The 144,179-nt window shown below is 43.4% G+C and overlaps 4 protein-coding genes across 4 annotated transcripts in view; 3 read left to right on the top strand and 1 right to left on the bottom strand.

The window, feature by feature from the left end:
• Window positions 1-25,800, top strand: part of LOC120046868 (endothelial PAS domain-containing protein 1-like) — a 95,004-nt gene extending 69,204 nt beyond the window's left edge. Inside the window, exons 7-16 of the mRNA XM_038992443.1 lie at window positions 554-660; window positions 7,539-7,686; window positions 8,709-8,917; window positions 9,618-9,835; window positions 12,703-12,816; window positions 12,965-13,443; window positions 14,272-14,368; window positions 23,945-24,035; window positions 24,170-24,337; window positions 24,971-25,800. Coding sequence (XP_038848371.1) covers window positions 554-660; window positions 7,539-7,686; window positions 8,709-8,917; window positions 9,618-9,835; window positions 12,703-12,816; window positions 12,965-13,443; window positions 14,272-14,368; window positions 23,945-24,035; window positions 24,170-24,337; window positions 24,971-25,122 — 1,783 coding nt within the window. The 3' untranslated portion in view covers window positions 25,123-25,800. The remainder of the gene's footprint in view (window positions 1-553; window positions 661-7,538; window positions 7,687-8,708; window positions 8,918-9,617; window positions 9,836-12,702; window positions 12,817-12,964; window positions 13,444-14,271; window positions 14,369-23,944; window positions 24,036-24,169; window positions 24,338-24,970) is intronic.
• Window positions 25,801-61,410: 35,610 nt separating this feature from the next.
• Window positions 61,411-81,967, bottom strand: LOC120046867 (polycomb group RING finger protein 5-B-like). The gene is made up of 9 exons (XM_038992442.1): window positions 81,860-81,967; window positions 80,711-81,017; window positions 77,553-77,649; window positions 77,314-77,369; window positions 77,100-77,159; window positions 71,241-71,386; window positions 71,007-71,105; window positions 66,738-66,827; window positions 61,411-63,570 (listed from the first exon to the last, which is right to left on the bottom strand). The coding sequence occupies exons 2-9, from the start codon at window positions 80,835-80,837 to the stop codon at window positions 63,523-63,525; spliced, it is 723 nt and encodes a 240-aa protein (XP_038848370.1). The 5' UTR covers window positions 80,838-81,017; window positions 81,860-81,967; the 3' UTR covers window positions 61,411-63,522.
• A 16,765-nt stretch (window positions 81,968-98,732) lies between these two features.
• Window positions 98,733-105,131, top strand: LOC120046030 (ankyrin repeat domain-containing protein 1-like). The gene is made up of 9 exons (XM_038990942.1): window positions 98,733-98,738; window positions 102,159-102,341; window positions 102,480-102,602; window positions 102,765-102,872; window positions 103,624-103,722; window positions 103,851-103,949; window positions 104,408-104,506; window positions 104,621-104,719; window positions 104,916-105,131. The coding sequence occupies exons 1-9, from the start codon at window positions 98,733-98,735 to the stop codon at window positions 105,006-105,008; spliced, it is 909 nt and encodes a 302-aa protein (XP_038846870.1). The 3' UTR covers window positions 105,009-105,131.
• A 14,143-nt stretch (window positions 105,132-119,274) lies between these two features.
• LOC120045754 (transmembrane protein 87A-like) lies at window positions 119,275-133,144 on the top strand. Its single transcript, XM_038990689.1, has 19 exons — window positions 119,275-119,423; window positions 120,477-120,537; window positions 120,667-120,758; window positions 121,126-121,260; window positions 121,499-121,552; window positions 121,802-121,979; window positions 124,606-124,667; window positions 125,112-125,295; window positions 125,640-125,739; window positions 125,865-125,958; window positions 126,548-126,619; window positions 126,975-127,083; window positions 127,297-127,355; window positions 129,493-129,596; window positions 129,959-130,032; window positions 130,132-130,208; window positions 131,300-131,352; window positions 131,680-131,710; window positions 132,643-133,144. The coding sequence occupies exons 1-19, from the start codon at window positions 119,379-119,381 to the stop codon at window positions 132,682-132,684; spliced, it is 1,626 nt and encodes a 541-aa protein (XP_038846617.1). The 5' UTR covers window positions 119,275-119,378; the 3' UTR covers window positions 132,685-133,144.
• Window positions 133,145-144,179: the final 11,035 nt, after the last annotated feature.

Here is a 144,179-nt window from a genome sequence, read left to right as displayed (position 1 = left end):
TAGAGGAGAGACTGGCAGAGGAGAGAGAGAGAGGAGAGACTGTGGTAGAGGAGAGACTGGCAGAGGAGAGAGAGAGAGGAGAGACTGTGGTAGAGGAGGGAGAGGAGAGGCTGTGGTAGAGGAGAGACTGTGGAAGAGGAGAGACTGTGGAAGAGGAGAGACTTTGGTAGAGGAGAGAGGGAGAGGAGAGGCTTTGGTAGAGGAGAAACTGGCAGAGGAGAGAGAGAGAGGAGAGACTGTGGTAGAGGAGAGAGGCTGTGGTAGAGGAGAGAGACTGTGGTAGAGGAGAGAGGCTGTGGTAGAGGAGAGAGGCTGTGGTAGAGGAGAGAGGCTGTGGTAGAGGAGAGAGGCTGTGGTAGAGGAGAGACTGTGTGTGTGTGTGTGTGTGTGTGTGTGTGTGTGTGTGTGTGTGTGTGTGTGTGTGTGTGTGTGTGTGTGTGTGTGTGTGTGTGTGTGTGTGTGTGTGTGTGTGTGTGTGTCAGAGTCAGAGTCAGAGTCAGAGAAAAGTGGTGTTGGCTGAGTTAACGGTTGGCTGTATTTCTGTGTATTGCAGAGTCACTGAGCTGATGGGCTACAGTCCTGAAGACCTGCTGGGCTGCTCTGTCTATGAGTTGTACCACGCCCTCGATTCTGACAGTGTCACCAAGAGCCACCAGAACCGTGAGTGTCTACACAAAGACTGACTACACTGCAACCCCGGTGCTGACAAAGGGACTTCTTCCTCTTGCCTTAAGGCCCATCAACAGATTGTGAAGTGGTTGGGAATGTCTCAACCATCTGTTGAGGACCTTATATCTCATCTTCTGCTTTACAGTAACCATGCTGGTGTGTGAGCGAATAAGACAATGCTTTACAGTAACTGTGCTGGTGTGTGAGCGAATAAGACAATGCTTTACAGTAACCATGCTGGTGTGTGAGAGAACAAGACAATGCTTTACAGTAACCGTGCTGGTGTGTGAGAGAATAAGACAATGCTTTACAGTAACCATGCTGGTGTGTGAGAGAACAAGACAATGCTTTACAGTAACTGTGCTGGTGTGTGAGAGAACAAGACAATGCTTTACAGTAACCGTGCTGGTGTGTGAGAGAACAAGACAATGCTTTACAGTAACCGTGCTGGTGTGTGAGAGAACAAGACAATGCTTTACAGTAACCGTGCTGGTGTGCGACAGAACAAGACAATGCTTTACAGTAACCGTGCTGGTGTGTGAGAGAACAAGACAATGCTTTACAGTAACCGTGCTGGTGTGTGAGAGAACAAGACAATGCTTTACAGTAACCGTGCTGGTGTGTGAGAGAACAAGACAATGCTTTACAGTAACCGTGCTGATGTGTGCGAGAACAAGACAATGCTTTACAGTAACCGTGCTGGTGTGTGAGAGATCAAGACAATGCTTTACAGTAACCGTGCTGGTGTGTGAGAGAACAAGACAATGCTTTACAGTAACCGTGCTGGTGTGTGAGAGAACAAGACAATGCTTTACAGTAACCGTGCTGGTGTGTGACAGAACAAGACAATGCAGTCTGAACACCAGTACTTCCCTTTCTCCGCAAACTATTAAAACTGTGAATCTGTTTCCTAGCAGATTGTTAGGTGAAATGAAACACAGAAGAAGCAGACTGAAAATGTAGATGGGTTTTTATGTTCGTGCTACTGTAGCAGGCCCTATTCAAACACCTGTAGTTTATGGTTGTGCTACTGTAGAAGACCCTAGTCAAACACCTGTAGTTCATGTTCGTGCTACTATAGCAGGCCCTAGTCAAACACCTGTAGTTTATGTTTGTGCTACTGTAGCAGGCCCTATTCAAACACCTGTAGTTCATGTTCGTGCTACTGTAGCAGGCCCTAGTCAAACACCTGTAGTTCATGTTTGTGCTACTGTAGCAGGCCCTATTCAAACACCTGTAGTTCATGTTCGTGCTACTGTAGCAGGCCCTATTCAAACACCTGTAGTTCATGTTCGTGCTACTGTAGCAGGCCCTATTCAAACACCTGTAGTTCATGTTCGTGCTACTGTAGCAGGCCCTAGTCAAACACCTGTAGTTTGTCTGTGCTACTGTAGCAGGCCCTATTCAAACACCTGTAGTTCATGTTCGTGCTACTGTAGCAGGCCCTAGTCAAACACCTGTAGTTCATGTTCGTGCTACTGTAGCAGGCCCTAGTCAAACACCTGTAGTTTATGTTTGTGCTACTGTAGCAGGCCCTATTCAAACACCTGTAGTTTATGTTTGTGCTACTGTAGAAGACCCTAGTCAAACACCTGTAGTTTATGGTTGTGCTACTGTAGCAGGCCCTATTCAAACACCTGTAGTTCATGTTCGTGCTACTGTAGCAGGCCCTAGTCAAACACCTGTAGTTCATGTTTGTGCTACTGTAGCAGGCCCTATTCAAACACCTGTAGTTCATGTTCGTGCTACTGTAGCAGGCCCTATTCAAACACCTGTAGTTCATGTTCGTGCTACTGTAGCAGGCCCTAGTCAAACACCTGTAGTTCATGTTTGTGCTACTGTAGCAGGCCCTATTCAAACACCTGTAGTTCATGTTTGTGCTACTGTAGCAGGCCCTATTCAAACACCTGTAGTTCATGTTCGTGCTACTGTAGCAGGCCCTAGTCAAACACCTGTAGTTTGTCTGTGCTACTGTAGCAGGCCCTATTCAAACACCTGTAGTTCATGTTCGTGCTACTGTAGCAGGCCCTAGTCAAACACCTGTAGTTCATGTTCGTGCTACTGTAGCAGGCCCTAGTCAAACACCTGTAGTTTATGTTTGTGCTACTGTAGCAGGCCCTATTCAAACACCTGTAGTTTATGTTTGTGCTACTGTAGAAGGCCCTAGTCAAACACCTGTAGTTCATGTTTGTGCTACTGTAGCAGGCCCTAGTCAAACACCTGTAGTTCATGTTCGTGCTACTGTAGCAGGCCCTAGTCAAACACCTGTAGTTTATGTTTGTGCTACTGTAGCAGGCCCTATTCCAACAGCTGTAGTTCATGTTTGTGCTACTGTAGCAGGCCCTAGTCAAACACCTGTAGTTTATGTTTGTGCAACTGTATCAGGCCCTAGTCAAACACATGTAGTTCATGTTTGTGCTACTGTAGCAGGCCCTATTCAAACACCTGTAGTTCATGTTCGTGCTACTGTAGCAGGCCCTAGTCAAACACCTGTAGTTCATGTTCGTGCTACTGTAGCAGACCCGATTCAAACAACTGTGTTCATGTTCGTGCTACTGTAGCAGGCCCTATTCAAACACCTGTAGTTCATGTTTGTGCTACTGTAGCAGGCCCTAGTCAAACACCTGTAGTTCATGTTCGTGCTACTGTAGCAGACCCGATTCAAACAACTGTGTTCATGTTCGTGCTACTGTAGCAGGCCCTATTCAAACACCTGTAGTTTGTCTGTGCTACTGTAGCAGGCCCTATTCAAACACCTGTAGTTCATGTTTGTGCTACTGTAGCAGGCCCTATTCAAACACCTGTAGTTCATGTTCGTGCTACTGTAGCAGGCCCTAGTCAAACACCTGTAGTTCATGTTTGTGCTACTGTAGCAGGCCCTATTCAAACACCTGTAGTTCATGTTTGTGCTACTGTAGCAGGCCCTATTCAAACACCTGTAGTTCATGTTTGTGCTACTGTAGCAGGCCCTATTCAAACACCTGTAGTTTATGTTCGTGCTACTATAGCAGGCCCTATTCAAACACCTGTAGTTTATGGTTGTGCTACTATAGCAGGCCCTATTCAAACACCTGTAGTTCATGTTCGTGCTACTATAGCAGGCCCTATTCAAACACCTGTAGTTTATGGTTGTGCTACTGTAGCAGGCCCTATTCAAACAACTGTGTTCATGTTCGTGCTACTGTAGCAGGCCCTAGTCAAACACCTGTAGTTCATGTTCGTGCTACTGTAGCAGGCCCTATTCAAACACCTGTAGTTCATGTTTGTGCTACTGTAGCAGGCCCTATTCAAACACCTGTAGTTCATGTTCGTGCTACTGTAGCAGGCCCTATTCAAACACCTGTAGTTCATGTTCGTGCTACTGTAGCAGGCCCTATTCAAACAACTGTGTTCATGTTCGTGCTACTGTAGCAGGCCCTATTCAAACACCTGTAGTTTATGTCTGTGCTACTGTAGCAGGCCCTATTCAAACACCTGTAGTTTGTCTGTGCTACTGTAGCAGGCCCTATTCAAACACCTGTAGTTTATGTTTGTGCTACTCTAGCAGGCCCTAGTCAAACACCTGTAGTTTCCATCCTGTTACCTTGATTTCCTTTCTGTCCACCTCTCCCTCCCTCTGGCCCTGTTCTCCTCTGTTTCGTGTATGGTTATTGCTTTTACCAGCCCAGAGATGAAACAATCCATGTTGACGTCCACCAGCTTCTGAAACACAAAGAACACCTCAGGCAATGTTCAGCTCCCAGCTCCCCTCATAAACCATACCCTCACATTGAATCAGCCCCCAGAACCCCTCAGACACACAAAACCCTCACATCACATCAGCCCCCAGACACCATACACTAACATCACATCAGGCCCCAGTCCCCCTCACACACAATACCTTCACACCATCCCCCAGACCCCCTCACACACAGTACCCTCACATCAGCCCCCAGATCCCCGCACACACAGTACCCTCACATCAGCCCCCAGATCCCCGCACACACAGTACCCTCACATCAGCCCCCAGATCCCCGCACACACAGTACCCTCACATCAGCCCCCAGACCCCCTCACACACAGTACCCTCACATCAGCCCCCAGATCCCCGCACACACAGTACCCTCACATCAGCCCCCAACCCCCCTCACACACAGTACCCTCACATCAGCCCCCAACCCCTCTCACACACAGTACCCTCACATCAGCCCCCAGGCCCCCTCACACACAGTACCCTCACATCAGCCCCCAACCCCTCTCACACACAGTACCCTCACATCAGCCCCCAACCCCTCTCACACACAGTAGCCTCACATCAGCCCCCACCCCCTCTCACACACAGTACCCTCACATCAGCCCCCAACCCCTCTCACACACAGTAGCCTCACATCAGCCCCCCCCCCCTCTCACACACAGTACCCTCACATCAGCCCCCACCCCCTCTCACACACAGTACCCTCACATCAGCCCCCAACCCCTCTCACACACAGTACCCTCACATCAGCCCCCAACCCCTCTCACACACAGTACCCTCACATCAGCCCCCAGCTCCCCTCACACACAGTACCCTCACATCAGCCCCCAACCCCTCTCACACACAGTACCCTCACATCAGCCCCCAACCCCTCTCTCACACAGTACCCTCACATCAGCCCCCAACCCCTCTCACACACAGTACCCTCACATCAGCCCCCAACCCCCCTCACACACAGTACCCTCACATCAGCCCCCAACCCCTCTCACACACAGTACCCTCACATCAGCCCCCACCCCCTCTCACACACAGTACCCTCACATCAGCCCCCACCCCCTCTCTCACACAGTACCCTCACATCAGCCCCCAACCCCTCTCACACACAGTACCCTCACATCAGCCCCCAACCCCCCTCACACACAGTACCCTCACATCAGCCCCCAACCCCTCTCACACACAGTACCCTCACATCAGCCCCCAACTCCTCTCACACACAGTACCCTCACATCAGCCCCCAACCCCCCTCACACACAGTACCCTCACATCAGCCCCCAGCTCCCCCTCACACACAGTACCCTCACATCAGCCCCCACCCCCTCTCACACACAGTACCCTCACATCAGCCCCCAGCTCCCCCTCACACACAGTACCCTCACATCAGCCCCCAGCTCCCCCTCACACACAGTACCCTCACATCAGCCCCCAGCTCCCCCTCACACACATCACATCTAAACCCCACCAGGCCACTCTGTCAGCCAAATGACATTTCAGATGTGAGTTCTGAATATAATTCCAAACACACCTTATTTCATTATCATGGCTCTGTGGACCTGGGCCGGTATTAAGATGTCTTCAATCCCATTAGGGCTGACCTGTGACTGGGGAGATAAGAGGAGCGCAGGGCGTCTGTAGTGACAGGGGACCAGGTGTCCCACATTGCTCCTGTAATGAGGCCCTCCGGTGAGATGGCTTCTGTCCCCCAGTGACATTTACACATCATTAAAGCCTCTCTCTGTAATAGGAGAAGTGTGGGTCTGGATTGTGTTGCGCTGTGGGCTTCTGTGGGAGTTTTTGTGTGTGTGTGTGTGTGTGTGTGTTGCGTTGTGCTGTGGGCTTCTGTGGGAGTTTGTGTGTGTGTGTGTGTGTGTGTGTGTGTGTGTGTGTGTGTGTGTGTGTGTGTGTGTGTGTGTGTGTGTGTGTGTGTAAATGCTAGTACCAGCAGCTCGACTCCTTTATGAGTCTAGTTCTCCTTTCCTCTCAACCTGTCAACTGAGCTCCAGGCTCCTTGTCGCAGTCTATGAAAATGGCATCAATCAATCAATCAGTGGTGTGGTTAGCCCAGGCAGACTGAATGCACTGGGCAGGTGGGATCTCTATGTGGCCAGCTGGGGTCTCTACGGCAACATGACTGGCCTGGAGCAGCCCTGGTCTGTGTTTACTCACTCTTATCCAGCCCTACGACCCAGGCCTGCTCCTTTCACAAGCCAGCCCTGGGATGACCCCTATGAGCTCGGACCTGCTCCGTTCATAAGCCAGCCCTGGGATGACCCTACGACCCCGGGCCTGCTCCTTCATAAGCCAGCCCTGGCATGACCCTACTACCCCAGGCCTGCTCCTTTCACAAGCCAGCCCTGGGATGACCCCTATGAGCTCGGACCTGCTCCGTTCATAAGCCAGCCCTGGCATGACCCTACGACCCCGGGCCTGCTCCTTTCACAAGCCAGCCCTGGGATGACCCTACTACCCCAGGCCTGCTCCTTTCACAAGCAAGCCCTGGGATGGACCCTACAACCCCGGGCCTGCTCCTCTCACAAACCAGCCCTGGGATGGACCCTACAACCCCGGGCCTGCTCCTCTCACAAACCAGCCCTGGGATGGACCCTACAACCCCGGGCCTGCTCCTCTCACAAACCAGCCCTGGCATGACCCTACTACCCCAGGCCTGCTCCTTCATAAGCCAGCCCTGGGACCCCTACTACCCCTGGCCTGCTCCTTTTACAAGCCAGCCCTGGACTTGAGCCAACTCCTCTTCTTCTCTACCCTGATACAGTACTTCTCTATCTCTCATTCTCTCCTCACCCCTAAAACGTTCTCCTCTTCAACATCTATCTTAGTCTTACCCTGACCTGAACCTCGCTGCTCTTCACTCTGCTGCTTGCTCTCTGAGTTCCTCTTCTATTCATCTCCATCCAGCTTGAATTATACTTTCTCTCTCTCTCTCTCTCTCTCTATCTATCTATCTATCTATCTATTTTGGTTAAAATCGGTCATTTTTCCCCTGAACAAGGCAGTTAACCCACTGTTCCCCGGTAGGCCGTCATTGGAAATAAGCATTTGTTCTTAACTGACTTGCCTAGTTAAATAAAGTTTAAATAAAAACTTCTTTTTTTTAATCTCTCTCTCCATCTTTGTACAGTGTGCAGTAAAGGCCAGGCAGTGAGTGGACAGTATCGTATGCTGGCCAAACATGGAGGCTACGTGTGGGTGGAGACTCAGGGCACAGTCATCTACAACAGCCGGAATTCCCAGCCGCAGTGCATTGTCTGTGTCAACTATGTCCTCAGGTAGGGTCACCGGTCTCAGGTCAAGGGTCAGGGGTCAAGTGTTGGGGGTCAGAGGTTAAGATGGTGAGGTTTGGGTAGGGAGGCAGAGGGGGACATACCCTGATTAACCCTACTCCAGGATGTCCATGACAAGGTTTAACCTGTGTCCAGGAAACTGGCCCATAGTGTCCAACATTGGGGGGAGGAAGTGATTGTGGAAGGCTGCTATTTCAAATGTATTGCAGTAGTACAGCAGCTTAATCTGTTAGAAAATCAAATCAAATGTATTTATAAAGCCCTTCTTACATCAGCTGATATCTCAAAGTGCTGTACAGAAACCCAGCCTAAAATCCCAAACAGCAAGCAATGCAGGTGTAGAAGCATGGTTGCTAGAAAAAACTCCCTAGAAAGGACAGAACCTAGGAAGAAACCTAGAGAGGAACCAGGCTATGAGGGGTGGCCAGTCCTCTTCTGGCTGTGCTGGGTGGAGATTATAACAGAACATGGCCAAGATGTTAAAATGTTCATAGATGACCAGCAGGGTCAAAAAATAATAATCACAGTGGTTGTCGAAGGTGCAACAGGTCAGCACCTCAGGAGTAAATGTCAGTTGGCTTTTCATAGCCAATCATTCAGAGTATCTCTACTGCTCCTGCTGTCTCTAGAGAGTTGAAAACAGCAGGTCTGGGACAGGTAGCACATCCGGTGAACAGGTCAGGGTTCCATAGCCGCAGACAGAACAGTTGAAACTGGAGCAGCAACACGGCCAGGTGGACTGGGGACAGCAAGGAGTTATCAGGTCAGGTAGTCCTGAGGGATGATCCTAGGGCTCAGGTCCTCCGAGAGAGAGAAAGAAAGAATTTCACACAAGACACCGGATAAGACATGAGAAATACTGCAGATATAACAGACTAACCCTAGCCCCCCGACACAAACTACTGCAGCATAAATACTGGAGGCTGAGACCGAAGGGGTCGTAGGGGTCGTAGTAGGTAACATAACACATCCCTGAGGTATCCCTCTGTTTCTCTGTGGGTTTTCAGTGACGTGGAGAACAAGTCCATGATCTTCTCCATGGACCAGACTGAGTCCCTGTTCAAGCCACACAACATGAAGAGCTTCTTCAGCCAGAGTGGTGCTGCGGTGGCCGCAGAGCCCATGGAGATCCTGTTCACCAAACTGAAAGAGGAGCCAGAGGACCTTGCTCAACTGGCCCCCACACCTGGAGATGCCATCATCACCCTTGACTTTGGTCAGAATCCCCCCCAATATTTCCCATTCTACTTTAGATCTCTCCTTAACCCCGTATCATCCCATTACTATCCATCTCCCCAAAGCCATGCACTTATACCTGCGCCATCTCTAACGTCGTCCCAAGGATCCAATTGATGGTGCATAGAGCCTGATAACTGTGCAACAAACTGGGACTTGATGTGGTTGAAATCGAGGTGGGAGAGGGACCAAGCCTACTACATCTGTATTAGATGGGACTTAGAAAAATGGCGATAATTGGCAATAAAAAATGTTTCTAGGACATTGACCATATTGGTTTTGGGAAGCCCAATTGAATCTGAGTTTGGGCATATAAAGTTTATATGTGAAAACTATTTCTAAGATGCGTACTTTTAGATTTTCTGAACTCACTTCCTTGTTTATATCTCTTGCCCTGCTCGCGATTTGAAGGCCATCATGTAGGGGGAGGTTCTAAGGATTATGCTAGATGGTGATGGACTGAGAGATTACCCAATTAAAACCAGCGGTTGTTTCGTCATCTCCTGCCATAGACTTCCAGTCAAGTCCCGTTCTGAGGTGCTGTGAAACCAGACAGTTTGACAGAGAGAGAGAGCTGGCTTGTGGACGAGATTACACCATCTGTAGTCTAAGATAATACTATAACTTCTTTGAAAACAGGAATGCTAACCATTTACTGTTTACATGGTTGTGTCCTACAGGAAGGCCACCATTTGAGGAGCCTCATCCTCCTCTATACCCCAAGATGTCTCCCATGCCCCCCCCGGCCCCTCAGGGCTTGGGTAGTGATCCCCACAAACCCTGCCCAGCAGGAGACATGTCCAAACAAATGGCTGCCACTTTCTCAGTACCCCAGAACCCCACACCGGGCAGCGCCACCCCCAGCACTGCCCCCCCTAGCCTGAGCAGTTATTCCACGGTATGTAGCTACTACTGCCCTGGTGTCCTTCTAGAACTCTCCTAGAACTCTTCAAGAACTTGCCTTGAACTCTCCTAGAACTCGTCTTGAACTCTCCTTGAACTCTCCTTGAACTCTTCCAGAACTCTCCTGTCATCTATTGTCTTGTTCACCACGTCTTCTACCACAATCCTGTTTTACTAGCTTTTCTTCCACTTTTATGTATTGTGTGTGTGTGTGTGTGTGTGTGTTCGTGCCTGTGTAGCCTACGTGTGTGTGATCCTGCATGTGTGTCACGATGTGTGCATTTGTTTGTGCGTGTGTGCATGTGTCACGATGTGTATACTTGTTTGTGTGCGCGCGTGTGTTTGCGTGTGTGTTTAAAAATATATACATATTTCTTTATTTAACCAGGTAAGCTAGTTGAGAACAAGTTCTCATTTACAACTGCGACCTGGCCAAGACAAAGCAAAGCAGTGCGACACAAACAACAACACAGTGTTACATATGGAATAAACAAGCGTACAGTCAATAACACAATAGAAAAAAAGAAAATCTATATACAATGTGTGCAAAAGGCATGAGGAGGTAAGGCAATAAATAGGCCATAGTAGCAAAGTAATTACAATTCAGCAGATTAACACTGGAGTGATAGATGAGCAGATGATGGTGTGTAAGTAGTGATTCTGGTGTGCAAAAGAGCAGCAAAGTAAATAAAAACAATATGGGGATGAGGTAGGTAGATTGGGTGGGCTATTTACAGATGGACTATGTACAGCTGCAGCGATCGGTTAGCTGCTCAGATAGCTGATGTTTAAAGTTAGTGAGGGAAATGTAAGTCTCTAGCTTCAACGATTTTTGCAATTCGTTCCAGTCACTGGCAGCAGAGAACTGGAAGGAAAGGCGGCCAAAGGAGGTGTTGGCTTTGGGGATGACCAGTGAGATATACCTGCTGGAGCACGTGCTACGGGTGGGTGTTGTTATCATGACCAATGAGCTGAGATAAGGCGGAGCTTTACCTAGCATAGACTTATAGATGACCTGGAGCCAGTGGGTCTGGTAACGAATATGTAGCGAGGGCCAGCCAAATCGAGCATACAGGTCGCAGTGGTGGGTGGTATAAGGCGCTTTGGTAACAAAATGGATGGCACTGTGATCCAATTTGCTGAGTAGATTATTGGAAGCTATTTTGTAGATGACATCGCCGAAGTCGAGGATCGGTAGGATAGTCAGTTTTACTAGGGTAAGTTTGGCGGCGTGAGTGAAGGAGGCTTTGTTGCGAAATAGAAAGCCAATTCTAGATTTGATTTTGGATTGGAGATGTTTGATATGAGTCTGGAAGGAGAGTTTACAGTCTAGCCAGACACCTAGGTATTTGTAGTTGTCCACGTATTCTAGGTCAGAACCGTCCAGAGTAGTGACGCTAGTCGGGCGTGCGGTTGCGGGCAGTGAACGGTTGAAAAGCATGCATTTTGTTTTGCTAGCGTTTAAGAGCAGTTGGAGGCGACGGAAGGAGTGTTGTATGGCATTGAGGCTCGTTTGGAGGTTTGTTAACACAGTGTCCAAAGAAGGGCCAGATGTATACAGAATGGTGTGGTCTGTGTAGAGGTGGATCAGGGAATTACCCGCAGCAAGAGCGACATCGTTGATACATACAGAGAAAAGAGTCGGTCCGAGAATTGAACCCTGTGGTACCCCCATAGAGACTGCCAGAGGTCCGGACAACAGGCCCTCCGATTTGACACACTGAACTCTGTCTGCGCAGTAGTTGGTGAACCAGGCGAGGCAGTCATTTGAGAAACCAAGGCTATTGAGTCTGCCGATAAGAATACGGTGATTGACAGAGTCGAAAGCCTTGGCCAGGTCTATGAAGACGGCTGCACAGTACTGACTTTTATCGATGGCGGTTATGATATCGTCTAGTACCTTGAGCGTGGCTGAGGTGCACCCATGACCAGCTCGGAAACCGGATTGCACAGGGGAGAAGGTATGGTGGGACTCGAAATGATCGGTGATCTGTTTATTTACTTGGCTTTCAAAGACTTTAGAAAGGCAGGGCAGGATGGATATAGGTCTATAACAGTTTGGGTCTAGAGTATCCCTCCCTTTGAAAAGGGGGATGACCGCGGCAGCTTTCCAATCTTTAGGGATCTCGGACGATACGAAAGAGAGGTTGAACAGACTGGTAATAGGGGTTGCAACAATGGCGACGGATAATTTTACAAAGAGTGGGTCCAGGTTTTGCAGCTCTTTCAGAACATCTGCGATCTGGATTTGGGTGAAGGAGAAGATGGGGAGGCTAGGGCAAGTAGCTGCGGGGGGTGCGGAGCTGATGACCGGGGTTGGGGTAACCAGGAGGAAAGCATGGCCAGCCGTAGAGAAATGCCTATTGAAATGTTCGATTATCATGGATTTATCGGTGGTGACCGTGTTGCCTAGCCTCAGTGCAGTGGGCAGCTGGGAGGAGGTGCTCTTGTTCTCCATGGACTTTACAGTGTCCCAAAACTTGTTTGTGTGTGTGTGTGTGTTACAGGAGGTTCGTGGCACCTTAATTGGGGAGGACAGGCTCGTGGTAATGGCTGGAGCGGAATCAGTGGAATGGTATCAAATACATCAAACACATGGTTTGATGCCATTCCATTTACTCCATTCCAGCCATTATTATGAGCCGTCCTCCCCTCGGCAGCCTCCACTGGTGTGTGTGTTATGGAGTGGGCATGGATCCTAGGTGCTTGCGACAGGGGGCGTGAGTGTCGTGTGAGTGTCGTGAGAATAGAGGGGTGGATGGTTGGAATAAGCACTGGTCACTTAGTTACTTAGGCCTCAAGGGAGCTTTTGTCCTGTCCTCTTTCTCTCTCTCAATCTCTCTCTCCTCTCTGTGGGTACAGCCCAGCAGCCCAGGGGATTACTACAATGAGAGAGAGAGTGACCTGAAGGTAGAGCTGACTGAGAAGCTCTTTGCTCTCGACACAGAGGGGCCCAAGAGCCCTGGGAGCACCCAGGTCAGTCTCACTGGCACTTCACAGACCCATTACTGAATCAGTGTGGATGAGGAAGGTTGACATTATACTAGATTGACATTTATTTAACACAATTGGTCATGGTTGCTTTCTTGGGGTTGTGTGATGTAATGTGATGTGACCCTCTCAGTCGGCCTTGAGTGATCTGGACCTGGAGACCCTGGCGCCCTACATCCCCATGGACGGAGAGGACTTCCAGCTCCATCCCATCATTCCTGAGGAGGTGCCTGGAGGCCCAGAGGGGGCCACTGGCCCACTGGGCCACCTCACCACACAGAATAGCTTCAGCAACATCGCCAGCCTCTTCCAAAACCTGAGATCCCCACAGTCTGACCACTACCAGCCCGCCAAGTGGGCCCCAGGAGACAAGAGAGGCCCCAACCACAGCCAAATGAGCCCCATGGACTCCAGGCCTACTCTGCCATACACAGGCCCCACACAGATCCCCCCCTACCACGCCCCAGCCAGCACACGTCTGTCCTCCATGGGTGGACATCAGAACCTGCAATGGCCCCCAGATCCTCCGTTAAACTGTCTACTACAGGTGAACTCCATGGGCAGAAGCCACTCATGTCAGAACATGCCAGTCAACATGATGCACAAGCAGAGGTACTATAGAGGGCCTACCGTGTGTCTGTCCTACTGATTCAGTGTGTCCGTCCTACTGATTCAGTGTGTCCGTCCTACTGATTCAGTGTGTCCGTCCTACTGATTCAGTGTGTCTGTCCTACTGATTCAGTGTGTCTGTCCTACTGATTCAGTGTGTCCGTCCTACTGATTCAGTGTGTCTGTCCTACTGATTCAGTGTGTCTGTCCTACTGATTCAGTGTGTCCGTCCTACTGATTCAGTGTGTCTGTCCTACTGATTCAGTGTGTCTGTCCTACTGATTCAGTGTGTCTGTTCTACTGATTCAGTGTGTCTGTCCTACTGATTCAGTGTGTCCGTCCTACTGATTCTGTGTGTCCGTCCTACTGATTCTGTGCGTCCGTCCTACTGATTCTGTGCGTCCGTCCTACTGATTCTGTGCGTCCGTCCTACTGATTCAGTGCGTCCGTCCTACTGATTCAGTGCGTTCGTCCTACTGATTCAGTGCGTCCGTCCTACTGATTCAGTGTGTCCGTCCTACTGATTCAGTGCGTCCGTCCTACTGATTCAGTGTGTCCGTCCTAATGATTCAGTGTGTCCGTCCTACTGATTCAGTGTGTCCGTCCTACTGATTCAGTGTGTCCGTCCTACTGATTCAGTGTGTCCGTCCTACTGATTCAGTGTGCCCGTCCTACTGATTCAGTGTGCCTGTCCTACTGATTCAGTGTGTCTGTCCTACTGATTCAGTGTGTCTCTCCTACCGGTTTTTATTCAGTTGTGTTCTTGTACTGATGGTTGTTAGAGCTAGAGTAGTGTACAGCGATTGTAAGTAATGTGATTCTCTTTTGCAGGTCAATGGAGAACTTTGTCCAGGCCTACAGAGACATGAGTCCCACCAGAATCGCCATAGCCAACAACGTCAAGCGCTCCTTCACACAAATGGCAGTGGTACGTTTACCCTCTCACTGCTTTATGACCGTTGTTTATGATGTGTGTATCCAGGTTGATGTCACTGTTAAATGATCCACTAGAGTTATATTAGATGCCGAAACTGCAGACAGGTTTTGACTAAGTTCAAATCAAATCAATTCAAATGTATTATAAAGCCCTTCTTACATCAGCTAATGTCACAAAGTGCTGTACAGAAACCCAGCCTAAAACCCCAAACAGCAAGCAATGCAGTTGTAGAAGCACGGTGGCTAGAAAAAACTCCCTAGAAATGACAGAACTTAGGAAGAAACCTAGAGAGGAACCAGGCTATGAGGGGTGGCCAGTCCTCTTCTGGCTGTGCTGGGTGGAGATTATAACAGAACATGGCCAAGATGTTAAAATGTTCATAGATGACCAGCAGGGTCAAATAATAATAATCACAGTGGTTGTCGAGGGTGCAACAGGTCAGCACCTCAGGAGTAAATGTCAGTTGGCTTTTCATAGCCGATCATTCAGAGTATCTCTACCGCTCCTGATGTCGCTAGAGAGTTGAAAACAGCAGGTCTGGGACAGGTAGCACGTCCGGTGAACAGGTTAGGGTTCCATAGCCGCAGGCAGAACAGTTGAAACTGGAGCAGCAGCATGGCCAGGTGGACTGGGGACAGCATGGAGTCATCATGCCAGGTAGTCCTGAGGCATGGTCCTAGGGCTCAGGTCCTCCGAGAGAGAGAAAGAAAGAGAGAAAGAGAGAATTAGAGAGAGCATACTTAAATTCACAGAGGACACGGATAAGACAGGAGAAATACTCCAGATATAACAGACTGACCCTAGCCCCCCGACACAAACTACTGCAGCATAAATACTGGAGGCTGAGACAGGAGGGGTCGGGAGACACTGTGGCCCCGTCCGACGATACCCACGGACAGGGCCAAACAGGAAGGATATAACCCCACCCACTTTGCCAAAGCACAGCCCCCACACCACTAGAGGGATATCTCCAACCACCAACTTACCATCCTGAGACAAGGCCGAGTATAGCCCACAAAGATCTCCGACACGGCACAACCAAAGGGGGAGCGCCAACCCGGACAGGAAGATCACGCCAGTAACTCAACCCACTCAAGTGACGCACTCCTCCTAGGGACGGCATGGAAGAGCACCAGTAAGCCAGTGACTCAGCCCCTGTAATAGGATTAGAGGCAGAGAATCCCAGTGGAGAGAGGGGAACCGGCCAGGCAGAGACAGCAAGGGCGGTTCGTTGCTCCAGAGCCTTTCCGTTCACCTTCACACTCCTGGGCCAGACTACACTCAATCATATGACCCACTGAAGAGATGAGTCTTCAATAAAGACTTAAAGGTTGAGACCGAGTCTGCGTCTCTCACATGGGTAGGCAGACCATTCCATAAAAATGGAGCTCTATAGGAGAAAGCCCTGCCTCCAGCTGTTTGCTTAGAAATTCTAGGGACAGTAAGGAGGCCTGCGTCTTGTGGCCGTAGCGTACGTGTAGGTATGTACGGGCAGGACCAAATCGGAAAGATAAGTAGAAGCAAAGCCATGTAATGCTTTGTAGGTTAGCAGTTAAACCTTGAAATCAGCCCTTGCCTTAACAGGAAGCCAGTGTAGCGAGGCTAGCCCTGGAGTAATATGATACATTTTTTTGGTTCTAGTCAAGATTTTAGCAGCCATGTTTAGCACTAACTGAAGTTTATTTAGTGCTTTATCCGGGTAGCCGGAAAGTAGTGCATTGCAGTCGTCCAACCTAGATGCGACAAAAGCATACACTACTTTTTCTGCATCATTTTTGGACAGAAAGTTTCTGATTTTTGCAATGTTACGTAGATGCGAAAAAGCAGTCCTTGAAACAGTCTTGATGTGTTCGTCAAAAGAGAGATCAGGGTCCAGAGTAACGCCGAAGACGACTGTACAACCATCAAGATTAATTGTCAGATTCAACAGAAAATCTCTTTGTTTCTTGGGACCTAGAACAAGCATCTCTGTTTTGTCTGAGTTTAACTTCTTATAGGCAGGTGGGACGGTAGCGTCCCACCTGGCCAACATCCGGTGAAATTGCAGAGCGCGAAATTCAAACTACAGTATTATAAATATTTAACTTTCATAAAATCACAAGTGTAATACATCAAAATAAAGCTTATCTTCTTGTTAATCCAGCCGCTGTGTCAGATTTCAAAAAGGCTTTACGGCGAAAGCAAACCATGCGATTATCTGAGGACATCGCCCCGCATACAAAAGCATGAAAAACATATTTCAATCAGGCAGGTGCGACACGAAAGTCAGAAATAGCGATATAAAAAAATATCTTACCTTTGATCTTCTTCTGTTGTGACTCCGAAAGTTCCCAGTTACATCACAAATGGTCATTTTATTCGATAATGTCCTTCTATATATCCATAAAAACTCAGTTTAGCTGGCGCGCTGCAGTCAATAATCCACCCAGTTTCCCTTCATCAAAATGCATACAAAATGAATCCCAAACCTTACTAATAAACTTTTCCAAACAAGTCAAACAACGTTTATAATCAAACCTTAGGTAACCTAATACGTAAATAAATGATCAAATTTAAGACGGAGAATCGTTATTGTCTTTACTGGAGAAAAATACCAAAGAACGCGTTCTCTTCCACGCGCTTGGAAACACAACAGCCAAAATGGGAGCCACCTAGAAAAACGACAATTTCTGGCTCATTTTTCCAAAAACCAGCCTGAAACTCTTTCTAAATACTGTTGACATCTAGTGGAATCCCTAGGAACTGCAATCTGGGAGGACTTATATATATTTTTTGGGATGGTTTGTCCTCTGGGTTTCACCTGCCATATCAAATCAAACCAAATAAAATTTTATTTGTCACATACACATGGTTAGCAGATGTTAATGCGAGTGTAGCGAAATGCTTGTGCTTCTAGTTCCGACAATGCAGTAATAACCAACAAGTAATCTAACCTATCAATTCCACAACTACTACCTTATACACACAAGTGTAAAGGGATAAAGAATATGTACATAAAGATATATGAATGAGTGATGGTACAGAACGGCATAGGCAAGACGCACTAGATGGTATCGAGTACAGTATATACATATGAGATGAGTAATGTAGGGTATGTAAACATAAAAGTGGCATCGTTTAAAGTGGCTAGTGATACATGTATTACATAAAGATGGCAAGATGCAGTAGATGATAGAGTACAGTATATACATATACATTATATTAAGTGGCATTGTTTAAAGTGGCTAGTGATACATTTTTTATCAATTTCCATCAATTTCCATTATTAAAGTGGGCTGGAGTTGAGTCAGTATGTTGGCAGCAGCCACTCAATGTTGGTGGTGGCTGTTTAACAGTTTGATGGCCTTGAGATAGAAGCTGTTTTTCAGTCTCTCAGTCCCTGCTTTGATGTACCTGTACTGACCTCGCCTTCTGGATGATAGCGGGGTGAACAGGCAGTGGCTCAGGTGGTTGTTGTCCTTGATGATCTTTATGGCCTTCCTGTGACATCGGGTGGTGTAGGTGTCCTGGAGGGCAGGTAGTTTGCCCCCAGTGATGCGTTGTGCAGACCTCACTACCCTCTGTAGAGCCTTACGGTTGTGGGCAGAGCAGTTGCCGTACCAGGCGGTGATACAGCCCGACAGGATGCTCTCGATTGTGCATCTGTAGAAGTTTGTGAGTGCTTTTGGTGACAAGCCAAATTTCTTCAGCCTCCTGAGGTTGAAGAGGCGCTGCTGCGCCTTCTTCACAACGCTGTCTGTGTGGGTGGACCAATTCAGTTTGTCCGTGATGTGTACGCCGAGGAACTTAAAACTTACTACCCTCTCCACTACTGTCCCGTCAATGTGGATAGGGGGGTGCTCCCTTTGCTGTTTCCTGAAGTCCACAATCATCTCCTTTGTTTTGTTGACGTTGATTGTGAGGTTATTTTCCTGACACCACATTCCGAGGGCCCTCACCTCCTCCCTGTAGGCCGTCTCATCGTTGTTGGTAATCAAGCCTACCACTGTAGTGTCGTCCGCAAACTTGATGATTGAGTTGGAGGCGTGCATGGCCACGCAGTCGTGGATGAACAGGGAGTACAGGAGAGGGCTCAGAACGCACCCTTGTGGGGCCACAGGGTTGAGGATCAGCGGGGTGGAGATGTTGTTACCTACCCTCACCACCTGGGGGGCGGCCCATCAGGAAGTCCAGTACCCAGTTGCACAGGGCTGGGTCGAGACCCATATCAGTTCTGTTATACTCACAGACATCATTTTAACAGTTTTAGAAACTTTAGAGTGGTTTCTATCCAAATCTACCAATTATATGCATATCCTAGCTTCTGGGCCTGAGTAACAGGCAGTTTACTTTCGGCACACTTTTCATCCGGATGTCAAAATACTGCCCCCTACCCAAGAAAGGTTAAAAGTAGAACATTTGCAGCCATCCACTTCCTTATGTCTGAAGCACAGGCTTCCAGGGAGGGTATGTTGGGGCTTCACCATGTTTCATCGAAATGTACAGCTGTGTGTCATCCGCATCGCTGTGAAAGTTAACACTATGTTTCCGAATTACATCACCAAGAGGTAAAATATATAGTGAAAACAATAGTGGTCCTAAAACGGAACCTTGAGGAACACCGACATTTACAGTTGATTTGTCAGAGGACAAACCATCCACAGAGGCAAACTGATATCTTTCCAACAGATTAGATCTAAACCAGGCCAGAACTTGTCAGTGTAGACCAATTTGGGTTTCCAATCTCTCCAAAAGAATGTGGTGATCAATGGTATCAAAAGCAGCACTAAGGTCTAGGAGCACGAGGACAGATGCAGAGTCTCGGTCTGACGCAATTAAAAGGTCATTTATCACCTTCACAAGTGCAGTCTCAGTGCTATGATGGGGTCTAAAACCAGACTGAAGTGTTTTGTATACATTGTCTTCAGGAAGGCAGTGAGCTGCTGCGTAACAGCTTTTTCTAAAAATGTTGAGAGGAATGGGAGATTCGATATAGGCCGATAGTTTATGGGTTTGGCTTTTTCAAGAGAGGCTTTATTACTGCCACTTTTAGTGAGTTTGGTACACATCCGGTGGATAGAGAGACGTTTATTATGTTCAACATAGGAGGGCCAAGCACAGGAAGAAGCTCTTTCAGTAGTTTAGTTGGAATAGGGTCCAGTATGCAGCTTGAAGGTTAAGAAGGCCATGATTATTTTCATCACTGTGTCAAGAGATATAGTACTAAAACACTTGAGTGTATCCCTTGATCCTAGGTCCTGGCAGAGTTGTGCAGACTCAGAACAACTGAGCTTTGGAGGAATAGGCAGATTTAAAGAGGAGTCCGTAATTTGCTTTCTAATGATCATGATCTTTTCCTCAAAGAAGTTCATGAATGTAACACTGCTGAAGTGAAAGCCATCCTCGCTTGGGGAATGCTGCTTTTTAGTTAGCTTCGCGACAATATCAAAAATAAATTTTGGATTGTTCTTATTTTCCTCAATTAAGTTGGAAAAATAGGATGATCGAGCAGCAGTGAGGGCTCTTCGATACTGCACGGTACTGTCTTTCCAAGCTAGTCGGAAGACTTCCAGTTTGGTGTAGCGACATTTCCGTTCCAAATTCCTGGAAGCTTGCATCAGAGCTCGGGTATTTTCTGTATACCAGGGAGCTAGTTTCTTATGATAAATGCTTTTTGTTTTTAGGGGCGCTGTGATAATGTTGCGTTAGGAGGTAGGTGAAGGAGTAAGGCGCAGGAGAGCAGAGAGGTCTGAGAAGCGTACTTTAATTGGCAAGTCCACCAACACAGGCATGGCACAATCAAAAAAGGTACAACGCACTCGACAACAGAGAACCCGAACAAACGCACGGAGGAACAAACAAAGTTCCGACAATAACACACTCTTATGAATCCGTGAAAACAAAAAAAATGGCATAACCTCACCAAGCACATGAAAAGAATAATCCCACACAAACCTAGGCAGGCAACAGGGTAAATATATACACACTGAAATTAAGGCAAATGAAACCAGGTGTGAAAAGAACCAAAGACAAAACAAACGGAAAAGGAAAAAGGGATCGATGATGGCTAGTAGACCGGCGACGCCGACCGCCGACCGAACAGGGAGAGGAACTACCTTCGGTGGAAGTCGTGACAGATGCGACTGCATCTAGAGTATTGCGCAAGGTTAAATTGAGTTCCTCAGTTAGGTGGTTAAACCTGTCTAGCCCCGGGGTTCCGCTAGCGGAACCCCCCCCCACATTCCACTGAAAAGGCAGCGCGTGAAATTCAAAAAATATTTTTTTGAAATATTTAACTTTCACACATTAACAAGTCCAATACAGCAAATGAAAGATAAACATCTTGTGAATCCAGCCAACATGTCCGATTTTTAAAATGTTTTACAGCGAAAACACCACATATTTATGTTAGCTCACCACCAAATACAAAAAAGCACAGACATTTCTTTCACAGCACAGGTAGCTTGCACAAAACCCCCAAATAGAGATAGAATTAGTCACTAACCAAGAAACAACTTCATCAGATGACAGTCTTATAACATGTTATACAATAAATCTATGTTTTGTTCGAAAAATGTGCATATTTCAGGTATAAATCATAGTTTTACATTGCAGCTACAATCACAAATAGCACCGAAGCAGCAAGAATAACTACAGAGAGCAACGTGAAATACCTAAATACTCATCATAAAACATTTATGAAAAATACATGGTGTACAGCAAATGAAAGATAAACATCTTGTGAATCCAGCCAATATTTCAGATTTTTTAAGTGTTTTACAGCGAAAACACAATATAGCATTATATTAGCGTACCACAATAGCCAACCACACAACCGCATTCATTCACCGCAAAGGTAGCGATCGCAAAAAAACAGCAAAAGATATAAATTTATTCACTAACCTTGACAAACTTCATCAGATGACAGTCCTATAACATCATGTTACACAATACATATATGTTTTGTTCGAAAATGTGCATATTTAGCGGTACAAATCGTGGTTTTACAATGTGAATACGTAGCCAAACTGCACAAATTATCCGGATATATTTCTGACACACCTAATCTAATCAAAGAACTCATCATAAACTTTACTAAAAAATACATGTTGTACAGCAAATGAAAGATACACTAGTTCTTAATGCAATCGGCGTGTTAGAATTCTAAAAATAACTTTAGTACGACATACAGCTTACGTTATAGCGAGACAGCGCCTGCAATGAGGGCGGAAAATAGTACTAAACATTTTCCACAGAAATACGAAATAACATCATAAATGGTTCCTACTTTTACCGAGCTTCCATCAGAATGTTGTACAAGGAGTCCTTTGTCCAGAATAATCATTTTTGGTGTTAGAATGTCCTCTTCTCCTGTCGAATTAGCAACCAAAGCTAGCCAAGTGGCGCGAAGTTGTCCATCTTCACCAAACGCAGAGAACGGAAAACGCCAAAACTCCCGATAAACGTTCAATAATCTGATAAAACTATATTGAAAAAACATACTTTACGATGATATTATCACATGTATCAAATAAAATCAAAGCCGGAGATATTAGCCGTCTATACCGAAAGCTTTTCAGAAGGCAATCCAGGGTTCCTTCCCGCGCCTTGCTGAACAAAGGAAATTTGGGGTCACGTCATTCCAAGAGCTCTTGTTCGACCTCAGATCAAGCTAGACACCCCATTCCACCTCTCACTGCCTCTTGACATCTAGTGGAAGGCGTATGAAGTGCATGTATATCCATAGATTTCAAGCAAATGAATAGGAAGGCCCTGGAACAGAGCCTCGATTTCAGATTTTTCACTTCCTGACAGGAAGTTTGCTGCAAAATGAGTTCTGTTTTACTCACAGATATAATTCAAATGGTTTTAGAAACTTGAGTGTTTTCTATCCAATAGTAATAATAATATGCATATTGTACGATCTAGAATAGAGTACGAGGCCATTTAAATTGGGCACAATTTTTCCCCAAAGTGAAAACAGTTAACTGATTTTTGTACTCTGGCGTCCTTGGGTAGGCGGATGGAGTCTGGACAGGCATCTAGGAGTCTTTGGGTTGTCCGAGAATTTATAGCACAACTTTTGATGATCCTTGGTTGGGGTCTGAGCAGATTATTTGTTGCGATTGCAAATGTAATAAAATGGTGGTCCGATAGTCCAGGATTATGAGGAAAAACATTAAGATCCACAACATTTATTCCACGGGACAAAACTAGGTTCAGAGTATGACTGTGGCAGTGAGTAGGTCCGGCGACATGTTGAACAAAACCCACTGAGACGATGATGGCTCCGAAAGCCTTTTGGAGTGGGTCTGTGGACTTTTCCATGTGAATATTAAAGTCACCAAAAATGTGAATATTATCTGCCATGACTACAAGGTCCGATAGGAATTCAGAGAACTTAGTGAGGAACGCTTTATATGGCGATTGAGTAGGCTGCATAGATTTCATGACTAGAAGCTCAAAAGACGAAAACGTCTGTCAGGACCCGGTTACGAACTCGGGTCTCCGGTGTGAGAAACAGTCACTTAGTAAACTGAGCCACTAATAGTCGGCAGAACCCAGAAGATGAGGCAGACACAGCAGTACTTGAGACGGTGATTTAATAAAGAAAAAAGGAAAAGATCTTCAGACAAAAATATAAATCCACAACGTCAAAAGTAATTCCAAGAGAAAAAATGTATATCCTCCAAGACACAAGGAAAATCCACAAAGTGGTAAGAACAGCAGGGAAAAACAAAACTCAAAAGAATAATCAAAAATAAACAAGAACAAAACCAGAGTACCTCAAGAAAATACAACTGGAGAAACAAATGTTCACAGCATCGCTAGGGCTGGGTGCTAACATACAAACACAGAGCAAAGAACTGAGGAACACTAAGGGTTTAAATACACTCAAGGGAAATGAGGCACAGGTGCAAATAATAACTGGAACAAGGGAAAAAACAGAAGGGTCAAAAAAGCGCAATGGGGGCATCTAGTGACCAAAACCTGAACAATCCTGGCCAAATCCTGACAACGTCTGGGTTTGTTTTTTATTGAAATTTGATATCATAAATGTTAGCAACACCTCTGCCTTTGCGGGATGCACGGGGGATATGGTCACTCGTGTAACCAGGAGGTGTTAAGCCATGTTTCAGTCAGGCCAATCACATCAAGATTATGATCAGTGATGAGTTCATTGACTATAACTGCCTTGGAAGTGAGGTATCTAACATTAAGTAGCCCTATTTTGAGATGCAAGGTATCACAATCTCTTTCAATAATGGCAGGAATGGAGGATGTCTTTATTCCAGTGAGATTGCTAAGGCGAACACCGCCATGTTTAGTTTTGCCCAACCTAGGTCGTGGCACAGACACGGTCTCAATGGGGATAGCTGAGCTGACTACACTGACTGTGCTAGTGGCAGACTCCACTATCCTGGCCTGCACCTTATCTCATTGTGGAGCTAGGGGAGTTAGAGCCCTGTCTATGTTCGTAGATAAGATGAGAGCACCCCTCCAGCTAGGATGTAGTCCGTCACTCCTCAACAGGCCAGGCTTGGTTGTTGACTAATGTGTGTCTGTGTTTGTATTTGTGTTTGTCAGGGTGACTCCACCCTCAGTACGCCTTCAAAGATGATGAGGAATGAAAGCTATGCCATCATGGACAGATCTCTCAGCACCAGCTCACTGGAAGGTACAGTATGGTGGCCCACATGGGACATGCAGTGCACAAACAAAAATACCAAATATCGCTTAAAGTACAAGAACAGAAGAGAAAATAGAGCGATATTGAACTCATCTTAATCTCTCTTCCTCTTTCTTTTACAGTTAAAGGTATGTGCATACCTGGGGGTGTTGACAAGTGTCTCAGTCCCCTTCAGCAGCACAGGAAGTCCCAGTATCCAGGATGTGTAAATGGTACATCCAGAAAATCCTTCCCCAAACAGTGGTGCAACTACAAAGAATACCGTATGCTGCCCTCCTCCAAAACAGAGGGTAAGTTTAGCTTGTTAATTTCAATTGTTATGTTACTCTCATGTGTCGTATGTCGTTAAAAAAAGATTGACTGATTAAACCAATAACAACCAGTTGGACAGGCTGTGAACAGGCAAGGAAAATGCATTAATGATAAAACATGTTGAAATCTATTTTTAGACAGGAACGCAATTCATTTGGACAAATGATATCCTTTGTTCTGTAATCACAGTCCTTTTCCATGACTTGGTGCCAGTCAATGAACTGTCCTCCTCAGATGGTTGATTGGCAGTTGGCCCAAAGCCATTTCCTCCCTACTAACGTGCTGACTCCATGTTTGTTGAGTGTGTAGGGGTTGACAGCACTTTTTGTGCAAAGTTACAGGCACACAAATATCATACCCCCTCAAAACGTATAACCTCCCCTGTTATTGTAATGGTGAGAGGTTAGCATGTGTTGGGGGTATGATATTTGTGTGTCTAACTTTCCCACTCATCATTATTCACGATTCATTCAGGATTATCCGTAATTATGGTAGCATCCACATTAATGTGGACGTGTTTAGAAACATATTCAATAACTATTTACAATAAAAGTGACTCCAAAATGACTTACTTACTCCCTACTAACGGACTGACTTTGTTGTGTGTGTAGGGGTTGCCAGTCGGCTGTTGGGCCCATCCATTGAGACCTATTGTCTGCCAGAGCTCACCCGCTACGACTGTGAGGTCAACGTCCCTCTCCAAGGCAACCTGCACCTGCTGCAGGGCAGTGACCTGCTGAGGGCCCTGGACCAGGCCACCTAGACCCAGCCCTACACCCCCTACTCCCCTACCCTACCCTGGACCAGGCCACCTAGACCCAGCCCTATACACCCTACTCCACTACCCTACCCTGGACCAGGCCACCTAGACCCAGCCCTATACACCCTACTCCACTACCCTACCCTGGACCAGGCCACCTAGACCCAGCCCTATACACCCTACTCCACTACCCTACCCTGGACCAGGCCACCTAGACCCAGCCCTATACACCCTACTCCACTACCCTACCCTGGACCAGGCCACCTAGACCCAGCCCTATACACCCTACTCCACTACCCTACCCTGGACCAGGCCACCTAGACCTAGCCCTACACCCCCTACTCCCCTACCCTGGACCAGGCCACCTAGACCCAGCCCTACACCCCCTACTCCACTACCCTACCCTGGACCAGGCTACCTAGACCCAGACCTATACCCCCTCCCAACTTTACCCTCCCCTACCCTACCTAGATATATCCATCTTCAACCCCACCTCTACCCACCCTCACCCTCAATAGCCTTAGCCAATACACTTTAAACCTCTCTACAACCCTGACTGAGGCCTCAGCCAAGCCCCCACCCCTGCCCCAAAGACCTAGCACATTCAACATACAGTTGAAGACGGAAGTTTACATACAATTAGGTTGGAGTCATTAAAACTAGTTTTCAACCACTCCACAAATGTCTTGTTAACAAATTATAGTTTTGGCAAGTCGGTTAGGACATCTACTTTGTGCATGACGCAAGTACTTTTTCCAACAATTGTTTACAGACACATTATTTCACTTATAATTAACTGTATCAAAATTCCAGTGGGTCAGAAGTTTACATACACTAAGTTGACTGTGCCTTTAAACAGCTTGGAAAGTTCCAGAAAATGATGTCATGGCTTTAGAAGCTTCTGATAGGCTAATTGACATCATTTGAGTCAATTGGAAGTGTACCTGTGGATGTATTTCAAGGCCTACCTTCAAACTCAGTGCCTCTTTGCTTGACATCATTGGTAAATCTAACGAAATCAGCCAAGACCTAAGAAAAAACAATTGAAGACCTCCACAAGTCTGGTTCATCCTTGGGAGCAATTTCCAAAAGCCTGAAGGTACCACGTTCATCTATACAAAAAATAGTACGCAAGTATAAACACCATGGGACCACGCAGCCGTCATACCGCTCAGGAAGGAGACGCTTTCTGTCTCCTAGAGATGAACATACTTTGGTGCGAAAAGTGCAAATCAATCCCAGAACAACAGCAAAGGACCTTTTTAAGATGCTGGAGAAAACAGGTACAAAAGTATCTATATCCACAGTAAAACGAGTCCTATATTGACATAACCTGAAAGGCCGCTCAGCAAGGAAGAAGCCACTTCTCCAAAACCGCCATAAAAAAGCCAGACTACGGTTTGCAACTGCACATGAGGACAAAGATCGTACTTTTTGGAGAAATGTCTTCTGGTCTGATGAAACAAAAATAAAACTGTTTGGTCATAATGACCATCGTTATGTTTGGAGGAAAAAGGGGGGACGCTGGCAAGCCAAAGAACACCATCCCAACCATGAAGCACGGAGGTTGGCAGCGTCATGTTGTGGGGGTGCTTTGCTGCAGGAGGGACTGGTGCACTTCACAAAATAGATGGCATCATGAGGGAGGAAAAGTATGTGGATATATTGAAGCAACATCTCAAGACATCAGTCAGGAAGTTAAAGCTTGGTCACAAATGGGTCTTCCAAATGGACAATGACCCCAAGCATACTTCCAAACTTGTGGCAAAATGGCTTAAGGACAACAAAGTCAAGGTATTGGAGTGGCCATCACAAAGCCCTGACCTCAACCTATAAAAAAATGTGTGGGCAGAACTGAAAAAGCATGTGCGAGCAAGGATGCCTACAAACCTGACTCAGTTACACCAGCTCTGTCAGGAGGAATGGGCCAAAATTCACCCAACTTATTGTGGGAAGCTTGTGGAAGGCTACCCGAAACGTTTGACCCAAGAAAAAAAAACATTTAAAAGCAAAACTACCAAATACTAATTGAGTGTATGTAAACTTCTGACCCACTGGGAATGTGATGAAAGAAATAAAAGCTGAAAGAAATAATTCTCTCTACTATTATTCTGACATTTCACATTGGTGATCCTAACTAACCTAAGACATGACATTTTTACTCTGATTAAATGTCAGGAATTGTGAAAAACTGAGTTTAAATGTATTTGGCTAAGGTGTATGTAAACTTCCGACTTCAACTGTAGTACTACTCCTCCACACCTCACCCCGCCCGACCATACCAAGCCCCATACGACCCTGTTCCATCGGCTAATCCTCCTCTTCATCCATCCACCCTACTGCCTCTATGTATCATTAGAAAAACATGTGTTTTCTATTTTTGTCATCTTTATCATCATAAAGTGTATACCACAGGAGGCTGGGGAGGGGAGGACAGGTCATAATAATGGCTGGAATGGAAATCATGTAATGGTATTAAAACACATAGAAACCATGTGTTTGATGTGTCTGATAATTCCATTCCAGCCATTACTTCCAACCATTCTCCCCAATTAAGGTGCCACCAGCCTCCTGTGTTATATACACATCATTTTTAGTTCTGAGTCTATTTCTGTTTCATTGATCTCAAGGTCTATGTTGTTCCCCCAGTTGTGTGATCTGTAGCAGGGGGATGTCATACTTTTCCTCTTTCACCATCTCTCCCCCTCTGTCTGTCTGTGTTTGTCTCCCCCTCTGTATGTCTGTGTTTGTCTCCCCCTCTGTATGTCTGTGTTTGTCTCCCCCTCTGTCTGTCTGTCTCTCTCCCCCTCTGTCTGTCTGTCTCTCTCCCCCTCTGTCTGCCTGTCTCTCTCTCTCTCTCCCTGTCTCTCTGTCTCTCTCTCCCTGTCTCTCTCCCTGTCTCTCTCCCTGTCTCTCTCCCTGTCTGTCTGTCTGTCCATATGGCGCTGTTACAGACAAATTAACAAACACAACCGTCTAAAATCTGGATGGTACATTATCTACTGTAAGCATGATATCTGGGGTTTTCCTTTTTCCCTTACTGTCTACCTTCCTTCAATCCCATTGACCTAGTCTGTCTCTCACTGCCTTTGACTGGTGTCTGTTTGCATGTTTTTCACTGGATAGTTACAGTGCTTGTCAGGCCATGAAGTTGATTGGTCAAATCAGAGCATGCCTTTACATTGGGAAAATAGTTCTACTTTTGGTGCCTTTGTTATGGCATTAGAGGTCATATCAGGATTAGGGAGACTTTGGCCTTGATCACAAGAGGCTGGTGAGAGGAGGACAGTGCATAATAATGACTGGAATGAAGCTATTGGAATGGTCAATACCATTCCAGCCATTACTATGAGTCCGTCCTCCCCAATTAAGGTGCCACCAGCCGCCTGTGGTCTAGATTCAATCATATCAAACGTTAACTGGCTATAGCTGACACCCGCATAAATCACCTGCAAATTTTATTGGTCACATAAACATATTTAGCAGATGTTATTGCGGGTGTATCGAAATACCTGTGTTCCTAGCTCCAACATTGCAGTAGTATCTAACAATTCACAACAATACACACAAATACAAAAGTAAAAGAATGGAATTAAGAAATGTATAAATATTAGGACGAGCAATGTCGGAGTGGCATTGACTAAAATACAGCGGAACATAATACAGTATAAAGATATGAAATGAGTAAAGCAGTCTTTAAACATGATTCAAGTAGCCAGTGATTCCATGTCTATGTATATAGTGCAGCAGCCTGTAAGGTGCAGGGATGAGTAACCGGGTGGTAGCTGATGCTTTGGCGGTGTCGGAGGGTTAACTGCGTTGGAGCTGTCAAAACAGAGTGGCTGCTGGTCATTGTCAGGAAGACCCACCCGTCCCACTCCCGTTAGAAGTTCAGAAGAATAAAGTGTATTATATATAGAAATAATGATGCTGAAATTATGAGGGTTTCTATCATCCTATTAGTGTAGATTACATCTCACATTCCAGTGTTAGAACTTGTAAACAAAGCTGCAAGGGATTTCTCTTAATGTGACTCCATGCAGCCAATGGCAACGTCCGCTTTAGGTATAATGCCAGGAGCTGCGTGTGGATTTGATGGCTCTAATGCAGTTCCACCTCCAACATCACCAGAACAACTGCTATGCGGGTGTCGGCTAGCACAGATCTGATTTAGCCCTTAGTTTAAGAGATGAGGCTATTGACATTCAGGCAGTTTTTTTGAATTCCTGCTCTTTCTTCCTGTCTCTTTCTCTTTTTTAAAGGTATTTGTCTTTGTGTGCTAACCCCTTTAACATTTGACTTTAGCTTTGTACACACATATACAGTAGATTTAAAGACATAAGCTCGAAAGTTTCTACTATAATGTCAAGATAGTGTTTTAGTACTTTGTCTTATCTACCCAGTAGATACAGATTGTATTCCTGTGTTTTAGATGTTACTCCATAGTGCTGGTGTCTTTTTTTGTACAAGTATAATTAATTTTTTGGCAGGCCAGTAGTGATCTGTTATTGCGCTTTAAAAAAAGAAAAAAAATTGAGAGAAAAAAATATGAAAGATACACAGTACCAGTCAAAAGTTTGGACTCCCCTACTCATTCAAGGGTTTTTCTGTATTTTTATTATTTTCTACATTGTAGAATAACATGAAGCAGGTTGAGAGAATGCCAAGAGTGTGCAAAGCTGTCATCAAGGCAAAGGACGGCTACAAGAATCTAAAATCTATTTTGATTTGTTTAACACTTTTTTGGTTATTACATGATTCCATATGTGTTTCACAGTTTTAATTTTTATTCTACAATGTAGAAAATAGTTTTTGAAAAACTTGAATGAGTAGGTGTGTCCAAACTTTTGACAGGTACTGTATAATTTTGAATATTGTAAACAAATGAAATTGACACAACGTAATCTCTTTCAACAGTATCTAAATAGGTGATGATGCTTTATGTATAGAACCATCATTTGTAGAGGAATCTTTATATGTTTATTGGATCCACTTTTATTAACACTGTATTTTGATGTTGTTTATTTTTCTTGCTGACATTGTCTTTAAAGGTGATTTATAGCTCCAACAGGATTGGGATAGTGACACATTTGTTGTTGTTTTAGCTCTGTAATCCAGCACTTTGGATTTGATATAATATATAATATAATGAGGTCAAAGTGCAGACTGTCAGCTTCAATTTGAGGGTATTTTGATCCATATTGGGTGAACTGTTTAGGAATTACAGCACTAATTGTGCAAAGTTACAGATGCACAAATATCATACCCCCTCCAAAATTATAACCTCCCTTTTTATTGTAATGTGAGAGGTTAGCATGTCTTGGGGGTATGATATTTGTGCATCTGGAAATTTCCCACTAATCATTATTCACAATTAATTCAGGACTATTCGTAATCATGGTAGCATCCACATTAACGTAGACGTGTTTAGACACATATTCTATAATTATTTACAATAAAAGTGACTCCAAAATTACACAGTACATTATTTAGCATTAATTTCTATTGCGCACAAAATACTCTGAAACACAACCAAAATAAACAGCAAATGCATCCAACAAGTTTGTAGAGTCACAAGCTTGATGTAATCAATGCATGCTAGGAATATGGGACCAAATATTTAACTTTTGACTACTTTAATACTGCCCTACCAAGTAAAAAGGTAGTAACTGCTCATAGCGTGGAACTGAGAAAAATGGCTTTATTTACCTTTAACTTTGTGCAGTTACTGCTAACATGACCCCCATTTTCTCCAGAACACAATACAATAGAGGCAGGATACTTGTCCACATGATTAAGCATGCATTTTATGTAGCAAAAATTACATTAACTCTTTGCTTGGTAGGGCAGCATACACATATAAGTGAATTTGTCCCAAAACTTTTGGTCAACTAAAATGGGGGGGACTATGTTCAAAAAGTGCTGTAATTCCTAAACGGTTCACCCGATATGGATGAAATACCCTCAAATTAAGCTGACAGTCTGCACTTTAACGTCATAGTCATTGTATTATTTTCAAATCCAAAGTGCTGGAGTACAGAGACAGAATAACAACAACAAATCCACTGTCCCAATACTTTGAGCTCACTGTAATTTGCCTTAACATTGCCTTAAGGTTGTCTCAATGTTGACTCAGCCCAGTGTTATGCCCTTCAAATGCACAGATTGTCTCTGTAAACATAGACGTCCAATAAAACCCACACTATGCAAATCCTGATGTTTAGCTTGGAGAGCCCCAGCTTAAGATCCGGTATGTTGACTATACGTAATTATGTTGAGTATATGTAATTAGTCCAGTGTAGACCTCCCCTAGTTGTGATAACGAGATATGTTTTGAGGAGACAATTCTAGAAGGATAAAGAATCTGATTCAGTACGTCGACCTACAGATGTGGTCAAATATATTGTCACCCTTGCACTTTACAATGGAGTGCAATGGAGCGGAATGTTGAATGGCTATTTTTACCCTGTAGGCACCTGCAACTTACCACAGGTTAAATAAATTACACAGTAATCGAGAATCATTGCCTCCAACCAAATTATACTGAACAAAAATGTAAATGTCAAATCAAAGATTTTACTGAGTTACAGTTCATATAGGAAATCAGTCAATTGAAATAAATGAATTAGGCCCTAATCTATTTATTTCACATGACTGGAAATATAGATATGCATATGTTGGTCACAGATACCTTTTTTTTTAAAGTAGGGCGTTGATCAGAAAACCAGTCAGTATCTTGCCTCATGCAGCGTGACACACATCCTTTTCAAAGTTGAATCAGGCTGTTGGTTGTGGCCTGTGGAATGTTGTCCCACTCCTCTTCAGTGGCTGTGTGAAGTTGTTGAATATTGGCAGTAACTGGAACATGCTGTCGTACACATCAATCCAGAGCATCCCAAACATGCTCAATAGGTGACATGTCTGGTGACTATGCAGGCCATGGAAGAACTGGGACATTTTCAGCTTACAGGAATTGTGTACAGATCCTTGTGAAATGGGGCTGTGCATTATCATGCTGAAACAAGAGGTGATGGCAGCGGATGAATGGCACGACCATCGTTCTCAGGATTTAATGTGGGTTTGGGTAGTTCAATAATAAGAGGCTGTAATGTGGTGCAGAGGGTGTTAATCAGTGAGGGGGATATGTCTATCCTACATCGGTCCAACATAATTTCATTGAAATGAGGTGGAAACAATGTTGATTCAACCAGTGTGCCCTCAGTGTGTGAAAACTTTAACAACCAACCGTCAATATCAAATACTCAGGCACTTCCCTTGACCGCTTGGTAGCACATGTTTTGTCAATACCAGTGGAGGCTGCTGAGGGGAGGACGGATCATAATAGTGGCTGGAACGGAGTGGCTGGAATGGCATAAAACACATGGAAATCATTGGTTTGATGTTTTTGATACATTTCCACATATTCCGCTCCAGCCATTACCACGTGCCCGCCTTCACCAATTAAGGTGCCACCAACCTCCTGTGGTCGATACACAAATCTCAAAATCAAAACGGTTGAACCTCAGATGATTTCTGTGTTAGACTCAGTAATAGTTACATGTAGAGCAATGGGTGGCAGATACCTGTTGAAACCTTTTGGGACGTGTTGGAACAAATGGTGATAGAGCTATGAGACAGAGACAGAAGTGAGACAGGGAGCTGAGGGACAGATAGAGAGGGAATTGTGACTGACAGATAGAATTGTGACTGACAGATAGAGAGGGACTGTGGTGCTGAACTGTGACTGACAGATAGAGAGGGACTGTGGTGCTGAACTGTGACTGACAGATAGAGAGGGACTGTGGTGCTGAACTGTGACTGACAGATAGAGAGGGACTGTGGTGCTGAACTGTGACTGACAGATAGAGAGGGACTGTGGTGCTGAACTGTGACTGACAGATAGAGAGGGACTGTGGTGCTGAACTGTGACTGACAGATAGAGTGGGACTGTGGTGCTGAACTGTGACTGACAGATAGAGAGGGACTGTGGTGCTGAACTATGACTGACAGATAGAGAGGGACTGTGGTGCTGAACTGTGACTGACAGATAGAGAGGGACTGTGGTGCTGAACTGTGACTGACAGATAGAGAGGGACTGTGGTGCTGAACTGTGACTGACAGATAGAGAGGGACTGTGGTGCTGAACTATGACTGACAGATAGAGAGGGACTGTGGTGCTGAACTGTGACTGACAGATAGAGAGGGACTGTGGTGCTGAACTGTGACTGATGCACTTATCTCTCCACGCTACTTCACACAGTATTCAGCTCATCGCTTTCTCTCCCTCCCTCTCGGTCATCCTCTCTCTCTTTCCCTCCCACGTTCAATTTTAGGATCAGCCCTGTCAAGTTTAGCTATCCTGTCAACCTTAGAACATTTTAGACAAAACATTGTTTCCACTGTTAATGGAAATATAGACGCCGTGAGTTTCTCCAAAGACATGAGAAAATAAGCTCCTTGTTGTCGTTGAGCCAAAGTGAATGGAATGTGGAACGTTTCCTTAAATTAGCCATGTTCCAGATAAATAAACACAAGGATGAAATGATGGGTGGTATAATTTCATATATTTATTTATTCTCTGGGAATGAGGAGGAGGAGTACATCCATGAGTTACCGTGTATGTGACAGATAGTTAGATCAGACCACTCCGTTAGCTGAAACATTTCTGGTGTTGGTCCCTATATGCACAGATATGCAGTATTTAAGTATTTAGGTAAAAGCAAGACAAATTCCATGCTTTGCAATTGTGATTTTACACTTATTTGAGTTAAAATCTCTTGTTATTACTTGAATTTTAAGCGATAGAAAAACCAAAGCAAGATAAAGATAAAGTTCTCCACCTTGCAGGCCATGCTTCCGTTCCGGACGGAGATGAGGCAAGGCTGAGATGTCAGATAGAACTGCAGATGTGATTTGGCCTAAATTGAGTTCCGGTATGTGAGAAGAGTTGGCAAGAGGGAAGTCACAAAATAACTGCAGAAACAAGGCGTAGCACCAGTCCTAGCTGTAGCTACTGTGACACTTGAAGGGCCCAAAAACAAAATTTAGCAATATGAATAATTGAACAATCTCAGTTCTCATCCTCTTTAAAGGCAATATCAGCATTCTAGGCTACTAAATACAATGAGCGTTGTTTTTTCTGCTTTTATCCATTACATTTTTACATTTTATGTCTTACAGTTATTTTAGATAATCCTATGATTTATATAGAATTCATTATATTGTTATTACTGTATAGGGAATTTAACCCAATAAGATGTATTTCTGCACTGATTTCTTATTAAAGTGTACTGATCTGCCATTTGTGATGTGATACATGTGTTCTCTTCCCTGTATCAACACTTCCTATACTTCCTTCAAAACACATTATAAGCACATTTACAATACCATATGAGCTATACCTAATGCATAATAATGCACAACATCTTAAATTGGAATGACAAAATTCTAAAATATAATGCCTATTCACATAAGACAGGAACTTCATAAAGACTGAAAACACTTTCTCTTCTATATGGAATGTACACTGAGTGTACAAAACATTAGCAACACCTTCCTAATATTGAGTTGAATCCCCTTTTTCCCTCAGAACAGCCTCAATTCGTCGGGGCATGGATTCTTCAAGATGTCGAAAGCGTTCCACAGGGATGCTGGCCCATGTTGACTCCAATGCTTCCCACAGTTGTGTCAAGTTTTTTATTTTTTATTTAACCTTTATTTAACTAGGCAAGTCTGTTAAGAACAAATTCTTATTTACAATGACGGCCTAGGAACAGTGTGTTAACTGCCTTGTTCAGGGGCAGAACAACACATTTATACCTTGACAGGGATTCGATCTAGAAACCTTTCGGTTACTGGCCCAACACTCTAACCAGGTTGGCTGGATGTCCTTTGGAATGGAGGACCATTCTTGATACACACGGGAAAATGTTAAGCATGAAAAACCCAGCAGCGTTGCAGTTCTTGACACACTAAAATTGGTGCACCTGGCACCTACTACCACAGGCTATTAAATAGCTATGTTTTATCTATCTTTATATATAAATAGCTATGTGTTATCTATATTCATATTTAAATAGCTGCGTCTTATGTCTTCATATTTAAATAGCTCTTTTTTTTAATCTATCTTCATATTTTTCACATGTTGTTAGTTATGCTTTCTGCTGTGGCAGGGTTAGCATGAGTTGGACAACACTGACAAGTGCTTGTTGTGGCAGGGTTAATGTGAGTTGGTCAACTCAGATGTCCTAGCCGTGTCTGAATCCTGGCTTAGGAAGGCCAACAAAATCCTGAAATTTCAAACCCTAACTATAACATTTTCCGACAAGATAGAACTGCCATAGGGGGCGGAGTTGCAATCTACTGCAGAGATAGTGTGCAGAGTTCTGTCATAATAACAATTCGAGCTTCTACTTTTAAAAATCCACCTTTCCAGAAACAAGTCTCTCACCGTTGTCGCTTGTTATAGACCGCTTTCAGCCCCCAGCTGTGCCCTGAACACCATATGTGAATTGATCGCCCACCATCTTTCTTCAGAGTTCGTACTGTTAGGTGACCTAAACTGGGACATGCTTAACACCCCGGCCGTCCTACAATCTAAGCTAGATGCCCTCAATCTCACACAAATAATCAAGGAACCTACCAGGTACAACGCTAAATCCGTAAGCATAGGTACCCTCTTAGATATCATACTGACAAACTCGCCCTCTAAATACACCTCTGTCTTCAACCAGGATCTGATCTCCTCATTGCCTGCATTCGTTATGGGTCCGCGGTCAAACGATAACCCCTTATCACTGTCAAACGCTCCCTAAAACACTTCAGCGAGCAGGCCTTTCTAATCGACTTGGCCCGGGTATCCTGGAAGGATATTGACCTCATCCCGTCAGTAGAGGATGCCTGGTTGCTCTTCAAAAGTGCCTTCCTCACCATCTTAAATAAGCATGCCCCATTCGAAAAATGTAGAACCAGGAACAGATATAGCCCTTGGTTCACTCCAGACCTGACTGCCCTTGACCAGCACAAAAACATCCTGTGTCGTACTGCATTAGCATCGAATAGCCCCCGCGATATGCAACTTTTCAGGGAAGTTAGGAACCAATATACACAGTCAGATAGGAAAGCTAAGGCTAGCTTTTTCAAACAGAAATTTGCATCCTGTAGCACTAATTCCAAAACGTGTTGGGACACTGTGAAGTCCATGGAGAATAAGAGCACCTCCTCCCAGCTGCCCACTGCACTGAGGATATGAAACACTGTCACCACCAATAAATCTACGATAATCGATAGTTTCAATAAGCTTTTTTCTACGGCTGGCCATGCTTTCCACCTGGCTACCCCTACACCGGCCAACATCTCAGCACCCCCTGCAGTAACATTCACAAGCCACCCTACAAATCAGCTGGACTAGACAATCTGGACCCTCTCTTTGTAAAATTATCCAACCTATCCAACCTATTTTTAGTATCGTCTGAGATCCCCAAAGATTGGAAAGCTGCAGCGGTCATCCCCCTCTTCAAAGGGGGAGACACTCTAGACCCAAACTGTTACGGACCTATATCCATCCTGCCCTGCCTTTCTAAAATATTGGAAAGCCAATTTAACAAACAGATCACCGACCATTTCGAATCCCACCGTACTTTCTCCACTATGCAATCTGGTTTCAGAGCTGGTCATGGGTGCACCTTAGCCACGCTCAAGGTCCTAAGCGATATCATAACCGCCATCGATTAAAAAAAGTACTGTGCAGCCGTATTCATCGACCTGGCCAAGGCTTTCGACTCTGTCAATCACCGCATTCTTATCGGCAGACTCAATAGCCTCGGTTTCTCAAATGACTGCCTCACCTGGTTCACCAACGACTTCTCAGACAGAGTTCAGTGTGTCAAATCAGAGGGCCTGTTGTCCGAACCTCTGGCAGTCTCTATGGGGGTGCCACAGGGTTCAATTCTCGGGCCAACTCTTTTCTCTGTATACATCAATGATGTCGATCTTGCTGCTGGTGATTCTCTGATCCAGCTCTACACAGACGACACCATTCTGTATACATCTGGCCCTTCTTTGGACACTGTGCTAACAAACCTCCAAACGAGCTTCAACGCCATACAACACTCCTTCCACGACTAGCATCACTACTCTGGACGGGTCTGACTTCGAATATACGGACAAGTACAAATACCTAGGTGTCTGGTTAGACTGTAAACTCTCCTTCCAGACTCACATTAAGCATCTTCAATCCAAAATGATATCTAGGATCGACTTCCTATTTCACAACAAAGCCTCCTTCACTTATGCTGCCAAACATACCCTCGTAAACCTGACTATCCTACCAATCCTTGATTTCGGCGATGTCATTTACAAAATAGCTTCGAACACTTTACTCAGCAAATTGGATGCAGTCTATCACAGTGCTATACGTTTTGTTACCAAAGCCCCATATACGGCCCACCACTGTGCTCAGAGTATGCTCTCGTTGGCTGGCCCTCACTGCATATTCATCTCCAAACCCACTGGCTCCAGGTCATCTATAAGTCTTTGCTAGGTAAGGCCCCACATTATCTCAGCTCACTGTTCACCATAGCAACACCCACTCGTAGCACACGTTCCAGCAGGTATATTTCACTGGTCATCCCCAAAGCCAACACCTGCTTTGGCTGCCAATGACTGGAACGAATTGCAAAAATCTCTGAAGCTGGATCCTTATATCTCCTTCTCCAACTTCAAGCATCAACTGTCAGAGCAGCTTACCAATCACTGTACCTGTACACAGCACATCTGTAAATAGCACACCCAGCTACCTCATCCCCATATTATTACTTACCCTCTTGCTCTTTTGCACCCCAGTATCGCTACTTGCACATCATCATCTGCACATGTATCACTCCAGTGCTAATGCTACATTTAAATTATTTCGCCTCAATTGCCTATTTATTGCCTTACCTCCCTACTCTTCTACATTTACACACACTGTAAATATATGTTTCTATTGTGTTATTGACTGTACGTTTGTTTATGTGTAACTCTGTGTTGTTGTTTTTGTCGCACTGCTTTGCTTTGTCTTGGCCAGGTCGCAGTTGTACATGATAACTTGTTCTCAACTGGCCGACCTGGTTAAATAAAGGGGAAATAATAAAAAAATATATATATAAAGTGCCTGTGGCAGGGTTCGCATGACTTGGTCAACTCTGACAAGTACCTGTTTTGGCAGGGTTATCATGATTTGGTCAACTCTGACAAGTGTTTATGAATTGTTCAGCAGTCTTATGGCTTAGGAGTAGAAGCTGTTGAGGAGCCTTTTGGTCCGAGACATGGCGCTCCGGTACTGCCTATTATATAGGTCCTGGATGGCAGCAAGCTTGGCCCCAGTGATGTCCTGGGCCATTCGCACTACCCTCTGTAGCGCCTTACGGTCAGATGCCAAGCAGTTGCTATACCAGGCGGTGATAGAACCAGTCAGGATGCTCTCGATGGTGCAGCTGTAGAACCTTTTGAGGATCTGTGGACCCATGTGAAAACTTTTCAGTCTCCTGAGGGGGAAAAGGTTTTGTCATATCCTCTTCACGACTGTCTTGGTATGTTTGGACCATGATAGTTGTTGGTGATGTGGACACCAAGGAACATGAAACTCTCGACCCGCTCCACTACAGCCCCTTTGATGTAAATGGGGGCCTGTTCAGCCCCCCTTTTCCTGTAGTCCACGATCAGCTTCTTAGTCTTGCTCACATTGAGGGAGAGGTTGTTGTCCTCGCACCACACTGCCAGTTCTCTGACCTCCTCCCTATAGGCCGTCTCATCGTTGTTGATGATCAAGCCTACCACTGTTGTGTCGTCAGCAAACTTAATGATCGTGTTGGAGTCGTGTTTGGCAATGCATTGGTGGGTGAACAGGGAATGCAGGAGCGGACTAAGTACACACCCCTGAGGGGCCCCAGTGTTAAGGATCAATGTGGCAGACGTGTTGTTGCCTACTCTTACCACCTGGGGCGGCCCAACAGGAAGTCCAGGATCCAGTTGCAGAGGGAGGTGTTTAGTCCCAGGAACCTTCGCTTATTGATTAACTTTGAGGGCACTATGGTGTTGAATGCTGAGCTGTAGTCATTGAACAGCATTCTCACATAGGTGATCATTTTGTTCAGGTGAGAAAGGGCAGTGTGGAGTACGATTGAGATTGCGTCATTTGTGGATCTGTTGGGGCGGTATGCGAATTGGATGCTGTTGATGTGAGCCATGACCAGCCTTTCAAAGCACTTCATGGCTACAGATGTGAATGCCACGGGGTGGTAATCATTTAGGCAGGTTACCTTCACTTCCTTGGGGACAGGGACTATGGTGGTCTGCTTGAAACATGTAGGTATTACAGACTCGGTCAGGGAGAGGTTGAAAATGTCAGTGAAGACACGACATTTGGTCCGTGCATGCTTTGAGTACACGTCCTGCTAATCCGTCTGGCCCAACGTCTTTGTGAATGTTGACCTGTTTAAAGGTTTTGTTCACATTGGCTACTGAGAGCGTTATCACACAGTCATCCAGAACAGCTGGTGCTCTCGTGCATGCTTCAGTGTTGCTTGCCTCGAAGCGAGCATAAAAGGCATTTAGCTCGTCTGGTACGCTCGTGTCACTGGGCAGCTCGCGTCTGGGTTTCCCTTTGTGGTCCGTAATAGTTTTCAAGCCCTGCCACATCCAACGAGCGTCAGAGCCGGTGTAGTAGGATTCAATCTTAATCCTGTATTGATGCTTTGTTTGTTTGTCGGTTCGTCTGAGGGCGTAGCGGGATTTCTTATAAGCGTCCGGATTAGTCTCCCGCTCCTTGAAAGCGGCAGCTCTAGCTTTTAGCTCGATGAGGATGTTGCCATGGCTTCTGGTTGGGATATGTACGTACAGTCACTGTGGGGACGACATCATCAATGCACTTATTGATGAAGCCGATGACTGAGGTGGTGTATTCCTCAATGCCATTGGATGAATCCCGGAGCATATTCCAGTCTGTGTTAGCAAAACAGTCCTGTAGTGTACCATCTGCGTCATCTGACCACTTCCGTATTGAGCGAGTCACTGGTACTTCCTGCTTTCGTTTTTGCTTGTGAGCAGCAATCAGGAGGATAGAATTATGATCAAATTTGCCAAATGGAGGGCGGTGGAGAGCTTTTTATGCATATCTGTGCGTGGAGTAAAGGTGGTCTAGGATTTTTTTTCCCCCTGGTTGCACATGTGACATGCTGGTAATAATTTGGTAAAACTGATTTAAGAGGAAGAAGTCTCTTTGTCAGCCCTGGGTTACAGTGTAGAAAACCTGTCCCAACCGGCTTCCTTCAACTGGGATGGAAGCAAGATATTTGTCAACTGTATTAGATGAGTGATTAGTATGATGCCCAGTTACTGATTCATTCACTATTGTCTGTTTTAGATCCCAGGTGAAGTTACTGTGTGAATTCTACTCTCTGTGGAGGGAACTGAGAAGAAAGGTCAGAGAGAGATCAGTGGACATATTTTGGTGAAGTTGATCTGTTTGTGGTCTGTCTGTGCCATGTGAGGTATGGCATTTTGCATCAGGCATCTGTTGAATAGGACAGCTTATTCCGAGGGTCTGAGACGGAACACCCTGCGTCCTCATCTTTCCCGAGGAGAGCTCACACATCAGACCTTCCCAATCCAAACTCTTTCCTCTCAGTGCTAAGTCCAGAAGTGCATGAGCCCCCCCATTGATTTTCTCCAGTTTCGCCGCTGGCTAAAGGCCTACCCACTCCCCCACACCCGTCATACCACCTTTGTTATTGTCCCTATTGTGTTTGTTTATGACGCACTTCCTCTTCTGTCCTCGACAGACAGGGGCAGATACAGACATTGGGAAGCATGGTTAGCACAATTTAGCCTAATGTAAAAAAAAAAATGTAGTCTTATCTTATGTTTAGGGAAATGTCAGCAATAAAGTTACTAAAACATAATTGACTTTAGTGCTCCAGTCCCAGTGAGCACTGTCCGACACCGATGTTCATAGACTTTGAAATTTGGTCCATCCGCCCTGGCCTTGATTTAAACATCCACAGATGTCGTTCTCTGGTCCGGACCGGCCTTAATTTCAACATCAACAGACCGGACCTGATTTGGACCCAGAAAAGTAGTCTACGATTGGTTCAGATTTAAGGAGTATTGGTGTCTTTGTGGGGTCTTTGGCCTGGTTTGCTAACTACCTCTCTCAAAAAGTGCAGTGTAATAAAGTCAGAAAATCTGCTGTCTCAGCCACTGCCTGTCACCAAGGGTGTACACGAAAGCTCAATCCTAGGCCCCACGCTCTTCTCAGGTAAGGGTACTCTCGATTAGATGTACTTTACCATTAGGCCATCAGATTTACCACCAATGTTCATTATAGGACACATCACTGCACTCTATACTCCTCTGTAAACTGGTCATCTCTGTACACCTGTCGCAAGACCCACTGATTGATGCTTATTTATTCAACCCCCTTTGGCCTCATTCCCCCTATCTGAGATACCTACTGCAGCCCTCATCCTCCACATACAATACCCGTTCGGCCAGTCACATTCTGTTAAAGGTCCCCAAAGCACACACATCCCTGGGTCGCTCCTCTTTTCAGATCACTGCAGCTAGCGACTGGAACAAGCTGCAGCAAACACTCAAACTGGACAGTTTTATCTCAATCTCTTAATTCAAAACTCAATCATGGACACTCTTACTGACAGTTGTGGCTGCTTTGTGTGATGTATTGTTGTCTCTACCTTATTGCCCTTTGTGCTGTTGTCTGTGCCCAATAATGTTTGTACCATGTTTTACGCTGTTGTGTTGCTACCATGCTGAGATGTCATGTGTTGCTGCCTTGCTATGTTGTTGTCTTAGATCTCTCCTCATGTAGTTTTGTGTTGTCTCTCTTGTTGTGATGTGTGTTTTGTCCTATATTTATATCGTTTTTGTTTTTTTTACCCGCAGGAGGCCTTTTGGTAGGCCGTCATTGTAAATGTGTTCTTAATTGACTTGCCTAGCTAAATAAAGGTTAAATAAAATAACATTTTAATAAAAGATTTGGGCCAAGTTTGGACAGCAAACTTGGACCAAATTACAGTAGATCACAGCAGAATACAGTACAGTAGAGTATCAGTACAGTATAGTACAGTAGAGTATTAGTTCAGTACATTATCATGTTCTCTATTGTACTTTACACTGTTGTACTCTACTCAACTAAACTGAACTAAACTCTAAAACTTGTGAAACATAGACTTCTATGATTGGTTCAGATGTAGTCTGGTCATGTTTGTTGGCGGAGCTCATTAGAATAATAACCAGCATGCTTTTACATTTAGGTCATTTACCAGACACTCTTATCCAGAGTGACTTACAGCCAGTGCACTAAGGTAGATAAACAACACCATATCACAGTCATAGTAAGAAACACATTTCTGTAACCATTATTGAGAATGTTATTGTAGTTCAACTGTTCTATAGGTTTTTCCTGTTGTAAGACACCATTGAACATGATTGCTGGTTGGACTACTTTGAAAATGATCGCTGACTGGACAACTTTGAACATGATTGCTGGTTGGACTATTTTGCACATGATCGCTGGTTGGATTACTTTTAAGAAGTAACACAATCGCTGGTTGGACTACTTTGAACACGATCGCTGGTTGTACCACCTTGAACACGATCGCTGGTTGGACTACTTTGAACACGATCGCTGGATAGCTAGTTGGACTACTTTGAACAAGAACGCTGGTTGGACTGCTTTGAACATGATCGCTGGTTGGACTACTTTAGAACATGATCCCTGGTTGGAATACTTTGAACATGATCCCTGGTTGGACTATGTTGAACATGATCCCTGGTTGGACTGCTTTGAACATGATCCCTGGTTGGACTACTTTGAACATAATAGCTGGAAATCTGGTATGACTTCTTTGAACATGATCCCTTGTGGGACTACTTTGAACATGATCACTGGTTAGACTACTTTCATCATGATCGCTGGTTGGACTACTTTGAACATGATCCCTGGTTGGACTACTTTGAACATGATCACTGGTTAGACTACTTTGAACATGATCCCTGGTTGGACTACTTTGAACATGATCCCTGGTTGGACTACTTTGAACATGATCCCTGGTTGGACTATTTTGAACATGATCGCTGGCTGGACTACTTTGAACATGATCCCTGGTTGGACTACTTTGAACGCGAACGCTGGATCGCTGGTTGGACTACTTTGAACATGATCGCTGGTCGGACTACTTTGAACACGATCGGTGTTTGGTCTACTTTGAACACGAACGCTGTATCGCTGGTTGGAGTACTTTGAACACTATCGCTGGATCGTTGGTTGGACTACTTTGAACATGATCGCTGGTGGACTACTTTGAACCTGATCCCTGGTTGGACTACTTTGAACCTGATCGCTGGTTGGACTACTTTGAACCTGATTGCTGGTTGGACTACTTTGAACATGATCGCTGGCTGGACTACTTTGAACCTGATCGCTGGCTGGACTACTTTGAACCTGATCGCTGGTTGGACTACTTTGAACCTGATCGCTGGTTGGACTACTTTGAACCTGATCGCTGGTTGGACTACTTTAGAACATGATCACTGGTTGGACTACTTTAGAACATGATTCCTGGATCGCTGTTTGGACTTCTTTGAACATGATCACTGGTTGGACTGCTTTGAACATGATCCCTTGTGGGACTACTTTGAACACGATCGCCGGTTGGACTGCTTTGAACACGATCGCTGGTTGGACTACTTTGAACACGATCGCTGGTTGGACTGCTTTGAACACGATCGCTGGTTGGACTGCTTTGAACACGACCGCTGGTTGGACTACTTTGAACACGATCGCTGGTTGGACTGCTTTGAACACGATCGCTGGTTGGACTACTTTGAACACGATCGCTGTTGGACTGCTTTGAACACGATCGCTGGTTGGACTGCTTTGAACACGACCGCTGGTTGGACTACTTTGAACACGATCGCTGGTTGGACTGCTTTGAACATGGTCGCTGGTTGGACTACTTTGAACATGATCCCAGGTTGGACTATTTTGAACACTATCGCTGGTTGGACTACTTTGAACACGATCGCTGGATCGCTGGTTGGACTACTTTGTACATGTTTGCTAGTTGGACTACTTTGAACACGATCGCTGGTTGGACTACTTTGAACATGATCCCAGGTTGGACTATTTTGAACACTATCGCTGGTTGGACTACTTTGAACACGATCGCTGGATCGCTGGTTGGACTACTTTGTACATGTTTGCTAGTTGGACTACTTTGAACATGATCACTGGTTGGATTACTCTGAACATGATCGCTTGTTAGACTTCTTTGAACATGATTGCTGGAATGGATAACACTAGAGATCCCTTCAGTCTCCACTGTTTTATACACATGTGTATGTTTTAATATTCTGTTTTTATTGTAATGTGTACAAGGCTCTATTGTAAAATAGATTTTTAATCTCAATGTGACTCCCTGTTTAAATAAGGGTAAAAAAAAAAGTAAAAATTAAGAAAACCAGATGAGGGGAGTTCCTTACTAATTTGTGTCAAATACAAGGGAGGAGCAAAACCCTGCAGGCACTCGGCCCTCCGTGGAATGAGTTTGACACATTCTCTACACTATATTTGCTTGTCTTGCCACAAACTGAAATTAGGAGAACTATTAGAATTTTAGCAACCAGGAAATGTCGGAGGGATTTCTGTATAGTGCACCTTTTAACCTTTCTCGCCCAGGGGTTCCGCTAGCGGAACACCCACAACATTCCACTGAAAAGGCAGCGCGCGAAATTCAAAAATATTTTTTAGAAATATTTAACTTTCACACATTAACAAGTCCAATACAGCAAATGAAAGATAAACATCGTGTGAATCCAGCCAACGTGTCCGATTTTTTAAATGTTTTACAGCGAAAACACAACATATATTTATGTTAGCTCACCACCAAATCCAAAAAAGCACAGACATTTTTTCACAGCAAAGATAGCTTTCACAAAACCCACAAACAGAGATAGAATGAATCACTAACCTTTGAACATCTTCATCAGATGAGTCATATGACATCATGTTACACAATACATTTATGTGTTGTTCGATAATGTGCATATATATATATATATATATATATATATATATATATATTTAAAAAATCTCAGTTTACATTGTCGCGTTACGTGCAGTAATGTTTTGATTCCAAAACATCCGGTGATTTTGCAGAAATACTCATAATAAACATTGATAAAAGATGCAAGTGTTATTCACAAAATTAAAGATAAACTTATCCTCTATGCAACCGCTGTGTCAGATTTCAAAATAAACTTTACGGAAAAAGATTAATCTGAGAACGGCGCTCAGAGCACAATCCAGCCAAAGAAATAGTCGCCATTTTGGCGTTAACAGAAGCTACAAAACACTATAAATATGCACTTACCTTCGAATAACTTCATCAGAAGGCACTCCCAGGATTCCCAGATCGACAATAAATGACTGAAAAGTTCCATAAAGCCCATCATTTAGCCACTTGTTGTTAGCATGTTCAGCCACGAATCCATTTTCATGACGCACGAGCAATCCCTCCAGACAAAAACTCAAAAAGTTCCGTTACAGGTCGTAGAAACAAGTCAAATGATGTATGCAATCCATATTTAGGATGTTTTTAACATTAATCATCAATAAGGATCCAACCGGAGAATTTCATTGTCTGAAGAAAGAGCATTGGAACAAGAGCACTCTCTCTCGCTCGCACGCAAAATGAGACTGAGAATTTCTGAAGACCACTCAGTAAAATAGCTCCTATGAGCCCCTCCTTTATAGTAGAATCATATAACCAAAATCTAAAGACGGTGACATCTAGTGGAAGCCCTAGGAAGTGTTTGCTTATCCATAACTATATGGGGTATCATTTGGCACTGTTTTGAAAATCGAATTCTCACTTCCTGTTTGGAAGTCTTCTCAGGTTTTTGTCTGCCAAATGAGTTCTGTTATACTTACAGACATAATTCAAACCGTTTTAGAAACTTCAGAGTGTTTTCTATACAATAGTAATAATAATATGCATGTATTACCTTCTGGGGCAGAGTAGGAGGAAATTCCGTTTGGGTACGCAATTCGTTCAAAGTGGAAATGCTGCCCCCTGTCCATAACTGGTTTTAATGAATGTACCGTTGAAATTCAGCCATAGAAACAATGACCAAAAAAGTCTGGAAAATACATATTTTACAACTTTAGTTCAGAACTGAAAATAAACCTGATTTCAACATCTGGAAATATGTATTTTAGATGTCTTTTTACATAATTTTTCTCACTGGGTTGTGCAGAGGAGTTCAGGACGACATAGCCAGGCATACAATTTAGGAAACACAGTCCAACTCTTTGTTTGTATCTTCCTTACCTTATCCTTTCTTGGGTACATGAGACGTTAGCGTCCCACCTCTTCAACAGCCAGTGAAACTGCTGGGCGCCAAATTCAAATACAGAAATACTCATTATAAAAATTCAGAAAACAAAACATATTTTACATAGGTTTAAAGATTAACTTCTTGTGAATCCAACCACGGTGTCAGATTTTAAAAATGCTTTATGGCGAAAGCATACCGTACGATTATTTGAGAACATAGCCCAGCAGACAAATCATTACAAACAGTAACCAGCCAAGTAGAAGAGTTACACAAGTCAGAAATAGAGATCAAATTAATCCCTTACCTTTGATGACCTTCATATGGTTGCACTCAGCAGACATTCATTTACTCAATAAATGTTCCTTTTGTTCGATAAAGTCTCTTTATATCCAAAAACCTCAGTTTTGTTTGCACGTTTTCTTCAGTAATCCACAGGCTCAAACGCAGTCTAAACAAGCAGACAAAAAATCCAAATTGTATCCGTAAAGTTCATATAAACATGTCAAACGTTGTTTATATTCAATCCTCAGGTTGTTTTTAGCCTAATCGATAATATTTCAACCGGACAATAACGTTGTCAATATAAAAGGTAAACAAGAAAGGCACTCTCTCGGTCTCGCGCATGAAAAAGCTCTGTGACACTTTAGGGTCCACTCATTCAGACTGCTCTTACTTCCTCATTTTTCAGAATACAAGCCTGAAACTATTTCTAAAGACTGTTGACATCTAGTGGAAGGCATAGGAACTGCAATTTGAGTCCTAAGTCAATGGATACTATAATGGCATTGAATAGAAAACTACAAAACCACAAAAAAAACTACTTCCTGAATGGATTTTTCTCAGGTTTTCACCTGCCAAATCAGTTCTGTTATACTCACAGACACTATTTGAAAGTTTTGGAAACTTTAGAGTGTTTTCTATCCAAATCTACCAGTTATATGCATATCATATCTTCTGGGCCCGAGAAGCAGGCAGTTTAATTTGGGCAAGCAATTTCATCCAAAATTCCAAATGCTGCCCCCTACCCTAGAGAATTTATGAAACAGATTAGAAACCAACCTTTGTCCAGACTTCCATTCTTCTCCAGCTACAAAGTTGTATTCTTCGTTTCAGTAGCCTCAAACAGTTATCTTCCTTTCTTTTAATGAAAAAGAAAACAGAGGGAGGTAAAATGGGAGCAACCTGCGATACAAGCTCATCAACCTCCAGACTCATGTTTCCAGAGGAGTATTTAGGCAGCAGTGGTATCAAACAATTCATTTTGGCAGAAACCCTTTCAAAGGACTCACAAAGACTAGTCTGCTTTATTTTGTGCTTTCAAACCCAATCTCTCACAAAGTCTGGTACTTCCACAACACACTCAGAGCAATATCTGTAAAAAACTAAAACATGATTACTAACAGGCATTCAACTTTGATAAGTACCCTTTAAAAAAGGTGTACCCAACAACCTTTCACTTAAGGTTGTGAAAACATGAACAAAAGCCTGTTGTCCCAAATTTAGTCATCTGATCAGTGTCCTATAATTAAGTGTGTGTACATAGTGTAGTCATTCGTTAGTAAAGATCCCTTTTCCCTGGCTGTCCCTGGATGGTTGTAATAATCGGTAGTAGCCAGCCTGCACCATCTCTCTATGTTAATTTGTAATTCATAATAATGAGCTTGGATTTCTTTGCTTAAGAAAACATGTCTGTACTGCAGGCCCCTCATCATTACCATCTGCTGTATCTTAACTCACATTGAGGACACTGTGTTAGATCAGTCTGTGTGCCATTTAGGGAAAAACAGGGGGCTCCAATCTGCCTCATGGATAATTACTTTAATAGTCCCTGAACAAGACTGAGATTGTCTGAATAGAGCTCCCCGCCTTTCTCAGCCAAAATGTTTACTATTCATTTTTTAACATGGCACTAGCCTATTTTTTTCTGGGCTAGGGTGGTCCGTTCCCACCGAGGGTAAGGACAGTTCAAAAAGACAGTTCAATAGAGGCTGTGTCAGCAATTGAACAGACGTGTTACGACCCACAAAAAGAGTCCTGTCAGCAAAATGAATGAGGCAATTGTATCTATTGACTGTTCTGCAGCCAAACGATACTGATGATGATTATATCTATTGTAACATTGTGGAAAGACACGTGTTAAGTAGGGTGAACACGTTTCAGAATGGTGTTAAAATACTACCTTCATTAAAGTAGTACCTGAATATGTTTGATCATTTGATCATATTACTCCAGTGCTAGCCTCCCTACACTGGCTTCCTGTTAAGGCAAGGGCTGATTTCAAGGTTTTACTGCTAACCTACAAAGCATTACATGGGCTTGCTCCTACCTATCTTTCCGATTTGGTCCTGCCGTACATACCTACACGTACGCTATGGTCACAAGACGCAGGCCTCCTAATTGTCCCTAGAATTTCTAAGCAAACAGCTGGAGGCAGGGCTTTCTCCAATAGAGCTCAATTTTTATGGAATGGTCTGCCTACCCATGTGAGAGACGCAGACTCGGTCTCAACCTTTAAGTCTTTATTGAAGACTCATCTCTTCAGTGGGTCATATGATTGAGTATAGTCTGGCCCAGGAGTGTGAAGGTGAACGGAAAGGCTCTGGAGCAACGAACCGCCCTTGCTGTCTCTGCCTGGCCGGTTCCCCTCTCTCCACTGGGATTCTCTGCCTCTAACCCTATTACAGGGGCTGAGTCACTGGCTTACTGGTGCTCTTTCATGCCGTCCCTAGGAGGGGTGCGTCACTTGAGTGGGTTGAGTCACTGACGTGATCTTCCTGTCTGGGTTGGCGCCCCCCCTTGGGTTGTGCCGTGGCGGAGATCTTTGTGGGCTATACTCGGCCTTGTCTCAGGATGGTAAGTTGGTGTTTGAAGATATCCCTCTAGTGGTGTGGGGGCTGTGCTTTGGCAAAGTGGGTGGGGTTATATCCTTCCTGTTTGGCCCTGTCCGGGGGTATCATCGGATGGGGCCATAGTGTCTCCTGACCCCTCCTGTCTGAGCCTCCAGTATTTATGCTGCAGTAGTTTATGTGTCAGGGGGCTTGGATCAGTTTGTTATATCTGGAGTACTTCTCCTGTCTTATCCGGTGTCCTGTGTGAATTTAAGTATGCTCTCTCTAATTCTCTCTTTCTTTCTCTCTCTCGGAGGACCTGAGCCCTAGGACCATGCCTCAGGACTACCTGGCATGATGACTCCTTGCTGTCCCCAGTCCACCTGGCCGTGCTGCTGCTCCAGTTTCAACTGTTCTGCCTGCGGCTATGGAACCCTAACCTGTTCACCGGACGTGCTACCTGTCCCAGACCTGCTGTTTTCAACTCTCTAGAGACTGCAGGAGCGGTAGAGATACTCTTAATGATCGGCTATGAAAAGCCAACTGACATTTACTCCTGAGGTGCTGACTTGCTGCACCCTCGACAACCACTGTGATTATTCTTTTTTGACCCTGCTGGTCATCTATGAACATTTGAACATCTTGGTCATATTCTGTTATAATCTCCACCCGGCACAGCCAGAAGAGGACTGGCCACCCATCATATCCTGGTTCCTCTCTAGGTTTCTTCCTAGGTTTTGGCCTTTCTAGGGAGTTTTTCCTAGCCACCGTGCTTCTACACCTGCATTGCTTGCTGTTTGGGGTTTTAGGCTGGGTTTCTGTACAGCACTTTGAGATATCAGCTGATGTAAGAAGGGCTATATAAATTGATTTGATTTGATTTATGTTCAATAAGAACAAAACATTTCGCTCCTGAACTCGACCCAGGAAACACTAATGTGTGGTCCTATTAATGAGAGTAAACAAACTGGCTGGCAGAGCTTTATGAGTGACAGGAGAGCTCTGACCACTGTCCTCTCTCTCTCTTCTCACACAGCTATTAACATCCCTGAATGAAGGCATCCAGTTCCGGCTGACGCTACACGCAACTCCATCCTCAGACTGTCTCAAGTTGAGTTGAGCTGTCAGAGAACCCATTGTGTAGGGGAGAGAAGAATGCTATGTGTGAGAAGGAACCTAAGGATAAGAGGCTGAGACATAGAGGAATACAGCAGGCTAGGTAACCCTTTATTTTACAGCTCAGTATTAACCAAGTACTTAGAAATGACTTGTTCAAATTTAAGTACTATCTTAAACTGGCCTGAAAAATGAAAGTGTTATCACAGTCAATATAGACACAAAGACTGCATGGATAAAGATGTATATTAAATACTGGATACTTCTGCCTCACAAAATACTTGTATTTTTTACTTTTAAAGTGATATATTGTTTCACCATTGATTCTTGAAGAATATGAATATAAAATCTTCATGAGCTTGGTTAAACTTTCATACCCCATCAGAACCCAAAATATGAGTTTTTACGCCATTGTTTGTAAACAATGTAATTGTGAACAGACACAATATAGCTTCAAAACTATCATTTTGATATCATGGATGGTGCCTGCATCCATAGCTCTGTATAGGAATTTGAGAGTGGTTACATTTCTCCAGCCCCATACCACAGCCGTATACCAAATCAGTGGCGGGGTGTCCAATTTGTTTTTTTACTGCAGACTGCCCCTTTAACTATGAACCTGCACTGTACTTTCAATCATATCGAAGTCTGTAACCTAACACGACATGAAACTCAAACTTGAATACACAGCAAAGCCTGGCCATAGACCTCTACTAGACACTGTGTAAAGGACCTCTCCTGAACCTTGTCAAAATAACCAGGAGATTAACTCTTGACGGTGTGAGTTCCACTGTGGTACCAGTCCAGTATGGTGCCATGTCCCTGCCCGCCGCATAATGCCTTCTCCCTACCCATCAGAGGGCACTGTCCTGGGCAGAGTGCTCAACGTTCCAGCTAATGTGGCCAACCCAATGCCAGTCCTCATCTCTGAATGGGCACATATTGTGTCCGCATGCATAATGTTCCATCACTGTAGTTGATTATGTGCAAGCAGAGCGGCAGTAATCCAATATGGACTGAACAATGTCACTGATGGGAATAGATGGCATGACACAGATCATGAAGGTTGTTAACCCCTGTGATGTCACAAATCCCTCTGCACTGCTAGAGCACAGGAAGGTACAAGGCTGAGGAGAATCTACCTGCTCCTCATGTTCCAATGCTGCTCTCTATTTCCTATCGCTCTTCTCCTCTGCTGTCCTGGACCTATTAGGTCATTAGTATATAATAATAATATAATATATGCCATTTAGCAGACACTTTTATCCAAAGCTTACAGTCATGCATGCATACATTTTACGCATGGGTGGCCCCAGGAATCAAACCCACAACCCTGACATTGCAAGCACCATGCTCTGCCAACTGAGCCATACTGGACCACTGAATGTGAAGTGGATAAAACAGCTGAATTTTGACTGTGACTGAACAGCCAGCTTGTACTGTATGTTCAGTCTAGTCTTATTCAGAACGCTGGCTAAATCAGAAAGAGGATTGAAAAGTACCTCCCGGGTGGCGCAGTGGTCTAGGGCACTGCATCGCAGTGCTAGCTGCGCCACCAGAGTCTCTGGGTTCGCGCCCAGGCTGGGCTGGGTTCGCGCCCAGGCTCTGTCGCAGCCGGCCGCAACCGGGAGGTCCGTGGGGCGACGCACAATTGGCATAGCGTCGTCCGGGTTAGGGAGGGTTTGGCCGGTAGGGATATCCTTGTCTCAGTATGTAATATGTAATATGTAAAATGTAATAAAATGTATGCACTCTACTGTAAGTAGCTCTGGATAAGAGCGTCTGCTAAATGACTAAAATGTAAAATGTAAATGAAAAGGATCATGTGTTGACCCCTGACTTACCTGTGGGACCGCCTGGTCCCAGGGTCTGGGCCACTTCGGGACTGCCTGGTCCCAGGGTCTGGGCCACTTCGCGGCTGAGCTGTTGTTGCTCCTAGACATTCATACCTCATATATTTGGACAAAATTAAGTTGATGATTATTCATGAGCTGATCTGCTATCCGTATAATGGGGAGACAAAGAGTGGAAATTGTTTAAATATCAAGTTATCTTAACAGGGACCAACTCTGTTTTAAAATATCCATATCTACTCTCATACCGTTTGTTGATCAAACATTCTCTACCAAAGCTCTAATATGGGCAGCAAGTACAAGAAAGTGGGAGAAATGTTATAGCGGTATTTTGACATGCATAGGCGAGAGGCGTGCTTTTATAATGCAACCTATGGATTACATAATCAAGTTAGGATTTGGGTTTTCAGTGGAATTTGACTGAAGAGGGAAAAAGCCTAGGATCAAGGACAGGAGAAGATAACCACTTGGCTCCCAAGTGGATGGGCCTATGCCCTCCCAGGCCCACCCATGGCTGAGCCCCTGCCCAGTCATGTGAAATACACAGATTAGGGCCTAATGAATTGATTTCAATTGACTGATTTCCTTATATGAACTGTAACTCAATGAAATCTTTGAAGTTGTTCCATGTTGCATTTATATTTTGGTTCAGTGTACATAGCATATATTTTTGTTCAGTATACATAGCATATATTTTGGTTCAGTATACATAGCATATATTTTGGTTCAGTATACATAGCATATATTTTTGTTCAGTATACATAGCATATATTTTTGTTCAGTATACATAGCATATATTTTTGTTCAGTATACATAGCATATATTTTTGTTCAGTATACATAGCATATATTTTTGTTCAGTATACATAGCATATATTTTGGTTCAGTATACATAGCATATATTTTGGTTCATAGCATATATTTTTGTTCAGTATACATAGCATATATTTTTGTTCAGTATACATAGCATATATTTTTGTTCAGTATACATAGCATATATTTTTGTTCAGTATACATAGCATATATTTTGGTTCAGTATACATAGCATATATTTTGGATGGGATTACAGGACAGCCTGAAGAAAAGCCAACTCGCAGAAGGTTGATTTCTCCAGGCCATATGGAAGCAAACGGACACGACAAACCACTATATATATATATTCACATGCACCTACCCACCGCAAGAGACCATTATACACCATTCACACCTTCTCTGTTTTGATGGCTGTTCCAGCACAAATTCACAAGTCTTATCTAGTACCATTTATTTGTTTGTGAGCTATTCCCTCCCTCTTATATGTAAAAACAAAATAGATGTTGCGCTTGCTAGGCCAAATGGAGGATCTCATTCATAACATACACACGGCTGCATCATTATTGATAATGCAATTAGCCTCTACACCGTGACGTGTGCAGTGTTGTGTGGGACTTTATAGGCTAGACGTAGGCCTATTTCAAATTGGAATGAGGGTGCAACTCTGGTGGTAGGGGATGTTGCCCTTAAATTAGCAATGTGGGAAATAAAGAGCCAATCAACCATATCACTTGTTAATCAATCTTCTGTGTCAGAGAAAAAACCAGTCGGCAGAACTGGAGTAATGTAGAATGGCCAGTTGGTGGCGACAGAGCTCCATATCCTGTGGTGATATGTGTTTTGGTCTGAAGCATTTCAGCCGGCTATTGGTTGTGATATTGAAGCAACATTTGATCCCCACACGTACTTGATGGGTTATTGTTTTCCAACTTTGCTTTAAATTGGAATTTAATTCAGAAAAGTTCTCTCTCCTTTCTGATTGGACAATGGATTACCAAGTGACTGTTGAAGGTATTACTTCTGTACTTTATTACTGTCAAAGTAGTTATTTCCCATGTTTATAAATATTCAAACTTCGACATCAGTTTTTCAAATGTTCCCATTGATATTTGCCGAATGCATACAGAGCATATTTTTTTGTACCCGGGACCAGAACTGTCCTTCCCAAGAACTACAACCTTTCTCCAAACGTTACGACCCTGCTCCAAACGCTACGACCCTGCTCCAAACGCTACGACCCTGCTCCAAACCCTACGACCCTGCTCCAAACCCTACGACCCTGCTCCAAACCCTACGACCCTGCTCCAAACCCTACGACCCTGCTCCAAACCCTATGACCCTGCTCCAAACCCCTTGTAGGTATCACTTCTATGATCCAGTGTAGTAACTGTTCTTACCTGCTGAACTGCATCTTGGCCTTCCGTTTTGCGAAGGCTTTGGTGCCAGCACCTGAGGGAGTTCTGGGGGCAGAATGCCCTGAATACCCAGAGGTCCCTCACAGAAATGTCTGAGGTGACAAAGCTGACGGGCAAATAGCATTAAAACAGTTATTGTCCGCAAGTACAATGAGACCACACAACCAGAGGACTTTGCTGTGTGGCTGGGCAAGTACTGCAACGTGAAGTGGTCCCTGACCCAGATGAAGAATCCAGGGATCCCTGACCCAGGTGAAGGATCCAGATGGAATCTGGACGGGGACCTGGAGGGTCACTGTCCAGCAGAGAGCGGATCCCAAGGGCTATGGTGGGTTGAAAGCCATCATGTCCACCATAGTCCTTGGGGAGAACAGGGGCCATGTTTATTACCAGGGCCAGCGCAAGCTGTGATGGAAATGTAATGAACATGGCCACCTGGCAGAGACTTGTGACAAAGTGGTCTGCATGAAGTGCTGGGAGGTGGGACACTGCTACGAGGAGTGCAGAAATGGAAGGGTGTGCCACCTCTGTGGAGAGCGGTCCCACCCAGCCATGTGAGGGGAACGGCAGTTGCTGCGGAGGTGGAAAAGGTGGTTGCGGAGGAGGTTGTTGTTGTGGAAGGCGCAGAAGGTGCGGTGGTGGAAGAAAGTGGAAGGGAGGGGGGGGGGGGGGGGGGGGGGAATCCCCACCCCAATCCCCCCGCTCCAGACTAAAGTGACCCCTGAAGAAGAAGGGGCCAAGAAAGACGGCCTTGCAAATTCGATGAGCGAGACCTCCCCAAACGGGTCAGACAGTATGGAGACGGTGTTGGAGGGCAAAAGGGAAGAGCACAGGAGATGAGGGGGCGAGGAGGGAGACGCTGGAAGAGTACTCTCCCCCACGAAAAATAAATGCTGAGGAGCTCTCTGACCCTGAATAGGTGGAGGGGAAAAAAGGTAAAGGGGGGTGGGAGAGCTCAGAGGGCGGGAGGAAGACTAACTCCCCCAACCAAGCCTTCTTTTTAAGGCTGATTTTAACCTCCTTTCCCTGCCACCCCCCCTTACCCAGAGGGAGAGAGGGAAAAAGCCAGTACCTCTCGATGAGTGTCCAGAGTAACCCCTATTAAACTGTTTTAAAGCCAGTACCCCTTGATGAGAGAGACCCCACAGGTGGTGGTAAAGTCAAGTACAGTGGTGGTTGTTGGGTGTGCTCTTTAGGCAAAATGGACCTTTATAGAGAGGGATATAAATGTGATAAATGTTTACGGTTTTAATGACAAGAATGACCCACATGGTAGGGAGGAATCCTTCAGTTGTGGGTGGGTAATTTAACTGTGTTTTAAGTAGAGTAGACAGGGGAGGGGTGTTAGAAGATTTTAAGGTAGATAAGTTCAGTGTTTTGTTGCAAGGGTTGTGCAGGGATTTTCAAATGACTGACTGTTTCAAATCCCTGCATCCAAGAGAAGAGGGCTTCATCTGGACCAGTGGTTATGGCACCAGAGCCTCTCTATCGACTATCTGTTTACCCATGACAGTCCCCCAACTGATGCTAGAATAACCCCTGCTTCTTCTCAGATCACATAAGAGGGCCCTGGAAACTGAACTGCTCCCTTTTAGAAGATGACGGAGTAGGTAGCCAGTACATGGTGCAGTTCAGCCAGCAGCAGACATTACAGGACTCTTTTGACACACGAGCAGAGTGGTGGAAAATGGAGAAGGGTACGACGAGGACCTTCTTCAGAGAGGAAAAAGACAAACGCTGCATGGTGGGACTGCAGAGGCGACTGGAACTGTGTTTTAACTTAAGGCCTTGATTTTAACGAAAGAAATAAAGGAAGTAAAGAGAGAAATGTCATTTTTAGCAGAGCATAAAAGAAAGGAAGTAAAGAGAGGGAACTAGTAGGGGAGAAGTGGCCAAGGTCCTTTAAGAATATAGTTAGCAAGGGAGGGGTAATTATGGGGTTAAAGACGAAAGATTGTTTTTTTTTCTAAACGTATTCAGAGGGAATTAAAGAAGTAGTCAAGGCTTTTTATGGGGTACTGTTTGGGGGAAAAGATGTACAGTACCAGTCAAACATTTGGACACACCTACTCATTCAAGGGTTTTTCTTTATTGTATTATAATAGTGAAGACATCAAAACCATGAAATGAGACATATGGAATTATGTAGTAACCAACAAAGTAGCCAGGCTTTGCCTTGATGACAGCTTTTGCACACTCTTGGCATTCTCTCAAACAGCTTTGTGAGGTAGTCACCTGGAATGCATTTCAATAAACAGGTCTGCCTTGTTAAAAGTTAATTTGTTGAAGTTCTTTCCTTCTTAATGTGTTTGAGCCAATCTGTTGTGTTGTGTGACAAGGTAGTGGTGGTATACAGAAGATAGCCTTATTTGGTAAAATACTAAGTCCATATTACGGCAAGAACAGCACAAATAAGCAAAGAGAAACGACAGTCTATCCTTACTTTAAGACATGAAGGTCCGTCAACACGGAAAATTTCAAGAACTTCGAAAGTTTCTTCAAGTGCAGTCTCAAAAACCATCAAGAGCTATGATGAAACTGGCTCTCATGAGGACCGCCACAGAAATGGAAGACCCAGAGTTACCTCTGCTGCAGAGGGTATGTTCATTAGAGTTACCAGCCTCAGAAATTGCAGGCCAAATAAATGCTTCACCGAGTTCAAGTAACAGACACATCTCAACATCAACTGTTCAGAGGAGACTGTGTGAATTAGGCCTTCATGGTCGAATTGTTGCAAAGAAACCACTACTAAAGGACACCAATAATAAGACGAGACTTGCTTGGGTCAAAGAATACGAGCAATGGATATTAGACTGGAGAAAATCTGTCCCTTGGACTGATGATTCCAAATTTAAGATTTTTGGTTCCAACCACCGTGTCTTTATGAGACGCAGAGTAGGTGAATGGATGATTTCCGCAAGTGTGGAGGAGGTGTGATGGTGTGGGGGTTCTTTGCTGGTGATTTATTTAGAATTCAAGGCACACTTAACCAGCATGGCTACCACAGCATTCTGCAGCGATACGCCATCCCATCTGATTTGCGCTTAGTGGGACTATCATTTGTTTTTCAACAGGACAATGACCCAACACACCTCCAGGCTGTGTAAGGGCTATTTGAGCAAGAAGGAAAGTGATGGAGTGCTGCATCAGATGACCTGGCCTCCACAATCACCCAACCTCAACCCAATTGAGATGGTTTGGGATGAGTTGGACCGCAGATTGAAGGAAAAGCAGCCAACAAGTGCTCAGCATATGGGGGAAATCCTTCAAGACTGTTGGAAAAAGCATTCCAGGTTAAACTGGTTGAGTGAATGCCAATAGTGTGCAAATCTGTCATCAAGGCAAAGGGTGGCTACTTATATATTTTGATTTGTTTAACACTTTTTTGGTTACTACATGATTCCATGTGTTATTTCATAGTTTTGATATCTTGACTATCATTCTACAATGTAGAAAATAGTACAAATAAAGAAAAACCCTTGAATGAGTAGGTGTGTCCAAACTTGACTGGTACTGTATATCGTACTGTACAACATGTGATGAAATCACCTAAGGCAGACATATGGAGTACTTGCTACACAGGGTGAAGTCATCCTCAGGTGAGGTCAGCAATCAAAGTGTTAGTGACAGTCACTGCTGTTATTAGTTCTATATTTAGAGTTGCTGTGAGGAGTGTACCACAGTGGGCTTAGAGTTTATTTGTATTTTTTTACCTTTATTTAACTAGGCAAGTCAGTTAAGAACAAATGCTTATTTACAATGATAGCCTAGAAACAGTGAGTTACCTGCCTTGTTCAGAGGCAGAACAAAACATTTTCAGGCAGAACAAAACATTCATAACCTTTCGGTTACAAGTTCAACGCTCTAACCACTAGGCTACCTGCCGCCCCTGTGAGGACTGTTGCTGTGGGCTGAGGCTACCAGTTGCTGTGAGGACTGTACCACCGTGGGCTACTACTACTAACTTTTGGCTGATGATGACGTGTCAGGACGGTAGCCAAACACGTGACCTTATGATTAAAGGCAGATTGAGATCATAGGTCATGAGATGGTAACTGTGTTGATAGATGGGTAGCATAAGGGTAGAATGACAACATGTCATTGGAAGTTATGATCCATTGGATGAAGCCAAGATTAGCAGTGTTGCACCACAGATAGAAGTGGCTGAACCTTTAATACATATCATTCACATAGATCCTTCTTAATGTGAGATAACACACCTACATTTCTCTCTGTTTTGGCTGATAGATTCATCTTTAGAAACACATCATACAATCGGTCTGACAAAAGAATCACGTAACCATAGCAGGGAAAGATGGTGCAACATAGAACAATCCACGCAAGACAGTTGACCAGCCAGGATCCCAACTAGACATTGTTGACCAGCCAGGATCACAACTAGACATTGTTGACCAGCCAGGATCACAAGGCAACCCAACTAGACATTGTTGACCAGCCAGGATCACAAGGCAACCCAACTAGACATTGTTGACCAGCCAGGATCACAACAAGGCAACCCAACTAGACATTGTTGACCAGCCAGGATCACAACAAGGCAACCCAACTAGACATTGTTGACCAGCCAGGATCACAACAAGGCAACCCAACTAGACATTGTTGACCAGCCAGGATCACAACAAGGCAACCCACCTAGACATTGTTGACCAGCCAGGATCACAACAAGGCATCCCAACTAGACATTGTTGACCAGCCAGGATCACAACAAGGCATCCCAACTAGACATTGTTGACCAGCCAGGATCACAACAAGGCATCCCAACTAGACATTGTTGACCAGCCAGGATCACAACAAGGCATCCCAACTAGACATTGTTTACCTGCCAGGATCCCAACAAGGCAACCCAACTAGACATCGTTGAGCAGCCAGGATCCCAACTGGACATCGTTGACCAGCCAGGACCGCACCACATGCCCAACCTTCCATATCGGTCCAAAAATAACTAAGCACACTTAAAGTGATGGCTACTAATTTGCCTCTCCGTGCTACTCCAACAGTATCTCTTGACAGGCGTATTCAACAACTCATTCTGCTATTTATTTATCTTGAATTCTGTGTTGACCTACAAAAATAGCTACAAGTTTCTTCTCATCTGTTAAAACACCATATAGCAACTGATCAAAAACAGTGTGAATGTATTGATTAATAATTTTACTTAATGTTTAATTTACATGATAAATATTAACATCTCTGCACAATAAACAAACCAAAATGGAGAAGGACAAGAGCCCACTGTTATTATGGAGAGTTCTTGTTCATGTTATGACAATCTTCTTCTTTCCAGAACATGTGTGTTTGTGACGGAAACATTGCAGTGTCAATGTTTGCTCAGTAAATAAGTCCCAAGAAACTCATTCCCTAAAATGTACCAACTCAGAAATATAGGAGTTGCATACAGTATAAAATGTTATCAGAGATGCCTTGAAGCACTGGGCTTCACGATATCGCCCTAGTTTCATCCAGATGATGAACTCAACTGTCGTCAGGTTGTCAGTTAAATGCGGATGTCAGAACACTGACATCTTAATTATGCTTCATGTATCACAGTCACAAACAAAATTACACAAGATATTGTATTGAGGGGTTTTAGGACCCTTGAGACATCTTACAGACTCAATGGTGCAAATATAATGTTCCTATATCCTCCAGACCCAAATGCCCGCTGGCATGAGAGAGTGAATGTACAAAACGTACAGTATGAAGCCTGTAGGGAACTTTGGCCTAGATACATGTATACAGTATTTTCTGACCTTAAAGCTCCCTGATGAGCAGGAAGTACGACACAAACAGCTGACAAGAGAGAGAAAAGTATGTTGTCAGATATAAATCCAACTGAACACTAAACAGATGTCAAGAGACATCTGGATTCCAATTAATATAGGCAAGACAGAAACCGTTCTCAAACTCATCTCAGAATGCAATGACACTCTCCTGATGACAAGTCTACCAACCGGAGACTAATACTGTCAGCAACAACATCCAGACCAAACCCAGAACAAATCATGGATTAGGTGCCTAATGGTCACACGTTTGCTCCAGCCCCATTTATCACACCGGACTCAAATAATAAACTAATCATGATCTTCAGTTTAGAACGCAATTAGTTTAAATCAGCTGTGTTTGCTAGGGATGGGGAAAGTGGGACACCATCCCTGATCTAGAAACACTATCCTCCTGCCTGTCCAGCCAGACAAACAAAGCAGGTAAATCGTAGTCTTTCCAACTGGACCGACCCGGAAGGGGTTCACTAGTTTGGGCAGGAGCACTTTGTAATAAACCTATAAAACATACTTTCATGGCGTTCAAAGGAGGAAACAGAACACTAGATATAACAAGTTGCAAATTCAACAAGGACATAAATATGAGTATTGGTGAAAGCATCAGTCCTTTATCCTGACAACAGGCCCAAAGCCCGAGCAGACCAGAAAAACTCTCAATGGAAATTGAAGAAATTCATACACCATTTCCTGGTTTGCCTAATTTCAGTTCATGTCAAACCAAGCAGTAATTGTGGAGAGAACAATCATTGTACCATCTAAACCACTGTGAAATATATTTTCCATAAACATAAATATTGTATTTTCAGCTGTTTGAAGCTGGTGTACAAAACCAAAAGTAAAAGGCAAAAATTAAATGTAGGAATGGGAAGCATAGAAATAGCGCACCTAAAGCATATCTACCGCTTCTTAGACTTGCTTCCAATGAGAATGACAGATCTATAACTCACATGTCTATGTGAATTTGGTCAGGTTGTCCAAAAAGTTACAGATTGTAGCTTTAAGTCAAGACAGTCAGTAAAATAAAAAAACATTTAATTTATTAATGAATAATAATTATAAATCAAGTACAGATATAAACAATTTTTCTTCACAGCTCTCTCTCAAGAATGATTCACAGGCAGTACATTTAAAAAATATATTCTAAGCAGCATAAAACTTTAACCATAAGAACATGTACATGTTTCCAAAATGCATCCTATTTTTCAGCAGAAGGACAGCTTGTCTTCACCTCAATGTTCTTCACATATAAATCATATCAACATAGATTTAAAGGCTAAACATGAGATGACTAGGTAAGGAAGCAGACACCGTATACTCTCTATACTGAATTACTCTGAAAGAGACCGCTTCAGTACACCTCAACGCTAATAGAATAGGCTTTACGGCCAACCAGCTCTTACAGTGCAAAAAGCTGTTTTGTGATCAAAGATATCCAAGATCCATAATACATATATCTTACTCTCATGTTGTAATGTCATCTATTTCATAAAACACATTTATATCTCAAAGGTCTAGTAACAATATGAAATGTACACACCATTAGTTTCCCTTTAAAAACATGTAAGATAATAAATCTCTAGTCTAAAAATACTATGATCAATCTGAAAAACTAAAATGTAATACCTCCTCACTCAGAACGGTGCCAAAAAAGCTATTAGCACAAGTCTGAGATTGGCAGGAGCCAGGGTAATCACACCGCAGTATGGGTTGAGTGTGTGTGACAGAGAAAGAGAGAGAGAGGCTTAATGTTTATCTCCCCATCCTGCAGGTTGCCCAGCCTCTGCCAGAGAGCGTTTGTAGATTTCAGCAGCTTGTCAGACTGGTTATTAACTGAGCATAGAACAGAATGAAGACGAATGGGCTTCGGTTTAGACTCTTTGAAACTTGTTGACAACATTATTAAAGGTGCCCTGTCACATGCAAATTTCCCTAATTGATTGATGGTGGGCAAATCTGTGGATATGTTATGTGCATTTATAAAAGACATAAAACATGTTTTAGTCAGGCATTGGGTGGAAGCCCTTGGAGTTGGAGTAAATACAACTTGATATATTCATACACCTATGTTTCAGCTACGCTTGTCTTTAGTTACTTGTCTTGAAGATTCACTTTGGCCACAAGCACAGAATGTTCAACAACGAAGGACACAGAATGTTCCAACACCGAAGAACACAGAATGTTCCAACACCGAAGGACACAGAATGTTCCAACACCGAAGGACACAGAATGTTCCAACACCGAAGGACACAGAATGTTCCAACACCGAAGGACACAGAATGTTCCAACACCGAAGGACACAGAATGTTCCAACACCGAAGGACACAGAATGTTCCAACACCGAAGGACACAGAATGTTCCAACACCGAAGGACACAGAATGTTCCAACACCGAAGGACACAGAATGTTCCAACACCGAAGGACACAGAATGTTCCAACACCGAAGGACACAGAATGTTCCAACATCGAAGGACACAGAATGTTCCAACACCGAAGGACACAGAATGTTCAACACCGAAGGACACAGAATGTTCAACAACGAAGGACACAGAATGTTCAACAACGAAGGACACTACAATGTTCAACAACGAAGGACACTACAATGTTCAACAACGAAGGACACTACAATGTTCAACAACGAAGGACACTACAATGTTCAACAACGAAGGACACAGAATGTTCAACAACGAAGGACACAGAATGTTCAACAACGAAGGACACAGAATGTTCAACAACGAAGGACACAGAATGTTCAACAACGAAGGACACTACAATGTTCAACAACGAAGGACACTACAATGTTCAACAACGAAGGACACTACAATGTTCAACAACGAAGGACACTACAATGTTCAACAACGAAGGACACTACAATGTTCAACAACGAAGGACACAGAATGTTCAACAACGAAGGACACAGAATGTTCAACAACGAAGGACACAGAATGTTCAACAACGAAGGACACAGAATGTTCAGCAACGAAGGACACAGAATGTTCAGCAACGAAGGACACAGAATGTTCAGCAACAAAAGTCGCAACTAAATGAAACAGAAGGAGAAAGAAAAAATAAATGGTCAAATGTAGAGAAGTTCAGAAAGGTTTGGAAGGACAGAGTTCCTGGCCTTGGCTGCATGTGCATCCAGTCATTGCTTTGTTTGTCTATGAAGGCTTCCAGGGCTTCGTTCAGCCAAAGTCTATTCTTGGCCTGTACTCCAGGACCATGGGATATCTCTGAGGAGAGTGTAGAAAGAGACATTAATGTTGTTTATTGTCACTTACCTTCAAGTTTATTCAAAAGACAACTTGCAAAGTAAATAGCCTAGTAGATGCTGGCACATTCTGACAAGCAGAGCGTATTTAACTAATGAGCTTTGCAATTCCATCTTAAACGGCCCATATTTCACAGGAATGGATGCCACGAGACAGAATTGGCCCCTTTCAACAGACTTCAAGCCAAAGTTTTCCTGGATGGTGTTTTAAGGAGAACACACATTCCTGTGAACCATCCCAGATCCCTATGGCTGACAGTTGAAATAAGACAGGAGGCAGCATTGGACATTCAGATGCACAGCATTGAGTAATGCTTTTATGATTTCTCTCTGAACTATCTGCAGTCAGTCCATACTTTACTGCAATTGATGATTCCTAGGGGCTTGCTCAGTATGCATCTATAAAACACTGTCTGGATTTATTTGTAAGTGTTTGTATGGTAGCCATTAACCATCAAGGCATTGAGTAGTATAAGTAGTATAATTAGCTGAAATGGTACAGTGAACAGAAGCCTGTCATTTAGATGCTCTGAGGACATGGCCAGTCACCCCTGTGTCCTGTCTCTGAGGTTAAACACACCCTTACCTGCATCAGCTGTCTGAAAGGCTGTTCAGCATTGCAGGACTTGTTTTTTTAATGTATAGGGTTCTATAAATTTCTACAGGATGTTTATTCTAAAGCAAAGTGACTGATTGTAACTGCTTACGATTACTGTTTATATTCCTTCATTAAGGCATAAATATATTTTGTCTGTAAGAGATGTATTTTCAAGTGTTGCCTATTTGAGAATCCACACTTTACCTGAGCATTTATTGCATCCGTAAGACTGTTACCTTTCAGAAAAACTCAAGCTCAAACCAAACAAAAGGTCTGGCTGTTTTGCTTTTTGGATATACGGCTCTTACATACTTTTTCCACCACTCCCCCATGTCCAGTATGTCCAGTTCCCCACCATGTCCCCCATATGCAGTTGCCCCCTGTGTCCAGTTCCCCCACCATGGCCAGTTCCCCACATGTCCAATCCCCCCCATGCCTGACCTTGGTAATGACAGTTGTCTAACAAGACAGACAAACTAAAGCTGAACATGCCAAGGTAAAGACAGCTGGTCGGAGGGCAAGGAAGGTAAAGACAGCTGGTCGGAGGGCAGGGAAGGTAAAGACAGCTGGTCGGAGGGCAGGGAAGGTAAAGACAGCTGGTCGGAGGGCAGGGAAGGTAAAGACAGCTGGTCGGAGGGCAGGGAAGGTAAAAACAGCTGGTCAAAGGGGAGGGAAGGTAAAGACAGCTGGTCAAAGGGGAGGGAAGGTAAAGACAGCTGGTCAGAGGGCAGGGAAGGTAAAGACAGCTGGTCGGAGGGCAGGGAAGGTAAAGACAGCTGGTCAGAGGGCAGGGAAGGTAAAGACAGCTGGTCAGAGGGCAGGGAAGGTAAAGACAGCTGGTCAGAGGGCAGGGAAGGTAAAGACAGCTGGTCAAAGGGCAGGGAAGGTAAAGACAGCTGGTCAGAGGGCAGGGAAGGTAAAGACAGCTGGTCAGAGGGCAGGGAAGGTAAAGACAGCTGGTCAGAGGGCAGGGAAGGTAAAGACAGCTGGTCAGAGGGCAGGGAAGGTAAAGACAGCTGGTCGGAGGGCAGGGAAGGTAAAGACAGCTGGTCAGAGGGCAGGGAAGGTAAAGACAGCTGGTCAGAGGGCAGGGAAGGTAAAGACAGCTGGTCGGAGGGCAAGGAAGGTAAAGACAGCTGGTCGGAGGGCAGGGAAGGTAAAAACAGCTGGTCAGAGGGCAGGGAAGGTAAAGACAGCTGGTCAGAGGGCAGGGAAGGTAAAGACAGCTGGTCAAAGGGGAGGGAAGGTAAAGACAGCTGGTCAAAGGGGAGGGAAGGTAAAGACAGCTGGTCAGAGGGCAGGGAAGGTAAAGACAGCTGGTCGGAGGGCAGGGAAGGTAAAGACAGCTGGTCAGAGGGCAGGGAAGGTAAAGACAGCTGGTCAGAGGGCAGGGAAGGTAAAGACACCTGGTCGGAGGGCAGGGAAGGTAAAGACAGCTGGTCAGAGGGCAGGGAAGGTAAAGACAGCTGGTCAGAGGGCAGGGAAGGTAAAGACAGCTGGTCAAAGGGGAGGGAAGGTAAAGACAGCTGGTCAAAGGGGAGGGAAGGTAAAGACAGCTGGTCAGAGGGCAGGGAAGGTAAAGACAGCTGGTCGGAGGGCAGGGAAGGTAAAGACAGCTGGTCGGAGGGCAGGGAAGGTAAAGACAGCTGGTCGGAGGGCAGGGAAGGTAAAGACAGCTGGTCGGAGGGCAGGGAAGATAACGACAGCTGGTCAAAGGGCAGGGAAGGTAAAGACAGCTGGTCAGAGGGCAGGGAAGGTAAAGACAGCTGGTCGGAGGGCAGGGAAGGTAAAGACAGCTGGTCGGAGGGCAGGGAAGGTAAAGACAGCTGGTCGGAGGGCAGGGAAGGTAAAAACAGCTGGTCAGAGGGCAGGGAAGGTAAAGACAGCTGGTCAGAGGGCAGGGAAGGTAAAGACAGCTGGTCAGAGGGCAGGGAAGGTAAAGACAGCTGGTCAAAGGGGAGGGAAGGTAAAGACAGCTGGTCAGAGGGCAGGGAAGGTAAAGACAGCTGGTCGGAGGGCAGGGAAGGTAAAGACAGCTGGTCAGAGGGCAGGGAAGGTAAAGACAGCTGGTCAGAGGGCAGGGAAGGTAAAGACAGCTGGTCGGAGGGCAGGGAAGGTAAAGACAGCTGGTCAGAGGGCAGGGAAGGTAAAGACAGCTGGTCGGAGGGCAGGGAAGGTAAAGACAGCTGGTCAGAGGGCAGGGAAGATAACGACAGCTGGTCAGAGGGCAGGGAAGGTAAAAACAGCTGGTCGGAAGACACAAGGTAAAGACAGCTGGTTAGAGGGCAGGGAAGGGGTATCAAATGACATAACAACACAATCCCATGATGTTTATACTGTAGATGTATGATGTCATACTTTACATGGACATGGTGTATTGGGAATTTGGGTGGGTGTGAAAGATGTCAGGACATGCCAGAAAGAACATGATCAATAACCGGGTATTGAGAAGTACAGAGGTTACCTAAGAACTGGATGAGACCGGGGGAATGAGGAGGAAAGAACAGGAAGGATTGACATAACACACTCACGTTGTCACTGTGCAGCCTCCAGCGGGTCATGTAGATGAACTCCAGAGTGTGGTCCTTCCCCATGATCTCCCCATTACACAGCACATCCAGCTGGGGAGAGAGGACACACACAGGGGCGGACTGGGACAAGAATTTGGCTCTGGCATTTTATTCACACTAGCCCACATCACCGCACACGCCCCCACCCCACCAACAGGTCACCATTAATACATACGCCCCATCCCCACACATACACCCTGACCCTACGTAGACACAGGCAGTAGTGCTGACACATAACATTGGCAGTACAGTACAGCGTTTCTCAACCATTTCTGTACCAGTGACTGGCGAGACATGGTCCTGCTCTTTTTTATCCAACTCACCACTATAAGTGTTCCTCTGCCTGGAGGTCCAACTCACCACTATAACTGTTCCTCAGCCTGGAGGTCCAACTCACCACTATAACTGTTCCTCTGCCTGGAGGTCCAACTCACCACTATAACTGTTCCTCTGCCTGGAGGTCCAACTCACCACTATAACTGTTCCTCTGCCTGGAGGTCCAACTCACCACTATAACTGTTCCTCTGCCTGGAGGTCCAACTCACCACTATAACTGTTCCTCTGCATGGAGGTCCAACTCACCACTATAACTGTTCCTCTGCCTGGAGGTCCAACTCACCACTATAACTGTTCCTCTGCCTGGAGGTCCAACTCACCACTATAACTGTTCCTCTGCCTGGAGGTCCAACTCACCACTATAACTGTTCCTCTGCCTGGAGGTCCAACTCACCACTATAACTGTTCCTCTGCCTGGAGGTCCAACTCACCACTATAACTGTTCCTCTGCCTGGAGGTCCAACTCACCACTATAACTGTTCCTCTGCCTGGAGGTCCAACTCACCACTATAACTGTTCCTCTGCCTGGAGGTCCAACTCACCACTATAACTGTTCCTCTGCCTGGAGGTCCAACTCACCACTATAACTGTTCCTCTGCCTGGAGGTCCAACTCACCACTATAACTGTTCCTCTGCCTGGAGGTCCAACTCACCACGATAACTGTTCCTCTGCCTGGAGGTCCAACTCACCACTATAACTGTTCCTCAGCCTGGAGGTCCAACTCACCACTATAACTGTTCCTCTGCCTGGAGGTCCAACTCACCACTATAACTGCTCCTCTGCCTGGAGGTCCAACTCACCACTATAACTGCTCCTCTGCCTGGAGGTCCAACTCACCACTATAACTGTTCCTCTGCCTGGAGATCCAACTCACCACTATAACTGCTCCTCTGCCTGGAGGTCCAACTCACCACTATAACTGTTCCTCTGCCTGGAGGTCCAACTCACCACTATAACTGTTCCTCTGCCTGGAGGTCCAACTCACCACTATAACTGCTCCTCTGCCTGGAGGTCCAACTCACCACTATAACTGTTCCTCAGCCTGGAGGTCCAACTCACCACTATAACTGTTCCTCTGCCTGGAGGTCCAACTCACCACTATAACTGTTCCTCTGCCTGGAGGTCCAACTCACCACTATAACTGTTCCTCTGCCTGGAGATCCAACTCACCACTATAACTGTTCCTCTGCCTGGAGATCCAACTCACCACTATAACTGTTCCTCTGCCTGGAGATCCAACTCACCACTATAACTGTTCCTCTGCCTGGAGGTCCAACTCACCACTATAACTGTTCCTCTGCCTGGAGGTCCAACTCACCACTATAACTGTTCCTCTGCCTGGAGGTCCAACTCACCACTATAACTGTTCCTCTGCCTGGAGATCCAACTCACCACGATAACTGTTCCTCTGCCTGGAGGTCCAATTCACCACTATAACTGTTCCTCTGCCTGGAGGTCCAACTCACCACTATAACTGTTCCTCTGCCTGGAGGTCCAACTCACCACTATAACTGTTCCTCTGCCTGGAGATCCAACTCACCACTATAACTGTTCCTCTGCCTGGAGATCCAACTCACCACTATAACTGTTCCTCTGCCTGGAGATCCAACTCACCACTATAACTGTTCCTCTGCTTGGAGATCCAACTCACCACTATAACTGTTCCTCTGCCTGGAGATCCAACTCACCACTATAACTGTTCCTCTGCCTAGAGATCCAACTCACCACTATAACAGGGCCTCTGCTCTAGCCATTTTGTTGTGCTGTCCATCTGTCTCCTCAGCATCTTCTCTGCGGTCACTGTGCTTATTCTTGTTCTCTGTCTGCTTAAGCCATATACAGTGCCTTCGAAAAGTATTCAGACCCCTTAACTTTTTCCACATTTTGTACCGTTACAGCCTCATCCTAAAATTGATTAAAAGTTGTTTTTTTTTCTTCATCAATCTACACACAATACCCCATAATGACAAAGCAAAAATGGGTTTTTAGAAATGTTTTCTAATTAATCAAATAAAATGGAAATAGAACATTTACATAAGTATTCAGACCCTTTACTAAGTACTTTGTTGAAGCACCTTTGGCAGCGATTACAGCCTCAAGTCTTATTGGGTAGGACGCTAGAAGCTTGGCACACGTGTATTTGGGGAGTTTCTCCCATTCTTCTCTGCAGATCCTCTCAAGTTCTGTCAGGTTGGATGGGGAGCGTTGCTGCACAGATATCTTCAGGTCTCTCCAGAGATGTTCGATCAGGTTCGATCAGACTCAAGGACATTCAGAATTTTGCCCCGAAGCCCCTCCTGCGTTGTCTTGGCTGTTTGCTTAGGGTTGTTGTCCTGTTGGAAGGTGAACCTTCGCCCCAGTCTGAGGTCCTGAGTGCTCTGGAGTAGGTTTTCATCAAGGATCTCTCTGTACTTTGTTCCGTTCATCTTTGTCTCGATCCTGACTAGTCTCCCAGTACCCGCCTCTGAAAAACATCCCCACAGCATGATGCTGCCCCCACCACGCTTCACAGCTACAGAGATAGTTGTATTTCTGGAAGGTTCTCCCTTCTCCACAGAGGAACTCTGGAGCTCTGTCAGAGTGACCATCAGGTTCTTGGTCACCTCCTTGAGGTTCAGTTTGGCCGGGCGGCCAGCTCTAGTAAGAGTCTGGTGGATCCAAACATCTTCATTTAAGATTGGAGGCCACTATGTTCTTGGGGACCAAAAATGCTGCAAAATTTTTGTTGGTACCCTTCCCCAGATCTGTGCCTCGACACAATCCTCTCGGAGCTCTACAGACAATTCCTTCGACCTAATAGCTTGGTTTTTGCTCTGACATGCACTATATCTATCTATTTATCGATTTTTTAATATATTTTTGGGGTACTTTTTACTCCCTTCTCTTTCCAATTTTGTGATATCCAATTGGTAGTTACAGTCTTGTCCCATTGCTGCAACTGCCGTACGGACTCCGGAGGCAAAGGTCGAGATCCATGCGTCCTCCGAAACACGACCCCGCCAAGCCGCACTGCTTCTTGACACACTGCCCGCTTAACCCGGAAGCTAGCCGCACCAATGTGTTGGAGAACACACCGTACAGCTGACAACTGAAGTCAGCGTTCATGCGTCCGGCCGCAACACAAGGAGTTGCTAGAGCGCGATGGGACAAGGACATCCTAGCCACCCAAACCCTCCCCTAACCTGGACGACGCTGGGCCAATTGTGTGCCGTCTCATGGGTCTCTCGGTCGCGGCCGGCTGCACGACAGCCCGGGATCGAATCCGGATCTGTAGACCTTAGGCCGCTGGGCCACTCGGGAGGCTGGGAACTTACATAGACAGGTGTGTGCCTTTCCAAATCATGTCCAATCAATTGAATTTACCACGGGTGTACTCCAATCAAGTTGTAGAAACATTTCAAGGCTGATCAATGGAAACAGCACGCACCTGAGCTCAATGTCAAGTCTCATAGGAAAGGGGCTGAATACTTATGTAAATAAGGTATTTCTGTTTTCGCTTTGCCATGATAGGGTATTGTGTGTAGATTGCTGAGAAAAAAACAATATTTAATTCATTTTAGAATAAGGATGTAACGTAACAAAATGTGGAAAAAGGGAAGGGTCTGAATACTTCACGAATGCATTGTACGTTATAATAATAATAATAATAATATATATATATGTGTGTGTGTCAACTCTGACCAGCCCACCCAACTAAAAAAATGGTCCAGCCCATCTGGCATTTGCCAGAATTGCCAGATGACCCTGGACACACAAAACAAACAAAAGCACACACATGCGCAAGAAAACACAAAAGGCACGTTATTTACATTATTCCCTTTTCTAAACCCATCATCATAATAAAAGTGAAGTTACTGTACATTATAATATAAAAACAGTAGTAGCGGTCTTACCTCACAAGAGCTAGAAAGCTTTAACTTTAGACTGAGAAACTTCTTGATGGTTCCCACCGTGACTCGACTAGAGCAATGAATGAACTTCTTCATTAAACACTGGGGTAAATAACAGGAGTATGGCCATGTTACATTCAGATAGAACACAAGAGTACAGAATACCAGAACTGGCCACCTGAGCATATTGAAAGAAACACTCCCATGGGAAGAGGAAAATGATTCACACACACATACCTTCACTGTGTTGTCTGCAGCATAGCCATTGTTGTGGAGACAGTCGAGGCAGATGGCTATCTGGGGGTCGCTCCTGTGGTAATCCTGGTCATCTTCATCCCCATCCTCATCACTGAGCCCAAGCTTCTTAGACACAAGGCCGTCTCCTGTGGGATAGCAGAGCACAGGTGATTTTAGGAGATCATACTAACAATCTGGGCAGAGAGAAGTCATATGTACAATATATATACACAGTGCATTTGGAAAGTATTCAGACCCTTCACCTTTTCCACATTGTTCCATAACAACCGTAATATAAAGATGATTAAATAAATAATCCTCAGAAATCTACACACAATAAACAAATAATGAAAAAGAAAATACAGGATTTTAGAAACGTATATATAAAAAAATATAAAAAAACAGAAATACCTTATTTACATAACTATTCAGACCCTTTACTATGAGACTCGAAATTGAGCTCAGGTGCATCCTGTTTCCATTGATCATTGTTGAGTTGTTTCAACAACTTGATTGGAGTCCACCTGTGGTAAATTAAATTGATTGGACATGACTTCGAAAGGCACACACCTGTCTAGATAAGGTCCCACAGTTGACAGTGCACTTCAGAGCAAAAACCAAGCCATGAGGTCAAAGGAATTGTCCATAGAGCTCCGAGAGATGATTGTGTCAGGGCACAGATCTGGGGAAGGGTACCAAAAAATGTCTAGTATTGAGCTGGCCGCTCAGCCAAAATGAGCAATCGAGGGAGAATGGCCTTGGGGACTAAGAACCTGATGGTCACTCTGACAGAGCTCCAGAGTTCCTCTGTGGAGATGGGAGAACCTTCCAGAAGGACCACCATCTCTGCAGCACTCAACCAAATCTGGCCTTTATGGTAGAGTGGCCAGACGGAAGCCACTCTCTAGTACAAAGACACATGACAACCTGCTTAGAGTTCTCCAAAAGGCACCTAAAGGACTCTCAGACCATGAGAAACAGAATTCTCTGGTCTGATGAAACCAAGATTGAACTCTTTGGCCTGAATGCCAAGCATCATGTCTGGAAGAAACCTGGCACCATCCCTACGGTGAATCATGGTGGTGGCAGCATCATGCTGTGGGGATGTTTTTCAGCGACAGGGACTGGGAGACCAGTCAGGATCAAGGCAAACATGAACAGAGTAAAGTACAGAGAGATCCTTGATGAAAACCTGCTCCAGAGCGCTCAGGATCTCAGACTGTTCACCTTCCAACAGGACAACAACCCTATGCACACAGCCAAGAAAACGCAAGAGCGGCTTCGGGAACAAGTCTCTGAATGTCCTCGAGTGGCCCAGCCAGAGCCGGACTTGAACCCGATCGAACATCACTGGAGAGACTTGAAAATCGCTGTGCAGCAACGCTACCCATCCAACCTGACAGAGCTTGAGAGGATCTGCAGAGAAGAATGGGAAAAACTCCCCAAATACAGATGTGTCAAGCTTGTAGCGTCATTCCCAAGAAGACTTGAGGATGTAATCACTGCCAAAGGTGCTTCAACAAAGTACTGACTAAAGCAGGACAGGGCAACTCCAGTCCTCGGTGTCACACGTTTGCCACAGTCCCAGCTAACACACCTGACTCCAATAATCAACTAATCATGATCTTCAGTTTAGAATGCAATTAGTTTAAATCAGGTGTGTTCGCTAGGGATGGGGAAAGTGGGACACCAATCAGGCCCCTGAGGACTGGAATTGCCCAGGCCTGGACTAAAGGGTACTTTGTTGAATTTTTTTTTTTTTTTTTTATCAATTTTAGAATAAGGCTGTAACCTAAGAAAATGTGGAAAAAGTCAAGGAGTCTGAATACTTTCCTAAGGCACTGTATATACAGTATACACACACACACTGAACAAAAATATACACCACATTACAGCCTTGTATTATTGAAGAACTCAAACCCACATTAACTCTACACATATGTAACAGTTTAACTTTAGACCGTCCCCTCGCCCCGACACGGGCGCGAACCTCTGCACACATCAACAACATTCACCCACGAAGCATCGTTACCCATCGCTCCACAAAAGCTGCGGCCCTTGCAGAGCAAGGGGAACCACTACTTCAAGTCTCAGAGCAAGTGACGTCACCGACTGAAAGGCTGCTAGCGCGCACCACCGCTACCTAGCTAGCCATTTCACAACGGTTACATTCACCCCCCTTTCGACCTCCTCCTTTTCCGCAGCAACCAGTGATCCGGGTCAACAGCATCAATGTAACAGTTTAACTTTACGTCCGTCCCCTCGCCTATACCCGGGCGCGAACCAGGAACCATCTGCACACATCAACAACTGACACCCACGAAGCGTCGTTACCCATCGCTCCACGAAGGCCGCGGCCCTTGCAGAGCAAGGGGAACCACTACTTCAAGTCTCAGAGCAAGTGACGTCACCAACTGAAAGGCTGCTAGCGCGCACCACCGCTACCTAGCTAGCCATTTCACATCGGTTACACATACAGTGCATTGCCAAAGTATTCATCCTGCCTTGGCGTTTTTCCTATTTTGTTGCATTACAACCTGTTATTTAAATGGATTTTTATTTGGATTTCATGTGATGGACATACACAAAATAGTCCAAAGTGGTGAAGTGAAATGAAAAAAATAACTTCAACAAAATAAAATTCAACAAAATAAAAAACTGAAAGGTTGTGCATGCATATGTAATCACCCCCTTTACTATGAAGCCCCTAAATAAGATCTGGTGCAACCAATTACCTTCAGAAGTCACAAAATTTGTTAGATTGCACACAGGTGGACTTTATTTAAGTGTCACATGATCTGTCACATGTTCTCTATATATATACACACACCTGTTCTGAAAGGCCCTAGAGTCTGCAACACCACTAAGCAAGGGGCACCACCAAGCAAGCAGCACCATGAAGACCAAGGAGCTCTCCAAACAGGTCAGGGACAAAGTTGTGGAGAAGTACAGATCAGGGTTGGGTTATAAAAAAATATCCAAAACTTTGAACATGCCACGGAGCACCATTAAATCCATTATTAAAAAATGGAAAGAATATGGCACCAGAACAAACCTGCCAAGAGAGGGCTGCCCACCAAAACTCATGGACCAGGCAAGGAAGGCATTAATCAGAGGCAACAAAGAGATCAAAGATAACCCTGAAGGAGCTGCAAAGCTCCACAGCGGAGATTGGAGTATCTGTCCATAGGACCACTTTAAAATGTACACTCCACAGAGCTGGGCTTTACGGAAGAGTAGCCAGAAAAAGCCATTGCTTAAAGAAAAAAAAAATAAGCAAACATGTTTGGTGTTCACCAAAAGGCACGTGGGAGACTCCCCGAAAACATGGAAGAAGGTACTATGGTCATATGAGACTAAAATTACTGCTGGAATTGAAGGGATAATGGATAGCGCTAAATACAGGGACATTAAGGGACACCTGTCTTCCAGAGATTTGAGACTGGGACGGAGGTTCACCTTCCGCAGTACAATGACCCTAAGCATACTGCTGAAGCAATACTCGAGTGGTTTAAGGGGAAACATTTAAATGTCTTGGAATGGCCTAGCCAAAGCCCAGACATCAATCCAATTGAGAATCTGTGGTATGACTTAAAGATTGCTGTACACCTACCGGAACCCATCCAACTTGATGGAGCTGGAGCAGTTTTGCCTTAAAGAATGGGCTAAAATCCCAGTGGCTAGATGTGCCAAGCATATAGAGACATACCCCAAGAGACTTGTAGCTGTAATTCCTGCAAAAGCTGGCTCTACAAAGTATTGCCTTTGGGGGGGTGAATAGTACAAAAAAAAGATTTTGCATCTTCAAAGTGGTAGGCATGTTGTGTAAATCATATGACACCCCCCCCCCCCCCCCCAAAAAAAATCTATTGCTATTCCAGGTTGTAAGGCAACAAAATATGAAAAGTGCAAAAGTAGTCACCTCCTCTGGCAAGCCAAGGAGATAATTGATAAGAGATAAGGTCAATTACTTTGGCACCCTTGCATGGTTTACTATTTATAAAAATAAAAAAAAATCTACAGAAATTGGGATTAGTCACTTCTAAATCAAAATTGACTGGACAAAATTATTCTAAATTATATTTACACTTAATAAAAATATAAATGCAACATTTATGAGCTGTAATAACAGATCCCAGACATGTTCCATACACAAAAAAAGCTTCTCTCAAATGTTGTGTACAAATGCTTACATTTGTTAGTGAGCATTTCTCCTTTGCCAAGAAAATCCATCCACCTGACAGGTGTGACATATCAAGAAGCTGATTAAACAGCATGATCATTACACAGGTGCACCTTGTGCTGGGGACAATAAAAGGCCACTAAAATGTGCAGTTGTGTAACACAACACACTTGTCACGTTCTGACCTTAGTTCCTTTGTTTTGTCTTTTGTTTTAGTATGGTCAGGGCGTGAGTTGGGTGGGTTGTCTATGTTAGTTTTTCTATTTCTGTGTTTGGCCTGATATGGTTCTCAATCAGAGGCAGCTGTCAATCGTTGTCCCTGATTGGGAACCATATTTAGGTAGCCTGTTTTCTGTTGGGTTTTGTGGGTGGTTGTTTTCAGTCTTTGTGTGTCTGCACCAGACAGAACTGTTTCGGTTTTCACTTTGTTGTTTTGTAATTTGAAGTGTTCAGTTTTGGATTATTATTAAATAAGATGAACACTAACCACGCTGCGCTTTGGTCCTCTCCTTCCACCGACGACAACCGTTACAACACTGAAACAGAGTTGAGGGAGTGTGCAATTGGCATGCTAACTGCAGGAATGTTCAAATGGGACTGTTGCCAGAGAATTTAAGGTTTATTTCCCTACCATAAGCCGCCTCTGTCATTTTACAGAATTTGTCAGTACGTCCAACCGGCCTCACAACAGCAGACCACGCGTATTGCGTCATGTGGGCGACCGGTTTGCTGATATAAGCAGGCAGGTATAAGCTACGGACAACGAACACAATTGTATTCTATCAATGGCAATTTGAATGCAGAGATACCGTGACGAGATCCTGAGGCCCATTGTCATGCCATTCATCCGCCGCCATCACCTCATGTTTCAGCATGATAATGCACAGCCCCATGTCGCAAGGATCTGTACACAATTCCTGGAAGATGAAAATGTCCCAGTTCTTCCAAGGCCTGCATACTCACCACCAGACATGTCACCTATTGAGCATGTTTGGGAAGCTCTGGATCAATGTGTAGGACATCATGTTCCAATTCCTGCCAAAATCCAGCAACTTCACAGTCATTGAAGAGTGGGACAACATTCCACAGGACACAATAAACAGCCTGATCAACTCTATGCGAAAGAGATGTGTCGTGCTGCATGAGGCAAATGGTGGTCACACCAGATACTGACTGGTTTTCTGATCCACGCCCCCACTTTTTTTTTTTTTTTAAGGTATGTGTCCAACAGATGTATATCTGTATTCTCAGTCATGTGAAATCCATAGATTATGGCCTAATTCATTTATTTCAATTGACACATTTCCTTATATGAACTCAGTGAAATCTGAAATTGTTGCATGTTTACTATTTTTACCCCTACCTACATGTACAAATTACCTCGACTAACCTGTACCCCCGCACATTGACTCAGTACCGGTACCCCCTGTATATAGCCTCGTTATTTTCCTATGGTACTTTTTATTCTTTAGTTTATTTTGTAAATTGTTTAACATTTCACAGTAAGGTTGTTGTATTCAGCATGTGGCAAATCAAATTTGATGTTGCATTTATATTTTTGTTCAGAGTATATATGATTTACTCTACTAATGTGAAATAACGTACTTATTACATTTTACAGTAAGACCCAGCACAATTTGTAAAAGTGACCTTGTTAATTGAGACTAATCCCATACCTTGTGAAATTTCTTTTGACTTATTCTTCCTCCAGAAATCAATCTCCTGCTGTCCCTCTTCTGGTCAACACACACAGTCATAAAGAAAAGAGGATACACAAGGTCATTTCAGTCCCATCTAATGACTCCCCCGAAGAGTGACTGAAATGATCCACTTTGACTGGGATATCATTAAGAAATATATCTTGGTTTTTCCTAGTTGACGAGAACTCACTTTCTCGTAATCCAGGCACAAGCTTGAAAATGATTTCCTCAAGAGTATTGTCCAACCTCAGAAGAAGGAGAGGATCAGTGAAGATGTGAGAGGAAGGGTAAAAATAAAGAGGAAGCAGTGGTTTGTGTTGAGAGTGCACTTGCAGTATTCAAAGCAAAGTGAAGGCTAAATGTTTGCTGTTAGCTTGTTGTTGTCAGATGGTCAGAGCTAGTGAAGGACTATGTTTGTATGTGTCGTACCTTAGCATCTCTAGAGGGTTCGTTTCGTGGACTTGAATGCCACATTTGGGACAGTCATTACTGTCTTCAAAGTGCTGGATGATGCAGCTCTTACAAACTGGAAAACAAGAAAAATCCTATTACATAATGTAAGATGCTTAGAGTCTTTGGGAGGGGAGGGGATGGACTGAGAGGACATAGAATGAAGGAAGTTAAACTTGCAGATTAAATATTTTAATTTGACCAGTTTCCTCACAGCAGGAAAATAATGCAGCATATGAATTATTAGGTGGATGATAATTAATGGACATTTTAGTAGGGGTTGATACATTTTTGATACACGTTAGTGGAAATTAAGTTTTGAAGCTTTTTTAAACCTTGAATACACTTCAAGTTTGCATTTCCTGCTGTACAGCAGGGTTCAAATTAAGACAGTACAGTGAAAAGAAAACTCTGAGCAGAGAAATAATATTAAGAAATGCTATAGACGGAAGGAAACCTACCGAAAAATAATTAGGCAACAACTAATTCAATCCCTTTTAGACAACTTCCTGGACAAAACATTCCACTGTAATAGTGAAGGTGTAAACAAGGCAGAAGAAAATATAAACGGAATATTTGACCTCTCAGCTTCCCTATCCAATCAAAAAAATTGAAACAGAAAACTGAAGAAAATGAACAACAATGACAAATGGTTTGATGAAGAATGCAAAAACCTAAGAAAGAAAGAGAGAACTATCCAACCAAAAACATAGAGACCCAGAAAAGCTGAGTCTACACATTCACTATGGTGAATCACTAAAACAATACAGACATACACTACGGAAAAAGAAGGAACAGCACGTCAGAAATTATCTCAATGTAACTGAAGAATCAACACGAAGAATTATCTATGCAAAATGTGGTTTACCCATACATCTCCTTCTCCAATCTTTTTGGCCCTATACCAGAGAACAAATAGCAAAAACATATACATGATCAAATACAAAATATGAGAATCAACTATTAAAGACTACCAGAACCCACTGCATTATCCAATTACATTTCAATGAACTACATGACAAAATACAAACCGTCCAACCCAAAAAGCCTGTGGTGTTGATGGTATCCTCAATGAAATGATAAAATATACACACAACAAAATACAATTGGCTATACTAAAACTCTTTAACATCATCCTTAGCTCTGGCATCTTCCCTGATATTTGGAACTAAGGACTGATCACCCCAATCCACAAATTTAACCCCAATAACTACTGTGGGATATGCGTCATCAGCAACCTTGGGAAAATCTTCTGCATTATCATTAACGGCAGACTCGTACATTTCCTCAGTGAAAACAATGTACTGAGCAAATGTCAAATTGGCTTTTTACCAAATTACCGTACGACAGACCACGTCTTCACCCTGCACACCCTAATTGACAAACAAATAAACCAAAACAAAGGCAAAGTCTTCTCATGCTTTGTTGATTTCAAAAAAAGCCTTTGGCTCAATTTGACATGAGGGTCTGCTATCCAAATTGATGGAAAGTGGTACTGGGGGAAAAACATTCAACATTATAAAATCCATGTACACAAACAAGTGTGCGGTTAAAATTGGCAAAAATCAAACATTTCTTTCCACAGGACCGTGGGGTGAGACAGGGATGCAACTTAAGCCCCACCCTCTTCAACATATATATATCAACGAATTGGAGAGGGCACTAGAACAGTCTGCAGCACCCGGCCTCACCCTACTAGAACCTGAAGTCAAAGGTCTACTGTTTGCTGATGATCTGGTGCTTCTGTCCCCAATCAAGGAGGGCCTACAGCAGCACCTATAGCTTCCGCACAGATTCTGCCAGACCTGGGCCCTGGCAGTAAATCTCAGTAAGACAAAAATAATGGTGTACCAAAAAAGGTCCAGTTGCCAGGACCACAAATACAAATTCCATCTAGACACCGTTGCCGTAGAGCAAACAAAAAAAACACATACCTCGGCCTAAACATCAACGCCACAGGTAACTTCCACAAAGCTGTGAACGAGCTGAGACAAGGAAAGAAGGGCCTTCTATCCCATCAAAATCGACATACCAATTAGGATTTGTTAAAAAAAATACTTGAATCAGTCATAGAACCCATTGCCCTTTATGGTTGTGAGGTCTGGGGTCCGCTCACCAACCAAGAATTCACAAAATGGGACAAACCCCATATTGAGACTCTGCATGCAGAAGTCTGCAAAAATATCCTCAGTGTACAATATAAAACACCAAATAATGCATGCAGAGCAGAACTAGGCCGATACCCTATAATTATCCAAATCCAGAAAGAGCTGTTAAATTCTACAACCACCTAAAAGGAAGCGATTCCCAAACCTTCCATAACAAAGCCATTACCTACAGTGAGATGAACCTGGACAAGAGACCCCTAAACAAGCTGGTCCTGGGGCTCTGTTCAAACACAAACCGACCACACAGAGCCCTAGGACAGCAATACAATTAGACCCAACCAAATCATGAGAAAACAAAAAAATTATTACTTGACACATTGGAAAGAATTAACAAAAAAAACAGAGCAAACTATAATGCTACTTGGCCCTAAACAGAGAGTACACAGTGGCAGAATGACTGACCCAAGCTTAAGGAAAGCTTTGACTATGTACAGACTCAGTAAGCATAGCCTTGCTATTGAGAAAGGCCGCCGTAGGCAGACCTGGCTCTCAAGAGAAGGCAGGCTATGTGCACACTGAGCACAAAATGGAGGTAGACACTGAGCTGCACTTCCTAACCTCCTGTCAAATGTATGACAATAGAGACACATATTTCCCTCAGATTACACAGAGCCACAAAGAATTTGAAAACAAACCCAAATTTGATAAACTCCCATATCTACTGGGTGAAATACCAGTGTTCCATCACAGCAGCAAGATTTGTGACATGTTGCCACAAGAAGAGGGCAACCAGTGAAGAACAAAGACCATTGTAAATACAACCTATATTTATTTTCACATTGTTACACACACACACAATATGACATGTCTTTATTCTTTTGGAACTTCTGTGAGTGTAATGTTTACTGTCAATTTGTATTGTTTATTATCTACTTCACTTGCTTTGGCAATGTTAACATATGTTTCCAATGCTAATAAAGCCCTTGAATTGAAAGACAGATGGAGAAGTACAGGGTGTGTGTGTCTTACATGTGTGCAGGCACTCAGTGACCGTGGTGGGTTTGATCAGGTAACCTCTGCACAGGTAGCAGGTAATGAAGTGGTTAAAGTCTTTGACCAAGCTGGTTTGGACCAAGGGTGTCCTCCGAGTGGCCATGGTGAGCCACTGCAGAGCTGGGGAGATCAGGGATGAGGTAGGGTCAACAATCACAGAGGTCCCTGCAGCCCTTGACACTGCTGGGGTGTCCCCTGTATCTGCGTCATCTTCATCATCCTCAGCCAGTCCTCATCAGTTGGGAAACACAATCTTCTGAAGATATTTTCACTCTCAGATGACCTGTCAGACACAGAATACAAGGGAAAAGAGAGGAAAGTAGATGATTATGCCATATGTTACATGCAGGTGATGCACAGGTTCATTCACCTATTGGCTTGGCATGTTCATTGAATGAATGAACATTTGAAATACAATGTGCAAAATAAAATACATACAAGTATTTACCACGTTTCTGAATGCATGACTTGCCTACATGCCTGACAAAATCCATGCCTGACAAAATTCATGCCTGACAAAATTAAATTAAATGTTTTTTTTAACTGTCACGCTGCCACTAAAACATGCCTCATCTATCCCCATCATATACCACGCATTGACAAGCAGATATCACAGTTTAGAAATGTCCTGTTGACAAAACACACTTGTAAATTAACTATAAATAGTAGTCGTACAAATAGCGTAATCATACAAATGCCTCCCTCGGTTTACTAAAAAATCCTTGATACACAGTTAAGAAATACAAAAGCCTTGTGAAAAAAATCGGTAGGCTGCACTAGGCTCTCATCGTAGAGGACCTCACGCTTTGCGTGACCGGTATCACCGTGTGCATCACCAAAACAACATTAAAGCACCACACATATAGTTACTGACTGTAGCGACGACCACATACTCGAAACAAAGTTGCGACTCGCAAGGAGATAGCACAATGAAGTCAAGTCAAATTAAACCTGTTCTATAAACGTAAAAAATAAAAAGTGCAGTTGTCACACACGACAGACGACACATTCGCAATCATTCCACCCCCAAAGTTTGACTATAACAGGGATGATGTGAAAGTCGATTTTTTTGTAGGCTATTTCTGTCTGAAACGTTTGAACAATATAGGCTACATTTAATCTTACCTCGTAACCTCTCTACCTTTTCCATTAGGTTATTATAGCTGGTAGAATGGGAATAATAGACTGACCATGACACTGCGTTCTCCTGGTGATATCAGCGACGTAGGCTAGTATGAAACTAGTGGCAAGAATACGGAATTTAAGTGTCGTTCAAGACAACTTGGAACTCGAAAAAAACGACCTCGTGACGTCATTACTCTTCAGCTCGGGGAGGTAGGAGCATTAGGAGGACTTGTATTTACGAGTTAGATGACCAATCGGAAATCGTTTTTTTCAGAGTTCCCACTTTGCTTGAACGCACAGATGTCGGAGGTCGTAGATTTTAATGGTTCCAAGTTCCAAGTCGTCTTGAACGCACCATTACCCCTGCCTCCAGCTATGCAGATAGAAAAAGTGGGCGGGGGATCACCAGCATGTGTGATTTTGCCAATTCATAGACCTAGTGTTTCCTCGGGACCCCAAGGGGTGCATATTTAGTTTTTTGCCCTAGCACTACAAAGCTGATTCAAATAATTTAAGCTTAGTTAATTTTTTTAATCAGCTGAGTAGTGATAGGGTAAAAAACTAAATGTGCGCCTCTTGGGGTTCCGAGGACCGAGTTTGGGAAACACTGGCCAACTACAAACCAAATAACTCATATTTCTCGTTTTGGCAAAAAACTGGATTAAAACAAGCAGGGGCACAACTTTGGTTTTATATACATTATTTTTATCCAGTTGGATAAACACTCCAAAAAGTCTGCATGGTCCTAAAACACATTGTCGCCTTTTTTTGTATCACATTCCAATGACAAAAATGCAAATTCAGAATGTGGGGGGGACATGTCTCCCCCGTCCCCAGGGAAATTTGCACCACTGAAAAGTCATATTCTTATAATATCTATACAAATGTGTTTATCTCTATTAAGAATTCAGGTGTCATATTCAATACAACAAGAACATTTTAAATTACATATGCGACATATGTTGGCAATAGCCCCACTAAAAACAGGAAATGAGAATGAGCAGACCTACCCAAAATTTGACATTAGATTGTACAGCAAACTCAGATTTGTATACCTACCTAACGTTTTTATAAATTTTGGGGGTGGATAAACACTCCAAACAGCCTACCCAACCATTCGGAGGCGTCCGCATGGTCCTAAAGCACACCAAAGCCTAGTTTTGTATCACATTCCAATGATAAAACGGGGGTGGACAAAAATGCAATTTCAGAATGTGGGGGGAATATGCCCCCCCTCCTCAACATACAACAATTTCAACGATTTTGCTGAGTTACAGTTCATATACGGAAATCAGTCAATTGAAATAAACTAATTAGCCCCAAATCTATGAATTTCACATGACTGGGCAGAGGGGCAGCAATGGGAGGGCCTGGGAGGGCATAGGCCCACCCACTTAGGAGAGATGCCCACCCACCCAGGACAAGCCAATCAGAGTTTTTCCCCACAAAAGTGCTTTATTACAGACAGAAACACTCCTCAGTTTCATCAGCTGTCCGGGTGGCTGGTCTCAGATGATCCAGCAGGTGAAGAAGCCGGATGTGGAGGTCCTGGGCTGGCGTGGTTAAACGTGGTCTGCGGTTGTGAGGCCGGTTGGATGTATTGCCAAATTTTCTAAAACAGTGTTATGGTAGAGAAATTAACATTAAATTATCTGGCAACAGCTCTAGTTGACATTCCTGCAGTCAGCATGCCAGTTGCACACTCCTTCAAAACTTGAGACATCTGTGGTATTATGTTGTGACACAAAATTGCACATTTTACAGTGGCCTTTTATTGTCCCCAGCACAAAGTGTACATGTGTAACGATCATGCTGTTTAATCAGCTTCTTGATATACAACACCTGTCAGGTGAATGGATTATCTTGGCAAAGGAGAAATTATCACTAATAGGGACGTAAACTAAATTTGAGAGAAAAAATATTTTTTTGAGTATGGAATGTTTCTGTGACCTTTTATTTCAGCTAATGAAACATGGGACCAACACTTTAAATGTTGTGTTTATATTTTTGTTCAGTATATATATACAGTTGAAGTCGGAAGTTTACATTCACCTTAGCCAAATACATTTATATTCAGTTTTTCACAATTCCTGACATTTAATCCTAGTAAAAATTCCCTGTTTGAGGTCAGTTAGGATCACCACTTTATTTTAAGAATGTAAATTGTCAGAATAATAGTAGAGAGAATTTTTTATTTCAGCTTGTATTTCTTTCATCACATTCCCAGTGGGTCATACATACACTCAATTAGTATTTAGTAGTATTGCTTTTAATTTGTTTAACTTGGGTCAAAGTTTCAGGTAGCCTTCCACACGCTTCCCACAATAAGTTGGGTGAATTTTGGCCCATTCCTCTTGACAGAGCTGGTGTAACTGAGTCAGGTTTGCAGGCCTCCTTTCTCACACACACTTTCAGTTCTGCCCACAAATTTTCTATAGGATTGAGGTCAGGGCTTTGTGATGGCCATTCCAATACCTTGACTTTGTTGTCCTTAAGAAATTTTGCCAAAGGTTTGGAAGTATGCTTGGGGTCATTGTCCATTTGGAAGACCCATTTGCGACCAACCTTTAACTGCCTGACTGATGTCTTGAGATGTTGCTTCAATATATCCACATAATTTTCCTTGCCATCGACTTTTTGAAGTGCACCAGTACCTCCTGCAGCAAAGCACCCCCGCAACATGATGCTGCCACCCCCATGCTTAACGGTTGGGATGGTGTTCTTCGGCTTGCAAGCCTCCCCCTTTTTCCTCCAAACGTAACGATAGTAGGATAAAGTAGGATAAACTAGGATAGGATAAAGTAATCCTTCTAACCCCCCCCCCCCCCCCCCCCCCTTAAAAGAGTTAGATGCACTATTGTAAAGTGGTTGTTCCACTGGATATCATAAGGTGAATGCACCAATTTGTAAGTCGCTCTGGATAAGAGCGTCCGCTAAATGACTTAAATGTAAATGTAGTATTTATGGCCAAACAGTTCTATTTTTGTTTCATCAGACCAGAGGATACTTCTCCAAAAAGTACGATCTTTGTCCCCGTGTGAGGTTGCAAATCGTAGTCTGGCTTTTTTATGGAGGTTTTGGAGCAGTGGCTTCTTCCTTGCTGAGCGGCCTTTCGGGTTATGTCGATATAGGACTTGTTTTACTGTGGATATAGATAGTTTTGTACCTGTTTCCTCCAGCATCTTCACAAGGTCTTTTGCTGTTGTTCTGGGAATGATTTGCACTTTTTGCACCAAAGTACGTTCATCTCTAGGAGACAGAACGCGTCTCCTTCCTGAGCGGTATGATGGCTGCGTGGTCCCATGGTGTTTATACTTGCATACTATTGTTTGTACAGATGAATGTGGTACCTTCAGCTGTTTGGAAATTGCTCCCAAGGATGAACCAGACTTGTGGAGGTCTTCAATTTTTTTCTGAGGTCTTGGCTGATTTCGTTAGATTTTCCCATGATGTCAAGCAAAGAGGCACTGAGTTTGAAGGCCTTGAAATACATCCACAGGTACACCTCCAATTGACTCAAATGATGTCAATTAGCCTATCAGAAGCTTCTAAAGCCATGACATCCTTTTATGGAATTTTCCAAGCTGTTTAAAAGGCAGTCAACTTAGTGTATGTAAACTTCTGACCCACTGGAATTGTGATACAGTGAATTATAAGTGAAATAATCTGTTTGTAAACATTTGTTGGAAAAATTACTTGTGTCATGAACAAAGTAGATGTCCTAACCGACTTGCCAAAACTATAGATTGTTAACAAGAAATGTGTGGAGTGGTTGAAAAACGAGTTTTATTAATGACTCCAACCTAAGTGTATGTAAACTTCTGACTAAAACTGTGTTTATATATACAGTGCTGCTTGAAAGTCTTGGTTTCATCAGACCAGAGAATCTTGTTTCTCATGGTTTGAGAGTCCTTTAAGTGCCTTTTGGCAAATTCCAAGCAGGCTGTCATGTGTCTTATACTGAGGAGTGGCTTCTGTCTGGCCACTCTACCATAAAGGCCTGATTGGTGGAGTGCTGCAGAGATTGTTGTCCTTCTGCATGGTTCTCCCATCTCCACAGAGGAACTCTGGAGCACTGTCAGAGTGACCATTGTCTTCTTGGTCATCTCCCTGACCAAGGCCCTTCTCCCCCGATTGCTCAGTTTGGCCAAGCGGCCAGCTCTAGGAAGAGTCTTGGTGGTTCAAAACATCTTCCATTTAAGAAAGATGGAGTTCTTGGGGACCTTCAATGCTGCAGAATTTTTTTTGGTACCCTTCCCCAGATATGTGCCTCCACACAATCCTGTCTTGGAGCTCTCAGGACAATTCCTTCGACCTCATGGCTTGGTTTCTGTTCTGACATGCACTGTCACCTGAGGGACCTTATCTAGACAGGTGTGTGCCTTTCCAAATCATGTCTAATCAATTGAATTTACCACAGGTGGACTCCAATGAAGTTTTAGAAACATCTCAAGGATGATCAATGGAAACAGGATGCACCTGAACTCAATATCAAGTCTCATAGCAAAGGGTCTGAATATTTATGTAAATAAGTTAATTCTGTTTTCGCATACATTTCTAAAAACAAGTTTTTGCTTTGTCATTATGGGTTATTTTATGATGGTTGATTATGGGGTATGAATACTTTCCAAATGCACTTTATATTTTTGTACATATTCCTCTCTGCCCGGCTTGCTAGTATTATTTCCTAAAATCACCCGTGCTCTGCTATCCCACAGGATAGCCTGAAACATGGGACCAACACTTTACATGTTACCTTTATATTTGTGTTCATTATAGTTTACTCAACTTTGGCATACGTGTTGAGAACACTCAAGAATGCAGGCTATGTAAGCAGAACTTCCCTGCCCCAGAGTTGAGTAAACTACAAATTGTGTTGTTTAACATTTTTGAAAGGCTACCTTAGGTTGTGTACACAGTGTAGGTATAGTTTGCAACTGAAGGCCTAGGTCAAACAGTCAGGGTTATTGGTCACCACTACAGTGCCTTGCAAAAGTATTCATCCTGCCTTGCCTCCTGTTTTTCCTATTTTGTTGCATTACAACCTGTAAATTAAATTGATTTTTATTTGGATTTCATGTAATGGACATACACAAAATAGTCCAAAGTGGTGAAGTGAAATGAAAAAAATAACTTGTTTAAAACATTTCTTAACAAATCAAACGGAAAAGTTGTGAGTGCAAATGTAATCACTCCCTTTGCTATGAAGACCCTAAATAAGATCTGGTGCAACCAATTACCTTCAGAAGTCACATAATTAGTCAAATTAAGTCCACCTGTGTGCAATCTAAGTGTCACATGATCTGTCAAATGATCTTAGTATATATACACCTGTTCTGAAAGGCCCCAGAGTCTGCAACACCACCAAGCAAGGGGCACCACCAAGCAAGCAGCACCATGAAGACCAAGGAGCTCTCCAAATAGGTCAGGGACAAAGTTGTGGAGAAGTACAGATCAGGGTTGGGTTATGAAAACATATCAGAAACTTTGAACATGCCATAGAGTACCATTAAATCCATTAATAAAAATGGAAAGAATATGGCACCACAACAAACCTGCCAAGAGTGGGCCACCCACCAAAACTCACAGGCAAGGAGGGCATTAATCAGAGGCAACAAAGACACCCAAGATACCCTGAAAGAGCTGCAAAACTCCACAGAAGGAGATTGGAGTATCTGTCCATAGCACCACTTAAAGCTGTACACTCCACAGAGCTGGGATTTACAGAAGAGTGGCCAGAAAAAGCCATAGCTTAAAGAAAAAAATAAGCAAACATGTTTGGCATTTGCAAAAAGCCATGTGGAAGAACCCCCTAACATATGGAAGAAGGTACTATGTTCAGATGAGACTAAAATGTAGCTTTTTGGCCATCAAGGAAAACGCTATGTCTGGCGCAAACCCAACACCTCTCATCACCCTGAGAAAACCATCCCTACAGTGAAGCATGGTGGTGGCAGCATCATGCTGTGGGGATGTTTTTGTCGGCAGGGACTGGGAAACTGGTCAGAATTGAAGGAATGATGGATGGCGCTAAATACAGGGAAATTCTTGAGTGAAACCTATTTCAGTCTTCCAGAGATTTGAGACTGGGATGGAAGTTCACCTTCCAGCAGGACAATGACCCTAAGCATACTGCTAAAGAAACAGTTGAGTGGTTTAAGGGGAAAAATTTAAATGTCTTGGAATGGCCTAGTCAAAGCCCAGACCTCAATCCAGTGGTACGACTTTTGATTGCTGTACACTAGAGGAATCCATCTAAAAGGAGATGGAGCAGTTTTGCCTTGAAGAATGGGCAAAATCCCAGTGGCTAGATGTGCCAAGGGTATAGAGACACCCGAAGAGACGTGCAGCTGTAATTCCTGCAAAAGGTGTCTCTACAAATTATTGACTTTGGGGGGGGGGGGGGGGGGGGGGGGGGGGTAGTTATGCACACACGTTTTCAATGTTTTTATCTTATTTTGCATCTTCAAAGTGGTAGGCATGTTGTGTAAATCAAATGATACAACCCCCCCCAAAATCCGTTTTAATTCCAGGTTGTAAGGCAACAAATTAGGAAAAATGCCAAGGGGGTGAATACTTTCGCAAGCCACTATATCTGGATTTCTGCATAAATTGGTCATACAATTATATCTGATCTTCAACTAAGTCACAACAACAGACAAACCCAGTCTGCTTAAGCTAATAATACAATCATGTGTGTTTTCTTGTCTAAATTCAATACATCATTTAAACATTCAGTGTAGGTTGAAAAAAGTATGTGAACCCCTAGGCTAATGACTTCTCCAAAAGCTAATTGGAGTCAGGAGTCAGCTAACCTGGAGTACAATCATTGAGATGAGATTGGAGATGTTGGTTAGAGCTGCCCTGCCCATTAAAAAACACTCACAAAATTTGAGTTTGCTCTTCACAATAAGCATTGCCTGATGTGAACCAGAAGTACAGGTAATTCCAAAGGGTTCACATACTTTTTCTTGCCGCTGTGTGTATATATATATATGTGTGTGTGTTTTCAATATATTTACATATGAGAGGGACCAAGATTTCCTTCCTCCTTGGGATAAACTGACTGAAACATGTTCATTCATATTCTATACCACTGCATTGTGAAGAAACCTGTAGGCTACTATTTAACAGTAGTCATGTCATTCAGCCATCACAAACTATTGGCTGAGTGCACATCTCCGTGGGGTTTCAAAGTCTTAAAGGTCCAATGCAGCCATTTTTGTATCAATATCAAATTATTTCTGGGTAACAATTAAAGGTAGACTCTGCAAATGACATTACCATGAGCAGCACCACAGATATTGAGATTCCAGACTTTGCTCTCACACAGTCACACACAGTATCTGCGCATGGGTTCGCTTCGCACTGTTACAGCGTGGTAGCCAGGGGACCAAAACAGCTGAGAATTTACTAGTGATGTCACCACACAGGCCAAAACTCCATCCCACCAAAAACTTCCAACCTCATAGTATGGAAATATATATAAAGCACAGGTAAATCACGTTTTTTGACTGCACTGGGCCTTTAAATACCATCTTTCTGTTCTCAATCTATTTTGGAACTATTAGCCTTCCTTTTAAAAGCAGCCAGAGAGAAGAGGGAAGGAGAGAGTGAACGAAGGCTTTCTCCAGTCTTGAGATCCTGCATGTCCATTCTCCCTCAGTCTGCTTCGGCCAAGATAAGACTGGCATCAATTGAATAATGAAAAAGGTGGTTGACGCAGTGAGCCAAGGGAAATGACGTGTCAGTCATGCACTCTGACTGGTTTAATATTAAAGGAGAGTTAATATGATTCTGGACTATCAGCATGCTAATTCCACACACAGTACCTAAACCCACCTATGGTCAAATCATGCAGATATTGCAGATTTATAACAAAACCATGAGTACACTGTAAAGAGGGTTACTCTGAATTTGACAGTAGCTTACAGGCAGCTCGGTGGCAAATATCATTCTGTATTTCATATTACAGTACATCTATTGTAATGTAAACACAGTATCAAACCAAGTACTGTGTAATGATACACAGTACAATAGTGTAAAATATACTGTATTATACTGTAAAAAAGTAAATGCTACCGTAATCAGAATGAATGAATTAAGGAAATTAATTGAGGGGAGGGGCTTGCATTTCATAGTATTTTACTGTAATTACAAGGGATTGGTGGAAGCAGGTTGGCTGCTAGGTAAAGTGTTTACACATTACATTATGCATATTGGTGTTTTATATCACTTGCACTTCTAGAGGTCAAACTTCTTCGGGATCGGTGTCCCGTCCATGGGACGGTTAAGCTAACGTAGGCTAATGCGATTAGCATGAGGTTGTAAGTAACAAGAACACTGTCCAATTTACAGTAGCTATTACAGTGAAATAATACCATGCTATTGTTTGAGGAGAGTGCACAATTTTGAACATGACAAGTTATTAATAAACAAATTAGGCACATTTGGGCAGTCTTGATACAACATTTTGAACAGAAACGCAATGGTTCATTGGATTAGTCTAAAACCTTGCACATACACTGCTGCCATCTAGTGGCCAAAATCGAAATAATACTTGGGCTGGAATAATACACTGCTCCAAAAAATAAAGGGAACACTTAAACAACACAATGTAACTCCAAGTCAATCACACTTCTGTGAAATCAAACTGTCCACTTAGGAAGCAACACTGATTGACAATAAATTTCACATGCTGTTGTGCAAATGGAATAGACAAAAGGTGGAAATTATAGGCAATTAGCAAGACACCCCCCAATAAAGGACTGGTTCTGCAGGTGGTGACCACAGACCACTTCTCAGTTCCTATGCTTCCTGGCTGATGTTTTGGTCACTTTTGAATGCTGGCGGTGCTTTCACTCTAGTGGTAGCATGAAACGGAGTCTACAACCCACACAAGTGGCTCAGGTAGTGCAGCTCATCCAGGATGGCACATCAATGCGAGCTGTGGCAAGAAGGTTTGCTGTGTCTGTCAGCGTAGTGTCCAGAGCATGGAGGCGCTACCAGGAGACAGGCCAGTACATCAGGAGACGTGGAGGAGGCCGTAGGAGGGCAACAACCCAGCAGCAGGACCGCTACCTCCGCCTTTGTGCAAGGAGGGGCACTGCCAGAGCCCTGCAAAATGACCTCCAGCAGGCCACAAATGTGCATGTGTCAGCATATGGTCTCACAAGGGGTCTGAGGATCTCATCTCGGTACCTAATGGCAGTCAGGCTACCTCTGGCGAGCACATGGAGGGCTGTGCGCCCCCACAAAGAAATGCCACCCCACACCATGACTGACCCACCGCCAAACCGGTCATGCTGGAGGATGTTGCAGGCAGCAGAACGTTCTCCACGGCGTCTCCAGACTCTGTCACGTCTATCACATGTGCTCATGTGCTCAGTGTGAACCTGCTTTCATCTGTGAAGAGCACAGGGCGCCAGTGGCGAATTTTCCAATCTTGGTGTTCTCTGGCAAATGCCAAACGTCCTGCACGGTGTTGGGCTGTAAGCACAACCCCCACCTGTGGACGTCGGGCCCTCATACCACCCTCATGGAGTCTGTTTCTGACCGTTTGAGCAGACACATGCACATTTGTGGACTGCTTGAGGTCATTTTGCAGGGCTCTGGCAGTGCCCCTCCTTGCACAAAGGCGGAGGTAGCGGTCCTGCTGCTGGGTTGTTGCCCTCCTACGGCCTCCTCCACGTCTCCTGATGTACTGGCCTGTCTCCTGGTAGCGCCTCCATGCTCTGGACACTACGCTGACAGACACAGCAAACCTTCTTGCCACAGCTCGCATTGATGTGCCATCCTGGATGAGCTGCACTACCTGAGCCACTTGTGTGGGTTGTAGACTCCGTCTCATGCTACCACTAGAGTGAAAGCACCGCCAGCATTCAAAAGTGACCAAAACATCAGCCAGGAAGCATAGGAACTGAGAAGTGGTCTGTGGTCACCACCTGCAGAACCAGTCCTTTATTGGGGGGTGTCTTGCTAATTGCCTATAATTTCCACCTTTTGTCTATTCCATTTGCACAACAGCATGTGAAATTTATTGTCAATCAGTGTTGCTTCCTAAGTGGACAGTTTGATTTCACAGAAGTGTGATTGACTTGGAGTTACATTGTGTTGTTTAAGTGTTCCCTTTATTTTTTGGAGCAGTGTACATTATGGCCTTTCTCTTGCATTTAAAAAATGATGGTACAAAAAAATACAAAAGAACGGTTGTTTTTTTCTTTGTATTATCTTTTACCAGATCTATTGTGTTATATTTTCCTACATTCCTTTCACATTTCCACAAACTTCAACGTGTTTCCTTTCAAATGGTACCAAGAATATGCATATTCTCACTCCTGGGCCTGAGCTACAGGCAGTTAGATTTGGGTATGTCATTTAGGAAAAAATTTAATAAAAGGGGCAGCCCCTTAAGGGGTTTTAACAAAGGTTCCATACTGGCAGTGACTACAGGACAGCACAGACCTAAAGGACATGGCTAAATGCTCAACCATGGAAAATTATTTAGACTAGCTGTTCCTCCAATCTGCTCAATATACACATTGATGGGCGACTATAACACCATAGGAGTACAGCAATTCTAACTCACGGGTGCAACAAATATAACCTCTTACAAGGCATGCCTCAAAATGTGTTAATGAGCCACAAATAACAATACCATGCACCCACTAGTGGTCAAAAGAAGATACAGTACTGTATTCTCTGGGCTGGAATTACAGTACCAATTGAAATACAGCAATTCTTTAGCTGCATTTTCCCACAATGCATCACAATTTACACTATGCTGCAGTAAAACATTTCAGAGTATTAAAACTGTTGATAAAACCCCAAACTACTGTAGAATTTACAGTTTTCCATTACAGTGTAGGCTATTCTACTTATTATACCACATGCACATGTTTCATAAAGGATAGCGTTAAAGTAATATGTTTTTGTTGCTCCACTCTGCCTGAGACATATTTGAAAGTTGGGTGATGATCAAAGCTGAAGAGTGTCCATTTATATTCCCTTCATCCAGAGACATCACAGATCCATTCCTGAAATAGGCTGGGTGACAGCAGAAATGCTTTTATCAACAGCTGAAAGGCAGATAGGCCTATGTTTACTCCACCACGGCTGTTAAAACAGCCTCAATATAAATAATAACACTGGTTCTTTTGGCAGCATCTATTCAGTAGCCTCTGAGAGCATGCAGCATGTATATCAAAGCACATGTTTCTTGCCTGTCATGCTCTGTTTATTGCGTAACACAAAGAGGTATGTACTGGGTCGTTCCACCAATTCGGTGCCTTTTGAGTACTGTAACTTTGCCAATTTTTGGGGGGGGATTTCACCTCATTTTAACAATCTGTCAAAGAAAGCATATTCTCAACCTCATAAAAAACATGTTTTCCCATCTCAATAGGTTAAATTTAAAAAATACTAATTGAAGTGCCAAATAAAGTATCAGTGTTTACTGTAACAGGGTTGACGATTTAATCTTAAGCAGCCATAAATCCCCTTGTGACATGGGGAATGGAAGCTTGTTGTGTGCAACAGGAAGTGGCAATTGAATGCAAGCTTCACAAAAATATTAAAATTGTTAAAACATTTATCTATGGGTAACAGGGTTGACGTGTTATGCTAGCCCAGTTCAGTTTTCCACCACAAAACACCAGAAAATGGAGGGCCTCCTGAGAGGCAGAGTGGTCTAAGGAACAGCATTGCAGTGTTGCGGTGTCACTACAGCCTGGGGTTCACTCCCAGTGTCACAACCGGGAGTCCCATAGGGCACACTATTGGCTCAGCGTCGTCCGGGTTAGGAGAGGGTTTATATTCATTGTGGTCTATATTAAAGGTCACTTCATTTAATATAACAGGCTTTTGAAATTCAATATTGGTACACAATTTCTACTTAAAGTATCAAAGGGACTCAAAAGGCACTCATTTCGTGAAACGACCCGAACGATCAGTAATGCTTCAGCCCTCGTGAAATGAGGACCATTCTGTTCAACAAAACATCTTTCGCATCTTTGAAAATATTTGAATTCATATTTTGAACGCAGTTGTAAAAACAATGTCCCTATGATCTCTTTGCTCTTTGCTTTTAGAACACCTACTCATTCAAGGGTTTTTCTTTATTTTGACTATTTTCTACATTGTAGAATAACAGTGAAGACGGCAAAAGTATGAAATAACACCAAAAAAGTGCTCAACAAATCAAAATATATAGTTTATATTTGAGATTCTTCAAACAGCTACCCTTTGCCTTGATGACAGCTTTGCACATGCTTAGAATTCTCTCAACCAGCTTCACCTGGAATGCTTTTCCAACACTCCTGATGGAGAACCCACATATGCAGAGCACTTGTTGGCTGCTTTTCCTTCACTCTGCGGTTCGACATATCACAAATCATCTCAATTTGGTTGAGGTCGGGGGATTGTGGAGGCCAGGTCATCTGATTCAGCACTCCATCACTCTCTTTCTTGGTCAAATACACAGCCTGGAGGTGTGTTGGGTCATTGTCCTGTTGAAAAAAGGATAGTCCCACTAAGCCCAAACCAGATGGGATGGCATATCACTGCAGAATGCTGTGGTAGCCATGCTAGTTAAGTGTGCATGGAATTCTAAATAAATCACAGACAGTGTCACCAGCAAAGCACCCCCACACCATAACACCTCCTCCTCCATGCTTTACGGTGGGAAATACACATGCAGAGATCATCTGTTCACCCACACAGCGTCTCACAAAGACACGGCGGTTGGAACTAAAACTCAAATTTTGACTCCAGACCAAAGAACACATTTCCACCAGTCTAATGTCCATTGCTTGTGTTTCTTGGCCCAAGAAAGTCTCTCCTTATTATTGGTGTCCTTTAGTAGGGGTTTCTTTGCAGCAATTCGACCATGAAGGCCTGATTCACACAGTCTCCTCTGAACAGTTGATGTTGAGATGTGTCTGTTACTTTTGAACTCTGTGAAGCATTTATTTGGGCTGCAATTTCTGAGGCTGGTAACGCTAATGAACTTATCCTCTGCAGCAGAGGTAACGCTGGGTCTTCCATTCCTGTGGCGGTCCTCATGAGAGCCAGTTTCATCATAGCGCCTGATGGTTTTTGCGACTGCACTTGAATAAACTTTCAAAGTTCTTGACATTTTACGTATAGACTGACCTTCATGTCTTAAAGTAAGGATGGCCTGTCGTTTCTCTTTGCTTATTTGAGCTGTTCTTGCCATAATATTCACTTGGTCTTTTACCAAATAGGGCTTCTGTATACCACACCTACCTTGTCACAACACAACTGATTGTCTCAAACGCATTAAGAAGGAAAGAAATTCCACAAATTACTTTTAAGAAGGCACACCTGTTATTTTAAATGCATTCCAGGTGACTACCTCATGAAACTGGTTGAGAGAATGCCAATAGTGTGCAATGCTGTCATCAATGCAAAAGGTGGCTACTTTGAAGAATCTCAAATATAAAATAAATTTTGATTTGTTTAACACTTTTTTGGTTACTACGTGATTCCATATGTGTTATTTCATAGTTTTGATGTCTTCACTATTATTCTACAATGTAGAAAATAGTAAATATAAAGAAAAACCCTTCAATGAGTAGGTGTTCTAAAACTTTGGACCGGTAGTGTAGTAGAAAGTCCAAAGATCACATACATGTCACATAGCTGCCCCCTGCTGCTGAGTGGTATGTTTAACAACACACCAATGGCATGTCTGACATCCGGACATGTGGACTCCTGAGGAAAACAACCTTGTCCCTAATCCGTCACACCCATCCTGCACAGGATCTGGGGCTAGGGGTCTATTTCTGTGCCCCATATCACAATGATACCCACTACTCTACAACCATTATCCTTCACCGAGCCCCATCTCAAGCCTTGGGTCTGGAGATCAGGGGGAGGGAGTGTGTAACCATGAGGGTGGGGGTGGGTTTAACGGGGAACGTGGACAGGGTTTTGGGAGCTTATAACTCGCTTCATGTATGGATGATGTGAGTGGCAAAGAAATTAGGCTTGTGAGAGTCTCGGAGGCTTAAGAGCCACGGCCCCCTCCAACGTGTGTTTGCGTGTATTCTTCATTTCATACAAGTAGCTGCTATACTGCTATGCAAAGATACCTCTAGTTACTCTTTTATAATTGTCATAGAGTCTCTGTATCTAAGGCACCCAGAATATTTAACGGCAGTGTGTCTTTGACGTTGGTCTCTGAGCACAAAAAAACAACGACACACACACCGTAAACTCTGTCATGCTGAGTAAATCTTTGCCCAAGGTCAGTGGGTTACCGGGCAAGGAGGGTAATTGTGACACCCCTAATCTCTAGTGGGGCATTGACACATATGCACCCTCTAAAACCCCCCTCATTAGTGACACCTCTGGCTCCAGGGGCTATTAATAATCATGGCTCTCAGTCTCCTCTTCAGCCCACTGAAGGGTTTTGGGGTCTCGTGCCAGAAAATGGCTCACTCATTAATCTGATCTCAGTCACAAACACACACCTGTACAATCTCACATATATTTAACAAGTCGGTCTTTGGGCCCCCACTGGATGCAAGTTTTTAGTTTTTTACCCTAGCACTACACAGCTGATTCAAATAACCAACTCATCACCAAGCTTTGATTATTTGAGTCAGCTGTGTAATGAAAAGGCAAAAACCAAAACATGCACCCGGGGGGGCAGGACCGACTTTGGGAAACCCTGATTTAGCAGAAGCTCTTATCCAGAGCGATTTACAGGTGCAGTTAGGGTTAAGTGCCTTGCTCAAGGGCATATCAACAGATTTTTCACCTAGTTGGCAAAGGGATTCGAACCAGAAACCTTTTAGATTACTGGCCCAACACTCTTAATCACTAGGCTATCTGCTGTACATCACACATAACTTGTAAAAACAGCACATATTTTGAGTGGACTGTTCCCTGTTTACTGAGTCAGTGCTTTATCGTCATGACATGGTGACAAGACACAGAAACACCTCTGTTCCCCCATTGGTGGAGGGAGCGACTGATGATATACAGTATTTAGCTCTATGCAATTGTTTTGTCTTAACCAAAGTCATTTGGCACCAGCCCTCCGCTGAAGAGATTACAACACCATCATCGACATGTTGTACAAGGACCTGCCATAAGACAACGTTATGGTCAAATTTAGCTTGTAATGATGTTAAACCGGTGTGGGAAAACAATTTGATTTTCATAAAGTCATCAACGAATTTAGGGAATGTTTGTCTTCTTTTCAACAAACTTAAAGCCTAAATCCTATGACATGGTTGAAGATTTTGTTGGTTTAACTTTGAATTACCCTCTGTGCCCAGTCGGTAAGCATGGTATCAATCTCACCAAAACATAATACAGTAATACGCTAATGACAATACCATGCCCAACTGCACCTTATCATAAAAACTGATAAAGACAGTTGCATGGTTTACATTGGTGTTTATAGACTAAACAAGATATATGTCAAGCCTATTTTTAATTCAGAAATGCTTCTATATCCCCAGACCTGCAGGCTACTGGAGCAGAGGCTAATCAAGGACACCATCAAAACGGCTGCTCAGAAGGTCATCCATTCAAACTCATTGTACCTTGTAGATAGGGGCAGAAAGACAAGGGCAATGCAACAAAATCACAAGAGGTTGTCTTGGCCATACCTTGCACAATAGTTTGGAGGGCAATTAATACAGTCAAATGTGGCCTCCCGAGTGGCACAGCGGTCTGAGGCACGGCATCACTACAGCCTGGGTTCGATTATGCAGGCTGACCTGAGTGTTTTAATGAGTAACTCGTGGTTATGAACATGTATTATGATATGAGTGTTTTAATGGGTTACTCATGGTTATGAACATGTACTATGACATGAGTGACCAAAGAAAAAACATACCTGACAGTTCTTCTATGGAAGTGACACTTCACATTAATTATGCTATATAGCCTACATAGTTTATCTTCATGTAACAGTTTTAACACAATTTGAAATTGTGAGATTGGCATATTGGTTGTTGCCAAATAGTCAGGTTATGACTGCACCATTATTGATTAGACTTATTATTATTATTACTATTATTAGCTAGTAGACCTATATATAGACAATGATGTGGTGTTAAACATCGCCTCTGATAGGACCATCCATATTATATAGTAGCCTCGTCCAAATGACTCATTGTAAGTTCTATGATATACTAAAAAGCACCAAGCTAAAGGCTAGAGCTGCCGCTTTCAAGATGCGGTACACTTATTCCGGACGCTTATAAGAAATCCCAAAACCATCAAACAGGCAAAGCACCAATACAGAACTAAGATTGAATCTTACTACACCGGCTCTGACACTTGTCGGATGTGGCAGGGTTTGAAAAATATTACGGACTGCAAAAGGAAATCCAGCCGCGAGCTGCCCTGGCACTTGTCCGATGTAGCAGGGCTTGAAAAATATTACAGACTACAAAGGGAAACACAGCCGCGAGCTGCCCAGTGATGCTAGACTACCAGATGAGCGAAATGCCTTTTATCCTCGCTTCGAAGCAAGCAACAATGAAGCAAGCATGAGAGCACCAGCTGTTCCGGATGACTGTGTGATTACACTCTCCGTCACTGATGTGAGCAAGATTTGAAACAGATCAACATTCACAAAGCTGCGGGGCCAGACAGATTACCAGGACATGTACACAAAGAATGCGCGGACCAATTGGCAAGTGTCGTCACTTACATTTTCAACCTCTCTCTGACCAAGTCTGTAATACCAACATGTTTCAAACAGACCACCATAGTCCCTGTGCCCAAGAAAGTGAAAGTAACCTGCCTATATGATTACCGCCCCGTAGCACTCACGTCGGTAGCCATGAAGTGCTTTGAAAGGCTGGTCATGGCTCACATCAACACCATCATGCCGGTAACTATACACCCACTTCAATTCGCAATACTGCCTCAATAGATCCACAGATGATGCAATCTCAATCGCCCTACACACTGCCTTTTCCCACCTGGACAAAAGGAACACCTATGTGAGAATGCTGTTCATTGATTACAGCTCAGCGTTCAACACCATAGTTCCCACGAAGCTCATCACTAAGGTAAGAACCCCTGGGACTAAACACCTCCCTCTGCAACTGGATCCTGGACTTCCTGACGGGCCGCCCCCAGGTGGTAAGTGTAGGTAACAACACATCTTCCACGCTGATTCTCAATACGTGGGCCCCTCAGGGGTGCGTGCTTAGTCCCCTCCTGTTCACCCACGACTGTGTGGTCAAGCATGACTCCAACACCATCAAGTTTGCTGACGACAAAACAGTGGTAGGCCTGATCACCGACGATGAGACAGACAGCCTATAGGGAGGAGGTCAGAGACCTGGCAGTGTGGTGCCAGGACAACCTCTCCCTCAATGTGAGCAAGACAAAGGAGCTGACTGTGGACTATAGGAAAAGGAGGGGCAAACAGGATCCCATTAACATCGATGACTCTGAGGTGGAGCGGGTCGAGATTTTCAAGTTCCTTGGTGTCCACATCACCAACAAACTATCATGGTTCAAACACACCAAGACAGTCGTGAAGAGGTAAATGACAACGCCTATTCCCCCTCAGGAGACTGATAAGATTTGGCATGGGTCCTCAGATCCTCAAAGTTATTCTGCTGCACCATCTAGAGTGTCCTGACCGGTTGCATCACACCTGGTATGGCAACGGCCTGGCATCTGACCGTAAGGCTCTACAGAGGGTAGTGTGTACGGCCCAGTACATCACTGGGGCCAAGCTTCCTGACATCCAGGACCTATATACTAGGCGGTGTCAGAGGAAGGCCCAAAAAATTGTCAAAGACTCCAGTCACCCAAGTCATAAACTGTTCTCTCTGCTACCGCATGGAAAGCGATACCAGAGCTCCAAGTCTAGGACCAAAAGGCTCCTTAACATCTTCCACCCCCAAGCCATAAGACTGCTGAACAGTTAATCAAATGGCCACCTTTTGTTTTTACACTGCTGCTACTCACTGTTTATTATCTATGCATAGTCACTTTACAAATTACCTTGACTAACCTGTACCCCCACACATTGACTCCCTAGCCTCGTTATAGTTATGTAATTTTATTGTGTTACTTTTTGTATATATATACATACATATATATATTTTACTTTCGTTTATTTAGTAAATATTTATTTACTATTTCTCTATTTCTTGAACTGCATTGTTGGTTAAGGGCTTGTGAGTAAACATTTCACGGTTAAGGTCTACACCTGATGACAAATACAATTGGATTTGATTTGAATTAGTTTTGTGGCAGTTTCCGTTTTGTATTAAAATAGCATATATGCGTTAAGGACCTCTCTTCATGTACTTTTTTTTACCGTATGACCTCGTGCATATCAAACTCGAGTAAGTCAGCTCAGCTCTTCCTGGCAAACGCAAGTGGGTATCACAAACGGAAGCACATAGCTGAGCCGTTTTGTCACCCGCCGCCCGGTAAATCTGACTAGGCATTAGGCAGGCATTATGCGATGTCGCCTTATATATGAGGAGAGTGCGAATGATTGAAGGTGTCTAGCAGTTTAGGAATTAGTTTCTTACACGCCGCCAATGGTGACATCAGCGCATACCAGGGACGCATGCCAGGCTGGACGATTGACTGGACACCTTGGGTCGTCACTAGTTACCACAGCCACAAAGTCATAAACCCCCTATTTCTGCATTTCTCTTATTAAAATCTGATTTTAAACCTAACCCTGACCTCAACCCTAACCTCAACCACATTGATAACCTTATGCCAAACCCTGGCCTTAAATTAAGACCAAAAAGCTAATTTTAGTTTTCATACATTTTCCCCCAATATAGCCAATTTTGACTTTGTTGCTGTGGTAACTAGTGGAAACCGACACCATGTCCCGGGCTGGTAAGGGGTGCCACTTGAACAGCGGGAAACATGACCTCACTTCTGTTTTTAGAGGTACCAATACCAAGCGCGGCAGCTATATAAAAGATGATGGATCTCAGCCTCACTCAGAACAGAATTGACACTGACCACTGGAAGTTGAGCCACTGGACTACTTCTCACCACACAGACAGACTAGTTATGGGACTGAAAGGCGTTGAAAAGCTGGTAGGTTGTTTCTCGCGTGTGTCACTATGATTCACTCTGCATCAGTTAGGCACCTAATCGATGATTTCCCTGGGTTTGGGCTGTCTGGATGTTGTTACTGATAGTATCAGTCTCTGGTTGGTAGGCTTGTGACACTGAGGAGAGTGTCATTACATTCTGAGATAAGTTTGTGAAAGGTTTCTTTCTCGGCTAAAACGGGTATATAAGGCCGAATTGGAATCCAAGTAGTAGTCTCTCTTGACAGCCGTTAGTGCTGAGCAATTAACCGACATTTCAGTAATTTTTCGTTTCAGTTCGATTATTAGAATTCCATTTCGTTCTGTTCTTTTCTGCTAGCTCAATGCACACATTGCATATTTTTGTTGTTGAGATAAACTGTGCGATGTAGAAGAGAGTTGTAGTTTCCAACAGGCAACATTCAACATAGTGCAGAAAACATGGTAATTAAATACATGTTTTTATTTAACCTTTATTTAACTAGGCAAGTCAGTTAAGAACACATTCTTATTTACATATATAATCCATTGCACGCCTACTTGTCCAGTCTGTGTTTATTTTATGCCTGTAAAGGAGACAGAAGAATGCATGATCAAGAGCAGTTGATTCTCGAGGTATCTCTACCTGAAAATACAAGATCTCAGTGATTGATAGTTGGTATTCAGCAGTCATAGAAGTATGCCTTATTTACTTTGAAGAACTACTAAAATAATGATCTTATCACAAAGAGATGAGATGATGACTTGGAATGAAATAATAAAGTCTTCAAATAAAACACATTTAATATGGTGGTGTTTTGGAGGTTTAAAAAGGCTTCTGAAGTTGGTCATTTCCAATTCTCCCTCATGAAAAACATATCAACCCCTACAGAAATGTCCATTAATTATAATCCACATAATAATGCACATTTCCTGTTGCTGCAGGATTATTTTCACGCTGTAGCACACTGGCTCTAAATAAGATCCTACAATTAACCAAAAATGATGGTTTTCATTTGGTCCAAAATAATCCATCAGTTGGTCACCTAACAGGGTTCACTTTGATTAGTCTCTAAATGAGTTGGACACTGCTCTATTAGCAACATCCATAAGACAGAAACATCTCACAAAGGGAAGGCTTTTGTGTGAATGGCTACCTGACCTCCATTCTGCTTATTCCTCTCTTGGAATAGAAAGTAGTGCTTAGGAGGATAGTCATCTCATCTCCAATCTGTTTTCTCTCCCAGGTCACTGTTAAGGGGTGTGAGGGGAAGGGGGCAGGTGAGCACCTGTCAGGGGCGTTTTCAAAGAGTCTGTACGAGGCAGCCGTCAACCAGGAGAAACAGGATGCCCGGAGGTCATACAAAGACCTCATCCCAGAGGAGAATGAGAACAACACTCAGGAGGAGATCACAGTTGTCAATCTCAATGTGAGTTTTTATAGCACCTCATATGCTTTGTACTCAATTAAAAACACTGAACATTCTACTCACCTTCCAATGCTTGATTGCTTCCAAGCCATATCATCTGTTTAAAATGAACCTACTGTCTACCTTGTTCCTTTTCAGACAGACAAATCAGGCCGGGTGAAGTTAGAGACCGTGGATGACCTTTTCAACATCTTGAAACTGAGGAAGAGAAGGAGGGAGAGGAAGGTGCAGAACAAGAAAGAACCTGAGCCAGAGATCATTGTACGTCCCACCACTTCCTGCTCACAACCTCTCTCTCCCTCATGCTTAAAGTTCCTGACCATAATCAAGAAGAGGGAATTCAATACAAAAGGCCAACAATAGATTACATCAACTCAAACTACACTAAGCTAATGTAACAAGTCTCTTTTCGTTGTCACACAGCCCGACACAGTGGATGAAGACACGTTCCTGAAAGCAGCAATGGAGAATAAGTTGCTTGTGATTGAGAAGTACCTGTCAGGTGGAGGTGACCCCAACGTCAGTGATCATGTGAGTACTGCATCATGTCTCTCTTATGATGACACATGGACTGCCATCTCGGTCAGTCTTTTGACATGCCAGAAGCTACATTGATTGAGATACTAAATATTGAATTACAGGCAGCTGAGGGCCAATATAGCCCTAGTCTCTCAATGCCATAGGACACGTACAGGCAGCCGAGGGCCAAATTATCCCTAGTCTTACGATGGCATCGGGCACGTAACAGGCAGCTGAGGGCCAATATAGTCCTAGTCTCTCAATGCCATAGGACACGTACAGGCAGCCGAGTGCCAAATTATCCCTAGTCTTACGATGCCATCGGGCACGTAACAGGCAGCTGAGGGCCAATATAGTCCTAGTCTCTCAATGCCATCGGGCACGTAACAGGCAGCTGAGGGCCAATATAGTCCTAGTCTCTCAATGCCATAGGACACGTAACAGGCAGCCGAGGGCTAATATATCCCTAGTCTTACGATGCCATCGGACACGTAACAGGCAGCTGAGGGCCAATATAGTCCTAGTCTCTCAATGCCATAGGACACGTAACAGGCAGCCGAGGGCTAATATATCCCTAGTCTTACGATGCCATCGGGCACGTAACAGGCAGCTGAGGGCCAATATAGTCCTAGTCTCTCAATGCCATAGGACACGTAACAGGCAGCCGAGGGCTAATATATCCCTAGTCTTACGATGCCATCGGACACGTAACAGGCAGCCAAATGAATGTGCCAATTCTGTCTGCCCTCCCTCTCTTTTACAGTTCCTAAGGACAGCGCTACACAAAGCCTCATCTAAGGGCCATGTGGAGGCTGTGAAGAGACTGCTGGAGGCTGGGGCTTCTATTGAGAAGAAAGATAGAGTAAGTTCTCTCTCTCTCTGTTACACTCACTCAGTCACTCATCAGAGCTCTATTTGCATACATGGGAAATGGTTCGGAATGGATGGGAACTGTCATCATCCTAACTCTGTATGTCCCACTCCCTCCAGTTGGACGCCACAGCAGTACACTGGGCCTGCAGGGGAGGCAGCCTACCTACTCTGGAGCTGCTACTCAATGAAGGAGGGAGGTTCAACTCCAGAGACAAGGTACTTCACTGAGACAGAGAGCCCTTAAACTCCATTTGTGATGCCTAACATTAGAAACATATATATATACAGAGCAATGTAAAGAGTGTATATAACAGTATATGGATCCTTTGTGGTCTGACCCCCCCCCCCCCCCCTCTGGTTTCTTTCAGCTGCACAGTATGGGGATGCTTTGTGGTCTGACCCCCCCCCCCCCCCCCCCTCTGGTTTCTCTCAGCTGCACAGTATAGTGATGCTTTGTGGTCTGACTCCCCCCTCCCCTCTGGTTTCTCTCAGCTGCACAGTATAGGGATGCTTTGTGGTCTGACTCCCCCCTCCCCTCTGGTTTCTCTCAGCTGCACAGTATAGGGATGCTTTGTGGTCTGACCCCCCCCCCCCCCCCCCCTCTGGTTTCTCTCAGCTGCACAGTATAGGGATGCTTTGTGGTCTGACTTCCCCCTCTCTCTGGTTTCTCTCAGCTGCGCAGCACTCCTCTCCACGTGGCAGTGAGGACTGGACATTATGAATGTGCTGAGCACCTCATCCATTGTGGAGCAGACGTCAACGCTAAAGACAGAGTAAGACATTCAAACCTTAATATGACAAAATACAATCATCTCAGCACGGCTTCAGAATCCCACCATTGCACTTCTTGTAATATGGTTGTGTTGCTATTAACTATGTTTAACCAGGATGGAGACACACCCATGCACGATGCTGTGAGGATAAACCGATTCAAAATGATCAGGCTGCTGATGATGTATGGAGCCAGTCTTAAAACTAAGAACAGTGTAAGTACTCCCTAATCATCCAATTCTCATCTTTTCACATTCATTCAGTATATTCCAGTTGGTATGATTATTAGTGGCTATTGTATGAGCATAGCACCCCCTAGAGTGCATTTGAATATTGACGTTTGATACGGTAAGGTGATCTATTTTACAAATGCTTAGTTCATTTGAATGTTTGTGTTTTTTTCCCATGCAGGAAGGCAAGTCCCCTAGTGAGAATCTTCTGGCTTGGCAGAGTGGCGCTAAGAACATCCTGTGTAACGTCAACAATGACAAATCTGTCAAGTAGAGCAATGACTGAGGTCTTGGGGAAATCCACCCAATGACTGAGGTTTTGGGATAATCCACCCAATGACCGAGGTTTTGGGATAATCCACCCAATGACTGAGGTCTTGGGGAAATCCACCCAATGACTGAGGTCTTGGGGAAATCCACCCATTCATTCAGATGATCATTAATATGTGATACTGATTGATTTGTTGAATGCTGATATTGCTGGCCAATATTAGGGCTGTAGCTTCCATCCATTTTGATGTTGTGTTTAAGTTGTCAATTGAGATTCTGGGGAGATGTATGTAAGCGTTGGTTAATGAGCAAGACAAATGCAACGGCATGATACAAAGTGACCTGTTTACAGTATATTTAGTTTGAACATTCAAACGAGTTTTAACCAAAACTAGTTTCTGGTTACATTCACCTGTTTTAACACACCGACAGAAGTGATAACAGTGAGCTGGTAAGGAAAGTTGTTGTTGGTTAAGAGGATGTTTTGAACAGGAAATCGTTTGAGTAATATTTTTGATGTTTTTTAGAAGAGATTCTGGAATGCAAAGCGTCAAAAGACCTCACTGAGTTTTGTATGTATTGTAAAGTTCATCGGTATATTTCGCTTGTTATTTATTGTTCAAGTCAATAAACCAATCTTATGTTTTAAAATACTTTTTTTGTGATCCATTGTAAATTTGTTGTTGTTTGAGTCTCAGTAAATTAACAATGTAGCCTATAGCTTCAAAATATTAAACTGGGTGGTCCTTGCATTCATAGCGGCTCTCAGTAGCGACCCGTCAATCAGGGCATGTTGGGCAGAGCGCCACCTGTTTGGAGCCTGTCACGTATCCTACCTGACATATGCCGACCAAGGATCCATGTGCGTTGTTGACCAGAGCTCTCTGCCTGTCTGCCTGCTCCCTGCCTGCCCTGGTCTGTCTCTCCCATTATTGTACAGGTGCCCTCGACACTTTCTCTCTCCCCGGACCTTTGCTCGTCTACATCATACGTATACATCGCAGACTTTTTTTTGATCAGCGGTTGAACTATTTGATTAGTGACTTTTAGGGCATTTAACAAACATGATGCTGTTGTTCATTTTGCTGGTGTCTACCCTTGGCTTTTACAATGTTGGCGATACATTTAGAGCCCGTTGCGCTGTGAATGAGGAAATATATGATTGATTCTCCCTCAAGTTTTGTGAGAAACCCCACGCTTGCTCCGGAAATGCACATGAGAACTATGCACATTTCTCCCGAACAATATGGGAGAAATCGGACTCTTGCGCTTACATGTCAGGACTGTTCTCTTGGTACTTAAGCATGTCTCTGGACTTCACGCATCTCCTGAAATATGTGGCGTTAAAGACTCTGGTGACTATGGATTCTCGTTCAAGTGCTGTCTGTAACTCCAAATGTTGTAACCCTCAATCTAGATTTGCCATTATCTTGCTGCTTCTTTTGTCTGAAAATGTCCAGTCTAATCCAGGTCCTGACATTCTTACCCCTGCCCAATTAAGTAGTCAGAGTGGCCTGAAGTTTTTGCATATGAATGTAAGAAGTCTTCTGCCGAAGCTTGATTTTGTGAATATATGGATAAGAACTGCCGACCCGGATGTATTTATGCTTTCTGAAACCTGGCTTAAAAAATCTATTACAGACAAAAATATTGGCATAAATGGTTACAATGTGTTTTGTACAGATGGTAAATCTAAGGGTGGTGGTGTTGCTGTATACGTAAAAGACAAGTTCTCTGTGGTCATTCTGACTTCTGTTACTAAACCTAAGCAATTTGAATATCTGTCTTTGAACCTAAACCTTGGCTCATCTTTAAATATTGTTGTATCTTGCTGTTATAGACCTGCATCTGCTGCTGTTGGCTCTCTGGATTGTATTTTCAAATTGTTATAACAGAATGTCAATTCTGAGTTTGTCCTGATGGGTGATCTAAATCAGGACTGGCTAACATCTAGCTCTGATCAACTTAAAATTCTGTGCAATACCTACAATCTCACTCAGATTGTCAACAGTGTAACTAGGTTGAATATAAAATATCCTCTGAAATCCTCTTTGATTGATTTGATCTTAACCAATACTCCTCATTTGAATGCTTCTGGTATTTTTGCAAATGACATAAGTGATCACTGTGCTATTGCCTGTGTGAGAAATGGTAAAATTCCTAAGAAATCTCCACGTATTATTACGAAAAGAAACTGGAAGCGGCTTGATATTCAAGGTTTTTTACATGATGTATTTAGCATTGAATGGAATAGAATGGAATGAATCCCTGATGTTGAACTAGCCTTTTCTTACTTCCACAACACATTCCAGGATGTATGCAATAGGCCCCTTTAAAAAAATTCAGGAATAAGGGCAGAGAGAACCCTTTGTTTACTAAGGAACTTACAAAAATCATAAGGGAACGCAATGCTATGTGGGCTAAAGCAAGAGGGACTGGTTTGGTAGATGATTGGATGGCTTTTAAACGTCTTCGAAATATGGGTGTGGCTATGATCCGTAAATTGAAAGCAGACCACTACCTGAAATCTACTTCAAAAAATTTAAATAATCCATCCAAATTTTGGCAAGTAGTGAAAGGTTTGGAGTGCAGAAAAGATACACAGCTTCCTAAACAATTGTTGGTCGACACACAGATTGTAACTGAGAGAACCTCCATTCTGAAAGCCTTGAACCAGCATTTTTTAGATGCAGGCAGTTTATTTGAAAAGGTCAAAGGTATAATTGAGCCCCCTATAAATTTACCTGACACCCCTGTGCAGTCCTTCACCAGGTTCTCCTTTTTATCCTTCTCTGTTTCAGAAGTGTGTAAAGCCCTGAAAATAATTGATTTAAAAAAATCCCCTGGCCCTGATGAACTAGACCCCCGCCTTCTACACCTAGCCGCAGACATCATTGCTCCCCCTTAACATGTATTTTTAACCTTACGCTTGATGTTAAGGAAATCCCCAAGTTATGGAAATCTGCTTTTGTACTGCCTCTCCTGAAAGGTGGAGATCCCTCGCTACTTGACAACTATCGACCCATATCAAAATTGTCTGTACTGTCAAAGGTACTGGAGTCCTTAGTTAGTAGGCAGCTAAAGACCTACTTCCAAGAAAACAACATCTTAAATGGAATGCAATCAGGTTTTAGGTCTGGCCACAGCACTGTTTCAGCAACATTGAAGGTTTTAAATGACATCCACTGTGCTCTTGATAAGAAATTACATTGTGTGTCTGTTTCTATTGATTTGTCGAAGGCTTTTGACACCGTGGACCATGCTGTGTTAGTGCAAAGGTTAAAATGTTGTGGAATTACTGGTCATGCTCTAGATTGGTTTATAAATTACCTATCAAATCGTAAACAATGTGTAATGGCGGATGGTTGTAAATCTGAGTCCATAGAGGTGTGCTCAGGTGTTCCGCAAGGTTCTATTTTGGGCCCACTGTTGTTCATTTTGTATATCAACAACATTGGGGATCTTATTGAAACAGCGGATGTTCATTTGTATGCAGATGATACTGTTCTTTATTCAAGTGGTAGTAGTTTATCTTTAGCTTTTGAAAATGCCCAAAGACCATTTAACATCATACAACAGAATCTGTATGATTTAAAGCTGATTCTAAATTCGGGTAAAACAAAATGCATGGTATTTTCAAATGCCAGGCATGTTACAAATCATGTCATTGCTACATTGGCTGGACATACTATAGAGCAAGTTAAAGTGTACAAATATTTGGGTGTGTGGGTTGATGATAAGCTGAGCTTCACTGTGCATGTAGAGAACTTGATAAGGAAGCTCAAGCTGAAAATAGGATTTCATTACCGGCATAAGGCTTGTTTTTCTTTTGAGGCCAGGAAGGAGCTGGTACGATGTACATTACTGTCGGTTTTAGATTTTAGTGATGTTATATATATGCAGGCCTCAGCCACTACCCTGAGAGCACTTGATTCAGTGTATCATTCAGCCCTCAGGTTCATTACAAATCAGAAACATCTAACACATCATTGTGATCTCCACAGCGCTGTTGGCTGGTCGTCATTGACCTTGCGTAGGCTTAAACAGTGGTATACACTGATTTATAAGGCCATATTGGATAAAATGCTGCTGATGTAAAAGGGCTTTATAAATTAGTTTGAATGAATTTGACTTTTAGAATATGTAGCTTATAATTGATCCAGTCAATGGTACCTACAGTTGAAGTCGGAATTTTACATACACCTTAACCAAATACATTTAAACTCGTAAAAAGTCCCTGTCTTAGGTCAGTTAGGATCCCCACTTTATTTTAAGAATGTGAAATGTCAGAATAATAGTAGAGAGAATGATTTCTTTCAGCTTTTATTTCTTTCATCACATTCCCAGTGGGTCAGAAGTTTACATACACTCAATTAGTATTTGGTAGCATTGCCTTTAAATTGTTTAACTTGGGTCACACGTTTTGGGTAGCCTTCAACAAGCTTTCCGCAATAAGTTGAGTGAATTCTGGCCCATTCCTCCTGACAGAGCTGGTGTAACTGAGTCAGGTTTGTAGGCCTCCTTGCTCGCACACGCTTTTTCAGTTCTGCCCACAAATTTTACATAGGATTGAGGTCAGGGCTTTGTGATGGCCACTCCAATACCTTGAATTTGTTGTCCTTAAGCCATTTTGCCACAACTTTGGAAGTATGCTTGGGGTCATTGTTCCTTTGGAAGACCCATTTGCGACCAAGCTTTAACTTCCTCACTGATGTCTTGAGATGTTGCTTCAATATATCCACATAATCCACATAATCCTCCCTCATGATGCCATCTATTTTGTTAAGTGCACCAGTCCCTCCTGCAGCAAATCACCCCCACAACATGATGCTGCCACACCCGTGCCTCACGGTTGGGATGGTGTTCTTCGGCTTGCAGGCCTCCCCCTTTTTCTTCCAAACATACCGATTGTAATTATGGCCAAACAGTTCTATTTTTGTTTCATCAGACCAGAGGACATTTCTCCAAAAAGTACGATCTTTGTCACCATGTGCAGTTGCAAACCGGCTTTTTTATGGCGGTTTTGTAGCAGTGGCTTCTTCCTTGCTGAGCGGCCTTTCAGGTCATGCCGATATAGGACTCGTTTTACTGTGGATATAGATACTTTTGTACCTGTTTCCTCCAGCATCTTCACAAGGTCTTTTGCTGTTGTTATGGGATTGATTTGCACTTTTCGCACCAAAGTACGTTAATCTCTACGAGACAGAACGCGTCTCCTTCCTGAGCGGTATGACGGCTGCGTGGTCCCATGGTGTTTATACTTGCGTACTATTGTTTGTACAGATGAACGTGGTACCTTCAGGCCTTGGGAAATTGCTCCCGAGGATGAACCAGACTCGTGGAGGTCTACAATTGTTTTTTCTTATGTCTTGGCTGATTTCTTTTGATTTTCCAATGATGTCAAGCAAAGAGGCACTGAGTTTGAAGGTAGGCCTTGAAATACATCCACAGGTACACCTCCAATTGACTCAAATGATGTCAGTTAGCCTATCAGGAGCTTCTAAAGCTATGACATCATTTTCTGGAAATTTCCAATTTGTTAAAAGGCACAGTCAACTTAGTGTATGTAAACTTCTGACCCACTGGAATTGTGATACAGTGAATTAATCTGTCTGTAAACAATTGTTGGAAAAATTACTTGTGTCAAGCACACAGTACATGTCCTAACCGACTTGCCAAAACTATAGTTTGTTAACAAGAAATGGAGTTTTAATGACTCCAACCTAAGTGTATGTAAACTTCTGACTTCAACTGTATATACACTTAGGTTGGAATCATTAAAACTCGGTTTTCAACCACTCCACAAATTTCTTGTTGACAAACTATACTTTTCGGTACTAAGTCGGTTAGGACATCTACGGTGTGCCCATCCAAGAAGGCTCAAGGTCATTGGCCACAGATAAAATGTTGTCAAATCACGTTAAATCTACAGTATCTCTGATTAGACATGTCAACATCATACTTTCACAATCTTAGCTAGCAAGCAAGCAGTCATCATCATGAATCAAGTCGACAATCTACTGGCAATTCCTTTTCAATCCTTGTCATATGAAGAGAAATTATAGATAAAACGTATCGGGGCTCATACAAATTACACAACAAGTTGGAAATCGAAAATTCAACGATGAGTGGTTTGGAAGGAATCAGTTGCTAACTGCATGCATTGCAAAGCAATCACTAGCCTGTTATTCAGTGGAGTGGGTGTGTGGTCCAAGTCTGGGTTTAAAGGTCTCTTTTGCAAGATGTAAAGGATAAACATTCAACATTGGCCATGCTGTCAAACCAGCATGACTTCTGCCACGTTCAAAACAACGGGAAACTCGGAACTGGGAAATCTCAGACTTCAGTGAGTTCAAGACAAATGTGAACGCTGGACAAAAACTAGCTCCCACAGGGAAAATATGTTTTGAATGGTCATCCAACTTGGAATTCTAAGTTGAGAACTCTGGCCTCTTTTCTAGAGCTCTGACCTGAAAATCGCTAACGTCATGATTCAACCTTGTTTTTTACCAAGTTCCCAGTTGTCTTGAAAGCGCCATAAATCCAGAGAATGCCAGACTTTGATGATAAAGTTTGATGACAAAATTTGCACACGAAGGACCGCCGCGCCACCTTCCTGTTTAAGTGAGAACAGCACAAGGTCCAAAAATGTATTGTATGCTGCTGCATAAATTATGTAATATGCCAGGGAGATATTTATACTGTAGCTAAGAAAGTAATACTACGTGTATGTTGTGTAGTAAGCTGTGCATCACCCTAATAATTTAGTCCCTTTTCCCCTCATAATTTAGCCTACTGTTCTGACTTGGTGGTGCAAATGTAGCCTATAGCCTGTTTTAAAGAAATGTCATCATTGAATATTGTAAGAGCTTTCATTGTCTGCTTTTATGCTCTCTTTATTCATTCTACGGTTCTGACTTGGTGTACAGGGAGAATACTGTAAGAACGGCCCATGTTCTGAATTATGCCGCTGAACAAATAGTTATATTGATTAGCTCCATCCTAGCTCGCTCATGAATGTCTTATTTGAAATTGCTGATTGCCTCTTATCCGCTCATCGTCCCCTTATGCCATAGTTTGTACATCTCAAATGTCAGTAAGTCAGCCATATCATCTATGTTTTTTTAAAAGGCAGTAAATGAGGCTGAATGAACTGTTTCGCTGCCAGACAATGCTCGACTGACTTAGCAGTGGTAAGGTGTTGGGACTCTGCTGTTGGGACAGCTTTATGTAGGCCCTAACAGTTTGTGGGCACTGTTTGTCACCGTTTATAGTTCAATGAATGTATTGTTGTGTTTTGTAGTGGCTTTGCTGGCATGCATCTAAAAACTTTTTGAGGAGTCTGCCCCACCAAGATTAACATGCTAAAATTGCCACTGTATTGAGACCCTAAGCATGATAGGAACCACACCTGTTTAGAAACACCTGCTTTCAATATACCTTGTATCCCTAATTTACTCAAGTGTTTCCTTTATTTTGGCAGTTACTTGTACATACTGTATATACAGTACAGCTCTGACCTGAACTTTGTCACAATGTAATGATTTAATCACTATGTTAATGCTTAATGTAAACACTTTGTCACAATGTAATGATTTAATCACTATGTTAATCATTCATGTAAACACTTTGTCACAATGTAATGATTTAATCACTATGTTAATCATTCATGTAAACACTATCACAATGTAAAGATGTAAACACTGTCACAATGTAAGGATGTAATCACTGTGTTAACGCTTTTGTAAACACTTTGTCACAATGTAAAGATGTAATCGCATCTCACCATGATGACCTCATTGGTATGGCTGTGGTCTTATCTGGCAACTTATTCAAGTAGAAACTCACTGTTACTGTCCACCATATTACCAAACTCACTGTTACTGTCCACCATATTACCAACGTGTCATTGTTATGTAAACGCATTGCTCTAGCCTTTTTTTTAATAAGTGCCAAATGCTTATCCTGACTAGTCAACTTTGATCTGTTTCTAGTAAGTTGTATTGATTGGTTGGTCGACCTGGTCCTACAGGCTGCGTGATGACATGACGGTGTTCGTGGCAGACTTCGGCTTGTCTAAGAAGATCTACAGTGGTGATTATTACAGACAGGGCAGGATAGCCAAGATGCCTGTCAAATGGATCGCAGTGGAGAGCCTGGCCGACAGAATCTTCACTGTAAAGAGTGATGTGGTAACGAGCCCCCCCCCCCCCCCCCCCCCCCCACACGCATGCACACACACACACACACACACACACACACACACACACACACAGATGTAATTGTGTCAGAGAAAGCAAATGTACTGTTATTCCACTAACTAGTTCCCATTCTGACCAGTTCCCTTTCTGACCAGTTCCCTTTCTGACCAGTTCCCTTTCTGACCAGTACCCTTTCTGACCAGTACCCTTTCTGACCAGTTCCCTTTCTGACCAGTTCCCTTTCTGACCAGTTCCCTTTCTGACTAGTTCCCTTTCTGACTAGTTCCCTTTCTGACTAGTTCCCTTTCTGAAAAAAATAATCAGCCAGCCCGTGACATTCAGCCCACAGCCACAGCTCTGGTCGTTGGAAAGTCCTTGGGTAGCTTAACAGAGTTCTCACCAGAATAAACAGCATGTAACATGGTATGTAACATGGTATTTTAGTGGTAGCTAGCATAACCTAGGAACCCAAAACCAAATATTGCGTGTGTAATTATCAGCTACTCAATTTTTACTTTTATACGTATACGTGTGGTGTGTGTGTGTGTGAGAGAGAATATAATCATGTGTCTTCTTGCAGTGGGCGTTTGGTGTGACCGTGTGGGAGATAGCGACGCGGGGCATGACGCCGTACCCTGGCATCCAGAACCATGAGATTTATGACTACTTACTGGAGGGCCACAGGCTGAAGCAGCCAACTGACTGCCTAGATGAACTTTGAGTGTTTATTCTTCTGTCTACCTGGTTTGGGCTTTCGTGGATAGGAACATGTAGCCTGGTCCCAGAGCTGTTTGTGCTGTGTTGTCAACATATAAGGTCATTGTCAATGAATATTGACCATACAGCACAAACAGATCTAGGACCAGGCTAAGGAACATTATGATACAGCCAGGACAATATAGACCAACTGAAGAAGTCATGTCTGCAACTCTCCCCAGTGGTTTATTAAGACACAAAACAGACAGCGTTTGAATGATTTACATATTTACATTTGAGTCATTTAGCAGGTGCTCTTATCCCAAGCAACTGACAGTTTGTGCATTCATCTTAAGACCCCCTAAGGTTGATGTCCATGCGTGCGTGGAAATCTAATAGCCTAATACAAAAATCCCCATAAAAATCTGTCCGTTTATACTACAGATTTCTGTTTTTTTGCATTGGATGCGTCTCAATCTACCGCCTCCGCCTTTGTAGCATTTCCACATCTGCGGTGAAAGGTGAAGGAGCTACAGCGGTGTTTGTCAGACCATGACACATCCCGAAAATCTGTTTTCTAACAAAATCATCTGTAGAGTCCGAACGGTTTGGCCGTTTTGCTCTACGACCCCCCACAAGCGTCTTGGGACTCATCTGAAGTTGGTACAGCCGATCTGCCAACTTCTGTCTTTAGCGTCCAAACAGTTTTGGCTACACACTAATATGACCCCTCTGTGTAAAGGTGAGACATGTTACATGAACACGTACATGTTTTGCTCTAGGATGTCCACAGGACTCACAAGACTCATCTGAAGGTCCAATTAATAGAAGTATGGATTAATGGAAGTATGGAGACTGTTTAGTGCCAAAAATAAGGGGTTAAATGCATGTAAAAAATAAAAAATAATTCTAAAACATACTATTTTTTTCTCCTGATCTTTCTTATATCTCTCAGATATAGGATAGACACTTAAGAACAAACTTCCTGTAGATTTTTGGGGGACTTCCTTTATACTTTTCGGGGGACTGTCCGTGTAGTGAATCTATTATTCAATGCGCATGTATGGGCTAATAGCTGTAAGGCCAAACATTATTATTATTATTGTTTTTTTTAAAAGGGTCTTCAAATTCTAAATCGAATAGCAAAATGGTCCTTTGTATGACCTTCTTAAAACAATTCCATATAGCTTAGTTGGAGTGTTCACGAAAGGCTTTGTTTGCGGAGGAGGTGTGAGGATGGGGCACATTGGTGGGGGATGAGGTGAGTTTCCCCCTACTATGTAAAGAGCTTTGAGAACCGCAGTTGGTAGAAAAGCGCGATATAAATCCAATCAATTATTATTATTACTGTACTGAGCTATACTCTACTTTCCACAGTTGGATTCACAAGTTTGTACAGTAGAGTACAGTATAGTACAGTCGTGGCCAAAAGTTTTGAGAATGACACAAATATTAATTTTCACAAAGTCTGCTGCCTCAGACTTTGCTGTATGATGGCAATTTGCATATACTCCAGAATGTTATGAAGAGTGATCATACGAATTGCACTTAATTGCAAAGTCCCTCTTTGCCATGCAAATTAACTGAATCCCCCAAAAACATTTCGACTGCGTTTCAGCCCTGCCACAAAAGGACCAGCTGACATCATGTCAGTGATTCTCTCGTTAACACAGGTGTGAATGTTAAAGAGGACAAGGCTGGAGATCACTCTGTCATGCTAATTGAGTTCGAATAACAGACTGAAAACTTCAAAAGGAGGGTGGTGCTTGGAATCATTGTTCTTCCTCTGTCAACCATGGTTACCTGCAAGGAAACACGTGCCGTCATCATTGCTTTGCACAAAAAAGGCTTCACAGGTAAGGATATTGCTGCCAGTAAGATTGCACCTAAATCAACCATTTATCGGATCATCAAGAACTTCAAGGAGAGCGGTTCAATTGTTGTGAAGAAGGCTTCAGGGCGCCCAAGAAAGTCCAGCAAGCGCCAGGACCGTCTCCTAAAGTTGATTCAGCTGCGGGATCGGGGCACCACCAGTACAGAGCTTGCTCGGGAATGGCAGCAGGCAGGTGTGAGTGCATCTGCATGCACAGTGAGGCGAAGACTTTTGGAGGATGGCCTGGTGTCAAGAAGGGCAGCAAATAAGCCACTTCTCTCCAGGAAAAACATCAGGGACAGACTGATATTCTGCAAAAGGTACAGGGATTGGACTGCTGACGACTGGGGAAAAGTCATTTTCTCTGATGAATCCCCTGTCTGATTGTTTGGGGCATCCGGAAAATAGCTTGTCCGGAGAAGACAAGGTGAGCGCTACCATCAGTCCTGTGTCATGCCAACAGTAAAGCATGTGTGGGGTTGCTTCTCAGCCAAGGGAGTGGGCTCACTCACAATTTTGCCTAAGAACACAGCCATGAATAAAGAATGGTACCAACACATCCTCCGAGAGCAACTTCTCTCAACCATCCAGGAACAGTTTGGTGACGAATGGCTTTTCCAGCATGATGGAGCACCTTGACATAAGGCAAAAGTGGAACAAAACATCAATATTTTGGGTCCATGGCCAGGAAACTCCCCAGACCAAAAGTAGTGCACTACACTCTTTAGGAGAAAAAAAAAATGTTTTATTGTCACATACACCAGAAAGGTTTGGTGAAATGTTTTTTTAACAGCAGGGGTGTCAAACTTATTCCACCTAGTGTCTGCAGGTTTTTGTTTTTTCCTTTCTATTAAGACCTAGACAACCAGGTGAGTGGAGTGTCATACTAATTGGTGACCTTAATTCATCAATCAAGTACAACGGTGGAGTGAAAACCCACAGACACTCGATCCTCCGTGGAATGAGTTTGAAGCGTGTCTTACAGGGTCAGCCATGGTAGTATGGCACCCCTGGAACAAATTAGGGTTAAGGGCCTTGTTTAAGGGCACATCAACAGATTCTTCACCATGTCAGCTCGAGTATTAGATCCAGCGATCTTTCGTTTACTGGGCCAACGCTCCCTGCCACCCCTATCTAGAACCTATAAGGGTTCTTTGGCTGTCCTTATAGAATACCCCTTTTTGGTTCCAGGTAGAACCCTTTCCACAGAGGGTTGTACTGGGAACCCTAAAGGGTTCTACCTGGAACCAAAAAGGGTTCTCCTATTGGGACAGCCGAAGAACCGTTTTTTTTATCTGCGTGTGTATATAACGAATAGGGTGCAATTTGGTACGCAGACATAAACAAAGACTGCGTAAACATGAATCTTCCCATCTTCCCTTAGGTAAGAGAACTGTTGGAGAAGCTGACAGAGAAACTTCCAGAGGTTTCTACCAGCAAAGAGGACATCATCTACATCAACACCAGTTTCGCTGAGGAGGAGCATGGGGTTTGTGCAGACCCCCACCTAGATTTGATGCTTTTTAGCACCTCCCCTTCCTGCAGTCATAGCAACCAATTCAGCTCCTCCCCTTCCTGTTGCCACCTGTTTAGCCCCTCCCCTTCCTGCAGCCAGACGAGACCGGACCTCCCCCTTTTCAGTTCCTTCTCTTCCTGCAGTCAGTCAGAGACCAAATAACAGAGATCTGGTGACAGCAGACATCCACGAGAGTAAGGAAGATGATCGTTACGTTGTTGTCATCTCTAATGCCAATCGGAGTGGGGACCCCGTTGTCGCCATGACGACAGCATCTGCCCAGTTCCCATAGAAATCGAAAACCTATTTCTATGATTCTGTCTTGTGGCATTATTAAAATAGTATTACAGTGATCCCTCGCCACTTCGCGGTTCACTTATCGCGGATTCGCTATTTCGCGGATTTTCATAATGCATTTTTTTTTTTTTTTTGGTGCATTGTGCTCTGCATTCTGATTCGCTAAAAACTCACTCCCGCTTCTTGTATCAAAACATGCTATGAATTGTGCTATCATTTTGTCGTCTCGTGCAGTTATGTGTACGTACATAAAACAGCTTGGCAAATTTACATTAAGTTGGCCAAATTATCTTGTAATTTCGAACATCTCCTAAACCCATAATGTCGACGAAACGGCCTACACGTGAGTCACTGTATTTGTATACATGTAATAGTTGCTAATTGTAAAAAAAAAAAAAGTTTTCTATTTCGCGGATTTCACTTATCGCGGGTCATTTTCGGAACGTAACCCCCGCGATAAACGAGGGATTACTGTATAGGCTTGTCTATTCCCTAATGCTTTGCATTGAAATAATTCTGACCAGTTTTCCGGTGGATATTTATACCTCAAATGGTTACCACTAGCTATCAGTGTGCAAGAGATGTACATAAGATATTCTACATTTGCACATCTCTCTTATAGTATACAGCATTTCCAATGAGATAAGCTTTGCTCACAAATTAAATCAGTGTATCCCTAGCAAATATTGTCCCTCCTGCAGCAAAGTACCCCCACAACATGATGCTGCCACCCCTGTGCTTCACGGTTGGGATGGTGTTCTTCGGCTTGCAAGCCTCCCCAAAAAGTTCGATCTTTGTCCCCATGTGCAGTTGCAAACCGTAGTCTGACTTTTTTATGGCGGTTTTGGAGCAGTGGCTTCTTCCTTGCTGAGCGGCCTTCCAGGTTATGATGATATAGGACTTGTTTTACTGTGGATATAGATACTTTTGTACCTGTTTCCTCCAGCATCTTCACAAGGTCCTTTGCTGTTGTTCTGGGATTGATTTGCACTTTTCGCACCAAAGTACGTTCATCTCTAGATATTGAAAGCTGTGAACAAGGCATAAATACGGCCAACTACTGTTCTAAATCAGTGTACTACACTTCCAACTAAATGCTTGCATTCAAACTGTATGTAAATTGCCTTTTATATATTGAAGTATTTTTTAAGTGGCATTGTGTATATGAACTTTACCTACTAAGTGTATAGAGAGTATTGTACAGGGATCTCTGAGGACCCTGTACAGCCTTGAGGTACTCCACCAAGTTTAGGCAGTAGACCTTGGAATGTGCACAAGAGCTAATAGTTTAAATTAAAGATTTTAATACAAGTACAACTTTTGTAAAATATAGTCAATGTTGATATTGACTTGTTAGTGATTTGCATTATTTTGACATAACGTAATACACGATTGCAAATACAAAAATGTGCTATTTTTTTTATTCTTCTGAAAATAAATCCATCCTGGAATGAATAAAATATACACACAATATGATGATGATCATTGAAAGGTAAATGAATAACAGATTTCAAGTTGCTATCGTTTTTATAAAGTATATGGTAACTGGCACTGCTTTACATAGTATATGGTGCAATGCATCTAATTCCAAAACGTCAACTCAAAGATACCCAGGTGTGTGACGTTTTCCACTCAGGTGAGTTGGCCAGCCAGCCACGCAACACTAGAGCTACTGAAAACATGGCTGCTTCTGTACGGGTGAGGACGTGGAACAGCAAGGCTAGCTCAGTCAAACCCTGGCTCCTTCTTTTGACAGGGATCCTTTTATTATGCTATGCAAATAGCGGGGTCATGGCAGCACCAGAACTGGGACAATGGAGTATTACAGTTATCAATGTGAGTATTAAAATATTCAATTTACCTAGCTGTCAAGTTAAAGTTAGCATTCGAGCTAACTAGCAAGAACAGCAGTGCGATTCATCCGTCCAGCATTAGGCTAGCAATCTAGCGAGCCATCTTTTCTGTTCATAATTGAACATTAACAGTATTGATTGATAATGCATTTTCCTGAACATATTTAGGCTATCGATTTGCACAAGCTATTGTACTGTCTATGCACTGTTAGTTAACGTTAGTTGGTTTGGGAATATTGTTTGAATGATATACCATGCTACCTCGGACAATTAGGCAAGCTGTTTTAGTTTAGACCATAGATATAACGTTACCCCAAATGTTTTCTTAATGTATTTCCCAAACATAGCTAGCTGCCTAACGTCACATACAACGTTAGCGGTATGTAAACAAACACCAGACAGAGAGACCACTGTCCTGTACTGGGCTAGATCATTGCCTGCAATTTAGCCCCGATATAAGAGAAGTCTAACAACCATTTAGCTAGCTAATGTCCAGATTGGAATATGTAGCTAACTAGGCTATGCCAGAAGTCTATTGCTATATTAACTATATAGCTAACGTTACAATGTCCAATGAATTGAAGGGGTAAGACAAACATCGTGTCTACCAGTCATTTGCTTTCAAGTCAGTGAAGTGAACAAGTGCACACTTTAGGAGGAAGGAATAGGTAGGCTAATTAGGACATAACGCCAATTTTCCATGGAGGTGGTCAGATGTCTGTCCACCACCATATCCTGTTGCAGAGTAATGTGAGAGCTACCATTGCCTGCCTAGGGACTCCCAATAATGGTCACCAGGGCCCATATAAAATGTCTGAGTAGGAATGAGTGCTGATCTAGGATCAGGTCCCCTGCCCTTTTAATCTCATTCATTGCGATCTGATCTTAAATCATCACTGTTACTCTGAGAGGATGGATACATAGGTCACCAGCCTGTGTTTTGTTCCAGTGCTGGCATTAATCAGACCTGACTCTAGTGTAGGCCTATCACTCAGTTTATCTAACTAATGTAAACACTGTTTCCTCTTCTTCTCAGACCTCAAGACCATTGCTTTTGAGGAAATCCATGTATAAAGACACTGATATCAAATTGAAAGGTAAGATTAGCAGGGCCAGGATTTGTTTCAGACAGAGTACCAAGCACTCCCAGGATCCGGATCACAGAAGGGATATGAAAGCGCCCAAAGAACTACCTCTGTAACACCAATTTATTGTTTTTCTTTTAGTTGTGTCCTTTGGTTGTCCAGAGGAGATGACTTTTACCATTCAATGGTACTTGAAATACTATCCCTGTCACAATGAGTTCAATAATATTGAGGTAAGTAAAGTACAGGTAGTAATTACAGTAAGTGACTAGTACTAAGTTCTAGGCTATTTAATGTCTATAGGCTGACATATGGGCGTGGAGCAGAAAGTGAGTTTGCCGTAGTCGTCTTTCATTATCAATACCTTGAACATTTTCGTAATGACTCATTTGTTTAGAATTCCTATGGTAGTGCCACATTTTGACAGTTGGTGTGAATTACCAGTTGACTATACTAAGTGTAAGAGTTATTTTTAAATCCCATCATTCCTCATAGGGAATGTATGTCTCCCTACATTCAACTACTAATAAATATGGTTGAATATTTTATGTATTAAATAGATGTGAAACATTGATATGAATATAAATCATTACTTTAAAGGAAATGTATGAGAGGACGCCACTGAGTCGAGGACAGAGTATGGATCCTAACCCTCTAGGACAAGGGGAATGCATTGAGCACAAGCACAAGCCCTTGACCTGCAACAATGACCTGCGATACTTCCCAATGCTAAATGTAAGGGCTTATAGGTTACATACATGAGTTCCATTACATTACAGTGCTTTTCACACTACTGAGCTGGCCTGCTTACTCCTTTTCCATAGTAGGTAAAACTGTGCTGAAAGGGAAAGTGTGAAAACAAAATATTCGGGTCGCCTCAATAGTTTGAAAAGGATATATTGGGAAGAATAATTTGTTTTGGAACTTTGCGTTTGACTTACGGACAACTTACTGTATGACAACTTTGTTTCAGAAAGCCAAGGCAGAACCACGGCCCGTTGTCCCTCCCATGGAAGGAGCAGCACCGGTGAGATGCTACCATGAGGTCATGATGTTTCACTATGATGATGCATAGTTTTTTTAGTTTTTTTACACACACTTACTTTCGGAAGTTGCTAAGGTTGTTGTCAATGACCGTTGGAGTTGGCCATATACAGCATGCACAAAGATCTGGAACCAGACTATCACTTTTCACATTCTCATTACTTCCTGCGTTCTTCATTGCATAATGCATATAACCCCCTTTCAAAACAAATGTTGGTTCAATCCTACCCAGGGCTCAGATGAAAACTACACGAAGTGGACGATGGAGGAGTACGACAAAGTCGGCGGTCTGAAGAACGGCAGTGTGTCGCTTAAACATGATGTCATCGCCACCACGTGGAAGGACGGCCCTTATCTGCTGGTGGTGGTGATTAAGTCTAACAAACAGGAAGCCAACTGGAATCTAACAGGTGGGTTCACTACATTAAACCCAATGCACCTCAACTGGGTTGTGTTCATCAGGCACCAGACGGAAGAATACAGACTGAAACAGGGAGGGACCACCAGAACTAACAAGAGAATTGACTGTAACGGGAAGGTACAAGCTGGACTCTGCAACATTTTTACGGTGATCTACCCTAATGAACATGACCCAGTTATTGAATACTTGGAATGTTAAACTTGCTTGTGAGGCTTACAAAGAAGAAAATTAAGTTTCTTTAGGCAGCCTAAATACTAATTAAAATGATATAAAGGACATTGGCTACTGTACCATTTTGATCACATTGCTCCATGTTCTATTTAAAAATATATATATATTATTTCACCTTTATTTAACCAGGTAGGCCAGTTGAGAACAAGTTCTCATTTACAACCGCGACTTGGCCAAGATAAAGCAAAGCAGTGCGACACAAACAACACAGAGTTACACATGGAATAAACAAACATGCAGTCAATAACACAATAGAAAAAAAGTATATATACAGTGTGTGCAAATGGCGTGAGGAGGTAATGTAATTAATAGGTCATAGTAGCAAAGTAATTACAATTTAGCAAATGAACACAGGAGTGACAGATGTGCAGATGATGTGCAAGTAGATATACTGGTGTGCAGAAAAAGTAAATAAAAACAATATCGGGATGAGGTAGGTAGATTGGATGGGCTATTTACAGATGGGCTGTGTACAGCTGCAGCGATCGGTTAGCTGCCCAGATAGCTGATGTTTAAGTTAGTGAGGGAGATATGTCTCCAACTTCAGCAATTTTATTTTTTTAATTAAATGTTTTATTTTTTTGCAATTTGTTCCAGTCATTGGCAGCAAAGAACTGGAAGGAAAGGTGGCCAAAGGAGGTGTTGGCTTTGGGGATGACCAGTGAGATATACCTGCTGGAGTGCGTGCTATGTGTTGGTGTTGTTATCGTGACCAGTGAGCTGAGATGAGGCAGAGCTTTACCTAGCAAAGACTTATAGATGACCTGGAGCCAGTGGGTCTGGCGACAAATATGTAGCGAGGGCCAGCAGGTCGCAGTGGTGGGTGGTATATGGGGCTTTGGTGACAAAACGGATGGCACTGTGATTGACTGTATCCAGTTTGCTGAGTAGAGTGTTGAGGGCTAATTTGTAAATGACATCGCCGAAGTCGAGGATCGGTAGGATAGTCAGTTTTACGAGGGTATGTTTGGCGGCGTGAGTGAAGGAGGCTTTGTTGTGAAATAGAAAGCCCGTTCTAGATTTTATTTTGGAATGGAGATGTTTAATATGAGTCTGGAAGGAGAGTTTACAGTCTAGCCAGACACCTAGGTATTTGTAGTTGTCCACATATTCTAAAGTCAGAACCGTCCAGAGTAGTGATGCTAGTCGGGCGGGCAGGTGCGGGAAGCGATCGGTTGAAAAGCATGCATTTAGTTTTACTAGCATTGTAGCTCGTTTTGGAGCTTTGTTAACACAGTGTCCAAAGAAGGGCCAGATGTATACAGAATGGTGTCGTCTGCATAGAGGTGGATCAGGGAATCACCCGCAGCAAGAGCGACATCGTTGATATATACAGAGAACAGTGTTGGCCCGAGAATTGAACCCTGGGGTACCCCCATAGAGACTGCCAGAGGTCCGTACAGCAGGTCCTCCGATTTGACACACTGAACTCTGAGAAGTAGTTGGTGAGGCAGTCATTTGAGAAACCAAGGCTATTGAGTCTGCCGATAAGAATGCGGTGATTGACAGAGTCGAAAGCCTTGGCCAGGTCGATGAAGACGGCTGCACAGTACTGTCTTTTATCGATGGCGGTTATGATATTGTTTAGTACCTTGAGCGTGGCTGAGGTGCACCCGTGACCAGCTCGGAAACCGGATTGCACAGCGGAGAAGGTACGGTGGGACTCGAAATGGTCAGTGATCTGTTTATTAACTTGGCTTTCGAAGACTTTAGAAAGGCAGGGCAGGATGGATATAGGTCTGTAACAGTTTGGGTCTAGAGTGTCACCCCCTTTGAAGAGGGAGATGACCGCGGCAGCTTTCCAATCTTTAGGGATCTCGGACGATACGAGAGGTTGAACAGACTGGTAATAGAGGTTGCAACAATGGCGGCGGATAATTTTAGAAAGAGAGGGTCCAGATTGTCTAGCCCAGCTGATTTGTGCGGGTCCAGGTTTTGCAGCTCTTTCAGAACATCTGGTATCTGGATTTGGGTGAATGAGAAGCTGGGGAGGCTTGGGCAAGTAGCTACGGAGCTGTTGGCCGGGGTTGGGGTAGCCAGGAGGAAAGCATGGCCAGCAGTAGAGGAATGCTTATTGAAATGATCGTGGATTTATCGGTGGTGACAGTGTTTCCTAGCCTCAGTGCAGTGGGTAGCTGGGAGGAGGTGCTCTTATTCTCCACTTTAGTGTCACAAAACCTTTTGGAGTTATGCAAATTTCTGTTTGAAAAAGTTAGCCTTTGCGTTCCTAACTGAATGCGTGTATTGGTTCCTGACTTCCCTGAAAAGTTGCATATCGCTGGGACTATTCGATGCTAATGCAGTACGCCACAGGAAGTTTATTGTATATTGTAACCCTAATTATTGTGTTTTGGATAGCTGATGTATACTCCTTATTTTTCCAGTCAACGTCGTAATGAAAGGAACCCACGGCTACATCTCCATCACGGAATGGCCTCTCATGATCGTGAGTATACATACAATTAAACATAGTCAGTGACACATTGAATAAACAACAGTGGGATGCATTGCACCATGACATTTTAGCTCACGCTCATTTCCAGTGCTTGTCCCTAGTCACACATACATTGTAGGGTTAATCGTTGTCATAGATATCAGACGCCTGTTTTGTGTTGTCTTCATGTAATAATATATTAGCTGACTTTCATCGAAAGCATTCAAGCACACAATCCTGCCATTGCTAGTGCCATGCTCTACTAACTGAACCGTACAGGACCTTGTGGTTTGTTCAGAAAAATATCTTGTGTGTTATTTTGTTTTAACACGCATCTCAGTTCAACATGGTGATGTGTACATCCTGTGTGCGTGTTACTCTGGTTCATGTCTTCAGCCTTCTACTGGAACAACCAATATTTTTCTCCCTCACGCTCACCCTTTGTGTCTCTCTCAGTTCTATATGGTGATGTGTACAGTGTACATCCTGTATGCGTTACTCTGGTTCCTGTGGGCTGCCTGCTACTGGAAGGACTTACTGAGGATCCAGTTCTGGATAGCTGGAGTCATCTTTCTGGGCATGGTGGAGAAGGCTGTGTTCTGTGCTGAGTACGAGAACACCAACGGTGTTGGGGCAGCTTGTAAGTCTACACTACTATTACACCTAACTCTGTTGTCTGACTGGTTTAAAGAAAGTACTAAGATCCTCTGTATAGTAGCATGGTGGAACGGATCACGTTGATCTGGTCCCAATTCCCTCCCTACCCCTTGGTCCTAACCTTTCAATGTTGGCAGATCTGAAGGGTCTGGATAGGTATCAGCAGTATAGTGGTGGAGAGTCCACCATATTAATTCTACCTTACAGATTTGCAAACATCGCAGGCTTAGGGCCAAGGGGGAGGTTTAGGGAGTGTTATTATTCTGAGCGAGAGTTTTTCTGTCTCGTGTGAGAGAGAATTAATTCCAATGTGGATATTGTTTTCAGCTCCAGGCCTGTTGATCTTTGCTGAGCTCATCTCTGCCCTGAAGAGAACCCTGGCACGGCTGCTGGTCATTATAGTCAGTCTGGGATATGGTATAGTCAAGTAAGTTGAGAAAATAAAGGTCGTCACAAACTCTTACTCCCTGTCCTTTGATAGGTGACCCCAGTGATGTTATCGTGCTGTATGTATTTAGTCATTTTTCCTGCGTTGTGTGCGTTTTCCATCAGACCTCGACTGGGTACAGTGATGCACAGAGTGGTGGGACTAGGTGTGCTGTACTTTGCCTTTGCTGCCATCGAAGGTGTGCTTAGGATCACTGGGGTAAGGCGTATTCCTGAGCTTGCTTACCTCCGGTGACCTTGCATTTTGAACCTTCATTTCTAGATGGCGTGCTGTTTTTCTAATGTGTGTGTTATGGGAATTATGTTCAATATGTGTGTATGTATTCACTAAAGGTTCGTGACAATGGCCCCACCCTCATCACATCCATTGTTCTAGCATTGATGGACTTCTGTATCATCTGGTTCATATCCTTCCTTATTTATAATAATTACCCCATAATGCACCTCTAGTGGTCTATCATAACTTAATGGCCTACTTGGCTGTATCACTTGTCTATCAGTGTAACAGAATGACACCTTTTTGTGTTGCTTACTAATGATTCTCACTGATAGTCTAGGTGCTGGGGTTATTATAATGTATCTTGTAGAGTTTGGGTTGTAAACTTATATTGTATATTAAATCAAGTTTCACTGGGTGATTTTCTTTGGTTACTGCTGTTATTTTTCTCTCCCCCACTCACACTCCATCACTTTCACCTTCTGTCTTCTCTCTTTCCCCCCCCCCCTATTATTCCCACCTGTCTGTCCATCCTGTCTCTCTCCATCCCTTTCTCCTTTCTTCCTCTCAGGCGAAAGACTCTGACCTGGCTCTGTTGGCCAACATTCCTCTGGCTCTGCTTGACTCTTCTCTCTGCTGGTGGATATCCTTTTGTGTGCTGATAGCCCTGTTTGAGGTTCCTCTGTCCCCTGGGCCCCCCCCCCCCCTATCCATGGTCCCTACCCAGGGCTACACCGTCCCTCCCTGGGCCAAACCAAAGGGTCTCTGCATGAGGGCAAATAATCTATTCTTGCACGCTAACCTGGAGGTCTGATAGTAGAGGTCTGGGCCTTGCCCTTGGCCGCTATCCATGCCCGGGGCATCATCTGTACACCTTGCATGTTATCATCCCTGCTGATTTTTGCTAGGTTCTTCCATGATTCAGTCTCATTCATTCATTTGGTCTGTTAGTTACATACTGTGAAGCCCAGCCGCTGTTTCCTTGACTGCCTCCTAACATATTTGTGAGCCTGGCTCACACTATAAAGACACTGAAGCTGAGAAGAAACCCAGTGAAGCTGTCTCTCTACAGACATTTCACAAACACACTCATCGTCGCCATTATAGGTGAGTACAGCCAGGAAGACCATTTATGTTTTTATAGTTCATGAGTATCATAACACATTCTTACTGTATAAGGCATTATGAACAACGTTATAAAGTGGTATACGTATGTAGCCTACTTCATAGACAGTGTTGCCAAACTATTCAGAATTAGTCTCACAATTGAATGGAAATGATCTGATGCAGTTTTGGTTGTATTTTTTTTCCCACCTTCAGCTTCAATCATTTTCATGGTGTGGACGACGAAAAAATTCAGACTAGCCGACTGTCAATCTGTGAGTATGTCTTCTTGTAATGGCAGCAAATGATCCAGTTGTGTGATATCAAGTTTGACTGCTCTGTGCATTTCTTAAAGGTTCCAGGCAATGCAAATAGTCTGGGTAGCCATTTGATTAGATGTTCAGGAGTCTTATGGCTTGGGGGTAGAAGCTGTTTAGAAGCTTCTTGGATCTAGACTTGGCACTCCGGTATCGCTTGCCATGCGGTAGCAGAGAGCACAGTCTATGACTAGGGTGGCTGGAGTTTTTGACAATTTTTAGGGCCTTCCTCTGACACCACCTGGTATAGAGGTCCTGGATGGTAGGAAGCTTTGCCCCAGTGATGTACTGGGCCATTCACACTACCCTCTGGCGCCTTGCGGTCGGAGGCTGAGCAGTTGCCGTACCAGGCAGTTATGCAACCAGTCAGGATGCTCTCAATGGTGGCTCTCAATGAGGACCCATGCCTAATCTTTTCAGTCTCCTGAGGGTGAATAGGTTTTGTCGTGCCCTGTTCACGACTGTCTTGGTGTGCTTGGACCATGTTTGATGTGGACACCAAGGAACTTGAAGCTCTCAACCTGTTCCACTACAGCACCGTCGATGAGATTGGGGGTGTGCTCGGTCCTCTTTCCTGTAGTCCACAATCATCTCCTTTGTTTTGATTACGTTGAGGGAGAGGTTGTTGTCCTGGCACCGCACGGCCAGGCCTCCTCCTTATAGGCTGTGTTGTCGGTGTCGGTGATCAGGCCTACCACTGTTGTGTCATCGGCAAAATGAATGATGGTGTTGGAGTCGCGCCTGGCCGTGAGTGAACAGGGAGTACAGGAGGGGACTGAGCACGCACCCCTGAGGGGCCCCTGTGTTGAGGATCAGTATGGCAGATGTGTTGTTACCTACCTTTACCACCTGGGGGCGGCCTGTCAGGAAGTCCAGGATCCAGTTGCAGAGGGAGGTGTTTAGTCCCAGGGTCCTTAACTTATTGATGAGCTTTGAGGGCACTATGGTGTTGAACGCTGAGCTGTAGTCAATGAATATCATTCTCACATAGGTGTTACTTTTGTCCGGGTGGGAAAGGGCAGTTTGGAGTGCAATAGAGATTGCATCATCTGTGGATCCATTGGGGTGGTATGCAAATTGGAGTGGGTCTAGGGTTTCTGGGATAGTGGCGTTGTGAGCCATGACCAGCCTTTTGAAGCACTTCACGGTTACAGATGTGAGTGCTATGGGTTGGTAGTCATTTAGGCAGGTTACCTTAGTGTTCTTGGGCACAGGGACTATGGTGGTCTGCTTGAAACATGTTGGTATTAGACTCAGACAGTGAGATGTTGAAAATGTCAGTGAAGACACTTGCCAGTTGGTCAGTGCATGCTCGCAGTACACGTCCTGGTAATCCATCTGGCTCTGCGGCCTTGTTAAAAGGTCTCTCTCACATCGGCTGCGTAGAGCGTGATCACACAGTCATCCGGAACAGCCGGTGCTCTCATGCATGTTTCAGTGTTATTTGCCTCGATGTGAGCTGTAGCTTGACCAGCTGTAGCTTGACTAGCTGTAACTATCAGTCACGCCACAGATGAAAGGTTACCAGTATTCTGCTTGAGATTTACATTGACATTTGTCATTTAGCAGACTCTCTTATCCAGAGCTACTTGCAGTAGTGAGTCATTTAGCAGACTCTCTTATCCAGAGCCACTTGCCGTAGTGAGTGCATACATTTTCATACTTTTCCCCCATACTGGTCCCCCGTGGGAATCAAACCCACAACCCACTGGTTTGTAAACAAAGCAAGGTGTAGACGCACATGATGCAGCTTTATGCAACGTCATAAAACCGGCAAGTAAATCCTTGTTAATGCCTGCCTCCTGAATCCAGGGACTTGACACAGCTCGAGGGGACCAGTACCTTTATGATCAACTTTGTCAGTGTACCAGCTACAGTCCTTTTTCATACTTGGGTCACCTTTCTTTGAACTGGTACTGGTTTCATCCAAATATCATTCAATTTGATGAAAACATGATTTTCACTGTTCAGGACTTAAGGTATTGAATCAACATATTGTAAAAAAAAAAAGAATACCAGCTCAATACAGCCATATTGGGTCATGTATTGAATAGTATCATGGCTGACATATTGTTTGTATTATTCCATATAACAGGACTGGGTGGAGTTGTGGGTAGATGATGCCTTCTGGAGGTTCCTGTTCTCCATCATACTGCTGGTTATCATGTTCTTATGGAGACCCTCTGCTAACAACCAGAGGTGAGGTTACATGGTGTGTGTGGCTATCCTCGTGGGTACTGGAATTCCCCACAAGGATAGTAATATCAAACGTGTGTGTGTCCTCATACTATATGTGGACCTTGTTGTAATGGAGAACGCCAAATCAAATTTTATTGCACCTTAGCTACCTTGTTGAGTGTGCTGTAGATTTATCAATGGCAATATGTTGACATATCAAACTACCAACAGTCAGTCAGGGAGAAAGTGCCTCACCTTACCACTCTTCAAAGCTTCAGAGGAAACAAACTTACACAGCCTTTCTCTAAATGTTCTGGAGCTTTATAACAATTTAAGGCTTTATAACTGTTCATAATTTGTAACTCTTCCTTTGTTCTCCTCAGATATGCGTTCACTCCATTGATGGATGACTCTGACGATGAGGAGATTGAGGAGTTCCTGGTGTCAGCTAATTTAGGTACTGTACATGCAGTCTGTTTTTGTTGAACTTCTTTAGTGATAATGTGTTTGAACCTTGGTGATCGTTCTCTCCGTGTTTCTCTAAACACACACACAGCTGATGGCATAAAGCTGAGAGCCTCCAACTTTAAGAGTGAGACGAACGGCTCAGCCAAGCCTTCAGGATCTAACCCGGTTAGTATCAAACCTTCAATTCAATTAATACAACTTGATTTGTTCCCTCGGGGAATTAAGTCCATTTCCAATAATCCAATCAATATGAACACAATATCTCCACATAGAAATACAGCATACCAACAAGTCAACCTTTTCTGTCAGTCAATAAAGTTCGACTTTCAGGTAACTGACACTCAAATGTTTGCTCTGACCTGTGATGCAATTCAAGCCCCCTACCAGCAGAACAAATTACCATCTACTGTATATACTGAACACAAATATAAACGCAACATGTAAAGTGTTGGTTTCATGAGATGAAATAAAACCACAAAAAGCTTCTCTCAAATTTTGTGCACAAATTTGTTTACATCCCTGTTTGTGAGCATTTCTCCTTAGCCAAGATAATACATCCACCTGACAGGTGTGGCATATCAAGAAGCTGATTAAACAGCTTCATTACACAGGTGCACCTTGTGCTGGGGACAATAAAAGGCCACTAAAATGTGCAGTTTTGTCACAACACAATGCCACAGATGTCTCAAGTTTTGAGGAAGCGTGCAATTGGTATGCTGACTGCAGGAATGACCACCAGAGCTATTGGCAGATAATTAAATGTTAATTTCTCTACCATATGCCACGTCCAATGTAATTTTAGAGAATTTGGTAGTATGTCCATCCGGCCTCACAACCGCAGACCACGTGTAACCACACTAGCCCAGGACCTCCACATCTGGCTTCTTCACCTGCGGCATCGACTGAGACAAGCCACCCGGACAGCTGATAAACTGAGGAGTATTTCTGTCTATAATAAAGCCCTTTTGTGGAGAAAAACTCATTCTGATTGGCTGGCCCACAAGTGGGTAGGCCTGGCTCCCAATTGGAGGTGCTTATGCCCTCCCAGGCATGTGAAAATCCATTGATTAGGGCCTAATGAATTTATTTCAATTGACTGATTTCCTTATATGACCTGTAAGTTACGAAAATTGTTGCGTTTTATGTTTTTGTTCAGTATTTTTAGTCTAGTGAATGACATCTGAGTTCAAACAACAGAGGGCAGCGTTGAGTAGTTCACTTTTCTCTTTTATTTTCACTCTTTCCCACCTGTCCAGGATGAAGACTTGAAGTGGGTGGAAGAGAACATTCCTACCTCTCTAACAGATGTGTAAGCATCACTTATCAATACATATTTTTATCAACACCAAAATAGCAGGTGTGTTTATAGCAGCGTTTTCCAAACTCGGTCCTGGGGACCCCAAAGGGGGCACGTTTTGGTTTTTACCCTAGCACTACACAGCTGATTCAAATAACCAACTAAACATCATGCTTTGATAATGTGAATCAGCTGTGTAGTGTTAGGATAAAAAACAAAACCTGCACCACTTGGGGTCCCCAGGACCGAGTTTGGGAAATCCTGGTGTAAAGTGGTCACCATTATTAGGTGGTGGTTTCATAAAAACAAATGTTTTCTCTTTATTTTCCTCCATTGTAGAGCGTTGCCTGTCCTTCTTGATTCAGATGAGGTGTGTATATTTTTAACACGGGTCATTTCTGTCAATGGCAAAATACACTGAGGATACAAAATATTAAGGACACCTGCTCTTTCCATGGCATGTGCTATCAGGTGAAAGATATGATCCCTTATTGATGTCACTTGTTAAATCCACTTCAGTCAGTGTAGATGAAGGGTTGGAGATTGGTTAACGAAGGATTTTTAAGCCTTGAGAAAATTGAGTATGTGTGCCATTCAGAGGGTGAATGGGCAAGGCAGATAGATTTAAGTGCCTTTGAACAGTAGGTGTCAGGCTCACCGGTGTGTCAAGAACTGCAATGCTGCTGGGTTTTTCACGCTCAAGTTTCCCGTGTGTTTCAAGAATGGTCCAACACCCAAAGGACATCCAGCCAACTGTGGGAAGCATTGGAGTCAGCATGGGCCAGCATCCCTGTGGAACGCTTGAGACACCTTGTAGAGTCCATGCCCTCGGCGAATTGAGGCTGTTCTGAGGGCAAAAGGAGGAGACAACTAAATATTAGGAAGGCTTTCCTAATAAGGGCGGCAGGTAGCCTAGTGGTTAGAGTGTTGGGCCAGTAACTGAAAGGTTGCTGGATCGAATCCCCGAGCTGACATGGTAAAAATCTGTTCTGCCCCTGAGCAAGGCAGTCAAACCACTGTTTCCCGGGCGCCGTGGATGTTGATTATGGCAGCCTCCCGCACCTCTCTGATTGAGGGGGGGTTAAATGTGGAAGACACATTTCAGTTGAATGCATTCAGTTGTACAACTGACTAGGTTTCCCCTAATTCCCCTAATGTTTTGTAACTCAGTATATATGGTTTATTTTACTGTGCATTTCCTATAATGTTATTACATTCTCAGTAGGCAATTTTATATGTACAGCCACTATGGTATTAGATATATATATATTTTTTTTTTTCTTCACTGTATTCCTTACCCAGGAAATCATGACTACAAAATATGAAATGTCCAAGATGGAGTAACATTGGAAATCTTCCTACTACGCACGATGGATGCAGAGCATCTCTTCCTCCTGAGATTGGTCCCTCCTGCATGGCATGGAAGAGACAGATCACCTGGAGCGCGACACCTCTTCCGTCCTAGGCCTGTTTAGGCTGAGAGTCAGACCTCTGTCTACAACACTACTGGGGCTTAACACCTCTGACTTGGCGATCAGCAGGGTCCTATTCATTGGGTATCAAATGGAAGAAAACTGATTTAAATAGGAGGTACTACCTGAACTTGTCCAATAAGAAATGCTGGTTATAGTTTTCCGTTGCAAAACGTTTTTGCTGCAGTGTGCCCTAATGTATTTAGCCCTCTCACCCTCTACACAAACCAAGACATAACAATTGGTGTGTCCCAAAGTGCACCCTATTCCCTATTCAGTGCCTTTGGAAAGTATTCAGACTCCTTGACTTTTTTTCACATTTTGTTACGTTACAGCCGTATTCTAAAATGGATTAAATAGTTTTTTCCCCCCTCGTCAACCTACACTCAATACCCCATAATGACTAAATGAAAATAGGTTTTTAGAATGTTTAGCAAAATAAAATAACTGAAATATCACATTTACATAAGAATTCAGACCCTTTACTCAGAACTTTGTTCAAGCATTTTTGGCAGACATTACAGCCTCGAGTCTTCTTGGGTTTGACACTACAAGCCTGCCACTCCTGTACTTAGGGAGTTTCTCCCATTCTTGTCTGCAGATCCTCTCGAGCTCTGTCAGGTTGGATGAGGAGTGTCGCTGCACAGTTTTTTTTACGGTCTAAAGTGATGGTAGGTTGGGTTAAAGTCCAGGCTCTGGCTGGGTCCCTCAAGGACATTCAGAGACTTGTCCCGAAGCCACTCCTGCATTGTCTTGGTTGTGTGCTTAGGGTCGTTGTCCTGTTAGGTGAACCTTTGCCCCAGTCTGAAGTCCTGAGCACTCTGGAGCAGGAGGACAATTCCTTCGACAACATGGCTTGGTTTTTGCTCTGACTTGCACTGTCAACTGTGGGACCTTATATAGACTAGTGTGTGCCTTTCCAAATCATGTCCAATCAATTGAATTTACCACAGGTGGACTCCAGGTTGTAGAAACATCTCAAGGATGATCAATGGAAACAGGATGCACCGGAGTTCAATTTCAAGTCTGATAGCAAAGGGTATGAATACTTAAATACGGTATTTTTGTTTGTTTCATTCATTTGCAAACATTTCTGAAATCCTCTTTTCACTTCGTCATTATGGGGTAATGGTCAAATGTAGGGAACTATGGACCCGTGTGGCTCAGTTGGTATACCATGGCGATTGCAACCCCAGGGTTGTGAGTTCGATTCCCACAGGGGGTCCAGTACGATTAAGTATGAAGGTGTATGCACTCACTTCTGTAAGTTGTTCTGGATAAGAGCATCTGCTAAATGACTATAATGTGTATAGGGAATAGGATGCCATTTGGGACAGTTTTTGTGATTAAAAAGAGAACTGGACGTTAGACTGTATCTTGGAGAGGGGAACAAGCTGGTATATTATTTCTACACCAATTGGATACATTACGTAATATATGACCAACGTGTTATTTTGATGGATGGTAATTCAGAGGTGTGTGTATATAGTATTTATTATATCTCACTGAGTGAAGCTTTATTGCTTCCTAACCAAAGTATAATGTGATGTGTTTTGTGTGTGTGGGGGAGAGTTGTCTGCATTGTGTTTTCTAGGCTGGGACACAGGATTCATTCGTTTAGTGTGAGTTACGCAGTACTAAACAGAAGTGTTGATGTAAGTGTAGGATCGCAGGGCTGGGGTCTGTTCAGATATAAATGTATTGTGTAGAACCAATCTGATTGTCTGTCAAATAATGACTAGAGCTGACAATTCCCTGTTCTATCTGCTATTGATGTTCAGAAAGTTTCGCATCACTGATGCACCCCTGAGGTTGGTTGGTAGAGGCAGTACTGTAGTTGAGGCCCATGGTATTGAGAAGTTATAATGAATAATAATTTATTCAGCTTCTATAGTGCTTTTCATTAGACAGAATCTCAAAGTGCTTGTTAAGCAAAATAACCAACAAGCATTTATTTAGAGATATAGGCTACAACAGTAGATGGGTCAAGTCTGAGTGCTTCCTGAAACCTCCAGATGGACAGCTGCTCTCATGAGAGGATCTGGAAGCTCATAGCTAGATGGTCAGCAGCGGTGGTGGTCTGGTCAGCATGTCCAAGGGCAGGCAGGTAGGCCGGCAGCTCCATGTCATCAGGGCGTCTCCTCCGTCTGCAGATTCTCTGGGACTATGTGATGAAGGTTGAGATCCCCAAAGAGTACAGTCATCACCTCAGAAGTATCCTCCTGAGTAATGAAAAGCTGTCCCACTGCCTCTTGGATCACCGTTGGTGAAAAGCAACCCTGAGTCATTGGTGTAACTCAAATGAAAACACACTGGCTAGCTAGCATTACCTAGCTTGTTGACAATGCTGATTTACATACATTTCCTAGTGATAGAAAAAGTACCCAATTATCATACTTGTATAAAAGTAAAGATACCATAATAGAAAATGACTCAAGTAAAAATCACCCAGTAAAATACTACATAAGTATATTTAGAACTAAATACTTTTCCTCAAGTATCAAAATTAAATGTAATTGCTAACATATACTTAAGTATCAAAAGGATAAATCATTTCAAATTCCTTATATTAAGCAAACCAGATGGCACCATTTTCTTTTAATTTACAGATAGCCAGGGGCACACTAACACTTAGACATAATTTACAAATGAAGCATGTGTGTTTAGTGAGTCTGCCAGATCAGAGGCAGTAGGGTTCTTTAAGAATGTAGTGGAGTAAATGTAAAAGTTGGCAAAAATATAAATGGTAAAGTACAGATACCCCAAAAAGCAATACTTTAAAGTATTTTTACTTAAGTACTTTACACCACTACAATTTACAGGCATGAATCAAATTCATGATATCAAGACTTGATCTGCACTCATTCAGCTATTGAAAAATTAAAAACTTGGTACAAAATATTAAATATGATTACATGTGTACATGAGTTCTCTGCCGAGGCTGCCACTAGGCACCATGGCAATTATAGAACCCAGGAGCTCCGTATTACTATGGCTGACCATGTAAAACAACACATTGCACTGCACCCATCTGGTGTATGTGATAAAACTTTTTTTTCCTGGTTCCCTCCCTTTTTATTTTTCACAATGTGTGCCCTAAATGGTATCCTATTCCCTATATAGTGCACTACTTTTGACCAGAGCCCTATTGGCCCTGGTATAAAGTAGTGCACTATACAGAGGATAGGGTGCCATTTGGGACTAATATTGGTCCTTGTTATTTCTTGTTTAAGTGTACTTCCACCTTGCTCCTGAGTTGCACAGCGGTCTAAGGCACTGCATCTCTGTGCTAGAGGTGTCACTACAGACCCTGGTGATACAGCCTGGAATCTAACAACTGACTGTGATTGGGAGTCCCATAGGGAGGCGCACAATTGGCCCAGCGTCCTCCGGGTTAGGGTTTGGCCGGGGTAGGCTGTCATATTAAACAGAAATTTGTTCTTAACTGACTTGCCTAGTTAAATTATTTATTTTTGTATATGTGCTAAAGCCTCTAGTTTACTCTATTGGTTCATTTATGGGGATATTGTTATTGTGTGTTTTTAATTTGATCCCTGATTTGCTGTCTTTACCTTAACTCATTTTAAAGGAGAAACTATTGGAAATTCTGATTCATGCATTTGTTTTCCATTGAAAAGGGGATGTTGGTATGAATCCAACATAGCTATCCCAATCCCTATGTTTTGTAATAGTTGAACACTTTCAAAGTACACATTTGTTGTCTGCCATTTATGAAAAGGTTCTGGTACTGGTGCCAGTTAGATAGTGTAGGTGTCTGTTGAAGTCTTCATATGCGTGTTACGGTGTATGAGACGGCACAAATGTAGGGGTGTTAGTTTCATGTGGACCAACATTCCCAATCCCAATCTTTATTTAACCAGGTAGGCCAGTTGAACAAGTTCTCATTTACAACTGCGACCTGGCCAAGATAAAGTAAAGCAGTGCGACAAAAACAACACAGATTGTGCAAATGTAGTAAGATTAGGGAGTTAAGGCAATAAATAGGCCATAGAGGTGAAATAATTACAATTTAGCATTAACACTGGAGTGATAGATGTGCAAGTAGAGATACTGGGGTGCAAAACAGACTATGGTGACCAGTGAGCTGAGAAGGCGGGGCTTTACCTAGCGAAGACTTATAGATGACCTGGAGCCAGTGGGTTTGACGACGAATATGTAGTGAGGGCCAGCCAACAAGAGCATACAGGTCGCAGTGGTGGGTAGTATGTGGGGCTTTGGTGACAAAACGAATGGCACTGTGATAGACTGCATCCAATTTGCTGAGTAGAGTGTTGGAGGCTATTTTGTAAATGACATCACTGAATGCAAGGATCGGTAGGATAGTCAAGTCAGTTAAAGATCGGTAGGATAGTCAGTTTTACGAGGGTATGTTTGGCAGCATGAGTGAAGGAGGCTTTGTTGCGAAATAGGAAGCCAATTCTATATTTAATTTTGGACTGGAGATGCTTAATGTGAGTCTGGAAGGAGAGTTTACAGTCTAACCAGACACCTAGGTATTTGTAGTTGTCCACATATTCTAAGTCAGAACCGTCCAGAGTAGGGATGCTAGTCAGGCGGGCGGGTGCGGGCAGCGATCGGTTGAAGAGCATGCATTTAATTTTACTTGGATTTAAAAGCAGTTGGAGGCCACAGAAGGAGAGTTGTATAGCAGTGAAGCTCGTCTGGAGGGTTGTTAACACCGTGTCCAAAGAAGGGCCAGAAGTATACAGAATGGTGTCGTCTGCGTAGAGGTGGATCAGAGAATCACCAGCAGCAAGAGCGACATCATTGATATATACAGAGAAAAGAGTCGGCCTGAGAATTGAACCGTGTGGCACTCCCATAGAGACTGCTAGAGGTCCGGACAACAGGCACTCCGATTTGACACACTGAACTCTATCTGAGAAGTAGTTGGTGAACCAGGCGAGGCAGTCATTTGAGAAACCAAGGCTGTTGAGTCTGCCAATAAGAATGTGGTGATTGACAGAGTCGAAAGCCTTGGCCAGGTCGATGAAGACGGCTGCACAGTGCTGTCTTTTATCGATGGAGGTTATGATATCGTTTAGGACCTTGGATAGGCACGAGGGGTTTATGTTGGATTGGTCCATGTTGTCCTCTGCAGCCTAGGCACAAGGTTAGTGGGTTGATGATGGATTGGTTCATGATGTTGTCCTCTGCAAACTAGGCACAAGGTTAGTGGGTTGATGTTGGATTGGTTCATGATGTTGTCCTCTGCAGCATAGGGACAAGGTTAGGGGGTTGTCCATTTACTCGTTCTCAACTCCAACTATTTCCTAGGACCTGTCCAGAAACAACCCCTAATCCCTACCCCCTAGACTTTCCAATCGTACCCCTCAGATCTCGTGTGTAGGCAGTAGGGTCTTGGGGTCCGTTTGGGAATCAGGCCTAGTGTATTTGGAGCTTTTCTTAACTTGTAGAAATTCAGATTTAGATGCTTCCTCTTACCCAGACCCTGGCCGCCTTCATGCTCATTCTTTCCCTGTCATGTAGCCTACGACTGTATTCACTTGTCTGTTATTTTCACAGAACAGTCTGGTTTTGGCTGACTGTTAGTCCTGTTGTTTCCTAAGTCACCAGGTGACTGAATATTTTTTGCCTTGTACCTATTTTTGGAAGGTTTGTCTTCAGAACTATGCTTGAACATTTCATTCCAGGGCTGCTTCTGAAATGGCTCCCTATAGAGTGCACTACTTTTGACCAGAGCCCTATTCACCCTGGTCAAAAGTAACTCACTAGATCGGTGCCATTTGGGAAGCACATATACATTTGCCTGTATGTCTTTTTACTTCTGTTGACTTGGAGAGAAAGATAATCTGTATTTCTGATGGTTATTGCAATACAATGGTTAATTTAATTGTAAATAAAACATGTTTATTTTACCAATATGTTTTTGTATTATTGCAGTCACAGGAAAATATTATAACCACTGATCATTATAAGATCTTGGTTATTTCAGTGTCCTGAACCCAGCCATGATCTAGTCAGGCAGATGTGTGATCATCATGATATGACGTGGTATACTGAACCTTCTGGCAGGACTCTGTTCCCTCAGTCAGATTTAACTGTCCTGGAAGATTTCTTACCAAACCAATGTTATTTTTTATCTTTTTTTGATATAAAAGGAACTCAGTCCGGCTTTAAACTTACTCTTGAAAGTCATTGCATACCTTAGAGAGCTATTTGTAACTTGTCAGAAGTGTCTAGATCAAGTAGCCCAAGTCAGCTGTAAAAAATGTTTTGCCTATAGATATTGTAATTTTTTTGTCACATATCACATGAATACGCGGCAAAATGTATAGAATTGCAAGACAATTAGCTTTAAAACTGATAAGTTTTCTTTGCACCCCATGACAAAATGTGTAGAATTGCAGGAAATAAGCTTTAAACCTGCAAAATTCTCTCCACCAACGAGGGGTGTGAACAGTTTGTTTCATGAACAGTGCTTGTGCGCGCAGGGGGGGCGCTGGATGTTACCCAATGCTGGAAAGGGAACCCCTGTTTTAGTCTAGTGGAATGAGATGTTCCATTTGCACAGCTGTTCGTGTGCCGCAGATATCAAAGACTAACTAATTTTCATCCGAAGTCAGAGAAACCGCTCATAGAGCATTTACATATGCTGTATTTACCATGAGGGGTTTTAGGACATCCTTTTGATAACCAGACCAAGCAGTTTTTTATGGTATTTGAATCTTATATTTTTAAAGTGACATTTGTCTTTTTCTTCACTGACAAATGATGGGGTGTAGGGACTACTATACAGTATTAATGTGTTCCTGACTTGCGTGAATAAACCCAATCTGTTCCACAGAGGGCTATAGGCTGTTAATGTTGTGAAGGCAGTTATGTAGGACCACCTGGTGAACTCTACAACCGCATGCACCTGCAGTGTGTGTCCTGTCACAATGAAAGCTTGTTTTTCAGTAACATGTTTTTAAAGAAAGCTTTCTTTCTTCAAAGGATCAAGTGAGAAAAGTTTGTTAAATGACACAGTGTTTGTTAGAAAGCTGACTGCTCCAGGCCAGGGTGTTTGTATGGTTATGAAATCCCTCAGCCAACCATATCCCTATGTTGACACCTACTGAAACGAGAAGTGGTGAGTGACAGCCACAGCCCGTCCCAATTCATTCTCTCCCTCTTAGCCCCAGCTGATCTAAAGGGTATTGGGGAAGTATGAGGTGGAGCTTACACCTTACAGATCTGCTAACGAAGGTTTGCTTAGGGGTTTGTCACTAGTTAACACAGCAACAGCACCATTTAACAATTATGGCTTTGTGGCTGTGTTAACTAGTGACGACCTACTCGGGGCCAAGAGGGACGTAAAGATTGGCAGGGAATGAATTGGGATCAACAGACCGTGTGGAGCCCAGGGCCCATATTCACAAAGCGTTTCAGAGTATGAGTGCTGATCTAGGTTCAGTTTTGCCTTTTAGATTGTAATTAATAAGATTAGAGGGGCAGCAGGTAGCCTAGTGGTTAGTGTTGGGGCCGTAACCGAAAGGTTGCTGGATCAAATCCCTAAGCTGACAAGGTAAAAAGCTATGGCAGCCCCCCGCACCTCTCTGATTTAGAGGGGGTGGGTTAAATGCAGAAGACACATTTCAGTTGAATGCATTCAGTTGTACAACTGACTAGGTATCCCCCTTACATGGACAGGGGAGATCTGGTCCTAAATCAGCACTGGGCCCTGACTGTAAGTAACCTGCAGAGGCCCCTGTGTTTGACATTTTTATGTCAAGGTACCCCTATGTACCATCATCATCTTCCACCCTGTGACCCCTGTTCTAGCGATCAGACACTTTTTAGAACCTCCTTTAGTGGCTAATGTAAACCTCTAAGAGCTGCTTGTCAATGATGGCCTCACAAGTGACGAACATGAGGCCTGTTTCTCCGTGTTCCCATAATGCAGCATTTGTTGTTGTTTTTCTGATGCTGGCTGGGGTTGAGTGTTAACTTTGTTGCTGATATGTTGGAGGTTTTGAGGTAGAGAGAGAGTGATAAAGAGAGAGAGACTAGAGTTCTCCCTGAAAAAAAAAATCCTCATTGTCTTCTCCTCTACTGTTGGACTACCTCCAGACATTTATCCCACATCGATCCACAGCCGACCTCCCCGTCCTCCAAATTTTATTCTGAAATAGCCCACTGACAAAAATCTCACTGCTTTTCTATGTTTTCATAAAGTGACTCACGCTGCGGGGGGAAAGAAGGCTCTACTGTTGGCCTTTCAGAATCACTTTCTGGTTTTCCATAGAATTTCATAGTTTTGGTTATTACAGGGCCATTTTGAAATGGGTACAAAAGTAAAGAGGAGAAGAAGGAAGGAGGGATGGTGTATGTTGTTTCAGGAGGATGGAGAGCACATGGTCGACGGGCCATGCCGTCGGAATCTGGACAATTTGGAATGTTGGAGATGATAATATCTTCATTTTGTGTGTAAAGGGAACACAAGCTGGGAATGCTGTGTGACAGCTTTATATGACAACTTTCCATTCTGATAATGTTCATGTCTCTCTTTTGACATTGTGACAGACAACAGCAAAATGTTGCATGCTACCCTACACAGAACTTGGTAGTAAACCCCTGTGCTTGGGTTTCTCCTGGAGGCCTTGACTCCAAGAAATGCATATAGCAGGGTTCCCCAATAGGTGGCCGCCAGGTGATTTTCTTTGATCCCCGTACTTTGAGTATTTATTTTCATATATATGTCTTTCTAGTATTTATTTTCATATATACATATGAAAATAAATACTCAAAGTACGGGGGCCAAATATATATACTGTGTGTATATATATACACACACACAGTATATATATATATACAGTATATATACACACTGTATATACGTGTATATATATATATATATATATATACACTGTATATACGTGTAAATATACACACACATACAGTATATACAGTATATATATATACACACACATATATATACACAGTGTATATATATATATATATACACACACACATGTAGAGTATATATATATATACAGTGTATATATATATATACACACACACACACACATGTACAGTATATATATATATACACATGTATACATATATACACACACTTATATACTATATATATATATATGTATATATATATATATATATATATATATATATATATATATATATATATATATGAAAATAAATACTAGAAAGTGCGGGGGCCAAATATATATATACTGTTTATATACTGTGTGTGTGTGTGCATATATATAATATACAGTATAAAAACAGTATATATATATATATATATATATATATATATATATATATATATATATATATATACACACACACACAGTATATAAACTTCTGTTGTTGATGTGTGCAGAGGGTCCCTGGTTCGCGCCCGGGTCGGGGCGAGGGGACGGACGTAAAGTTATACTGTTACATATACAGTATATATACACACGTATATACAGTATATATATATACACACACGTATATTCAGTATATATATACAGTGGGGAGAACAAGTATTTGATACACTGCCGATTTTGCAGGTTTTCCTACTTACAAAGCATGTAGAGGTCTGTAATTTTTATCATAGGTACACTTCAACTGTGAGAGACGGAATCTAAAACAGAAATCCAGAAAATCACATTGTATGATTTTTAAGTAATTCATTTGCATTTTATTGCATGCAGTACATTCTCTATATGCATGCTAAAAGGTCTGAGAAATAGCATTGTATTTGGTCAAATACCATTTTTTCCCCAACAGTTTGCTAAGAGCTGGCAGCACGCTGATTGGTCTGCTGTTAGAACAAGTAAAGGCCGCTTTACCACTCTTGGGTAGCAGAATGACTTTGGCTTCCCTCCAGGTCTGAGGACAAACACCTTCTTCTAGATTCAGATTAAAGATATGACAGATAGGAATGGCTGTAGAGTCAGCTACCATCCTCAGTAGCCTTCCATCTCAGTTGTCAATGCCAGGAAGTTTGTCATTATTGGTCGATAGCAATAGTTTTTCCACCTGTCCCACACTAACTTTGCCAATGAAGTAATCATTAAAATAATTGGCAACATCAAATGGTATTGTGATGAATAAGCAATCTGATTCGATGAAAGATGATGTTGAATTTCTGCCCCTAATTTTATTTAAAGTACGCCTACGTTTTTCCCCCACCATTCTTTATCATTGATATTGGCTTCATAATACAGTTTCTTCTTTTTTGTTGTTGAGTTTAGTCACATAATTTCTCAATTTGTAGTAAGTCAGCCAGTCAGATGTGCAGCCAGACTTATTAGCCACTCCTTTTGCCCCATCTCTTTCAACCATACAGTTTTTCAATTCCTCATCAATCCATGTGGCCTTAACAGTTCTAACAATCAGTTCAGGTTCAGGTGCATGTTTATCAACAATTGGAAGAAGCAATTTCATAAATTCATCAAGTGCAGCGTCTGGATGCTCCTCATTAATCACACCAGACCAAACAAATATCATCCGCATAAGAATCAAAGCAACATATTTTGTATGATCTCTTATACATCATTTTAGGCCCAGCTGTTAGAACTTAGGCTTTTCTGGATATAGCCATTATATTGGGAGCACTACATCCAATGGGTACGGATACAGCTTTAGAACAGAATTCTACAGTATTAGTAAAAATGTGATCGATACATGTGGATTATCTTGTTCCTGTTGTGTTTGTAAACACCCTGGTAGGTTGATTAATAACCTGAACCAGATTACAGGCACTGGTTACTGTGAGAAGCTTGAGCGGAAAGCTTGATGAAAACTAGTCAATATTCAGGTCCCCAAGAAAGTAGACATCTCTGTTACCATCACATACACTATCTAGCATTTCACACATTATTTAGATACTGACTGTTAGCACTTGGTGGCCTATTGCAACACCCAAAAATAATAGGATTTAGATGAGTCAGGTGAACCTGCAGCCACAGTACTTCAATAACATTTGACATGAGATCTTCTCTAAACATTACTGGGATTTGGCTCTGAATATATATAGCAACACCTCCCCCATAAGCATTTCTGCCTCTTCTATAGATGTTATATCCTTCTATTGCTACTGCTGTATCAAAGGAATTATCTAAGTGAGTCTCAGAAATGGCTAATATACTGTATGAATGTCATCAGATGTCGGCAAGTTGTTGATTTCATTAACCATATTTCTAAGGCTACATACACTATATATACAGAAGTATATGGACACCCCTTGGAATTAGAGGTTTTGGTCATTTCAGCCACACCTGTTGCTGACAGGTGTATAAAATCGAGCACACAGCCATGCAATCTCCATAGACAAACACTGGCAGTAGAATGGCCATACTGAAGAGCTCAGTGACTTTCAAAGTGGCACCGTCA

Source organism: Salvelinus namaycush, chromosome 4 (assembly GCF_016432855.1).
Source record: "Salvelinus namaycush isolate Seneca chromosome 4, SaNama_1.0, whole genome shotgun sequence".
Classification (NCBI taxonomy): Eukaryota; Metazoa; Chordata; class Actinopteri; order Salmoniformes; family Salmonidae; genus Salvelinus; species Salvelinus namaycush.
The sequence above is the reverse complement of the archived record's forward strand: the minus strand, read 5'-3'. Positions and strand labels throughout refer to the sequence as shown.

Bases quoted from the DNA above. Each gene is read 5' to 3' on its own strand.
- LOC120046867 (XM_038992442.1), bottom strand. From the start codon at position 80,837: ATGGCCACTCGGAGGACACCCTTGGTCCAAACCAGCTTGGTCAAAGAC. The intron at 77,160-77,313 runs GTGAGTTCTCGT...TGTGTTGACCAG, and splicing joins TGTGCCTGGATTACGAGAAA to AAGAGGGACAGCAGGAGATT. The intron at 71,106-71,240 runs GTATGTGTGTGT...TATTTACCCCAG, and splicing joins CTGCAGACAACACAGTGAAG to TGTTTAATGAAGAAGTTCAT.
- LOC120046030 (XM_038990942.1), top strand. The intron at 104,507-104,620 runs GTAAGACATTCA...ATGTTTAACCAG, and splicing joins ACGTCAACGCTAAAGACAGA to GATGGAGACACACCCATGCA. The intron at 104,720-104,915 runs GTAAGTACTCCC...TTTCCCATGCAG, and splicing joins GTCTTAAAACTAAGAACAGT to GAAGGCAAGTCCCCTAGTGA.
- LOC120045754 (XM_038990689.1), top strand. From the start codon at position 119,379: ATGGCAGCACCAGAACTGGGACAATGGAGTATTACAGTTATCAAT. The intron at 120,759-121,125 runs GTAAGTAAAGTA...ATTACTTTAAAG, and splicing joins ATGAGTTCAATAATATTGAG to GAAATGTATGAGAGGACGCC. The intron at 129,597-129,958 runs GTGAGGTTACAT...TGTTCTCCTCAG, and splicing joins CCCTCTGCTAACAACCAGAG to ATATGCGTTCACTCCATTGA.